Here is a 125,283-nt window from a genome sequence, read left to right on the forward strand (position 1 = left end):
TAATTTCTTACAGATTCTAGCTAACAGTTCTTGTAAAGCTCTCAGTGTTATCAGTATCTTCTATGACTTCACAGGTCTATAATCATTCTCTTCCTGCTTATATAATCTCTGATCAGATATATACAAATATATCTAGATTTTCTATCAATGATTCTCACACTGCAGCACATTTTCACAACCTTATTATCAATAAGAGATAAGTTCTCAGATACTTATAAAATCTGAATAATTAAGATAATATGAATATTATGAATTTGTGATAGAAGTTAATCTGAGTAGATGAGCTCTCTCTCTATATCTCAATTATTTCTAAGCTGAATACTTCAGTACAACTGAGAGAGTAGACACAGCTTTGTAAGAAATATCTAATCATATATACAGATAGTCAGCTCTTAAGACTCTGTTATAACTGTATATACTCTGATATTCAGCTTCTCTGAAGTCTGTGCATTTCTAGCAGTTTTTATATCAAATGTAACAATTTTCTGTATCATAGATATAATACTCTCTACTTCTTTGAAGAGAGAAATTGATAGTTGTGAGAGAATTGAGTATTATAAGTATTAAGAATATAAGTATAAGTTTTCTTTATTTTTTCTTTATTAATCTCTAAATTATGTTCATGATTCTATTTCTATTTTCTTATTTTTTAACTTTAATAAGAATATGATTTCTTCTTCTCTTTGTATACACTGTGAACTGTTCATCTCAGTAGAAACTCATCATCTTATAGACTAGAATTTATAAATAACAGTGTTAATATCTTTATTATAATCAGATTCTTAGTAAAGATTACATTATTCTGACTTATCAGAATTCACAGTATAAAAGTTATATCTCAGCTTTCACAGATATCTTATCTGCTCAGATGATTTCTAAGTGAACTTATTCATCTTATCAGAATACTCTTATCACTGAATCTTGAATTAGAGCTTATGATCTCACTTCTCTGAGTTAATAATCTCTTTAATCTGATATTCTCTTTCACTCTCTAGTGCTTTATAAATAGAGTGATAAGTCACAGAGTTCTCTTCTAAGAATTTCTTATATTCACAGAGTAAAGAGATATAAAAAATATTATATATCTGTAACTCAGATAACAGTTCTAATCTATAGAACTATAAACTAACTTTCTTTATAATCTTATAAGACTCTATCTGTAAAAGATTCAGCTTCTTACTAGATCTTTATATAATAATGTTTTCTAGACTTAGTCAGACTCTATTATCTTTCTTAAAACTCTTTATAATATACTTGAAGTCATAGTATCTCTTCTGATACTCTTGAGTCTTTCTCAAGAATTCACAGACTTTCTTCTGAATATTCTGAATTCTCTCAGCTCATTCACAGATATTATCACACTTTATAGTATACTCTCACAGGTTCATCAAGATTATCTGTGAATAAGTCTCAGTAAGTATCTTAAAAAGAGTTTTATCTATACTGATATGTTTTGAGTTATTATATATGAACTCTGTAAGTGATAATCAATACACTCAGTTATTCTGATTATAATTGATAAAGCACTGTAGATACTGTTTTAATATACTTATTAGATATTCTATCTGATCATCTGTCTATTAATGAAAAGCTATACTTAGATCTTATAAGATCTTCAGTATAGTTATCAGATCAGATTAGAACTTCTCTATAAAGATTAATTCTCTATCTGAGATAATATTCACAGATAATTCATGTAACTGAATCACATTGCAGATGAAGATATAAGTCAAATTCTTTGACTTCAAGTTCTTATAAGTGAGTATAAAGTGTGCTATCTTGATAAATTAATTCATTATTATTAGCACATTGTTAAAGCAGCTATTATATATATTCTTGCTTTCAGAGAGACTTATAAGAATATTCATTCTCAGCTATTCTCAAGATTTCTATGAGATGAATAAAGAAGTAAGTTCTTTATATAATCTGAATCATACTCTCTGTGAATTCTGATAAATAGTATAAGAATTTACTATCTTCTTCATAAGTTCTTGTATCTTCAGTCAGAAGTATTTTCTTATAAGTAACTCATGAGTTCTAGTATCTGTAAAATAACTCACTAGAGAAAAGTCATAATATCTTTTAATAAGTTCTATGTATAGAAACTTATTCATAGATATATAAATTCAGCTCTCTCTTTATAAGAGATTATTTAAGTCTCTTTAATTCTTTATTTCTGCAGAATTAATCTCTGCTGTGAGCAGTTTCTGAATATACTGAGTATATTCATTCTTCAGTTGCAGTTCAAACAATCTGAATAGAAGATTTTATAAAGACTTATACTCTGTTTCTTCTTATATCAGGTCTTTCACAGTGCTTCTCAAAGCCTGCAAACTCTTCAGATTATAGATACTCTCTTCAAGAATTCTTATAAAGATTCTCAGAGTGTTAACTCTCAGTATTATAGAGAGTAGTTGTACAGACTTCTTCTCTCTCTCTTCTCTCTTCTCTTATAAGAAATTAAGAGACTCTTCAGTTAATCTCTTTACAACACTCAATCTGAGCATTCTGTGAAGCTTTTCTATCTTCTCTAACTTCTCTATATCTATTATTCTGATCTTCTTAACATAGTCTGATCTGTGAGAGAGTCTGTCTACTGAGTTCTTAGTTCTCTTAATATATTCTATCTTGAATCAGAACTCACTCAGTCTCTGAGCTCAGTAAATCTATTATTATAAGAGTTTCTTGATTGAAGTAAACTATTATAAGCTATTATAATCAGTTCTAATAGTAATCACTGTTATAAAGTTCTCAAAGTAGTGATATTAGTATTAGAAGAATTTCACTATTATAAGAAGCTTCTGATCATGAATATTATAGTTGATCTCTGCAGATTGTATCTTTTATAAGAAAAAGATCACTGAAACTCAGTTCTTATTTAACTGTAGTTATAAGACTATTTCTGAAATTGTAAAGAAGAAGACATCTGTCTTCAATCTAATTAAGAGTAAGAAATTAAAGTGAAATAGTATCACTGTATCTGTAAATATCTGTTTCAATCTTATAAAGACTCTGTAAGCTTCTGAGATAAGAAAGTTCTTACAGCTCTTTCTTCTTAACAATCTTTTCATTCTCTATTTATAGAATAACTTCTTCTTATTTTCATTCTTCAGTATATCTATAAGAGTGTGGTTCGGAAGAACGTACGACCGTCGGATAATAACGCGGCCGCTTCCGAACTTGCTTACAAGTGTAAAGGGGATCATAGCGGCCACTAATTAATTTAGCATACGATATTATGATATATAAGAAGCCAGTGTACACCTGTAATCATACACTAGCAAGCAACCTTTGAATCACATCTGATAGTATGTCTAAAAACCGGTGAGAAGCGCAGGCTTCTTCAGAGTGTGATAATTCTATCTATGAAGTGATTCATAGTTATCATGCCAGTGTGGTTCTAGAATGCCTCAAAAGATAGCATACAAAGAGCAGTGAGTGAAAGAGTATCTGATTAATACTGCTTCACTTGTAGAGGGAAAACTCCATGCTCAGATGAATATCACATATGTGAACAGATGAGATGTGAGAAAGGAAATGAGAGCAGTGAATGAGATTTAAAGAAGTTCACTCTCTACTCAAAAGAAGAATAAAAGAGAAGAGTGATCATCACCAGAGTTGTACAATGACAACAGAAATCATATAACAATATAGCAATATAACAATATAGTAATATAATGATACAGTGATATAATAATAGACATCATACAATCAATAAGAAATTACTGAAATGAATACCTTCTCTAGTTAATACAAATAACACTCTTCTCTGCTATCTGAACTGAAAGATATGCAGAACCTCTCAGAGGGTTTACTCAAAGCAGTAAGAAAAACAGCTGAAACTGCCGAACTGAAATTGAAGCTTCATATGTGTATAAGAATTCTAAATGAGATTGAGACCTTGTGTACACAGTGGCAGGCTGAGACAGAAGTCAAACAACAATTGACATTCACTGTGAATCAAGCATTCACTATGAAGAGCTTCACTGATGCAATTATCATCATCAATAAGAATAGAGAAAACCAGATCTTAGACCTGCAGTGAGAGATTGAATATTTATACAAACAAATGACTACACTGAACCTGAAGATCTCATCACAATTGTTCATAATCTCTTCAAAAGTGTACACATCATTGAAGACTGCTGTGCAGAATGAGAATCTGAGCATGAAATATATCAAGCTGAGAGATCTGTCAGAGTTATCAAGCTTCAATGAAGACTGAAAAAATAATGCTGCAATCAGCTGACTAAGTCAGATGCAATTATATTATCAGATTGAATATGAACTCACAGACAGATAGTTAACAGAATTTCAACAAGTCTTAAGATCTGCTGCATTTCTACATGAAAAAGTGAAGTCATTATAAATGACTGATAAAAAGATAAATCTCACAGACTCAGAGTGATATTCATTCTCATGAACATGAAATGAGTTTTTCAAATGAATCTTGCACAACTTTGAGAAAGTAAATACATGAGATAAGTGTTATAAACACTTCACTGAGTGTAGATAAGTAAGTAATCTTATATTATACTTCACACACTTCAGCTTATGCTATCTTGTATTGAATGAAGAGCTTTCAACATCTTTCTGTTTATAGATCTTTATTCATGATCTTACATCTAAGTTGAGAGTGAAATGAAAATGCTTAATCTCACAGTCAGGCACAGTGAAGAAAGTATATAATATTCTCATTATACAGAAATAAGTGAGTTAATTATAACAGAAAATACTGCAATTGAGTATATCTTAGCAGAGAATGAATAATCAGACTTCTATAATACAAGTCACACACTCAGATATAATGAATCTAGATCTGAATATCATTACTAAAGCACTGAATTCTCTGAAAAAGAAATTCTCTGAGTGAAAACCTTAGTATCATGAGTATCAAGCTTACTTTAACTGTGAATATCAAAATCATGATGCAAAAGATTACACTCAGCATGTACAGTCAAGAGAAGTAAGAGAGTCAAAAAACTAGCAGAATCAGTGAGCTTGAAGACACTTGCTGATTTTCTATAAAAAGTCTTCAAAGTGAAAGAGATGTCTGTATTAGATGACTCTCTGAATTCTGTAAACACAAAGAAGAAGCAGGCTTCTGAATGAGGTGCAGACAAGAATGATGAAGCAGACACTCATCTCAATGCCTTGAGGCCTGAAATGTTAATGTATAAGAGACACTTAAATAAGAATTGAGAGATGACTATAAAAGTGTTAGTGAATACAGAAGCTTCTACATAATATATTAATAATTATATGATCTGAAGACTGAAAGAGATTCACTGAGTGAAGAATCTCTGATACATAAGATTATCTGATAATCAATATTTAATATTATCTGTAAGAGTAAGAGTTCCCTTGCACTTCAGAGAATGATCTTGCTATATTTGAGTGTGAGAGCTGCAGAATGTGAAATACAATCTTATTCTCAGACTTAATTGATTTCAAAGATTCAATTCACAGATTCAATAATGTACATGTCATATACAGTTGACTGATAGAAAGAAAACAGTTCATATAATTCTATCAACTGATATGAGAAGGAAATTTCATATCTCTGATATAGAAGGGTTAAATCTGCTTATACATCAATAAGTAAAGAGAATAATTTGTAAGACCTCATCTGAAAGTATTCTGTATATTATATGAGATCTGAAAGTGGAGAAAATCAAGATAAAAGATATGCAGAAGAACAAGCATATAAAGAAGCTTCTGAAGAAGCATGAGAAGGTCTTTTAAACAGATCTTTCACTGAAATTGTCATCAGAATAAGAATTTGTACATGAGATTGACATAAGAAATACAAAATCAGTTAACTAGAATGTGTACTCTCTGTCACAAACACATCTTGAAGAACAGAAGTATCAGATCACAGATCTTCTAGAATGTGATCTCATATAATTCTCATCAAGTACATGAGGCTTTCCAGTCCTATTCATGAAAAAGATGAGTGAGGAGTGATAAATATGTATCAATTTTCAAGCACTCAATAAGCTTATGATCAAGAATGAATATTCATTGTTATGAATTCAACAACAGTTGAATACAGTTGAAAATGCCTGATATCTATCAAAGATTGATCTTCTCTGAGAATACTGACAGATTCATATAGACAAACTGTCAGTTCTGTGAACTGTATTTAATATATAATGAGAGAAGTTTGAATTTCTGATTATATTATTCAGTCTGACAAATGTATCTGTTATCTTTCAAATAATGATGAATACAATTCTTCATAAACAGAATGAAATCTCATATCTCATATATCTTGATAACATTCTAGTCTTTTCAAACTCATACAATGAACATCTGAAGTATCTCAATAAAGTGCTTATAACTCTGACAGAGTATAAGCTCTATATCAAATTAACAAAGTATGTATTTGAAATGAAAGAGTTAGAGTTTGTAGAATATGTAGTGAGTGATAGCTGTATACATCTCATTCTGAAGAAATTAAATGTCATAGTGAATTAATCATGGCTGAGAAATGTATATTATATATAACAGTTTCTTGAATTGATCTCATATTACTGCAGATTCATCAAGAATTTCACATAAATATCTGCATCACTCTCAGATCTCTTAAGAGAAATGAATACAAATCTATGAAAGAAGAAGTTTTGTTCAATCATCTGAAATACTGTGTGTGAAGAGGCTTTTCTCACACTGAGAGAATATGTAATAATATTCTCAGTGCTTATTCAATCAGATTGTGATAAATCTTTCTACATTGAGACAGATGCATCTGAATGAGTGATCAGAGACACTCTTCTACAGATAGATAAGAACAGTAAGCTGCATCTGATAATGTATAATGGTAGAAAACTATCAGACACTGAGCTCAATTACTCAGTGCATGAAAAGAAATTGCTAGTGATCAAGCATATACTGACATTGTGAGATAGATATATCAACAACAGGCATACAATAACAGTGATCACAGATCATGAAAGTCTTGTCTATCTACAACTGATAATAAAACCTTCTAAATACTTAGCATGTTGAATCTCAGAGTTTTAAGCATACAATCTTTATATTAAATACTGAAAGAGATCAGACACTGTAATATCTGATATAATCAGTCACAGACCTGATTTCATGGATAAGAGTTCTGTGAACTAGATATAAGAGACATTCATGTTAAATACACTGAGAGAATGCAAGAAATCAGAATAAGTGAACATCATGATCTCTTACTTGAAGAATGACAAGATGTCAAATGACAAGTGTCTTATAAGAGTAGTAGAAGAAATGCTTCTGAACTTCAAGCTGAGGAAATTGAAAAATGACATTGTGCTTTATCATGATCTAGAATACATAGAAGCTTCCTATCTAGAACCTTCATTTAGACACAACTTAGTAGCTCATATGCACAAGGAATTCAGTCACTTAGAAAGCTCTGAACTCATGAGTGTACTTAAATCAAGAGTATACTGGCTAAACATAGCTGAGAACAGTCAGACATACACTCATGAGTGCCTGAATTATCAGATTGTGAAAGAATTTAAGAAAGAATTAGAATGTGAGAAAGTGCAATATCAGATGAAGTGTATAATACAACTGTTTAAATAATGAAGAGTGAACCTCATAGACATATTATCACAGATGTCAAATAAAAATTGATGAATAATCACTGCTATTGATTACACTACTGACTGGTCAGTTGTGAAAGCAGTTTCAGAGGTAACAGAGAAGATAATGATGAAGTTTCTATATAATAAGATCTATGTCAACTATGAAATGCTGTACAAGATTCTAACTGATAACAGTGTGAATCTTATAGAAGAAGTGATGAGACATTTCATGAGCCAGTTACAGATAAGATATTGTAGAACAATGTCATATCATCTGTGAATAAATGAGAAGATGAAACACTTGAATGAAATCTTGAGCAACATGCTGATGAAATATCTAGTGAGCAAGTCTATGAGACTATAAGATGAATATCTCAGGCAGGTGCTACTGATCACACGGATTCAACAGCATGCAGTCTCCAAGTGTTCATCATTCTACCTGTTGTATGAATTGCATCCGCGCATCTCAGAGAATGCTTTGAAAAAGGTTGAAGAGAGAACAGTCACAGATGCAACAGTTGTGAACACAGTAGAAACAGTAGTTACAGATGCAGCAGTAGCAGTTGTGAATGCAACAGTCACAGACATGAAACCAAGATTGAAAGAGATCAGTCATGCATATGTAAAAGCTAACAAGTTACTTCTGAATCAAGCAATTCAATCAAAAAGAATATAAGACTCACTAGTTAAGAAATTGAGTCTCAAGGTGAGAATGTGAGTTCGTATATATAATGAGAATTCTGAGAAGTTTCAATCTAAGTGATTTAAGTTATATAAAATACTCAAATCACATTCTCTGAGAACATATGCATTATTATTATTATTATTATTCTTCAATTATAGATGTATGCAGTCAGAGACTATGACATCTACCTGAGAACTTTTAGTTCCCAGGGATTTTCCTATATCTGTAAAGTTAACTATTATACATTCATCAATTTCAGATATGCAAAATCAGAAAATTCCAGCTCAGAATACAAAAACCATTTACAAATTGCAATGTTTTAACATCTTCTGATACTTTGAAACCATTTGACAATATCATGACAAAGGAAAAGAGAACACAGTCTTAAAGATAGACACATTAAATAGATAGATAGAAAGGAATTGAAAGAAAAAGATAAAGTAAAGAAAGACTGTAACAAAACAAATTATTAAAAGATAGTATATAGCTATTTTAACAGACTATATCTAGTTGATTTCCTTCTCTTCATATTCAGATAATTCTGAATTTAGCCATTTTCTTGTAGCTGCTTGAGTTTCTGATAGAAAGTCTATTAAGTATTTAATTCCTGTCTCAGTTGAGAATAAGAATCTCATATTTAATTGATTTAGATCATACTTCTCTTTCAATCTGGCTCTGAGACTATTGTATAATGCACAGTGTATTACAATATACTCAGAATTCTCATTTGTATTGCAGAATGAGTATTCTATTGAGTCAAATCTATCATCAAATCTTTGTATATAAGATTTGAAATAGCCATGTCCTAGTTTCAGCTGTATTATAGATGAGAATATTTTCTTTTTACATTTAATTAAACAAGATTTTCACTTGGGTTTTGTTTCAAATCTTGAATAATGTATACTCTTCTTTTGTTTCTGTCAGCTTTCATTTCACTTGTCTAAACAAGATTCTTTTATTTTTCTCTTTATAAAAGATCAGGACATAATTTTTTGAATAGATCTGCTTAATTCTGCACTCTTTTTTGCAGCTGAATCAGCCAATTCATTGTCATGAATATTCATATGAGCAGGAACTCAGTGTAGATGAATTATCAGCTTTGATGTTCTTCTCTTTTGAATTTTCAAAACAGAGTTTAAGATCAGTTCAAGATTCATTTAATCATTATAAATCTGACTATTTCTAAGTCTTTTTAAAGCAGCTTGACTATCAGAGAATATTCATGCCTCTTTCAAACAATTTCCTCTTTTATGAGATTTTATTTCAATGAGTTTGAAAGCTTTCACTATTGCAAATAGTTCAGCATCAAAGACTTCAGATTCACAGTCTAGATTTCAGAAATCTGAGATAAAATTGATATTATCTTCAGTATAAGCAATGCCTGTATCTAATCTATTCAAATTCTCATTTTTTGAGCCATCTGAATAAATCAGAATAGAGTCTTTTATATTGATTATAGAGATTCTCTTCAAATGCTGTTCATATTCTTTCTCTTTTAATAGTTCACTTATTTATAAGTCTATAAGAGATTCAAGCTTTTCTCTTCAGAGAGATAACTTCTCATGATCAACTTTTTCAATATTTAGAGAGAAGAGAATTGATTTTTAATCAGAGAGCATAGTCTGTACAGTTAAGAAGATATTTTCTTTGAAGAATTATTTTTATTTCAATTAAGAAATCTATTTCAATCCAGTTCATTTCCAGAGTTAATTGATGAAAATGAAGAAGAGACTCTTTCTCTGATTATATAATTTGAGCTCATCTTTACAACTCTCAGAGCATAGTTCATACAGGCCTTTTCAAATCTAATAGCAGAAGAAGGAATTGAAGCTTCAATTTTCATTACTTTAATAGAAGATGATTTGAATGCTCTCAGAATTCTTCTCAAGACTCTGTTTTACAGACTTTGAAAGAGTTCAGTGAAATTCTCTTGATTATTTCATTAAACTTGAACTTCATAATCAGCTACTGATGTAATACAGGCTATATATAACTGTCTCATAGTCTGAAAGAATAGACCTCTCTCTGTATTTAATAGTCTGATTATGTTGTTCAATAATCTTTCTGCCTTGACAGTTCTTTGTTGAATATGATATTTAAAATTCAACTTAGAGTTTAATCATACTTCTAATCATTTGACATTTACACTGAGTTTAATCTCTCTATTTAAAAGAGTTAGAGATAGTTCTTTCTTATTGAATCTAGAAAAGAAATGAATTAACTCAGTTTTATTCATATTAAATTGAATTTGATTGATATCTGTTCTAACAAAGATTTTCTTTACAGCTTCTTCAATCACTTTCAAATTCTCTTTGATAGTTTTTGAGCTGTAGACTAGATCAATATTATTCACATAACTCAGAGATCATACTATTCTTATATTTCTATTTTTGAATAGATATGCAGTGTATATTGCAAATAAAATGAGTGAGATTGAAGATTCTTATGATACTTCTATTTTTATCTCAGTCTTGTCTTATTTCATTTCATCAAAGAAGAGTTGTATAATTCTTTTAGATATAAAACAGTTAACTTATTTTATTAAAGAAAGTGACAGTTTTAATATCTTCAATATCTGAATTAATTTTGACTTTGAAACATGATCAAATGCTTCTTTTATATTAATAAAAACTGCAGTTGAGACCAGACTCTTATGCTTTGCTATTTGAATATCATGAATAACTGAGAGAACAGTGTTAATTACAGAACACTGTTTTCTATCTCTCATTTGTTCACTGAATAAAAGAGAATCACTTATAGAGTGTATAAAAGATAGTTGAGTAGCTATTATCTTTTCTAAAATCTTTTCTAGATAGTTCAATAGAGATATTACTCTATATAACTTAGAAATTGAAGTTTTTCTATTAGGTTTTGTAAGAATCACTCCAGTGACTTCTCTTCAGCATTCAGAATGATATTCATTTTTCAAGAGATTGAAAAAGAGCTCAAAATATTCATTCTTTAAGTAGAGATATGTATTTTGAATAATCAAGTGATTAATTGAATCAGGCCCTGCAGCAGTCTTAACTGAACTTGAGAAGATAGCTGACTCTAGTTCATCTTGAGTAAGATCAGGCTATTCTCAGTCATTTTCATCAATATAGTTGAGATATAATATATTCTCTTCCTCTGAATCTGAATCTGATGAGTTTTGAAAGAGAGTTCTTATAAAAGCTTGACATTTTTTCTCAAAAGAGTTTGCTGTATATAATTCATTCTGAAACTCATATTCTAAGGTTGAAAGTTTTGCTACACTTCTTGTTTTAGTATAGTTAAAAGCTTTAAAAACTTCTTTTTCTTATACTTCTTCAAGAAATTTATTCCAGCAGTCTGTTTTAGCTTTTTTAATATCTGAAAAATATTCATTTCTGACAGCTTTAAACTCTTTATCAGAAATTATATCATTCTTTCAATCTCTTCTAGCAGTAGTCAATTGTTTTCTTTTAGATATGATATTCTCATTTCATCAAGATTTTAAATACTCAGAAGACTTTCTCTTTGAAATATTATCTTTAACACTTGCTAGAATAATAGATGTAATGAGCTTCACTCTATTCTCAAGCATTTCATTTGAGATATCTTGACCAGAATTTCAATACAGCTCACTCTGTCTTTCAGATTTTAACAGTTTTATACTTTCTTCAACTGTCTTTCAGTCAGCTTTTTCAAAGTTAAACTGATTAGAGAGAAGAGGATTTTCACTCATTTATTCCTCACTCAGTTCAATATCAAATTGAATAATCTCTTGACCTGATTCTGATGTCTTATTTGAATTAATAAACCAGTTTATAAGTCTTTTTTCTATTAGATTTTGTGATATGAAGATTAAATCTATAATAGATTTCTGTTTCATATCTTTTCTAAAGAATGTTTATTAATCAGACTTGTTAACTAAATTCATTGAATACTCAAAGATTCATTCAATCAGATTATCAGCTCTTACTACTCTTTTACATTCTGAATTTCATCAGAGATGATGTGCATTGAAATCTCCTGCAATTATAGAGTTTCTTGATGAAGTTATGTTCAGAAATTCTCTATTAATTGTTCAGGTGTTATTATTTTTCTTCAATGACTTTTCATTATAGATATTTATGAGCTGTATAGTATTAAACTCATTCTCTTTATCTATAATATCACTCACCAGAATATCAGGGTCAGACATGATATTAAATCTTAGATTAAATTGATATCTTAATCTCTTTCTTTCATAGATCACTACTCTTGACTTTATCTCAGACTTTTGAGATAAAAAGCAGTAGTAGCTTGAATAAGAAATGACATATTTTTACTCAGCATCAAAATTCAGCTTCTGAAGTAGTACAAAATCAACTTTTTATTTAAATGCAATTTAAAGACAAGAATAAATGCAATTTGAGTTTCTATTCACATTATTTTAAATAAATGTGATTTTTGAAGAGTTTTTAAACTTTTTTTATTGTTTTTATTGTATATTCATACTAAAAGAGAGTAGAGTAGAATCTAATCACTATCATTAGATAGTAGATTATAACTGTTCTGAAAAGTAGAAATCTCAACTGCTTGTATTATATCTAGTTTATCATCAGAGTCATTTCTCAATTCTCTAATCTTAACAGAAGTTTGAGAATTCAAATTCTGTTTACATTTAGCTGAAGAATTGAAGTTTGAAGATCTAGATAGTTAAGAGTTTCTTCTTTTTAAGCTTGCAGTTATAAGTTTACTGACTTGACTATTTTCTTCAGTTTTAGATTTACTTTGAGCTTTATCTTTTCTTCAGTTCTTTTGAGTTCTTGAAGCAAATATACATTCTTTTGAGCTAGATGTATGTTTTTCTTTGCAATTAGAGCATTTAAGCAGAGTGTATTAATATATTTCACCTCTTTTTAAGCATATTTCATATTTATGCTCACTAGTTTTGTGATCTCTGACACAGAATGCATATTTTGAGTCTCTGAAACAGAAGATTGTAAAGTATTCATATCTTTGACAGTTTGAACACTGTGTTTGAGCTTTGAGATTCATTCTTGAGTCTTTGTATTCATGAACTCTCATTTTCAAACCTGCTACTCTTACTTCAGAGATCTTTGACTATTCAAGTATCTTTATATATACTAGAACAGAGGCATTTCTTCTACTTTATCTGAACTCAATTGAATTTAGTCATACAGGCTCTTTTCTCAGTTAAATGAAGTTGTATTCTTCTAATTCATTTTTGAGAAGTAGCATTTCTTCTTCACAGTCAAAAATTTCAACTGAAATATTATAAAGAATGAATTTATCTCACTTTTCATCTCTCTCAGATAGAATTATTGTGTTTAACAAAGATTCTACTGCTGATTTTCAGAGATTCTCATTCTGAATAAGGAATTCTGCACTGAATTCAGGCATTATGATCAGAATGATGAAGTTTTCAAAGAAGAATGACTCAATTAAAGCTATAACTGATTTTTGAACTTCAATATCAGTCATTAACTGAGAAAAGAACTGCTGATTGATTTCATTTCTAATTCTGAAAATAAGGTTTGAGTTTAGCTTATTTCTCTGCAATATGTCCTGATTTGAGACTTTGAGAATAAGTCTTCTATTTCTGAAGATTTGAAGATTTTTCTCTTTTTGTATTTTTTTCTTCACTCTTCTATCACTAGAAGTATGAGCAGTATTCTTCTCAGTTTTCTCAGAATTTTGAGCAGGTTTTGAGATAGCAGAATTAGAGACAGCAGGTTTAGAGACAGCAGATTCAGCTGCTTGAGCATATGTTTTCTTCTGATTTAAAGAAGAAGAAGAAGAAGAAATAGAAAAAAAAAGAAGAGTAAACTGAAGAGTCAGTGATTGTATTAGAAATTTTCAAAGTTTTTTGAACTGTGTTTGAAATTTCAAGTTTGAACTTGATCACTTCCTGTAGTTGTCTAGTCTGAGTATGAAGAATTAACAGAACTTCTTCATTCATCTCACTCAGACACTGCTTTTCAAGAATTTTACTTACTTTTTTAAGTTTCTGTATTTCAAGAACTTGTTGTTTATCTATTTCTTCTCTCTTTCTTCTCTTCAGAATTTCAATCTCAGAAATAGCATTTGAGAAAGCATTCTTTTCCATGTCAACTGAGTGTACTTTTGAACTCATTGTTCTTACTCAATGAAAAGTTGATCAGACTAATTCAATTGAGATATTTATTAAACTCTTTTTGAATTGAAAAGTTGGTCAGACTGTTTCAATTAAGAGGTTTCTAAGTCTGTTTTCAATTAAAAAGTTGATCAGACTATTTTAAAAGAAGAATAACAGACTTTTGTGTATAAAACATCTGATTTTTTTCACACTAGTTCAGTAACTAGGTTAGATTTTTGAAGAGAATCTAATAAACTAAAATTGATTTTTAAGATAAATCAATAAACTCTTTACAATCTCTTTCTTGAGATACAGTGAGGAAAAGTATGATATCAATTGATAGTAAATCAGATAATATAACAGTTTTTGAGAGAAAAACTGACAAAAAATAAATCAATTTTTTGCAGAGAAATTGATTAAAACTATTTAATTTTATTCTAAATTATTCAATTCTTCTCACACAACAAGTGTGCAACTCAAACCAGTTAATAAAGAGTGTAAAAAAGAATTAAGTATTAATGAAAGCTCTTCAGTCACTGAAAAAGTAATTCTTACTTAAAAGAATATGAAATTATAACAGAAAATAACTCTGTTTTTAATTCTTTGTAAGAATATTGTATAAAACTCAGAGAAAAACACCTTACTTTTTCAAGAGAAGTAAAAAACTATTTCTAAAATCTTTTTTTTGCATTAACTGCTGCAGAAGAATGAGATAGAAACTGCTAAGATATGCACTACTGTATATCTTCTATCAAGACTTTCCCTCTTCAGAGTCTTAATATTATAGAGAATATAAGTCTGTTTCTATATAATAATGTAAATATTGCCAGTGAGATGTAGAGAAACTGGTTATTTATATCTCAAAATAGAAGACTTTGTCAATGATTATATCAATATAGAGTTAATTCTCAAATTCAATAGAAATCTAGTGTTGCTGTTCTCAATCTCTTGCAGAATCTATTGAATATTGAGGTATTAAAACTAGATTTAATATATCTTACTGTGCAGGGATCAAAGGCTCAGTCAGACCTTGAAGTATACTGATTTTATAGTTGTTGTGTCTGCTGATAATGTATCAAGCACAGTTGCTGAGGTATCTTTTTGTACTTTTCCGTCAGGGATGGGCCAGATTGAGAGGGGTGGTACAAGGGTGAGACTTGGTGTTGATGTCTAGATACACTGAAGACAGACCGCGGAGGTTGCACTTCAGAAGTGGCTGTTGGTTATGTGCTTGATATTATCGCCGAGGTATCTTTTTGTATTTTTCTGCTGGGGATGGGCCAGATTAGGAAGGGTGGTACGAGGGTGAGACTTGGTGTTAATGTTTTGGAACATCAAAGATGGACAGGGTTTTCGCGGAGGTTGCTCCTCAGATATCTCCACAACTACAGATCGGGGATCTTCCAAAATCGAGAAGATTGGTGCATATGGCTAGGTCTCTTCACCTTACAATTTGTATGGCAATTTGGCCCGGGGTTGTGGTGTGGTAGGGGAGAATGGGGGATAATCCCACGCAGGAGTTCCGAACGACGTCTGGTTCACATTTGGCTGGATAACTCCACCACCACACGGGGTATGCGGTCGGCGATGGGGTCAAAATGCTCGTATGATCGAGGGCTTTTCGATGGATCTATCGGCGGGTTCTTATTCGAAAAATCGAGCGAGTTCGTGGTGGAGCGGTGTTATGTGAGAACATATGCATTGAAAGAATCAGAGAGATGAATCTTATACAACTTAATCAATGATTCATAACTTATGAAATTAAAGATGCAAGATCTGAGTGAATTATAATTATTCACAGCACTATCATCAGTGTTGAAAAAGAAGAGACTTACAATTAAAAAGTCTTGTAAGATAAGAGAAATTATAGACACTTATGAATCAGATGATCTCACTTATTCTAATCTTTTCATAATTATAAGAAAAGAATGAGAAGCAATGAAGAAATCAGGTGAATATCACACTTCAATAAGTAATGAGACTGTAGTCAGTTGTATGATAATGCACTGCAGACAGCAGATGTAACATAGTAAAGAGTAGTCTCAAAGCAGCAGACTTGCATATGAGTCAGGTTGCAGAAGAAAAAGAAATTCAGAGTTGAATTTAACTGTTTACATCAGTTTAATCACAGAGATTACAGAGAATGAACTATCTGAAACATCTGCAGATATGTGAGATCAAGTCATCTTAACTTCTGAGAATACTCAGAGATTGAGTAAGATTAGTTTTAATAAGCTGTTCACTGTAGTGATCTGAGTGAGTGAAGAGAGATAGTATAATACATGAGACAGAATTACAAAAGATGAAAGCTGCTGAACCTAGTCACTGAACACTGTATTATATAGAGATTGTGTAAGAGTAGTGACTAGCAGATAAAGAAAAAATGTAAGAAAAGAGATAATGAATTAATCATCAACTGTAAGAATCAGCTGTAAAAGACAAATGTTATTATACACACTTTATTCATTTTCATATATTATATATTTAAATCTATTTTCAACATCACATCATCTGAAAAATATCAAAAACAAAGAAAATCTCAAAACTTAAGATCTGTAAGAAATTTGAGAGCTGTAAGCTGCTCTTATAACAATGCTGTGCATGTCTCTGATTTCTCTATCACTCTGTGTATAACATTAATGTTATTTATCACAAGATTGACTGAAATACTAATATAGAAATGCACATGCATATGCATAGAGAAATTGAAGAAGAGTGCAGAACTCACAGAATCAGAAGTCAGAGCAGAGAGAGCAGAGACAGAAGAAACAGAAGAAGAAGAAGACACAGAACTGAATAAATGACAGTGAGAGTCACTCAGAGCTGAACACTTATGATTCAGTGTGTGTACAATCTTTCTCATAGAAGAGGAAGAGAAAGTGATAGAAGAAGCTTAAGAGTGAAAGAAGATAGTCTTAGCAGCATTATCATCTTTAATTAGAATGATCTCTGACACTGAAGCAACTAAGAATCATTGTTAGTATATGAAAATTATAAAATCAGAGATGAGAACAGTTACTGAATGAACACTCACTGATCTTAGAGTTATATATGTAATTACAACACACACAAGACTTCTCAGAAAGAGAGAGAGAGACATGAGAAAATGCAGAAAGTAGAACACAGTGTGTGAACAGCTTATTCTCACAATGACATCTCAGACAAGATGTACAAGTCTTACACTCACAGGTGTAAAAGAGTACAATATTCATATTCTCATTTCTGAAAACACAGATATCTTTTATCTGCATTATGAAGTCAGATAACAGATGCTAGAGAATAGACTGATACAGATCTATTATTCTGAAGAAATTCATCAGAGTGAATATCTCTGTAATATTGAACTTTACAGTTGTAAAAAGCTTCTTAATATCTGTGAATGTCATGACTTTGTACACAGTAAAACTTATAACAATTTCTTCTAAGAACAGAAAAATCAGTGTCAGAAAGAAAAGATGAAAAAGAAAAAGACTTATAATCTCAATACTGTTAAGAAGAGAGGTGATTCTTCAGTATAAATGAACAATTATCTCATTATAAATATTTAAAATGAACATAATAATCAGCATCTGTAATCAAGCTTCAGATAGTTATATTATATACAGTCTTCATATAATAAATTATTCTGAGAGTCAGTAAGAAGAACAGAAGTATACACACTGAGAAATGTGATTTATTAAGTTCATATAATATCTCCTTGAAACAGAGAGAGCTGATAATGAAAGCAGAGACAGTAAAACCAGAAGTAGCAGAAGTGAGAATCACAGGAACAGAGATAGTAAGAGCAGGAGAATCAGACACAGAAGTAAGTGTAGAAGATTGAGAAGCAGTAGAGAAAGAAACAGAGAGAAGAGCAGCAGAGAAAGAAGTAGTTGAAGAGATAAAAAGAGACATGAGAGACCTAATTATATATAATACAGACAATTTCTTCATTATCATATTCTTCAAGTTCTTAATCAATGATTTAATATTGAGTTCACTATTATCAGTAAATGCAGAGCTGTCAATGTATGAAAATTCTATATAAATAAAAACAAACATATCAGTATCTGCATTCATATAAAATCATGCTAGAAAACACAATCAGAAACTCACTGAGAAGAAAAAAACAGTCAAGAATGTATGAGAAGATGAAGAAGATGTGTCATTCATGATAATACATTCTGATGATTATTAGAAGATAAACAAGTCTTGATTATATTTCATCATGCATTACACTTACTGCTAATAAACTGTCTGATATGAGCACTACAATGACACTTGTTGTGAGAACAGAGAGCTATTATCAGAAACACATATAATGTGATAGATGAACAGATAGAAAGAGTTGAACAGAAGAAGAAGTAGAAATCTTGAATGATGATAATATTTGATGATGACAATAATAAAGAAGATGATTAGAGGATGAGAAAAGTTAGTGAATGAGAAGTGTAATATAGTGAAAGTTTCTTTATGAGGGTGTATGCAGAACACTAGCTGAATCAGGAATAGATTACAAGATTGTGAACACTAGTGATGTGCTAATCCGCATGAAGCTAGGGCAGACATCATGATCACATGAGCGTGACCAAATCTGGTGAGAGAGGATGTGGTTTGAAAGAATGTATGACTGTCAGATAATAACACAGCCGCTTCTGAACTTGCTTACAAGTGTAAAGAGGGCCATAGCGGCCACTAATTAATTTAGCATACAATATTACAATATATAAGAAGCCGGCGTACGCCTGTAATCGTACGCTGGCAAGCAACCTTTGAATCACAAGAGTCAAGAAGATTCTCATGAATGCAAAGATAAACTGTCTATAGAAATTCACAAAGCTCAGAAATATCTGAATCTTATAAATACTAGTTAGCTTCAGTTATAATAGAATAGTCTTAATTTATAAAGATTTCATCTGAATATCATCTGTGATAATTACATATTCTAGGAAATTAATCTGATGAGCACTGAAGTTACACTTTATAAGCTTAATATACAGTTCTGTCTCATCTAAGATCTTCAATATACTTTATATATACTCAGTGTATTCTTTCTTCTTTATAAAGTATATCATCACATTATTCAGATATATTATCACAAAGATATTTAGATATACATGAAGTGTTTTATTAATGAAAGACTGAAATACTGTAGAAGTATTAGTCAAATCAAAAGATATTACTAGATATTCAAATAATTTCAGTACAGTTCTAAAGACAGTCTTTTATTCATTCTCAGACTGTATTTACAGCTGTGTATATATATTAATCATATTCAGTTATATGAATATAACAGCTTCTGTGAGACAGTTGATCATATTCTTAATCAGATATAGAGAGTAGTGACTATTATCTTAAAGTTCAGATCACAGTAGTCTACACACAATCTGAAATCTTTATTCTTCTTCTTTATAAATATCACCAAAGACTCTTATCAAGTCTTTACTAACTACTAAGATCTTATTATCATACAATGCACTGAACCGCCCCACCACGAACTCGCTCGATTTTTCGAATAAGAACCCGCCGATAGATCCATCGAAAAGCCCTCGATCATACGAGCATTTGGACCCCATCGCCGACCGCATACCCCGTGTGGTGGTGGAGATATCCAGCCAAATGTGAACTAGACGTTGTTCGAAACTCCCGTGTGGGATTATCCCCCGTTCACCCCTACCACACCACAACCCTGGGCCAAAGTGCCATACAAATTGTAAGGTGAAGAGACATAGCCATATGCGCCAATCTTCTTGATTTTGGAAGATCCCCAATCTGTAATTGTGGAGATATCTGAGAAGCGACCTCCGCGAAAACCCTGTCCACCTTTGATGTTTCAAAACATCAACGCCAAGTCCCACCCTCGTACCGCCCTTCTCAATCTGGCCCATCCCCGGCAGAAAAATACAAAAAGATACCTCAGTGATAATATTAAGCACATAATCAATGGACACTTCTGAAGTGCAACCTCCACAGTCTGTCATCAGTGTATCTAGACTTCAACACCAAGTCTCACCCTTGTACTACCTCTCTCAATCTGGCCCATCTCTGGCAGAACAATATAAAAAGATACCTTGGCAACAGCATTCAATACATAATCAGCAGACAATGAGTCAACAGCATATCAATAACTATAAAATCAGTATATCTCAAGATCTGACTGAGCCTTTGATCCCTGCACAGTGAGATATATTAAATCTAGTTTTAATATCTCAATATTCAATAGATTCTGCAAGGGATTGAGAACAGCAACACTAGATTTCTATTGAATTTAAGAATTAACTCTATATTGATATAATCATTGACAAAGTCTTCTATTTTGAAATATAAATAACCAGTTTCTCTACATTCTGCTGACAATATTTATATTATTATATAGAAACAGACTTATATTCTCTATAATATCAAGACTCTGAAGAGAGAAAGTCTTGATAGAGAGTATATAGTAGTGTATATCTTAGCAGTTTCTATCTCATTCTTCTGCAGCAGTTAATGTAAAAAAAAAAAAGATCTTAGAAATAGTTTTTTACTTCTCTTGAAAAAGTAAGATGTTATTCTCTGAATTTTATATAATATTCTTATAAAGAATAAAAAACAGAGCTGTTTTCTGTCATAATTTCATATTCTTTTAAGTAAGAATTACTTTTTCAGTGACTGAAGAGCTTTCATTAATACTTAATTCTTTTTTACACTCTTTATTAACTGATTTGAGTTGCACACTTGTTGTGTGAGAAGAATTGAATGATTTAGAATAAAATTGAATAGTTTTAATCAATTTCTCTGCAAAAAATTGATTTATTTTTTATCAGTTTTTCTCTTAAAAACTGTCATATTATCTGATTCATTATCAATTGATATTATACTCTTTCTCACTGTATCTCAAGAAAGAGATTGTAAAGATTTTATTGATTTATCTTAAAAATCAATTTTAGTTTATTAGATTCTCTTCAGAAATTTAATCTAGTTACTGAACTAGTGTGAAGAAAATCAGGTGTTTTATACACAAAAGTCTTTTATTCTTCTTTTGAAACAGTCTGACCAACTTTTCAATTGAAAACAGACTTAGAAATATCTCAATTGAAACAGTCTGATCAACTTTTCATTGAGTGAGAATAATGAGTTCAAAAATACACTCAGTTGATGTGGAAAAAGATGCTTTCTCAAATACTATTTCTGAGATTGAAATTCTGAAGAGAAGAAAGAAAGAAGAAATAGAGAAATAACAAGTTCTTGAAATACAGAAACTTGAAAAAGTAAGTAAGATTCTTGAAAAGCAGTGTCTGAGTGAGATGAATGAAGAAGTTCTGTTAATTCTTTATACTCAGACTAGATAACTACAGAAGATGATCAAGTTCAAACTTGAAATCTCAAACACAGTTCAAAAAACATTGAAAATTCCTAGTATAATCACTGACTCTTTATCTTACTCTTCTTCTTTCTTTTTTCCTACTTCTTCTTCTTCTTTGAATTAGAAGAAAACATATACTCAAGCAGCTGAATCTGCTGTCTCTAAATCTGCTGTCTCAAAACCTGCTTAAAATCCTGAGAAAACTGAGAAGAATACTGCTCATATCTCTATTCATAGAAAAGTGAAAAAGAAAATGTAAAAAGAGAAAAACTTCTAAATCTTCAGAAATAGAAGACTTATTCTCAAAGTCTTAAATCAGAACATTCTGCAAAGAAACAATCTAAACTCAAATCTCATTTTCAGAATCAGAAATAAAATTAATCAGCAGTTCTTTTCTCAGTTAATAACTGATATTGAAGTTTAAAAACCAGTTATAGCTTTAATTAAGCTATCATTCTTTGAAAACTTCATCATTCTGACTACAATGCCTGAATTCAGTGCTGAATTCCTTATTTAGAATGCAAATCTCTGAAAGTCAGCAGTAGAATCTTTGTTAAACACAACAATTCTATCTGAAAGAGATGAAAAGTGAGACAAATTCATTCTTCATAATATTTCAGTTGAAATTTTTGACTGTGAAGAAGAAATGCTACTTCTTAAAAATGAATTGAAAGAATACAACTCTATTCAACTGAGAAAGAAGCCTGTATGACTAAATTCAATTAAGTTCAGATAAAGCAGGAGAAATGCCTCTATTCTAGTATATATAAAAATACTTAAACAGTCAAAAATCTCTGAAGTAAGAGTAGCAGGTTTAAAAATGAGAGTTCATGAACACAAAGACTCAAGAATGAATCTCAAAGCTCAAACACAGTGTTTAAACTGTCAAAGATATGAACACTTTGCAATCTCATGTTTTAGAGACTCAAAATGTGCATTCTGTGTCAGAGATTACAAAACTAGTAAGTATAAATGTGAAATATGCTTAAAAAGAGATGAAATATATCAACACACTCTGCTTAAGTGCTCTAATTGTAAAGAAAAACATGCATCTAGCTTAAAAGAATGTATGTTTACTTCTAGAACTCAAAAAAACTGAAGAAAAGATAAAGCTTAAAGTCAATCTAGAACTGAAGAGAAGAGTCAAGTCAGTAGACTTACAACTGCAAGCTTAAAAAGAAGAAACTCTCAACTATCTAAATCTTCACACTTCAATTCTTCAGCTAAATGTAAACAGAATTTGAATTCTCAAACTTCTGTTAAGATTAGAGAATTGAGAAATAACTCTGATGATAAACTAGATATAATACAAGCAGTTGAGATCTCTACTTTTCAAAATAGTTGTAATCTACTATCTGATGATAGTAACTAGATTCTACTCTATCTCTACTCTCTTTTAGTATGAATATACAACAAAAACAATAAAAAAAGTTTAAAAACTCTTCAAAAATCACATTTATTCAAAATAATGTAGATAGAAACTTAAATTATATTTATTCTTATCTTTAAATTGTATTTAAATAAAAAGTTGATTTTATACTACTTCAGAAACTGAATTTTGATACTGAGTAAAATTATATTATTTCTCATTCAAGCTACTACTGCTTTCTATCTCAAAAGTCTGAGATAAAGTCAAGAGTAGTGATCTATGAAAGAAAGAGATCAAGATATCAATTTAATCTAAGATTTGATATCATGTCTGACTCTGATATTCTGATGAGTGATATTATAAATAAAGAAAATGAGTTTAATACTATACAGCTTATAAATATCTATAATAAAAAGTCATTGAAGAAAAATAACAATATCTGAATAATTAATAGAGAACTTCTGAATATAACTTCATTAAGAAACTCTATAATTATAGAAGATTTCAATGCATATTATCTCTGATGAAATTCAGAATGCAAGAGAGCAGTGAGAGCTGATAATCTGATTGAATAAATCTTTGAGCATTTAATAGATTTGATTAATAAGTCTGATCAACAAACATTCTTTAGAAAAGATATGAAACAGAAATCTATTATAGATCTAATCTTCATATCACAAAATCTAATGAAAAGAAGACTTGTAAACTAGTTTATTAATTTGAATAAGACATTAGAATCAGATCATGAGATTATTCAATTTGATATTGAACTGAGTGAAAAATAAATAAGTGAAAATCCTCTTCTCTCTAATCAGTTTAACTTTGAAAAAGCTGATTGAAAAGCAGTTAAAGAAAGCATAAAATTATTAAAATCTGAAAGACAGAATGAGCTATATTGAAATTCTGGTCAAGATATCTCAAATGAAATGCTTGAGAATAGAGTGAAGCTTATTATATCTATTATTCTAATAAGTGTTAGAGATAATATTTCAAAGAGAAAATCTTCTAAGTATTCAAAACCTTGATGAAATGAGAATATCTCATCTAAAAGAAAAGAATTAGCTACTGTTAGAAGAGATTGAAAGAATGATGTAATATCTGATAAAGAGTTCAAAGCTGTCAGAAATGAATATTTTTCAGATATTAAAAGAGCTAAAACAGACTGCTGGAATAAATTTCTTGAAGAAGTATAAGAGAAGGAAGTTTTTAAAGCTTTTAACTATACTAAAACAAGAAGTATAGCAAAACTTCCAGTCTTAGAATATGAGTTTCAGAATGAATCATATACAGCAAACTCTTTTAAGAAAAAATGTCAAGCTTTCATGAGAATTCTCTTTCAGAACTCACCAGATTCAGATTCAGATTCAGAGAAAGAGAATATATCACTTCTCAACTACATTGATGAAAATGACTGGAAATGACCTGATCTTACACAAGATGAATTAGAGTCAGCTATCTTCTCAAGTTCTGTTAAAACTGCTGCAGGGCCTGATTCAATTAATCACTTAATTATTCAAAATACATATTTCTACTTAAAGAATGAATATTTTGAGCTCTTTTTCAATCTCTTGAAAAATGAATATCATTCTGAATGCTGGAGAGAAGTCACTGAAGTGATTCTTGTAAAACCTAATAGAAAAACTTCAATTTCTAAGTCATATAGAGTAATATCTCTATTAAACTGTCTCAGAAAGATTTTAGAAAAGATAATAGCTACTTAACTATCTTTTATAAGCTCTATTAATAACTCTCTTTTATTCAGTGAATAAATAAAAGATAGAAAACAATGTTCTGCAATTGACACTGTTCTCTCAGTTGTTCATGATATTCAAATAGCAAAGCATGAAGATCTGGTCTCAACTGCAGTTTTTATTGACATAAAAGAAGCATTTAATCATGTTTCAAAGTCAAAGTTAATTCAGACTTTGAAGATGTTAAAACTGTCACTTTCTCTAATAAAATGAGTTAACTGTTTTATATCTAAAAGAATCATACAACTTTTCTTTGATGAAATAAAATAAGACAAGACTGAGATAAAAATAGAAGTATTATAAGAATCTTCAATCTCATCTATTTTATTTGCTATATACACTGCATATCTATTCAAAAATAGAAATATGAGAATAGTGTGATCTCTGAGTTATATGAATGATATTGATCTAGTCTACAGCTCAAAAACTATTAAAGAGAATTTGAAAGTGATTAAAGAAGCTGCAAAGAAAATCTTTATTAGAGCAGATATCAATTAAATTCAATCTGATATGAATAAAACTGAGTTAATTCATTTCTTTTCTAGATTCAATGAGAAAGAACTATCTCTAACTCTTTTAAATAGAGAGATTAAACTCAGTGTAAATGTTAAATGATTAGAAGTATGATTAAACTCCAAGTTGAATTTTAAATATCATATTCAATAAAGAACTGTCAAGGCAGAAAGGCTATTGAACAACATAATCAGACTATCAAATACAGAGAGAGGTCTATTCTTCCAGGCTATGAGACAGTTATATGTAGCCTGTATTACATCAGTAGCTGATTATGAAGTTCAAGTTTGATGAAATAATTAAGAGAATTTCACTGAACTCTTTCAAATTCTGCAAAACAGAGCCTTGAGAAGAATTCTAGAAGTATTTAAATCATCTTCTATTAAAGCAATGAAAATTGAAGCTTCAATTTCTTCTTCTGCTATTAGATTTGAAAAGGCCTGTATATACTATACACTGAGAGTTATAAAGATGAGCTTAAATTATATAATCAGAGAAAGAGTCTCTTCTTCATTTTCATCAATTAACTCTGGAAATGAACTGAATTGAAATAGATTTCTTGATTGAAATGAAAATAATTCTTCAAAGAAAATGTCTTCTCAACTTTACAGACTATACTCTCTGATTAAAAATCAATTTTCTTCTTTAAATGTTGAAAAAGTGAATCATGAGAAGTTATCTCTCTGAAGAGAAAAGCTTGAATCTCTTATAAACTTACAAATAAGTGAACTATTAAAAGAGAAAGAATATGAACAGCATTTAAAGAGAATTTCTATAATCAATATAAAAGACTCTATTCTGATTTATTCAGATGACTCAAAAAATGAGAATCTGAATAGATTAGACACAGACATTGCTTATACTGAAGATAATATCAATTTTATCTCAGATTTCTAAAATCTAGGCTGTGAATCTGAAGTCTTTGATACTGAACTATTTGCAATAGTGAAAGCTTTTAAACTCATAGAAATAAAATCTTATAAAAGAGAAAATAGTTTAAAAGAGACATGAATATTCTCTGATAGTCAAGCTGCTTTAAAAAGACTTAGAAATAGTCAGATTTATAATGATCAAATGAATCTTGAACTGATCTTAAACTCTGTTTTAAAAATTCAAAAGAGAAGAATATCAAAGCTGATAATTCATCTACACTGGGTTTCTGCTCATATGAATATTCATGACAATGAATTGACTGATTCAGCTGTAAAAAAGGGTGCAGAATTAAACAGATCTATTCAAAAAATTGTGTTCTAGTCTTTTATAAAGAGAAAAATAAAAGAATCTTGTTTAGACAAGTGAAATGAAAGCTGGCAGAAATAAATGAAGAGTATACATTATTCAAGATTTGAAACAAAACCCAAGTGGAAATCTTGTTTAATTAAATATAAAAAGAAAATATTCTCATCTATAATACAGCTGAAACTAGAACATGACTATTTTAAATCTTATATACAAAGATTTGATAATAGATTTAACTCAATAGAATGCTCATTCTGCAATATAAATAAGAATCCTGAGTATATTGTAATGCACTGTGCATTATACAATAGTCTCAGAGCCAGATTGAAAGAGAAGTATGATCTAAATCAATTAAATATAAGATTCTTATTCTCAACTGAGACAGGAATTAAATACTTAATAGACTTTCTATCAGAAACTCAAGCAGCTATAAGAAAATGGCTAAATTCAGAATTATCTGAATATGAAGAGGAGAAAATCAATCATATATAGTCTGTTAAAACAGCTATATACTATCTTTTAATAATTTGTTTTGTTACAGTCTTTCTTTACTTTATCTTTTTCTTTCAATTTCTTTCTGTCTATCTATTTAATGTGTCTATCTTTAAGACTGTGTTCTCTTTTCCTTTGTCATGATATTGTCAAATGATTTCAAAGTATTAGAAGATGTTAAAACACTGCAGTTTGTAAACAGTTTTTATATTCTGAGCTGAAATTTTCTGATTTTGCATATCTGAAATTGATGAATGTATAATAGTTAACTTTACAGATATAGGAAAAACCCTGAGAACTAAAAGTTCTCAGGTAGATGTCATAGTCTCTGACTGTATACATCAATAATTGAAGAATAATAATAATAATAATAATTTATAAATATCACAGAGGCTTCTACAGAGATCTGTGAAGATCAGATAAAGTTATTCTTCAGATTCTTTTTTATATAGATCTGCAAGATCTCTGTCATATAATAAGAGAGCTTATAGATTGATTCTCAGAAGAGTTTCTACTCTTCTATTAAATCTATTATCAGATTCTTCTTATAGTGAGAAGAAAGCTTAACTGTCTTTACTAAGCTAAATATCTCTATAAGATCTTGATATTTCTCTAGTATCTGAAGCTCAGTTTTCATAATCATGAAGTTCTCAGATATTTATAAAGTCATTATATAGATAAGCTTATCTTCTCTAATTAACTCTATAGTATTAACTGATTCTATCTTTATAAGTAAGTCTGTTAACACTGATTGAAAGTATAAACCTTACTTACAGACAGCTATGTGTGAATTGTGTCTTTAAAGTTATATAAGTCTTAAGTACATGTTATCTGTGATATCTGTAATAATTATAGTTTCTATAAATCTTCTTCAGATTCTGAAGAGATCTTGTAATTCAAAGATAACTCTTATAAGTCTTTCAGCTCTCAGATCTGAGTTCTCATACCCTGCTTATTATAAGAGCAGATTCTTAGTTTTCATTATTCAACTTATTCACTCTGTGAGCTTTAGAGACACTACAGTGACCTAAGATTCTAAGTTTATCAATACTTCTTATACTTACAAAGCAGTAGTACTGCAGTGTAATCTCTTCTTATAAGTAAGTATTTTCATTGAGAGAGTAACAGATTCAGATATCAGCTTTAAAACTCTTAAGAAGACTGTTACTGACTCTGTCTATAACTTCTCAAATTTCTATTTTAATTTATCTGAACAGTTTATACAGAGATGTTCTAATTTAAAATAGATAAAGTAGAGTCTCTTTTTCTTAGTCTCTCTATTATACACTCTGTTTATAGAAGTTTATAAAGCTCTCTCTTTCTACTCAGTAGTCAGATACAAATCTCTCTATATCTTATCATCTTTTTCTAATAAATCTGTTCTCTATTATTCTGACTCTTATAGAGCTGATTGATAATTCACTCTTTACAAGTCTATAACTCTCACAGTGATCTGTAAGTGATGAATAAGAGTCATCAGTTTCTTCAGAGTTAAGAGCTTAGAGTCTTACTCAATAAGCTTGTTCTATATATCTTTATTCAGCTTCTTTATAAATATCATTATTCAGATCTTATTTCAGAGCTCTGTTTTCACAGATCTTAATTTATATTATAATTTCATGAAGTGCTGTGAGTAGTCTTTATCAGATTTCTTATCTCTTTTTGTAATATTAATAATCACAGCTCAGATGTTCTCTGTTCAGCTTGTAAAGTCTCTTAATTTATTCTCTAAATAGATCTTGAGAACAGATCAGTGAGATCTCTTGTAATCATTCTTTAAATAATTTAGTCAGTTCTTAACTTCAGTGTAGTAGAGATCTGTTATTATATAGATAACAGCTTCTTTATCTTTCATATTACATAGTTAAACTTATGAGTCAATTTCAAATACAAACTTATAAAAGCTTTTATAGATTGTGATTTGATAAGTAATCTTAAGTAATTACAGCTTAAGAAAGTTTCTTTTCAGTTCACAGATATCTCTGAAGATTATGTCTAGAGACTCAGTTCAAGAATGTTTACAGATAGTAAGCATTTCTTATAGAAAAATAGCTTAATTCTGTAAGAGATACTCAAGAATATTCTTCACTGAGATAAGTTTATTCATGAATTTGAAGAGTTTCTCTATTACAGATATAGAGAATAATGTTCTGTGAGTAATTAATAAGTTCTCTGAAACTTCTTTTATAAGAATTATTCATGATTTGAGTAACTGCTTCTAAGTGTCTGCAGTAGAGTTTATAGAAATTGAAGTATATAAGTTTCTAATTCTTTCAGTTATAATAAGTGATTGCTGACTGACTGAGCTTGAAATGTAAGAATAAGTACTTACAGATGATTATTCAGATGTTGTCACGCTCCCGGCCGCGCCAAGGCCCCATTGCGGTTCCACACGGCTCATTGCTTCCATGCGGATGATTCCATCCATCCCGCAGGCCGTCCGAACCGGTTTCCAACCACTCTATGACATCATTCGGATATATCATAGAAAGATCCGATTGATGAATATGAGAACCTCACTTCTATATGAGGTCAGCAGATCACTCTTCCTTGGTAATGAGGCGCTGCTGAGGTATCACTTCAGCTATTCTCACTTGTGAAATGAGAGAAGAATATCCGCCCATTGTCTATATAGAATAGCTAGATGCTGACTTCTCATCAAAGAAGTCAGTGATTTATTTTTCTTCTACTGAAATATATACAAGAGTTACTGTGTGTCTTATACAATCTTCTTAGTATACTAAGTATCACATCTGTGATATTCTCACAATAACTCTGTAGCCTACAAGCTCACTATTCAAGCAAGATAGTCAAGCTCACTTATACAGCTTCTCAAACAACTACTTCTATATAATATCACTAACTAGTCATCACTTCAGTTCTGTTATATTACAATTTGAATCACTCAATCTAATTATACATTTGAATCAGTCAAGCTCTAATAGATTAATATGATTTCATACATCTGCACTGAAACTGACCTGATCTCATTCTCTGGAGAAAATACTACATCATTTTCTAGAGTGTGTACATCTCTATCTCAGCAGGAATCTGAGATTCCTGAATCTGCTGCACATTTTGACATGAGCTCTTCAACTGCTCTGCCATCATCACAGCCTCTACACACCTACATCTATTATGAAGATAGAGAGATTAAGATCAGAGATTCTCTGAAATATAAGAGAAATATCTTATCTGAATTTCACAGCTTTATCTGTACTCTTGAACAGAAATTCTGCCTTAATCTGAGTCAGTATAATATGCATAAGATATAAGTAATATACACTGTCAACCTTCTTGAAGGCATCTCTGCAACTACTTGAGCTATTAAGAAGAGAAAACTTGAGTATATCAATACTGCTATGACTTGAAAAGAATTTAAGAACTTTCTACTGAATCAAATTAAAGATCACTGTAACTGCAGCTTTACAGTGATACAGCAGTTCAACTTATTATATCAATAAGATAATGAGAATTCTTCTAATTTTAATACAAGATTTAAAGAATATTGAGAGGAATTAACTGATGATTTGAATCAATTAAAAACACAGCTTTATCTTATGAAGCTGACTCACAAGGTGTGAATAATAATATTATAATATCAGAGTCTATCAATCAATCACACTGAGCTTGTTAACCTGGCTTTTCAGATCTATTTGAATAATCAATTCTCTGAGAAAAAGATTAATAAGATCTCTTCTAAGTAATTAACAATGAGATTTAAACAGTACTGTAACAGCTTCAGTGTAGAGAAAGTAAAGAAGAATTTCAAGTATTCTGATTCTTCACTCACAGTGAAGAAATGTTAAAAAAGATTTGATAAAGATCTCTGTTTTAACTGCAGAGCTGATAATCACTATACTAGTAATTATAAGAAGCTGAAGAAGAAAAGAAACTGAGAAGATATCTTCTCAAAGTTAACTTCTCTTCTGACAAATGTATCTGTAGAAGATAAAGAAGAGTAAGAAATAAAGAATTGATAATTCTTACATCTCTAAGTTCATGTTATAATCACAATGTATACTCTGAATAAGAAGATATCAGTGAGATATCTACTCAACTTCAGAGTGAATATTAACTTCATATTCTATTTCTTTTCTTTGATGAAGAGTTGAAAGAAGATAGATCTGTCAGATTATATGAAATTTACTGATGAAATGAAATACTACTATTTTAGCATAATTCAAGCACAGTGTGTGATCACAGACTCAGAAGAAATCTTCAAGAAGAGCAGTCTGCTTCTTCATACAGTTAATATTATAGATAAGAACATTATTCTAGATCTTCTATAATTGAGAGAAAACAATTCTCTCATTGACTGAGTTACTCAGATATAACAGTATTATCTCACTAATAAAGAGATAGTGATAGAGAAATCTGAAGAGTTTCATTAAAAGAATCTTAAGAAAAAGATTAAGTCAATATACTGTGTAGTAGGTGACTGAGACTTGAGAATAGATGAAGAAGTCATCACTCTCACTACAAGATTAGCAGCAGTATTCATCATTGAAGATGAATATATATAATATCTCTTTACAGATTTTAAGAATGTCTTTTCAGAAAGAGAAGTAGTGAAGTTTTCTGACATTAAGATATAATATAAGATTCATCTTGAAGACAGTGTAATAATGCTATACAGATCTCTTTACAACTTGTCTGTAAAGAAATTGAATGTTCTGTATAAATATCTTGAAGAAGCATAATCAAAGAACTGAATACATTTATCAAAGAGTCTGATAGAGACATCTATACTCTTTATACTTAAGAAGAATAATAGGCTATATCTATGCATAGACTACAGAGGTCTTAATAAGATGATAGTTAAGAATTGCTATTCATTATCATTAATTAACAAGATAATTGATCAATTATCTGAAGCAAAGATATTCTCAAAGATTGATATACAGAATATCTATCATAGAATCAGAGTTAATAAAGACAACATTTGAAAAACAGCTTTTCATATCAAGTATAATAATTTTGAATATCTTGTTTTATCTTTTGATCTTTGTAACACTTCAGCCATCTTTCAAATCTATATAAATGAGACACTGCAGGGCCTTGTTGATGTCTTCTGCATAGTATACTTGAATAACATTGTAATCTTCTCAAAAACAGAGGAAGACATATGATACTCATGTTCAAGAAGTGTTAAGTTACTTAAGACAGTATTAACTCTATACAAACACTGAAAAATGCTCATTCTACATGCAGAAGATTGATTTCTTAGATTATATTATTAAGATGAATGACATTTCAATGAACAGAAGCTGAGTCTCTGTCATTGAGAACTGACCAGCACCGCGGATGTATTATGAGATACAGATATTTCTAGAATTTATGAATTTCTACAGATAATTCATCTATACATATTTACAGATTACTGTTCTTCTTATAGATCTGTTAAAGAGAAGTGTGAAAGACAGAAAAATAGAACTGTTTACTCTCACTCAAGATATTATACAGACATTTGTAGAATTAAAACAAGCTTTCACAGATGTCATAATACTGAATCACTTTAACTCTGACTTACTCAGTCAGTGTGAAACTGATACATCTGAGAATGAGATCTATGAAATCTTTTCACAGTTGATATTAAAGATCTTTCAACATTGAAAGAATCAGAGAATAATTATCTCTGAAGAAATAGATAATGAATTATCTGTGAGAGAAGACTTTTTTACAGAGTCTATAAGATACTATAAATAAAGATCAGTGATCTTCTTCTTCAAGAAGTTATCACTCATGTAGAGAAGATATAATACTCATAATTAGAAGATGTTAGTAATTATTGAATTCTTTAAGATCTAGTGATATTATCTTCAGAGTAGTAAGTACTCAGTGTAAGTTCTCACTCATTATGCAAATCTGCATTACTTCTTGATAACAAAGAGCTTGATAGAATGTTAAGCCAGGTGAGTGAAGCTGCTTTCAGAGTATAATTTCTATATCTGATACTGTTCAGATCAGCTTAATCTCACTGATACACTGTCTAGACAGCCTGATTATAATATTGTTAATACAGAGAAGAATTCTATAAAAGAATCTCTGTTATTACTGCAGAAGAAGCTGACTGCAGAGAGTTAAAATTCTCTGAAGCTCAGAAACAGCATTAGTAAGACAGCTGTATAACTTAGTATAGAAGATGAAAAAAAACCCAGATCTCTGCAGAGAACTGATACTGAAGATTATAAGCTTCTTATATTATATCTTACAATTATTGAATTAATAAAGAATGAAACAGTCTACAATCTTTCAATCTGACTACTTTTGAAATTCATTAATAAATTACAGAAGAGGGATATCTCTACTGCAGCTTAAATTCAGAAGTTGAAGAAGAAAGAATCTGATTTGAACTTGAAAGAGACAGACTCTGAGTGAGATGATATTGCTAAGAAATCAAGTTACTGATAACTAGAAGAATGTGAACTTCTACTGCTGAATAATTCAGTCTTCATCTCTCATAGCAGAGCAGTGTGTCAGAAGTTATTGAGAATTTATCATAATAATTTCCATATAGAGCACTTCAGGTTAGAGAAGACTGAGAAGCTTCTAAAATATAAATATATTTAAGACAAGCTTCAGACAGATGTCAAAGAGTATATTAAGACTTATAATATCTGTTAAAAGATAAAGATTCTGCAGTATAAGTAATACAGTGAGTTGATATCACTGCCTGTTTCAAAGAACTTATAACAGAATCTATCAATGAATTTCATAGTTGATCTGCTGAAGTCAACAAGAGTCAAAGAATATGATTCAATTTTAATCATTATTAACTGCTTTACAAAGATAATCAGATATATCTCTATTTATAAAAAGATTAAAGCCTCTGAATTGACTGATCTGTTTTTAGATATTATTATTTATAATTACAGTGCTTTGAAATTATTAATAACAGATTGAGAATTCCTCTTTATCAGTAAATACTGATCAGCTTTTTACTATTATCTTATAATAAGACATCTTCTCAGTACTGTATTTCATCTGCAGACAGATGATCAGACTGAATATCAGAATCAGATACTAGAACAGTATTTTTAAGTATTCTATTTATATTATCAGAATGATTGACTTAAACATCTTCTAACTACTGAATTCATATATAATAATGCAAAGAATATAACTTTAAAGATATCTTCTTTCTATATTTATTATAAATATAATTCTTCATTACTCAGTGATGTTATGAATAATATTTTAAAGAGAGAGATAGACAGTCAGAATATTAAATAGATACAGAGAACAGAGTATTTCTCAGTATTAAAAGTAAAAGTGAGATTGAAACTTTTGAACAAAATTTATGAGAAGACAGTGAAAAGCATCTGTCATGCTCAGAAGTAGTAGATAAAATACTATAATTAAAAATATCTTTTAATAAAGTTCTTAATAGAGAATTAAGTACTACTTTCAGTAAAGAATATTAAGATAATAAGATTATATAAAAAGCTCAGTAAGTAGTGACTAAAATCTTTCTCAGTAACAAGAGTGATGAATAAGCAGATATATAAGTTGAAATTACTCACAGAATTGAAATCAATGCATTCTGTTTTTCACATTTTCTATTTAAAACTCTATAAACAATGTCTCAGAGCAGAGCTGTCTCAGCTGAATAATATCAAGATTAAGAGTGATACTGAATATCTTGTAAAGAAAATATTGAATAAGTGAATATATTATAACAAGCTTCAATATCTTATTAAATAAGAAGATTATTATTATTATTATTATTATTATTATTATTATTCTTCAATTATAGATGTATGCAGTCAGAGACTATGACATCTACCTGAGAACTTTTAGTTCTCAGGGTTTTTCCTATGTCTGTAAAGTTAACTATTATACATTCATTAATTTCAGATATGTAAAATCAGAAAATTCCAGCTCAGAATACAAAAACTGTTTACAAATTGCAGTGTTTTAACATCTTTTGATACTTTGAAATCATTTGATAATATCATGACAAAGGAAAAGAGAAAAAGAACACAGTCTCAAAGATAGACACATTAAATAGATAGATAGAAAGAAATTGAAAGAAAAAGATAAAGAAAAAGATAAAGTAAAGAGAGACTATAACAAAATAAATTATTAAAAGAGAGTGTATAGCTATTTTAACAGATTATATCTGATTGATTTCCTTCTCTTCATATTCAGATAATTCTGAATTTAATCATTTTCTTATAGCTGCTTGAGTTTCTGATAGAAAGTCTATTAAGTATTTAATTTCTGTCTCAGTTAAGAATAAGAATCTCATATTTAATTAATTTAGATCATACTTCTCTTTCAATCTGGCTCTGAGACTATTGTATAATACACAGTGTATTACAATATACTCAGAATTCTTATTTATATTACAGAATAAGCATTCTATTGAGTCAAATCTATCATTAAATCTTTGTATATAAGATTTGAAATAGCCATGTTCTAGTTTCAGCTGTATTATAGATGAGAATATTTTCTTTTTATATTTAATTGAACAAGATTTTCACTTGAGTTTTATTTCAAATCTTGAATAATGTATATTCTTCTTTTATTTCTGCTAGCTTTCATTTCACTTATTTAAATAAGATTCTTTTATTTTTCTCTTTATAAAAGATCAGAACATAATTTTTTTAATAGATCTGCTTAATTCTGCACTCTTTTTTACAGCTGAATCAGTCAATTCATTGTCATGAATATTCATATGAGTAGAAACTTAGTGCAGATGAATTATCAGCTTTGATATTCTTCTCTTTTGAATTTTTAAAATAGAGTTTAAGATCAGTTCAAGATTCATTTGATTATTATAAATCTGACTATTTGTAAGTCTTTTTAAAGCAGCTTGACTATCAGAGAATATTCATATCTCTTTCAAACAATTTTCTCTTTTATAAGATTTTATTTCAATGAGTTTGAAAGCTTTCACTATTATAAATAGTTCAGCATCAAAGACTTCACATTCAGAGCCTAGATTTCAGAAATCTGAGATAAAATTGATATTATCTTCAGTATAAGCAATTCCTGTGCCTAATCTATTCAAGTTCTCATTTTTTAAGTCATCTGAATAAATCAGAATAGAGTCTTTTATATTAATTGTAGAAATTCTCTTTGAATGCTGTTCATATTCTTTCTCTTTTAATAGTTCACTTATTTGTAAGTCTATAAGAGATTTAAGACTACAGGTGCTAGCCACCCGCAGGATGCATCTTAAGCTAATTACATTTAACCCTCTATAATTAACTGACCACCGTGTCTGTCCTCTCAGGCCAGCCACTAATTTCCAGGGGCATTAGTTAGTGGCTGCCACCGCCCACTTGATGGCATACACATCAAGCTTCTGGTTGCTGATCTCGGCCTCATTAGATGCTCATAGGCCTATCAATCAGCTGTTGTGGCCTCACCCTGTGTTAGGGACTAATCATAGGCTTGATGACTGCAGTCCTCCCTGCCAGTATTAGGGCTTGGCAGGGAGCTTGCAGGCTCTAGCCTATCAGAGTGCCCTGCCTAGGGTCTAGATGCGCGTCTAGGCCTGCTAGTCAGATGATTTTCAAAATCATTCCCTGTATTTGAGAGGGAGCTAGGCTCCAATGATGGCCCTAGTTAGGGACTCACTTAAGTAGTGTATAATCACTACATTAGGCTTGACTCTATATCATTAGAACCTTGACAGGTGCACAGTAGAATAGTGAGACATTGACACCTCATGCCAGCTCTGATGGGTGTTCACAGGATCTCACTTAACTAGTGGCATAGCTTGCAGTAGAGAGTTCTACCCCGCACCAAGCCTTACTAATTAGGCTCAGCCCCTATTACATGGGGGCTTTCATGGGTAAGAAGTGGCAGATGCCAGTGGTGGGATTCGAACCCACGCACCTCTAATGTGTGCGGCCTTGGTTACCAGTCTTACCAACTGGGCCACGCTGGCTAAGAAGATTATTCATTATCAGAGAATTTATGAAAATCACTTAAGTATTTGAAAAATGCTAAGAAAGAGATTATAAGCTATAAAATAACTAGTAGAGACTGCTCTATTACATATCAGAGACATTGAGTAAGAAATACTACTTAAGACTTCTTATTTTTCTTAAAGAGTTTTTTAGAGATAATTTCACAGTAATAAGTTAGTGTCTTATCAACTCTGTAGCACTTTTCTTCTATTTTCTCTTAAAGAATTTTTAGAAGTTTAATAAGACTATATAAGTATAAAATTCCTGAAGTGATTAAAAAAAAGAAATATTTAAAATTAATAAAGATTAATATTATTAATCTGCAGACTGCTGCTATTCTAATAAAACTACAGTCTGCTGAAAAAGTAAAAAGAAGAACCAGAGTCTACTCATTAATAATCATATTCTCATTAAACTCATTCTTCACTGTTGAAGTCTTCAGTATCAGTATCTTTATCTACTGAGAAGTTAGTACTGCAGTGCTGTAGAGAAGTATGCTATAAAAGAGTATAAGAGATACTTAAAGTATTAACTTATTAATTTATAAAGTATCTCAGTTATCTGTTTTAATTGAAGTGAGATTCTCTTTAATCAGTAATTAATCTCTGTAGTATTTTCAACAGCAGCACTGACTAATCTCTTTTTAAGATTAGTCATTCTGAGATGTTTTTTCATCTCAGAGACTCACACTTTCATCTTCTTTTACAGATAAGTAAGAAGAATCTTCTCAGTCTTGACAGAATTCATCAATACTTAAAGCTCTGAGATTCTCACTCTGTACTGCTTGAGTATCTGAGCTTCTTATCAGAGTCAACATGACATCTTCTGATAGAGTAGATAATACTTACAGAGAGATAGAAGTCATTGTTATGAATGTAACAGAAATAATAAGAGTGAGAGAAGAGATAGATATATAAGATTTCTCTCTTCTTCAGCTGCTTAACACAGTGTAAACAAGTAGTAGTATCAGTCAGAGACTGCATCAGAGCCTTCTCACAGAGAGAAGACAAAGAAACTGCAGAACTCTGCAGACTTAACTTAGCAGTATTCTGAGCAGAGCTCAGATGTGCTGTGAAAGAGAAACTACAGATTAAGCTTCTCAGAGTCACTGTTCTCAGAATCAAGCTCTTTCCAGGTTCCTCTTCAAATGATCATACAGGGTTATATGCCACTGTGCTGGCTGGAAGAGAGGGCAGTGTTGCAACAGCAGTGAAGAGAGTAGAAAAAGAATCAGACACAGACAAACTAACTGACAGAAGGAACAACATCTCACTGTAAGATACAGTGACTATCACCACAGCTACAAGAGATGCAGAAGAAGGAGAAGATGTGACAATGAGAGTGATGCTTTTATAACTCATTGACACTGTCATCTTCACCTTCAACCTGGCTTTCTTGACAGTCATGAAGGCTGCAGCTGTATTATAAAGATATTTATTCACTAGAAAATATTAGAATAAGCTCTTTATTATTCTTCAAGAATAATACTCTCATATACTCACTGTTATAATTGAGAGAGAGAAGAAAGAAAAATATTTCACAGAGAGAGAGAATCTTTTTAAAAAAATTCTACTACTACTGTTAGCTTTGTCTCTAAAATATATTACTTTTACAGAGAATTTTATATATAGAATGAAATATAATAAGAGATCTGCAAGTCACTTATTAACTACATTTTTCTCATCTCAAATTAATATATAAGAAACTCACTTATTACATGTTTGATTTGAATGAAAATGAGTAAAGAAAGATCTACACAGTCAGTAGAAAAACTCATCTATTTCTTTATATCACATGCAGTATATACACTGTCAATCAGTTAGTAACTATTGCTATATAACAAAGATAATTTCTAATTCAGTAATTTTAAGAGTATAGAGACTATACTCTTAAAGAAGAGAGTATTATCATACTCTCAGCTGTGTCAAGGCCTTATTACAGTTTTATATAACTTATTACTTTCATATAAATGATTTCATTCATTCTACAGATTATCTAAACTGGTTTTCAATCACTCTATGACATTATTTAAATATATCATAGAAAGATTTAATTAATGAATATAAGAACTTCACTTCTATATAAGATCAGCAGATCACTCTTTCTTGATAATAAGATGCTGCTAAGGTATTACTTCAGCTATTCTTACTTATAAAATAAGAGAAGAGTATTCACTCATTATCTATATAGAATAGCTAGATACTGACTTCTCATTAAAAAAGTCAGTGATTCATTTTTCTTCTACTGAAATATATATAAGAGTTACTATGTGTCTTATACAATCTTCTTAGTATACTAAGTATCACATCTGTGATATTCTCACAATAACTCTGTAGCCTATGAGCTCACTATTCAAGCAAGATAGTTAAGCTCACTTATACAGCTTTTCAAACAACTACTTCTATATGATGCCGCTAACTAGCCACCGCTTCGGTTCCGTCACATTACAGGTGTTTACAGCTTGATATAATATATACTATTAACTACTAAAAGTATTCACAGTAGAAAGATAAAATGTAGAGATTAAATATATAATAGTATTCAAGTTGAGTTATAAATAGTATTCACAGACTTCAGTCTATATAGTTATGTATAGTCAAGGGCTGCTAACTCTATTGATTACATGAGAGATAGAAATAGAGGTAAAGAATCCGTGAGAAGCGGGATTTCTTACAGATCAAGATACTGTTTTAACAGATATAAGTCTGTTCTTTCTTACACACAGTTATTACATAAAGGTCTTAGATCTTCTAGAGATTACATAGTTCACACTGAACTCTTACAGTCTGATTCAGATCACTAATAATATAGTAATAAAACTTTAAGACATCTGTAAGTGAGTAAAAGTCTTTATAATAAGTATTAAACAGAATTAAGAAGATTAAATTAATATTCACTGAGATCTTATTAAATAATATAAGATAGAAGATCTAATATGATTGAATCTTAAGAATATATAAATCACATGTTTATCTCATATACTAGATTACTATTATATCAGATATAAAGTGATAGAAGTTCTAGATAGTTATAATTACTATCTTAATATATTATTAGAGATTTATAATATCTTTTATACAAGCTTACTCTGTTATATTATCACTGATCTGTTCTCTTCTCAACTGACTTCTGACTGACAACTGTCAGAGATTATAGAAGAAGATAATAAGTTTGAGTAAGAGATTGAAGATATTCTTGATAAGAGACTATATAACTGCAGCTGATAATATCTTATAAGATAAATTAACTATAATTAACTAATCTGAACTCTGAGTTCTGTATTATCTGAAACAGCAGTTCTTGACTGATAGAAACTGCTTCTGAAAGAGAGAAACTAATGTGACAGACTGCATCTGATTAATTATATAGACTATTCTATTACACTTCACAGATTTCAATCACTTCATTCTCAAATATATATGCTCTAATTCTCAGTCATTCTCAATCATTAATTCTCAGCTGTTATGAACATGTACACTCTGATTCTCAGTCATTCTTGATCATCAATTCTCAGCTGCTATAAACACATATACATTCTTCTGCTCTGAAACCTCATTATATACATCATCACATACATGTATAAATATTCACTTCAATTGCTGATTTTCACACTTTCTCTTTCTTTTCCTCTCTAACATTTTTCTCTTTGTTATATAAGATTTATCAATATAATACTGATCTATTCAGCGTAGGCCTCTTACAGATATTAGCAAGGTGTAAGCAGAATAAATAATCTATCTTGATATAATCTTTACAGATTTATTTACACTCTTTTTACTATAGATTCATCTACACTCTTTTTACTATAGATTCATCTACACTCATTTTATTACAGCTTCATTTACACTTTCATTTACATATTACATTCACTGAAGAGAGTGTGTCAAAAAGAGATTATACACTACTGAATGCTATTAACATTGTATTACTACAATATTTCTCATCATTATCAGCTTACTATAACACTCATCTAATACTTGCTTATACTAGCTCTCTTGGCTCACACATATATTTTACTATAAATAGCTTTATCTTTTGTATGAAATAGATATATTAGATAGTGCATGGATAATATAACAAGCAGATCTTGATACACATAAGATTCATATGTCTTCAACATATTCATCCGTGACACTCATTCCGACAGGTCACTTCTCCGGCTGCTAACAATATTTTGCGACCCAGCAAAATGGCTTCTAAAGTCATAAATAAGATATCATATTTTCTCTTCGGCAGTCCTCGAGTGCAGATTACCAAAGGAATCGGTTACACGGCATCGCTTTTCCAGAAGTTAAAAAAGACACATACGGATTATAATTTATAGACGGTGAAAAGGCAGCGATCGAAATGGTCCAAAGTACAGTACAAATGATGTGATGTATGTATGTACAGGACAGGCTGTATTTGTGTATTATTAATTTCTTATTTAGCTGGGTTAGAAGCAAGGCACGGGGCATGAACCATGGAAACAACTCCGGCAGCTGCGTCTTGGCAAGGCTGAAGAAGTTTCATGGCTTGATGACGGCGCTGCTCCGATCCAATAGGAGGGGGGGATATGGCAAGAGCTCCGAACACGTAATTCTTGGCGCACGTACAATCCTGTTGTCAAAGAACAAGGTGGGTTTTAATAACCCATGTGATTGATTAGCATCTTGGAGGATAACGTTGTTGTGTTGTAATCTAACTACGCGAGTTACACTAAATGAATAGGTTGGGGTGGCACGTGACTAGGGTAGGTGTAGTAATCACCAACACCCCCCCTTGCTACACCGTGGCCTATAAGCTGCCACCCGGGGCCTCCCTCATCCTCAAATCTTTCAAAAATGTAATAATAATTAATTACATCAATCAGACCCTGATTTCCTTATTAGGAAAGGCATCTGTACAGTAATAACTGTAAAAATCAAGGAATACATGCAAAATTCACTGATTCACTGTATTATTATTATCATTCAATCATTTCTTTCTAATCTCTTTCAAATCAATTCTTTTGATAAAATCTTCAAATGCAGGCTTCATCAGTGACTTGATGAGTTCATCAGCTATGTTTACTGTAGAATTAACATGTTTCATTATAATTTCCTCTTTTTCAATTAAATTGCAGAGAATATGATATCTAATCTCAATATAATATAATCTTTGTGTTAAGAATTCTCTCTTTGCTAGATCAATTGCTTTCTTATTATTAACTTATAGATGTGAGTATATTTTCACTTTTTCATCATTCATTAACTTAGTATTATATAACATATTATTCAATCAGATTATCTCACAAGCTGTCTTACTAGCTGCAATATATTCAGCTTCTGTGATTGATTTGATAATAGATGTCTGTCTCTGCAACTGCTATGAGATTGGTAACTTATTAATCAATATAACATAGTCAGTAGTTGATTTGTATTGAGAATCTGTCTCTGCTCAGTTCAAATCACAGTATATTACAGAACTCAGACTCATATCATCAATCTTCTTTCTGTATAATATGCCATGGTTTTTCATCTTCTTAATATAATGTAGAACATGCTTCAACACTGCTTAACATGCTTTATATGAATATGAGTTAAAATGTAAGAGATAGTTGACTGTGAATGCTAGGTCTGACTGACTGCTTGAGACTAAATACTGCAATGATCTCAATTCTTGATAATATCTTATAGCTGTAAAGTTATCATTCAATTCATTATTCTTATCAGGTGAAAACTTCAGTTATATATCTGTCATTATTAAGATCTCTGCAGGATTCATCTTATTCATACTGAAATCTTCAAGAATCTTCTTAATATAACAGCTCTGTGTAACTGCTAGATTGTCATTTCTCTGATATTTGATCTTCATTTCAAGATATAACTTGATCTCTTTGACATTCTTTGTCTCAAATCTCTTTATAATCTCTTTCAATACTCAGTCTAATTACTGTTCTTGAGATCCTGTCACCTGACAATTATTAACATGCAATGTCAGATAGATCTTGTAAACAGAGTGATATAGAAATTCACTATTATAAGATGATATCTTGAATTCTAATGTGATGAGATGTTTCATTGCTATGAAATATCATACTCTCACAGCTTGCTTCATTTTATATAGACTCTGATGAAGTAGTTTCATCAAGCTCTCTCTGCTATGCTTTACATCTGTGAGCAGTTGTATATAGATCATCTCATTCTGTGATAGTATGTCATTCAAAAATGTGAATACATAGTCAATCAATTTAACCTTTCATTCTTTAATAGTTAATATAGTGAATAGACTGTATGATGTAGGCCCTGATATCACTGTAGTATACAATCTTGTATAATAAATATTCTGCTATTGTAAGAACTCTCTAATTATTCAGTGAGCTCTAAAGTGAATGATTTCTCTCTTATTATTAAATTTCTAATCATATACTCATTTATCTGTAAGAATATTCATTTCCAGAGTCTTCTTAACAATAATATATATCTTCTTCTATTCAAATATCTTAATCTTCTTTTTCATTGTCTTATATTAATAGTCTCAGTCTGAGCTTCTCTTGACTTCTGTCAGTGTAGTTAGTCAGTCTGTTAGAATACTTAGAACAGAATCATTCTTATTAACAGAGTCTTCAGACTCTTCATTCATAATAAGCTATATCTTATTATCTAGAAGATAGATTGAATCAATTGTGTAAGAGACCTACACTGAATAGATCAGTATAATATTGATAGGTCTTATATAACAAAGATAAAAACATTAGAGAAGAAAAGAAAGAGAAAGTGCAAGAATCAGTGATTGAAATGAATATTTATACGTGTATGTGATGGTGTACAAGGTGGAGCTTTGAGGCGGGAGAATATACACGCGTTTATAGTGGCTGAGAATTAGCAATTGAGAATGACTGAGAATCAGAGCATATGCATTCAAGAATGAAGTGATTGAAATCTGTGAAGTGTAACAGAATAGTCTATATGATTGATCAGACACAGCTCATTACATTAGTTTCTTCTTTCAGAAGCAGTTCTCATCAGTCAAGAACTGCTGTTTCAGATAACATGAAACTCAGAGTTCAGGTTAATTAATTATAGTTGACTCATTTCACAAGATATTATCAGTCACAGTCATGAAGTCTCTCATTGAGAATATTCTCAATCTCTTACTCAAGCTCATTATCTTCTTCTATGATGTCTGATAACTGTCAGTCAGAAGTCAGTTGAGAAGAAAACAGATCAGTGACAGTACAGCAGAGCAAGCTTGTATGAAATACATTATGAATCTCTGATGATATGTCAAGATAATAGTTGTGACTATCTAGAACTTCTAACACTTTGTACTTGATATGATAGTAATCTAGTGTATAAGATGAATGTGTGATTTATATGTTCTTAAGATTCAATCATATCAGATCTTCTATCTTATATTATTCAGTGAGATCTCAGTGAACATTGATTTAATTCTCTTAATCTTGTTTCACAGTTGTCATGAAGACCTCTGCTCAATCACAGATATCTCAGAGTTTCATTACTATATTATCAGTGATCTGAATCAGACTGTGAAGGTTCAGTGTGAACTGTGTAATCTCTAGAAGATTTAACACTTCTATATAATATTCATGTGTAAGAAAGAACAGACTTATATCTGTTGAAACAGTATCTTGATCATTGATAGCAATCTCTGCATGTAGAAGAAGATTATATCAATTATCTTATAAGTAGTTACAGAACTTACAGAGATAATTCTTCACAGTCTGAATTGTTCATTCTGACATATCATCAGTCTCAGAATGATAGGCAGTTAATAGACAGTGTGTAATCTTGAGAACTTGACAGATTCTTGTTCAGAAAGTACTCACAAATTGACAGTCTCAATTCAATACTATAGATCTCAGTAATTCATGCATCTAATAGAACAGACTCTGTAGAAAAGCTTCAGTGACTTATTCAGCATTCATCTTATCACAAGATTTTAATATTATATTTTTACTCAGTCAATTCACAATAATTAGAATGTTTCTACAACTCTTACTCTCAGATAAATCAATAGTGAAGTTAATTACTACATCTCATCAGATTCTATCAGAGACATTGAGTGATTTCAATAGATCTTTTCTACAGTTCTTTTATAAGATAATAGAAGAACAGTAATTGCAGTTTCAGATGAAGCATCTGATGCTATTTGATATCTCAGATCAGTAGAACTCTCAGAAGATCATTCTATATAGTTATTCACAGCCTGAATAATCAGTTATATATAAATCATACATCTCTTATATTATCTGAGTGTATAAGAGTTTGAAGTGAGAGACTCAGCATTATTCATGAAATTGTAGAATGTTATTATCATTAATTAAACATTCTGAGATATCAGTTCTTATACATAGTTCTGAGAGAAATCAGAGTGCTTCTTGATATACTGCTTTGATGAGAGTCTGAAGAAGTTCATCTATCTGAGCTGCTGTATACCACAGTTCATTCAGTGTAGAAAAAGTGAAGATATCAATGACAGTTCTAACTGAAGAAGCATGTATAGTGTCATGAACTGTTTCATCTTGATCAACTAATATCTTCAGATTCAAGAGCCAGTGCTCTCAGTTCATTCAGTGAGTATCTGTTACATTAGATAATATATCTTACTCTCATTATAAGAGAGCATCTGCTATCAAGTTCTAGCTATCAGAATGATAGTGTATTGTAAAATGAAAGCAGTTTAAGAACTCAGATCATCACATCTGTTATTCAGTGAGTTTATAGATAGTTATAAAGTATTTGAGATTTTTATAATCTATGACTATCTTAAATTCAGAGATACTTCAGAGTTCAGAGTCTCATTCTTCTAAATAGTATATAATTATAAGAAGTTTCTTATCATAGATCTCATAATTGCATTCAATAGAACTCAGTTTCTTAGATATGAAGATATATGATTATAGAATATCTTCATCATCATATTACAATATCACTTCTTCTATCATATAGTCAGAGAAATCAGCTTCAACAACTGTCTTATAATCAGAATTAAATATTATCAGTAAAGAAGTATTAATGAACATCTTCTTCATCTGTGTAAATGCAGCTTCAGTATTCACTGATCATTGAAATACTGAGTCTTTCTTAGTAAGATCTGTAAGTGATCTCATGATATCTGAGAAGTTTTGTATAAATCACTGATAGAAGTTAGTAAATCTGATGAAGCTTTATATATCTTTCACAGTACACAGAGCTTCTCATTCAAGAATGACAGAGACTTTCTCAGAATTCATTCAAATTCTCTTATCAGCTTCTATAATAAAACTCAGATACTTGATACTCTTGACTTCAAAATCACACTTATCAATATCTATCAGTAGTTCTGCTTCTCATAGTTATTGTAATATCTTTCATACATATTCTTAGTATTCTTTTCTGAATTCATTGATGAAGATGAGAATGTCATCTAGATAAGCAGATACAAACTCATTAAGAAAATTTCAAAGTGCTCAGTTAATATACTTCTGAAATATACTGAGAATGTTAGTCAGTTCAAAGAGTGTGACTATTCATTCAAAGAGATCATAATATGTTCAGAATACTGTAAGTCATTCATCTTCTTCAGTAATACAAATCTTATGAAATACAGTGATAATATCTAGTTTTGTAAATTATTGAGCTCATCTGATTCATACTAGGATTTCATTGATAAGAGATAAGAGATATTAATCTTTCTTTATCAATCTGTTCAGATCTTGATAGTTCACACAGAATTGAAGTTCTTCATCTGGTTTTTTTACAAGGAGAATAGAGACTGTGATGAAAGAGTTGCTAATGTGTATGAATTCTTTATTTAACAGATTATTGAGTGTCTTTTGAAGAAGAAGGAGTTTATCTTGAAACATGTTATAAAGAGAGCCTCATGACAGTTCAGAATTCTTATTATTCTTTTTCTCTAACTTGATACTGTGATTCACTTCAGAATCTCATAAGAAGAGTATATTTATAATATTGTCTTATCAGAAGACATCTAAATATTCATGATATTATTAAGAGAGTTTTGTATGAGAATCTGTTATTGTAATATGAGACAATTTTTCTAGAGTCTTTTTAATATCAGTCAGACTGATGAAATAGATTGATATATAATTCTGCTATTAATGATTCTTTCAGCAACTTCTTTTTCTGAGATTTTATAGACATTGACAGAGATCTGTGTCAGATTAATAGTCTTATGAATATCATCTTCATGAATTCTATCATTGTTAGAGAATATCAAGCTTCTGTTTTAAGCATTTAATAAGATGTCTTATTCAGATAGTCAGACAAGTTCTAATATAAGATTGTAATCAAGATTATCAACTTTATATATATAAACATCTTCATATTGATGTTCTCTCACATCTATAATCAGCTTCATTATGTAATGAGTATAAATGTCTTTTGAATCATTAAATTCTGTGAGAAGTCAAGATTTTAATAAAGAAATACACTGAAGATTATAATATCTTACAACTGAAGATTTTATCATTGCATAGTGATATAGATCACTGTCTATCATGGCTTTTATATTATACATGTTATCAATCACAGTAGATATAAGAATTGCATTCATTGTTATCTTCTCTTCAAATTATTATCATCTGATCTCTTCAAGCTCCTGTTTACAAATTTAAATAGAAGCTAATCTTTTTCCTGTTTCATCAGAGCATTCTCATAGTTATCTTCTGAATCTTTCTCTAATATAACATGATTGATGCGGACAGACACTGATTCATTCTTTAAATAAGAAGATACTGATCTTTCTCTTGAGTATGAAGACACATAGATTAATCAGCAGTTGAAAGCAATGTGTTCTGATCAGTTACAGTTGATATATACTTCACATTGATATCAATCAGCAACTTCTTCAGAAGTGATCTCAGAGACTTAAAAGCCTGTTCAGATAGCAGAGACTCTTGCTTATGTGTAGATATTCAAGTCTATTCAATTCATGACATCTGCATCATTGTTATTCCTCAGTGTGAGTGTATAAGTCACTGAGATGTAACATCTTCTATCACTGTTCTGTATATTCTTAAGCTTAGTAAGACAGTCATTCATTGTTCAGAGCTGTGTGCAGAAGTCTTTATAAGTCTGATCTTTGTCTGCACTTACAAGAACTTATAAGAGTTCAAAAGTTAATATCTTCTTGAGCATGCTAATCTTCATTTAATTCTTTCAAGATTAATTACCTACTTCTAGAATCTTGATATTGAAGTCAGGAATAAATGTTGTAAGAGAAATATTTCTCTATTAAGTACTCTGTAGTCAATCTAATGCTTTCTGTTGCATGGCAGTGTCTCAGAACAGAATATCAAGATATTTCATAATATTATCAGATATTCACAACACTGATTCATATACTTTTATTCATGAATAAAACTTCTGTTTCATGTGATCTTTCAATTGTTCATTGATATATCAATCTTGATTGATTAATAAACTGATGATATCTTTATTTATACTCAGTTTTGCAAGCATTTCCATTCTTCATGATGAGTAGAGAGTGAAATCAGAAGTATTGAAATATGTAGAAGCATCTAAGTATTCTTTCAGTGCTTTTATATTTGATTCTGTAGGTGTTGAAATTGCATGAGTTAGTTATTATTATTATTATTCTTCAATTATAGATGTATGCAGTCAGAGACTATGACATCTACCTGAGAACTTTTAGTTCTCAGGGTTTTTCCTATATCTGTAAAGTTAACTATTATACATTCATCAATTTCAGATATGCAAAATCAGAAAATTCCAGCTCAGAATACAAAAACTGTTTACAAATTGCAGTGTTTTAACATCTTCTGATACTTTGAAACCATTTGACAATATCATGACAAAGGAAAAGAGAACACAGTCTTAAAGATAGACACATCAAATAGATAGACAGAAAGAAATTGAAAGGAAAAGATAAAGTAAAGAAAGACTGTAATAAAACAAATTATTAAAAGATAGTATATAGCTGTTTTAACAGACTATATCTGATTGATTTCCTCCTCTTCATATTCAGATAATTCTGAATTTAGCCATTTTCTTATAGCTGCTTGAGTTTCTGATAGAAAGTCTATTAAATATTTAATTCCTGTCTCAGTTGAGAATAAGAATCTCATATTTAATTGATTTAGATCATACTTCTCTTTCAATCTGACTCTGAGACTATTGTATAATGCACAGTGCATTACAATATGCTCAGAATTCTCATTTGCATTGCAGAATGAGCATTCTATTGAGTCAAATCTATCATCAAATCTTTGTATATAAGATTTGAAATAGCCATGTTCTAGTTTCAGCTGTATTATAGATGAGAATATTTTCTTTTTACATTTAATTGAACAAGATTTCCACTTGAGTTTTGTTTCAAATCTTGAATAATGTATACTCTTCTTTTGTTTCTGCCAGCTTTCATTCCACTTGTCTAAACAAGATTCTTTTATTTTTCTCTTTATAAAAGACCAGGACACAACTTTTTGAATAGATCTGCTTAATTCTGCACCCTTTTTTGCAGCTGAATCAGCCAATTCATTGTCATGAATATTCATATGAGCAGGAACCCAGTGCAGATGAATTATCAGCTTTGATGTTCTTCTCTTTTGAATTTTCAAAACAGAGTTTAAGATCAGTTCAAGATTCATTTGATCATTATGAATCTGACTATTTCTAAGTCTTTTTAAAGCAGCTTGACTATCAGAGAATATTCATGCCTCTTTCAAACTATTTCCTCTTTTATGAGATTGCATGAGTTAGTCATTGAATCTCTTTGTATTAATATTGTTGAGTTGCATGCATATCAGCTATTTATTGTTATTATAGTTTCAACATTGCTCAGAGTCACTGTGACACTGCATCTATACTTGTGTTCAGAGGTTCTCTCATATTATCATTAGATATAATTATATTGTTTATCAGATATGTGATATCTGTGAAATTTGAAGAAGTGTAATTATATGAATATCTTATATATCTGAGTGTCAGAACTCTCAGATCTTTTACTGATATTCTCTTTGTAAAATCTTATTATAAGGTCAGAGTGACTGACAAGCAGCTTTTATCTGAGAACTTAGTGTCTGTTTAACTGTTTCTCTATTTCTTATATATTATTACACATTCAGATATCTCTTGATAAATAATTGTTTCTGATGAGAAGATAATGTATGAATAATTATTTTCTAATAAGAAGATAATGAATATTTTTATAGTGTAAGAGACCTATGCTGAATAGATCAGTATAATATTGATAGATCTTATATAATAAAGATAAAAACATTAGAGAAGAAAAGAAAGAGAAAGTGTGAGAATCAGCAATTGAGATGGATATTTATACATGTATGTGGTAGTGTACGCGGTGGAGCTTCGGGGCGGGAGAATATACACGCGTTTGTAGCAGCTGAGAATCAGTGATTGAGAATGACTGAGAATCGGAGTGTACATGTTCAAGAATGAAGTGATTGGAATCTGTGAAGTGTAACAGAATAGTCTATATAATTGATCAGGCGCAGCCCGCCATAAATTGCATTCTCTAAGTTCTCATTTACAATCATCTTTAAAACATCTGACTTTTTCTTTATAAGATGTTATAGTAAGCAGTGCTGTCATCTCTCTCTGACATTCAGAATGTTCAATTTATTAGACAATTCATTGAATTCTCTCACTGTATTTACAGGTGTATTTGCACTCATATCAAGAGCTTCATCAAATATGACATCTTATGCAATCTCAAGATAACATGCAACAGAATCTCACACACAATATTAGTGTAATTCTTAATATTCAATTAGCTGTCATTTCTTACTATCAGTTCTATCTGTGAGCTTATTCAATACTTTCAAATTCTTCTTATAGACCTTGCACTCTTATCTTCATATTCAATGAATAGAAGATTACATCTCAGTTCACACTTTAAAAGATATAAGTGATATTTCTTTCTTATATTTAAATATCTTTATTGATATTGAGAATGTGTTGATCATTATAATTGTAACTTGTATTACTTCATTTCAAAGTTCTCTTTCTAATTCACTATTAAATAGTAGGCTTCATATCTTTTCTATAACTATTTGATTCACATATTTCACTGAGTCATTTAATTGTAATATATCAGATGTAGTTATTTCATATGCTATTTCTTTACTCTGACACTAGATCTTAAGTTCTTGACTTTTGAACTCTTCTTCATTATTTCAGTGTAGAGTTTTAACTTAATATTGTGTAGTTATCTCAATATCTGTGATGAAATTCATTAATCTTACAGTAGATTCTCTCTTTCTTATCATAAGAATTACTCACTTATAATGAATTGTATTATTTATTATACTCAATCAGTAGCTTGTATTCTCTCTAGTGACAGTGTCATTTCTGTTCAAAAGTGTTTTTTCACTTTCTGTCAGATCAATGAAGAATCTCATTACTGATTTAACAGCTTATGTCATAGATATGAAGATTGAACATATTATTTTTATCTGAACACAGACTTTACAGAATGATAAAGCTTGTTAATTAATAATTCTCATCTCTAGATATAAATCTGTTATCATTTTTATAATATCTGTGAGATTTAGATATTCTAGCTTTTAATGTTATTGTATTATTGTAAGTTCTATAATCTTTGTATTATTTCTTTCATATAGTGTTAATATTATATCATCTTTCATCTATAATGTGTTCACAGGTTTAAAATCATTATTAAGTATAGTAAACTGAATCCAGTCTCTGTATATAACTGATCTTTTCATCTTATAGATATCATTCTTAATTAATCTTGTTATAAATAAGAACATGCAGTCAGAAGACATAATCAACATAGTATAATTATTCTTATATATCAACTACTTATAGATATAACTCTGATATACAAGCTTACTCATACTTATGAGATTCACTTCTAACTTTGAAATATAGTGAATATTATTTAACAGTATATTCACTTCTTTCACTGAAATCTTCATATCTTCTATAGCTGCAGCAGAGATCACTGTTTTATCTATCATTTTCAATATTACTTTCATCTTCTGAGATTTTACTATAACAAGATCTCTGTGAGATGTGATATAAGTGTCTGATTCAGAGTCTAGAATTCAGATATCTTTTTCTATCTAGTCACTCACATAGGCCTTTTCTTTGATATAAAATACTTACTTTATAATATTGTAAATAGAAGCAGTATCTGTATTCTCTACATTCTTGTCTTTATTCTTATTTCTATTAATATTGAAATTTAAATTTAAAGAATATTTCTCAGAGTATTTCTTTTAACAGTCAGTCTGAATATAATTAATCTTTTGACAATAATAGTAGATTCTTATATTATTATCTCTATATTCAGATTTGAATTCAGTATTCTTATTCTTATTATTATCTTTCTCTTTATTCTTGTCTTTCTTATTCTTATCTTGTATATTATTAATAGAATTTCTAGATATATCAGTATTTACTTTATTCATAGCAGAGAGCTGTAAAAGAATATTATAGTATAGACTTATAAAATCATTCTCTAAGAATTAAGTATTATCTTTATTAATTTGATTTATTTAATTTCTTATGAATAAGACTTAATCTCTGTTGACTTCTATAAGTAGTCTGTTGAAAAACATAATATTCAGAATCTTATATTTTAGACAGATATAATTAGTTCTTATAACAATTAGATATTCAATAAAAGCTCTGTTAGATTCTTTACTTTTAAAGATTATTTTAATAAACTTTTTAAATAAATAAGTTCTGTATATAGCAGATCTCTCAGAAAAGTTATTCTCTATAATAGTTTATAGAGTATAAACTGATAATTTAAACTTCTTAAGTATAGTGAAATGAGTCTTGATCTGCAGAGTAATTACAGATTATATATAATTATATAATTAAAGATTGCATTCTTTTCAGAAATATTGTATATTTATAGTAATATTCTTATCAAGATTATTATCTTTAAGAATATTATTGATTTCAGACTGCTCTATAATTAAAAGAATTTTCTCTCTCTATATTAAGTAGTTAATGAATTTAGTGAGAACTATTAATTTTTTAATAAGTCTTACTTAGCTTCTGAATTCTTTAAGAACTTTTATTATAATAGATATTTTCTCTTTTCATTAAAGATATTCTATTAGATCTGCTTTTATCTTATTATCTACAGAGTTATCTCTACTAATCTTCATTCACTCAATCTCATACTGAAGTCTTATAATTTCTAGTCTTATATAAGTCTTCTTACTCACTGAGTTATTATTATTTCAGTTACTTAAACTCTCTGTATTATCTGACATCTCACTGATATCTTCAATCAGATCTTTATATATATTAAACTTATCAGACTATTTCTCTGTAATGATTTTATTTAGCTTAAATACTTCTGAGACAGTTACTTTTCAGTTCATTGCAGATGTTAATAAGCTCACACTTAATTCTTCTTATACTTCAGATATTTGTGAATTTCTTCTTCTATATATTAATATGTAATTCTTCATTAAGTCAGGCTTTTTACCTGATCTCAGGTTCACCATGAGTTCAATTAATTAATAAAAAACATCTAGGCACATGTAACAATACATGGAGACATAGTTGACATGTTATTATGGTTATTTGTTGCTTATGAAGGGCTTCATAACCTCTTGAAGGATAATGTTATTGTGTTGTAATCTAACTACGCGAGTTACACTAAATGAATAGGTTGGGGTGGCACGTGACTAGGGTAGGTGTAGTAATCACCAACATAGCACAGTAAATGTTGGGGGTCCCGGGGGTTGATCGGCCCTTCTACCAGCAGCGCTGGTGGTGACTGAGCTCTTTTGCCCCAGTAGCCTACAGTAAATTGGAGAGCTGGGAATAACCGGGGCCGTGGATGATTAGTAAGCTACCGCTCAACCTCACCCACCTGCAACAATTTTGCTGAGCTTCCTTTGAATATTTCTCTTGAGAATGGTGGGAAATCCTTGTCAAGCATTTAATCGCCAGTACAAATCCTTTGTCCGTTTCCTATTTCACGGATTTAATGAATATTATCGTTTCACCTGATGCAATATTGTCGTCGACATCCATGAAGATTCTTCCTACTCCATCCTAGGGTGCAGAACCACAAATCGGTTCCGAGTTTGGCAAACTTGCCGATAAAGCAAATGAGCATTGAGCACATCTTACAAGATAGAAAGGGCGGATCGGCTGGGACTCCCACACGAGCTGACAGAATTCCAATGTTTTAAGCAGCACGCACATATTGTTTGGGCCCATGTTTGCCTTGCTAGGTGAAGCTGTGGCAATGTACACCGTAAGGAGTCCTAAGCTTCATCCCCAAAGAATTCGCGCCTAGAGAGAGGTATGGAATTATCCCTCCTGATTGTGGAAGAAGCACGTACTATACACATGTTTTGCTTTATTCTATTAAGGGTCGTATACACGAAACCGGTCGATAACCCTCAGGAAAAGAAGCTCGGAAACCTATCGAAATACGCCATCTAATATTTTGAGCCGTTCCTGTGCCCGGTCTACGCTTTCCTCTCTTCCTTCCTACCTTTTTAAATTTCGAAAGAAGTTCAGTTCAGTACAGGCGAGGGATGAGACAGGAATGATAATGAAAGCGCCACGGACCGACTTCTTTAACAGACTCGTCATCCCGATTAGTGCTCCGACGCTCTGTGGTTGCTAAACTCCCGATCTGCGCAGCTCGGGGTGAGAGTTAGGTTTTTATTAACGAGATTTAAAAAGTTGCGGATTTACAAATTACGTACAGCCCCTACGACTCTGAAGGGATGTGAAATGGTCGGTGGTAACAGCTAGCTAGACCAAAGACATCAACTCGAGTCGCACACCAGCTTGATAGTTCTGAAGAAGCCAAAGCGGAGTCTGAGATCTGAGAAGGATGCCCGGCAGACTAACTTTGTCCAGACCATCCCCTATGCCGATCCTCGGCACATTTCCGTGTCAAATCTGCACTACTCTGTGTTCTGTGGCATAAGCCACCCGGATTGGGAATGTGGTACATACTACATACGTGTACCCAGTCGAAAAATAAGACCGGGATCTGCACTCTACACTTTCTGTTCAGAGGCCAGTATGCCAATGTTCGTGTGCAGAGTAGAGTGTGAAAGAATTCGTCAGCCGCCGGTCAATGAGCTACCTACAGAGGTATTCATTTCATTGGTGTTTTGTTGGCCAGCTGGCCAACAAACTACTCTTTCTATTGGTTGTGAAATCTCTATTCAGACGCATACTGTCACTACCGAGGTGCGGGGATCCCCAGGCAGTAACGACGGCCGGCGTGAGGCCACCCTAGCCAGCCGTGACCACTGTGATGAACCTGGAGGTTGGCGACCTGAGCCCATGAGCCGAACTTCCGGGACTCAACCCGTTGCAGCATCTTTGGTTCGCAATCTTGTCCCTGATGCTGCGGCTGCCCGCTTCTGGGGGATTGCAGCACTGAGCTTGCAATTTTCTGTATAGTCACGCAACTCGTTAAAATTAATCAGGGTGAGGTTGGTAATTGGCTTTCCATGAATGGAGTACGGATAACGGAGTACAAATGGAAAGCAACAGAAACTCTTTTGTGCACGCAGAAGTTCAAGTTGTGCCTGTTTGGCTGAGGTTGGTGGCTGTGGTGCCTGTGGTGCCTGTAGTTTCGGATTTAGAATGGAAAACTGGCCGTGCTGCACCTTCTCATAGATCTGCTGCCCCGTCTGCTCTGGCGGCAAAGATCTTGATCTACTATTATCAGTGCTAACTGACAGAGGTTGCAGAATAATATCATCTGATGAGCTCGGTTTAAGATGTATTAATGGGCAATTCTTTGAAGAGATCCGTACTTCAACTGATAATGGAAGCTTTTCTATTCTAACTCTATTATCTTAGGATATACAACAGGCAAAACGGGTGGTTTTGAAGAATTCATGAAAGAATGAGGATTAACTATTTGAGAGATAGTTATAGACTGTAGATTTGATGCAGACGGAGAAGCTTAAAGTGTCACAGAGCACTGATTTAGACATTTTCATTTTAATCTTCTAATCACTACAGACTTACTTTTTTTTCATTTCTTTTAGCCACTTATTTTTTCACATGTTTCATATTAATATTGTAGATATAAGATTTTTTCTTTTCTACATACTAACTAATAGAAAATCAATTACCGAGCCGTGCATGTCAATATAAAACTCCCGCGCCACATAGTACGGTACATACGATCGGCTTCAACATCCGGTCCAACTATGTGCTCGAACGTATTCTGGATCCCGATTTCCGGGCCCGAAGTAGTTACACGACTTTTCTGCATCCGGGTTCTGTTACCTCCCTGCAGCATAGCAAACAGATCGGACGTGATATTGCAATAAGCCACCCGATCCCAACCCTGCACCTGGGGGTTGTAAAAAGCAGTGCTCGCCTTGCCAGCTGGTGCCGACTAGTTGCCCGCTGCCATAGCCGGCATTTACACAGGGATCGGAGATTGGGGGCGGATAGTTCTTTCTAGGATAGCATTGGGAAAAGAAAGAAAAGAAAAAAACCGAATATATATATAAATATAAATATAAATAAAGAAAGGAATATGGAGAACAATAATATATGGTCCGATAAACATATGATACAATAGCCGCGAGTGATACGTCATCAACTCGAAAGAAAGCTGGTTGAAGAAGAGAAAAGGATAAAGCATAGCAACAAATAGTAATAACCCTCACAGGCTTGAAATGCAAGGCAATCGAGTGATGCAAGAAAACACAGTAAAAGAAATAAAACCCCCAAACGTAGGTTAAAACATCTGATGCCCCAGGAAACGCCATTATCAACCCCTTTCCCATAGATAATACGGAGTTACATTGCATCTATCATGTAGATCTTGGGCCCTTCCGTCCCCCGACTCCTCAAAACGGAAAAAGGAAAACAAAACATAGAGATACAAATTACAGTATTTCATCCAAGCTGGACATAAAATAGAAGATTGCTCTACAGCAAAAATAAAAAAATAAAAAATAAACAAATCAAGGGTACCGAGACGCAACCATGTCTCTGCCTCCTTGAAAATTCTATCCCTCAGCACCACAGCCATTACTTTCTGGGGGATTCTTTGTATGTCTATTATAACCCGAAGCGCCGTAGAGAAATGCAGACACAGAAGTGAGGATTTGGAATGGCGGCGAAGAAGTGTTAAGAAATATAGACATGCCATCCGGTTCGTCGTGAGATATTATAGAAGCAGTTTGGGAGGGAAATGCGGCCGATCTGGCAACGAATAGGCGGACATGGCAGTGGAGAGCAATTATGCTGTAGCACCAAGGAGCCGCACAATCATTTCATACCTAAGGTTTGGATGAGAATGTCAGCAAAGGAACAGGATAGATAGACCCCTCAAAATACCAAAAGAGTAAATCGTGAATGTTGGCTGTTCAATACTTACATTCCAAACATGATCGCAGCACTTGGGACAACTCGGAGGAGGTGTGGTGTCAGACCCCCGTATAGGCCTGCCATTCCTTCCTCCTTGAATATCAGTCGGAAGCACTGGACTAAACCGGTATACTTCATCTTAGCCTTGTCCCCTGATACCGACACCGTAGGAGCCAACCGTAGCCTTGTGCGGACAACTTCATGCGGGTACGTGGCGGCAGCAGCGAAGAGCTTGGCGAAGCCCGCGGCAAATATTTTTCCTCCCCAGGCCCCAGCATCATCAACCCAACTCGGTACATGTGTTGGATCAGCAAGCCTACGGGCCTCCCTTGTAGCGAGTATCCTTTTCATCTGTTCATACATCACCCAATGAATCGTGCTCTCCGTGACTCCGAGATACGATGCGGACAGTCCACGATAGAGCCCTCGAATTCCTTCGTGGCGCACAGTCTGTCTAATGCAGTCCCAGCTATTTTTATACTGACGCCCTCTGCCAGGTACGCTGGAAGCGTTCGATTTGTCCAGTTGCAACCGCGTTTTTACTAGCCAGACGGGGTTTGTCGCTGTTCCCGTCGCAATACCAGCCATCGCCGCAGCTGTCAAGTGAACGCCCATAGGTGAAGTGGCCGGGTCATATTCGAAATACTCATTCAATAAACGTTTTCCATTTCCGTAGACATAGAAGTTGATAGCCCTTGCTGGGACTACGCCTATTAGGTTGGGTCCCAGACCTTTGAACAAGCCCCGCCACCCCTCATGGACGTGTATTGTTCTAAGCATTTGAAGAGTTTCTGTGAAATGGAGTAGAGCACTTCGAGGGACGGTAAGAATAGAGGTTGACTGAGGCAAGGGATGAGCCTCGCGCAGGGCGCGGAGTTGGGCTTGATAAAAGTCTGATTGCAGGCGGGTTTTTAGGACATCAAGTGGACAGGTGAGAGTAGCTGCGGTCATCCCGCCAATACTATTAAGTCTTGGTTAGCAACGTTCATTCTATTTTTGACATCTAAAAATTCAAAGGAAGATGAGGTACGGAGTTGAAATACATACCCTCCGGCGAGGAAGTGAGCCCATGATTTCGCGTCAGGCTTTTCTGTTTTTTGAGGACCAGCTTCCACCACATCGTCAGTTTCTCGCTGTTATGGCAGTATAGACTGTCGCGAACCTTGTTTCTCATTTTCAAGGCGAGTGCGCCCAGTAGGGTCCTGGGTATGTGAAGAGAAGGACATTGTGTTCGGGAGCCGGAGCTTTGGTATGTAAAAATTAACACTCCCAAATTATTCACATTGATGGGTAACAATGAGACGACGATACAAGAAAGGAAAGAAGAAAAAAAGAATTAATAATATGAAAGCAAGGGTGTTATCATGATATCAAACTTGGAGGTGTGTTCTTCTGGGAATATCAGTGAAACCGCTTCCAGAGATCGCAGAATCTTTGTCCTGAGATCTTTTTTTTTTTTTTTTTTTTTTTTTTTTTTAGCGTTCTTGGGAGACGCGAAAGCTTCGAGGTCCAAAGAGGTTTAGCGCGTGGACTTACCATCGACCGGGCGCGTTGAGTATGATCATGTGATCTACAAGTTTGGTGTCGAATTGGCCTGAGGGAGTAGAGAAAGATATCAGGGGGGAGACTAACATATGAGAGCATTCACTACACTAAGATAATCATGGTGCTGAACAGTATGAGTGAATGGATTGAAGCGTCAGGATGTAATAGTTCCCATTGACTAGCAAGTGAACCGCTTGAGGCCCCGGGCCGAATTCAGCTACACAGCGCATCTTCATTGAACTTCAAAATTCCCTCTTCACTAGCGGCGTCCAAAAGAGAAGTATACTAACTTCGAACGCTGTCAACTTGTAGCTCATCAAACTAGTCATTCACATGTATACGAGAGCCTTGAAAAGTTTACAACAGTACGTATCTTAAGGAGATGGCACCGACCTGGAGGTGTTGGCCGACAAGATTTCATAATGCATGAGGCTATGAAGCCAGAGGAAATCCACTGGGGTTGGTTTCCGGGTCGGATAGGTGTCGGTTAAGTCGCCAGCAGAAAGAGTAGGCCAAGACCGCAAAGTCCTGTAGCAACCGAACCGATGTTGGCCACGAAAAACATTGTGACAATAAAGTGATATGGCCCTCCCCACTGATGAAGCAAAATCTCAACGGATATGAATCACACCATTGATTGGCAAAAAAATTGATTTCCTCATTTGTCGTGGATGTATGGTTGTATTGATACCATGTGTAGAGGCTGCGCTCCTCCACGCCACCAAGTGCAATACACTAATTCACCGTGACATAAAAGGAAAAATAGTCGTAAAAGGGAAAAAAAAAGAACCCAAACCCCGTACAACACAGATAATTGAATTTTTGTCTTTCTTTAGATAGTCGTCTCGTATGCAACAGGTGTGATCGTCTCGGGCATATTTCCCTCCGTGCTCACTGTTCTCGCCTCCCGGGGTCCGACAGGTTGTCTCTTCAGGTGGACGTGGATACCCTCCTCCTTGGCCTTCTGTCTCTTAAGGGCATTCTCCTTGACTCGGCGGAGGAACTCTTCTCTGGATCGGGAGTGGGAAACGTGCTCAATGCGGACGTTGACGCGCTTCTCCATGTATCTGTTTCCAACGCGCTTGTAGATGATGACACCAACGGCGGACTTGGTCACGTTGTAGACAACACCAGTCTTGCCATGGTAGACCTTATGTGGCATACTATAAATATCACAAATGTCTCAGCGCATCGATCTATTTTATCGTAGAGGGGGGAATTCTTTATAGCGGTGATCGATTCCACAGTTATCGCGGTCCGACGTTGAGGAAATACTTGGTACTCACCCCTTGTGAACTGCTCCATTGACTTTGATATCCACGATGTCGCCAACCCTATATACCCGGAGTTAGATCCAAATTTCCTAAAACAGCATCAATCAGAGTATATTCTTTCGTACCGGTAAACTCTCAGATAGGTGGAGAGAGGGATAACGCCATGTTTCTTGTATTCGCGGGAGAAGGCATACTATAAAACATCACATCCCTATGTTAGTAACTCATTAACGGAGAGAATAAACAGTAGAGAAAAACCTACGCGAGTGCCCTTCCTCAGACCGTGAGAGTGACCCATCTTGACGGATGTGAGGTAGTCAGATGGCGATGGCGATTGTCGACGTCGAAAGTGCTTCTTCCTACGGACAGACTGCAAAGAGCTTGTCGTCGTCGGGCTGCGATGGTTGGGTTTTTCGCTTAGCCGGACGGTGTGCGGGCTCAACCCTAATTCTGGCCCAAACAAGTAATCGCCCACCGACGTCTTAGCGAGCCCCATAGAGCCGCATCAAAACTTCCAACATCGACTTTATTTTTCTGATTCCTTACTTCCGCACCCCGACAACGACACACCCTCGACAAACCGGATTGCGCTGCCGTCTCCTCAGCCATGGCCCCGTGAGTATTTGGATGCTCGTCTTGTGCTGGATAAAATGAGCGATTCTCTAATATTTGAGTTGTTTCTAGTCGCTCCTACTCCAAGACCTACAAGGTCCCTCGTCGCCGTATGTAACCACTTGCAATCCTTGACATATGGAGATTCGTCGATATACTGACAATTGCGCTTTCTTTCAATTCTAGCATACGAGTCGGCGCGTCTGTTAGTATCCTCAGGCCACTGAGCAGCAGCTTGTCTCTGCTTATGTCGTTGTGTCAGATCTCCTAACATGATTCCCTCGCTAGTGACTCCGAATTGGAAATTATCGGCAAATATGGCCTCCGTAACAAGCGTGAAGTCTGGCGTGTCCAGCTTACCTTGTCCAAGATTCGACGTGCTGCTCGGTATGGAAGCACCCACTCAGGCAATTAGAAAAGTTATGGATGATTATCTTGCATTGAGAGCGTCCGCTAATAGGCATTCTTTTAATAGTGAGCTCCTCACTCTTGACGAGAAAGACCCCAAGCGCCTGTTCGAGGGCAACGCCTTGATTCGCCGTCTTGTCCGCGTTGGTGTGCTCGACGAGTCCCGCATGAAGCTCGATTACGTCTTGGCGCTCAAGGTCGAGGATTTCTTGGAGCGCCGTCTGCAGACCCAGGTCTACCAGCTCGGTTTGGCCAAGTCCATTCACCACGCCCGTGTCCTCATCAGACAGCGACACATCCGGTATGTGTATTCCATTCGATTCTGTCTGGTGTATTGTCTTGCACTTTCTAACTAGTGTTAAACGTTTTGCAGTGTTGGAAAGCAAATCGTCAATGTTCCTTCTTTCGTCGTCCGTCTCGACTCCCAGAAACACATTGATTTTGCTCTTACCTCGCCATTTGGTGAAGGACGCCCTGGCCGTGTCCAGAGAAAGAAGAACAAGGCTGGTGAGAAAGGAGATGTGGATGAGGAGGAAGAGGACGAGGAGTAGATGTGTGCGTGGAGTTAATCATGAAAGGGAGGCGTTATTTGCTATCCGGCATACCCTAATGTATGATCAAATAAATATCGGAAAACTATTTCATGAGAATGAAGAAAAGCTAGCCATTCTACCTTATAATGTGAATATGACACCAATGAGTCCTAATTATGCCAACTCATAAAGCATAAGCGCCTGAAAAGTAACCCTGCTAAAGTTAAAACAACCTGGAACACCATTCAGAGTCGTGAATGTAGCCACCCAGGAGAGAACCTTTCCGCTTCAATTATCCTTTAACTCCCACTAAATCTTTCAACCCCTTCTCCGCGCCCCTATACCACCTCCCCATTTCCTCCAGCCCATCACTCTCCCCTTCCTGCTTCTTCCTGTGAGCCTCTGTAGCCTGCGCCACGCTCTTGACCTTCTTTCTCTCCAGTCTCACCAATTCCCTCTCAATCGCGTCAGCTTCTCTAGTACTCCGTGGCAATGACGAGTTGACCGAGGCAAGCTGCCGGTCTATGGCAACCAATTCTGCTTCACGTTCCGCAATCAGTTCAAGGGTGGCTGGTAACGAGAGAGTCTGGGACGAAGGAAGGGTAGAGTCAGGCTGGTACCCATTTGACGCTTGCGAAGCTGCAGCGCGTAGTGTAGATATCGTGGATTCGAGGCTTTCAATTGAGGCCGGAAGGTCGGATAATTGTGTTGTCTGAAGCTGGACTTTCTTGTATCCTAGACAGGAGAGAATGTTTTGTTGTCAATATCTCAATAAACGCGCTTATGAAAATAGATCGGACAACGGAGAGTATTATTTACGCGTCGCCAGCGCCCTCCCCATCTTCTCCATTCCCTCGATCATCAGTCTAACATCCTCCTTCCGCCGTTGCAGTTCTTCCTTCACCTTTGCTAACTCGGTTTCGAGCTCGATATTTTCTTGGTGCCCAACAACCAATGGCGGGTCCCCGACGATTGCGCGCAGGAATTTCTCCTTCGTGACTTGCTCGATGTATGAAAAACGAAGTTTCGCGAAAAGTTCCTAAACCCCACGATACATAACATATCCAGTCAGGTCATGGAAGTTTCTTTTCTCTACAATGGCACATTCTGGGATTATGTGTGGGCGTGCCTACGTACCTTGTAATGAGTTAAATCTTCTTCCAGCGACGCAGGAGTTGGATTATCAAACGCATCTGTAGACACGTCAGAGCGCCTGTTGGACGGCGACTGGGCTGATCCGGTTGGGTTTGTTGTTGTAGAAATTGGTTCGCTGATTTTGAGAATTGAGAGGCGCGTGTCGGGGCCTATTTGCTTGAGAGCGGCTAGCGCTTTCGAGGGGGATGTAGTGGACATGCTATCTTCCATCGTTTCCAGAAGCAAGTAGCCGATATACAGAGATAAGTGGTTTATATTCCATTCAAAGACCAACGAAATCATCCAATGGGATTTGAGCTATGGTCGAAAACATGATGTTCCCGCGTCAGCGTCATTCTAGTAATTATGTAGATAGATGTAACCACTCGAGGAGAGATAATCAGTAATGTTTGTCATGTTTGCATCAACTTCGCAATATCAGCCGTCATAAACCAACCAGCGACATCAACCCGCCGAGCCCAAGGCTGCAACTTGACCCCTCCTTACATACGTCAAGGTGCAGAGGTGATATATATCTCCTCCCACTTGAATCATCTATTTTATACATGGCCTGTCAGTTTGTATAATGTCTACGAAGAACGGGGCGGACTCTACGAATGCTCCCGACCTCGACGACGACGAATATGTCGCCCAGCTCCTTGCGAAGGATGCACGCGATAGTTCCCTACGATATTCTACCCTGGGAATGAATGCTTTCATCCCACTCCAGAGGTATGTGTGGCTGTCTTCTTTTAAAACTACCTTTGTTTCTATCTGTGTCGTTTTCTGACTATTGCGCGGGAATGACCTTAATTGTAGACCCTCCGCACGTGCCCCAAAGCCTAATACCCGATTTCTGAGGAATATACTGCGCGAAACGGACAGCCATAATGCGAGTCTGAAAAGAAAGGAGGAGGAAGAGGCTCGTGAGAGAATGAGGGCGTTGCGACATGGGCATGAGCCTTCGTCTGGTTCGACGGCAGCTCGCGATCTATATGATGTCAGAGCGGCGAAGCGACGCAGGGTTGAGGCTTCCACAGACAAAAAATACGAAAGTGGGGGACACTCTAGACGACAAAAAGGAAGGGAAGAGGAGAGTAGACATACTTCGCATGATCGAGAGAGGGAGGGACGGAGGGAACAGAGAATGAGGAGAACGGAGAATGATGAGAGCAGCGACGATGAAGAGAGGGCGAGAAGACATAAATCGTCGAGATCGAGACGCCATAAGAAGGAAGACGATCGGTCTCACCGCAGTCATAGCCGGCGGCATGCGGAACATAGCCATTCCTCAGACAAGCACAGGTCGAGCGATGACGATCGAGAACGCCGTTCTCACCGGCGTCAAAAACGCCACCGCAGTCATTCTAGCTCCCCGTCACGAACTAGACGTCGCCCACCAGAGCGCTCCAGTTCCCGAAAGGGAAGTCTAAAGGGTAAAAATGAATCGCATGGCGAACAGCACCACCCCCGCAAACACCGCACATCTACTACATCCCGAGAGACACGGGCCGCTGCAGAGGCGGGGAAATCCCCACCCCTTCCCCAAACTTCACCACGTCACAGCAACCCCGAACCCCGGTCGCGAGATGTTGATACCATAGACCCGTCAGTGCCAGGTTCGGCTTCAGCTTCAGCTTCAGATTCAGATTCAGACCCGCTAGAAAGTCTCATCGGCCCACTCCCCCCCTCGGCAGAAAACGACGATACCCCCCCACTCCGCTCCCGAGGCAGGGGCGCCTACAAGAAGAACAAAAGCAATAATATCGACGCCCACTTCGCATCCGGTTACGATCCGGCCCTCGATGTCCGCCCAGATGACGAGGACGAGGGCGAGGGTAACACGGCCAACACCTCAAAAAGCCCCAGCAGGCCACGACGCCGGCCGGTGGCCGGCCTGGCGACTGCAGAGGACGATGACTGGGACATGGCTCTTGAGGCGTTGCGGGATCGTGCGTTGTGGAGGCGGAAGGGTGCAGATCGGCTTCGCGCGGCTGGGTTTGATGAAGGGGTTATTGAGAAATGGGCTGGGAATGGGGCGTTTGCGGGGTTGGATGGTGGTGCTGGTGGCGGGGGCCACAGAGATATGGGGGGCCGTGATAGGGATGTGGAGGATGTGAAGTGGGTGAAGCGGGGGGAGAAAAGGGAGTGGGATCGTGGGAAGGTTTTGACGGATGATGGGCATGTTGACGTTAGGCCTGAGTGGTAGCCTTAATTATTTTATTTTATTTTTTTATTTTTTTGCGGTTTTCCTTCTTCATTTGGATGTTTCTTTTTTGCAATCCTACGCCTACAACACTGCGTTGTTTTGGATCATATCGGCATGCGCCGCATGCTACTGGTCTTGGGTTTACCTCTCTACTTACCCCATATATCACCCACACATCCCGAGGCAAGCTGAGTCTCCCTTTTGCTTTTTTTTTTTCCCCATGTCTCCAATGTTTCCCTTATGTTACTGTGTCTGTTATGCACATCATATGCAAAAAGGGGGTTGGTTGTCAGCTGTCGAGATAAAACCGGGTGTGGGGGGGGTAGTTAGCGTCAGAGGGAGGTGTGAGGGATGGCGCTGTGCTGCCTGGGTGGACTATGTATGTATGTATGTATGTAGTGTCCGTATATGGAGGCGGAGAGCTCTCTCGGGTGAAAAGATGTTGTGTTGTGTTAGCCGGCTGGGTAAGGCATGCTTTTATTATTTATTAAATGTTAATATATTAGACTATGTATATAGGCATGTGTATGTGATGTGTGGGTGTATATATATGTGTGGTGTGGGAGGGTGGTGGTGTATGCAGGTAATTTGCAAAAACTGATATAGGTATAGGTATAGGTATGGGTACAATTTCTGTGTTAAAAACTTCTTGGATGTGTCGTTTCGTTTGGATTCGGATATCTTGTCTGGCAAAAAGCAGAAGGAAAAAAGAAACAAAAGAGAAAAGTAGGAAGGAAGCAATTGGGGATAAAAAGGGAGATAGATAGAAATTGAATAGTGGGAAAAGAGATAACACAAAATAAATAAAACGGAAAAATAAATATATATATATTATTTTGCTTTCTCTTTAGTTTGGTTGTCATAGCGCGGCGCGGGTAGTTTAAAACCCCGTTTTTAAGTAAACGAGGTGTTAAAAAAACTTGTTTGGTAGAAAACTAAATGAGCATGGGATTATATTTTGGAAAGATATAAAAAAAATAAGAGGAAGGAAATGCTGTGGGGATCTGCGGGGCGGGCCGGTGGTGTGTGTGTGAGTGTGTGTGGTGCGGGGGGGTATAAAAAAAGATATTAAGTATAGCTAGCCTTGGGAAAGAAGCGAGACAAAAAAAAATCGAGAGAAACGGGTGAAGAAGCCAGGCAAAAAAACAAAAATTATGGAGAAAGAGAAAACGCTGAGATGTAGGGGAGAGGGAGGACAGCAAGAGAAAAAACGACGCAAATGCGAAGAAGACACCAACATGCATGCAACCTTAGGGGACTGGCAAATCCGTCCAATTCTTGAAACACGTTCCGTCCACTGGGCGACGGAAGTCTACTTCTTCTTTTTTTCTTTTTTTCTTTTTTTCTTTTTCTTCCCACCCCTCCTTTCAACATCACATCCTATTCCTGATCAACGTTACCCGTGGGCCCTGAGATTCTATCAACAACCATTCTCCCGTCCTCTAGGAATCTGATTTTTGAGCGTTGCGTTTCCAAGGTCTCTTAGGTCTCTTAGTGAAGTGGTGATTTCGTTGCTCAGTCAGTCGTTGCAGAGCGCGAGAGAGGGAGACGATGGATGGGAAATCGTTGTTGTGCGTCAGTCGTTTCGTAGGCTGCGTTTCCAAATATATCCAAAATATCCAACAACTCCAATCTTCAATTGTATGGTCGGTGTCCCAGGTATTATAGGTATGATCCCAAGAGAGTTAGTTATCTGGCGACAACATCCACATGAGTAGCACCATGGGTTCGAAAGCAGGGGGCGCTCAATCAACGGGGGGGGGGGGGGGGGGGGGGGTGCGTATGGGCGTCGAGTTTTCTCCAACGATTTCCGGGTAGTTCGAGAAGGGAAAAAAAATTTATCGAGGGAGACATTAGATATTATTCATGTCCAAAAATTCTTGAATAGTCCGCCCATTCATCGTATTATATTTTATGTAGGTCATGACTCATTTGAGGGAAAGATTGACAATTTTAATTTGTTGTCCGTCTGTTCACTTCTGCAAAATTCCCTTAGCCAATAAACCTCCTGTAAATCCGTTTTCGCTTTGCCAATTGACAGCCGCGATACATAATAGCTTATGTCAGTTAGATAAACAATTCATATATGTCAAACTTTCTCACGCTCTCGTCCTCCGCCGGTGCCAGAAGCGGGCGGTATCGGAGTCCAACGGAATTTGTGCTTGCTCCATGGCCGTGAAAAGGCGTAATAACGATCCTGGGGGCTGAACAGAGGCAAATTCAGGCGGTCTTGCACCCACTGTGGTATCTCCCTGGTTGTTGTTAATAGCCTCCAAATCTGGGACGGTAACTCCGAGGGTTTCGTTCAGCGTATCGAGTTGTACTTCTTTTGCGAATTCAACCAGGCTCGCGAGTAATCTGACCCAGTGGATTAATATCTCAGGATCTACCACCAAGTTGCTTGGAAGGCGGAATTGGACGGTTTTTCGTTTCGAATGTGTTGGCTGTGGAGGAGCGGGATGTCCGTTGGGCTGGTTCGTGGTTGGGGTTGGTTCGTCCGTGGGGTCTAGAAGGGAGGAGAAGTCGTATTTATAGTAGGAGTGGGTATTGGGCCGGCAAAATTCGGTAAGACTTGGGTTCATGGCACGGACGACTGATCGCAAATCGGGGCATGTGTTTAGGAGATGAGAAGCTAACATATCAGGAGGGCATGAATGGGGGAGATTCGGCGGCCGAAAGTGTGGGCTTTGAAGCGGCGTTAACCATCGTCTCTAATATAAGTATAAGTCCGCGTTAATTATATGTATAAAGGTAATAACGAATGGCCATCGATGAGGAAACGGGAACATGGGAGGAACTTACGGGATTGTTTTGATGAGCAGGGAAGGTATGAAGGCGGAGCATTCTGTCTATCTCTGGTTCATATACCAGCAAGATCATGGCAAGGTTGCGGACAATGTGAAAGGGGAAACCTGCGCCGGGATTTGTGCCGTTTCCTATGCGTACGTTGAGACTTGTGCTGGGGTTGTACTCAGTGTACATGATTCCGTAGCGCACGATGGGGTTATAGTGCTCTGATCGTTGTGAGAATACTCGCTGGAAATCAGCCTCCCACCCAGGTCCGTGGATAAAATAGGGCGGGGAGATGATTTTAATCGATTGAGTTACGTCTGTATATACGAGTTAGCAAGCACTACCACATAACCTGACCCAAGACTAGTTGCTCCTCCTCCTCCTCCTCCTCCTCTAATACCACCACCACCCCACCCACCGCGGACGCAGCAAGGCAGACAGACAGAGAGGGGATGAAAGGAACATTGGTGCTCACATTCATCGAACCATTCCGGGTTATTGGGGTATATGGTAGGATCCGTTGTTAGAGTCCAGCATTGATTGTCGACGCCCTGATCTGGGTCATCGTCTATATTGGGGATGACTCTGACGGGGGACCATTGTCCTCTTGGGCCTTGAGGCTGAACTCGATCGAGACGAGCTGCCAAAACGTGTGCGAGAGTGTCGCCGGGGTATGTGCTAAAAGCGGTGGCCTTCATCGCCGTAAACAGATTGGCCTCCACCCGGACGGATAGAGCCATATTGTCCGGAGCTCTTCGTGGCATGATTCTGGACGGTTTAAGGTAAGGGGGATTAAGGTGAAAATTCGGAGAACAGTGTCAAGGTTCGACAAATAGTCATTATAAAGAGTGGTGATGCGTGTTGGAAGGGTATATTTTTTTTGGTTGAGAGAGAGAGAGAGGGCTGGTCTGTGTTCCCAAGTGAAAATGATGACAACCAACCCATAGAAAGAAAAGCAAAGTTGTTGAGGATTTATCGAAGCATTGACGTGTTTATTGTAAGGCAAACGAATGTTTATTATTATTATTATTATTATTTTCTTTTTTTCTCCGGGGGCGGGCGCGAGAACGGAATATGCATGCAACTGGTTTTTTTTTTTTTTTTTTTTTTTTTTTTTTTTTTTTTTTTAGGTCGGGAGGAGAAAAGAGTCCGAATTGTGCATCGCGAGGCAGCGAGGGTTTCTTTCGTAAGGCAACCAACTAACTGTAATTATTTTTTTAACTGTTTATCTCGGGCAGCGGGCTGATTCGAAACCCAAGGAGCCTAGATTGTGTCTGTTTTCTGACTGTTATTCAATTTATCCAACGTTTTCTACGGAAGTAAAAAAGTGCGAACACACACACCAACAAGTCTGGATGTTCCCCCGCAATGCCGTTTGCAGAGAGAGATACAACAAGACTGGTTGAAATGGTTGTTTCCCCCCCTTTTTTTGCCTTGAGAACGGAAAGAAAGAGGGAATGGATAAGAAGGAGAAGACGAAGAGAGGGGAATGAGTGAAATAATGGAGGAAGAAGGCCTAGGAATATAAATCGAAGGGAGGGAAAAAATAAGTAAAGAAAAAAAGAAAGAAAGAAAGAAAAAGAAAAAAGAAAAAGAAAAAAAGAAAAAAGAAAAAGAAATGCCAGCAAAAAGAAAGATGATCGCAAAGTCAGCACAAGATTCGACGATGAAGCCGCAGCGCACGCACTGACTGTGGAATACAAGGCACAAGGCGCGGGATCTCGCAGGGTCTAGCCCTTTCATCACGTTTGGTAGCTAAAATGCAGCCTGATGCAGAAAACCCAAGCACCAGGTTCGTCGTCTTTCTTGGGTTTTGGGTTTTGGGTTTTGGGTTTTGGGTTTTGGGTTTTGGGTTTTGGGTTTGGTCTTTTGGATTGATGGAGGTCAGGCTAGACAATTACTGTAACTGAGGGATGTTGTCGTCGTATGTAGCATGGAATAAATAATAAATAATGGAGAAACACCAAAAGGCCAAAAAGACCAAAAAGACCAAAAAGCGCCCCCCAAAACCAGACTCTCACGGTGTCAAAAAGCTGTCAACACGGCCGGCGGAAGCGTGGATATTTATTGGGTGGAAATTTTGTTTTGTCGATCGCGAGACTCTTTGGATGAATGGAATTTACATTTATTTTATATTATTTTTTTGTTTTCTCTCTCTCTCTCTCTTTTATTTATTTATTTTAACTTTTCCTCTCTATTTTTCACTTCTTTTTTCCCCTTCTTTTCCTGTCTGCCCTCCGTGAGATAGAGATAGGAGACAGAGACAGGAGACAGAGAAGAAGAAGACTCCAAACTGCAACACAGCGCAGGGCTAATTGTGTGAGGAGACACAGCACTAGTATTAATAATAAATAACTGACTTCTGGGCGAGGAAGGTTTTCTTGACTTCAAATCTGTCAGGTGATAAAAATAATAAAACAAGAAGAAGGAGAAAGAAGAGGGGAGAAATCGACAGCAACGAGACAACACAGGGAAAATAATAATACTGCTGCTTACTCTATGCTTATTATTATTATTATTATTATTATTATTATTACCTAGAGGAGAGGAGAAGAGAGGATTGTCGAGCCGCACCGCGCCGCGCCGCACGAAACGCACGAAACGCCCGGAAAAGCGGGGAGTGAGAGGAACGGTCTAGAATCCAGACCTGCGTTGATGGCTTCAAGGGAGAGTCAAGGGTTTTGATTTTCGGCTGTGAGTCTGCGATGATTCGACTGGCCAGCGCAGAGCAACAAGCAAAGCCGCCTCCTGCATATCATTCTGATTGCATGGCTCTTGGACTCTTGGTCTCTTGGACTCTTGGAGCAGCCCAGTCCGAGGCTAATAATAAGTCTGTCCAAGCCTAGTCCAGTAATCAGTCCCATGATGATAATAATAGTAAGGCACCGAACTACTGACTGACTGCCACCAGCTGTTGTCTCTGCTTTCTCTGTGTGTCAGGGACGGATTGACTGACTGCTTGGACTAGCCAACCGACTATTTATTATTGGGGGGATTTCGGGTGTTGCTGCATAATTATTAAATAATATTTGGGGGGTCCTTCAAACCCCTTCAAACCCTGCCCTGTCCTTGGCCGCGGTGGATTCCTGCAGCTGCGAAACAGACCAAGACGAGGTCGTGGCCTGTGGTGGTGTGGTTGTTTTTCTCTTTCTCTTTCTTTTCCTTTCTTTTTCTTTTCTTTTTTTTGCTCTCGTTTTGTGTTGGATGAAACCCGGGCCAATCTTTGCTTTTGTCCTGCCCAGACTGCGTTTTGGCCTCGTCTGATACTCTTCATATATGTATGTACTGTACTCCGTACATGGTTTAAGATGATAGAGACACACCGAATAAGAATAAGAATAATAATAATAATAATTTGTAGAAAGTCACGCCACAAAAACCGAAGCTAGCATTTTCCTAGACAGCTGACCTTTCGAGACACTTCACTTGCACAAGGCCCACCCCTCGCCCCTTCCACCCAACCCATATTAATAATTGCGGGCTCTGTCTCTGTCTCTGGTAACTAGTCTGGCAGATGGCATAAGTTACTATACTATAACTTTACTACGACAGACACGGTTGACATCGATTTGGCGCTGACCTGACCTGACCTGACTCGGGAAGTCGATTATCACCAACAACACCACAACCACCACCGGCACAGCTAAACACAACGCCTGAGGAGTTTATATATATATATATATAATGTCATACAAGTCATACAAGAATTATTGACGGTCTCTGATTCCGGAACGATACTTCGAACTGTCAAGGAGCCAGCCAGCCTCATGATTTTGGGACTGGAATCCCGCCACGTGCTGGCCTCTGCTGAAACTCTATCCAAGCCCCTCCAGTTCTGCACGCTCCCGTGCGCACTGTCGAAATATACCCCGTATTTGTACATATATATATATAAAATATATATATATATATATGTATATGTATATATGTATAATAAAATAGAGAACCAATCTCCAGCCCGTTCGTCCCCTTCCGGCTATTTAACATTACTTTATTTATCATGACAGACCAGTTTGCGTTTTCCTACCCTTCGCTACTGGAGGGCTATGAGAACTGAACCTCCCCCGCCTGTTTGATTCTGATTGATTATTATTCTTTTTTCTTTCCCCTCTGATTTCAGGCTAGGGAGCAATAATAATGAAGATGGCAAATCGTTCAGGGAACCCCGCAGCATGGGATCCTAAGCAAGGCCATATCACGAATTCCCATTCCCCGCAACCCGCTAGAGATGGGACGTCGTGGTTGGCTTTTGATATTCATATCTATCACTATCAGGTTGGTCTGCTGCTGCTGCAATAACTATGAACACAGGACAACAGGTATGTATGGAAGCGGGTTACACTCGCTACACATGAAGGGGGCAAAAACGATGGCTTTGTCTTTTTTTTTTTTTTTTTTGCTTGGTGTAGAGATCGTGGAGGGGAGGGATGGGGGATGGGATTTGTGACACTACATCACATACATGTGTAAACGACCATGGGGGTCTGCTCTATGATTACACACCCGCGTTTAACCCCTCTGGTGATGCTGGAGCTCTCAGCAGGGGAGGGGAGGGGAGAGGGGGAAGGGGTTCAGTGATAGATATTTTGACTGCGTGTAGTTTGTGGCTACATGGCACAGCAGCAGAGCATGGCATGGCATTGAGTGCATGCACATCTCATCAAAAATTTTATAGAGTGTACAGATCTTCAGCTGCTCTATCAGTGCTGCAATATTGATCCCTTACACACTTTCTTCTATACACATGACAGGGTATATATATGTGCATACAGCACGTACATATTCAATCCCATCCTAATGTGATATAATAGTCGTCCTCCCCTCCCATACCCCCCCCCCCCCCCCCGAGAATAAGATGACGGATGAGTATATAACTCAAGAGATGATATTGTCAAATATGAGGGTGATAAGGAGGAGAAAGATTTTATATTTTTTTTTTTACAGTAGGGGGAAGGGAGTATAGCACCGGGGAGGGGAGCTTTTTTTTTTGCTCGTACAGTGCATAGTAGCCTATTCCGATCAATATCACAACAGCATGGTCCTCGCGTATTTTCTATCTATGTAGCTGGGCTTTTTTTTTTTTTTTTTTTTTTTTTTTTTTTTTCCGACAATGCATATTACATTTGTGGTAGTTCATGGGGGGTATGCACACAGGGTAGATTAGGTATGCGTGTGGGGGCTATGGGACGAGATAGTTATGTCGGGCGCTTTGCGCAGGGGGGGGGGGGGATTTTCCTTCTTTCTATATAAGTTTGGCAATTATTGCAGTATCTAGGTTGCATGTGAGGTGTACTCCGTATTGAATGAAGCCTTTGAGATAGATAGGTAGTTAGCCCGGTCTGCGTTTACAGATCTCAATCGCTACCATCCATATCGTTATCTAGATCTGATCTAGTATTAACAGCCGCCCCCGCCCATGGCCATACGGCGGACGGAGTTCAATCAGCTGGGTTAAAGTTTAGTCATAGGTAAAATATGCATTGTAAGTTATATATATCTAACTTTACTGTCATGGGCACAATGCAGTGTTTTCAGATATTTAGATACATTCATGAGCACGCCGCGGCCATCAACTATTTAAGCCATCAACTATTTAAACGAAATACTCTTTCTTCCAACCCTCCTCCCCTGATCTCGCTGGGATGATAGCTGGACACCTTGATGTAACCTTTTTCAGTTTAGCCCTGTATTTAAGATCGGTGCTTGTCTCTTCCAAGATTTGAGTGTTCAGGGGCCGACCAGTCTGTCTCCTCAGTACGGAGTACTGCAGGAGTCTAAAATGGAGGAGGTTTTCTGACCAGGGGGATCAGAGTTAAACCTTGAAAGTATTGTACATGTACGTGTGTGATGGTGATGGTGAGTGATCTTAGGTTGGCCTCAAGGATTTCTGTTGTCATGAAATGGGAAGAAATGACAATATCTAGATATCTACTACGGAGTACTAGGGACGTTGTTCTATGCTCTTTATATATAGATATATATTTCATCAGGAGAAATTTTCTGCGCGATGCTGGGAAGTAATAATGTGATGTAATGTACAGTACAAGATAATATCAATCTCGGCAGTTTCAAGATGGCTTAAATACTGATGATTTACACACCGCGGACCGAGAGAAGAAAGAGCCTTGATAATTCGATCCTTACTTTAGACGTTTCCCTCAACCCAGCAAGTAGTGACTGACCACGGGGGGTTGGGGGTTGTGTGTGTGTGCGCATGGCACAGGACCTTCCTCCCTCCCCTAGCAAACTACGATGCGGACATATTTAGATGGATTCCAGATGATCTTCTTTCCCATCATTCGCTTCCTCGCTTCCTCGCTTCCTCGCTTCCTCGCTTCCCTCCTCGTTTCTCTTTACTCTGAGTAGTTACCCCGGGCAAGCCACTATTTCCTATTTCCCATGCCCGTCGTCGTCGTCGCCTGTCGCTCTTTTAAACACCCCATCATTTTCAGCACAATACGAGGTGGAGATAAGACACTTCACACAGACAAACAAACTGCGGAGCTTTGGTGGGCTCGCCATCAGGCTAGTTGTAGTTACACACGCCCCGGCGCCGCTTTTCGAGTGGAAGAGGGTACGGGAGTGAGAGAGAGAGAGAGAGAGAGAGTGGGAGCCAAAGAGCACACATACATATATATATATATACCCTTTCAACAGATATCGAGGGGGAAACCGATATTTGAAAAAAAACAAAAGATTCGACGGCGGAGAGAGAACCTCGGATGACAAAACCTTCTCGCAACTGCTAGTTAACTTAATTTAAAGTTAAATATCCGACGAAGGTTGCCGAGATGTGGCGGAGATCGCACCGGACCCTGTCCACGGTCGTGGCATCGCTCCTGATCCAATGTCTCAGATACGCTCTACTGGTCGATGCAACTCCCGCCTCAACTTGCCCAGCCCAACACGACAGTCTCCCGGACTTTGTGCTTGAATATGGTAGGTTGATGAAGTGGAAGAGCTTTTCTTCTTCTTCTAACTTTATTTCCCACTTTATTTCTATTTTTATTTCTATTTTATTTCTGGTTCAGTGCTATACTGCCAGTCATTGTATGCCCCTATGAACGGAAGAATGAGCGAAAAATGGTAGCATCAATATATTCTCGTCACTCTTTCTAACAAAATATTTCCCATAAACTACCACCACCATGTAGCCCCCCTGATCTACCTGCACAGCGAAGACCCATACATGCCCTCCGCGTTCGCGACGCTGCTTGAAAACTCAATCCCCACAATCAACTATACGCCTGTCGCAGATGTCCCGTCGCCCCTGACGCTCGGCAATCTTGATTCGCTGAATATTCTGGGCGGTGAGGATATCTTCCTCACCTCGAAAGAGGGCATCAGAGCGCTTCCGGAGTGGTTCAGGGGCACCAGACCCGATAGGACTGGAAAGACTGTGGACGCTGTCTCGTCCGTCATTGTTGTGAGGGACCATGGTGATGGGAAGACGGTTGATGTGTTTTATTTTTATTACTTTGCGTAGGTTCTCTTTTCTTTCTTTTGGTTTCTGTTAATTTTTCGGGGAAAGAGTTGATAAGCCGCAATATGATAATTGACGATGATTGACCCTAGGTATAACCAAGGAAACACGGTCATCGGGATCCAATTCGGCAACCATGTCGGGGACTGGTGAGTTTACCTTTCCTTTCCCGATGGATGTATGAATGAACTAGCGGGAATGACGTACCTGATCCAGGGAACACAACATGATCCGCTTCGAAAATGGGGCGCCACAGGCTATCTGGTACAGCCAGCATTCAGCCGGTCAGGCATTCACCTACGAAGCTACGGAGAAGCAGGGTCTCCGTCCAGTGGGGTATAGCTCCAATGGATCGCATGCTGTCTATTCAACTCCTGGGTAAGTTTCGCCGTTCTTACCTTCCGCTTCTCCAGACAAGAGAATGCGGAATAATAAACCTGACTGAAAACCCCAACCCAAGAACCCACGACCACACCATCCCAGGCTTCAACCTGCCGGGCGGCCTCCTCGAAGACGAAACAGACAGAGGCGTCCTGTGGGATCCCCTCCTGAGCGCGTACGCATACAGCTACGACAACGCCACCGAGATATTCACGCCGTACGATGCCAGCACGCCCACGAGCTACCTGTATTTCGACGGCAGGTGGGGTGACCAGCAGCTGCCCGATGATGCGGAGGGGCAGATCGTCCTGTTTGGACAGCGGAAGTATGTCTCTGCACCTAATGGGGTGAAGTTCAAGCGGCTGGTGAGGGAGGAGGTTTGTCCTGGGGATGGGGAGTGTGTTATTTATGATGAGGTTAGGGTGAAGAGGAGGGGTGTGTAAGAGTGGAGGGGCGTTTATATACATACCTACTTAATGAGGGCATTCTAATTCTATCTGTTACGAGGTTCAATGGTGAATGCGGAGGCGAGTGGTTTCCTTTTTCTGTGTGAGGATATGACATGAACCTGCGTTGATTGATTGCCTTGATTGTTTTGCGCTGGCTTTCCTTTGTGTGTTTCCCCTTGAATGACTTAAAATTTATGATACCCCTGCCATGGACGAATGAGGAACTTGAAGGCGCTGCGGGGGATTGAGGTAAGGAAGGAATTATGTATTTTTTCTCTCAGGAAACAATAGTTATAGCCTCGGGCTCTCTCTTTTCCCAAAGCGGCCGAGAACCTTTCTTTCTTAGCTTCAGCGAATGTACTCCGTAGAGTTAGTTATATCCCTCCATCGCCTCAATGGCCAACGGGCAGACGAGCGGGGGTGGGTTGTTGTTGAGTTGCAATGTTCCTCCCACTTAGATGTATTCAGTCATGGGTCGATCTCTATGTATGTATGTAGGAACCACATTTTCCCACCAGCCACATCTCCCTTGACGCCCTGCTTCCTGCTTTCCTGCAGCTTTTAGAGAGGCAGGCCATAGCAAGAGCTGACTCGGGATGAGCTTGTTCTGGGAGTGGTTGGTTGAACGTGTTTGGTTTGTGCGGGTATTTCTCCCTTGCTTTTCTGAGGAGAGAGACTCTCTCCTCTTATATTTTTAGAGATCAGCACATGAAAAAATAAAAAAATTAAAAATTAACAAAAAAGAGAAGAAACGCTGTTTCAAAGCGAATAATATCAGCGTGTGTACCGTATCAAATGAAGCTTGTTTGACCGAGCCTCCGTGCTGAAATTATCAGAATGCAATGTCTGGAAGGTTGCAAGCGCTATTCCCAGCTAGCCGCGCGCGACTAGCCATTATTATTATTCCTTTGGAGGGGGGTCACTCAGATGCTTTTCGAGATTGTTGATGGGAACCTGCATTTGTATCTGCAGGTATGGTATTGTCTCCTCTCTTAAAAAAATAAAAACAATAGAAATAAAAAGGGCAGTAGGGGGTTTGGTTATTGAAAATCTACCGACTGAAATTCAAGCAGGACACTCCACGAAATCCGGAGAGCTTCCAAATGCTTGCTACTAGCTTGGAAAGCCAAAGACAAAACTAATAAACCAAACCAAAAACAAAATTCGCCCTCGAACTGGAACCGTGCGGATCCTCGGGGGGGAGACAAACCACATCCATATATTTATATCAGCGTGTGTGCAACGACAACACAACCCAATAATGCCAACCCAAGGCACAGCGCAGGAGGGTGTGACAGCTCCAGGTATGAGTCCGAGCTCACTTGACTCGGATGGCCTCGATTCCATGTTGGATTGATTGTTTCTGCGTCAGGCGAAAGAGCAATAAATAATATTAAACCATCCAATGCGACATTGAATGAGAGCTAAACCAATAATAAATAACTGACTCTCTGGTGATAACTAACTGTAGGCTACTGGGGCAAAAGAGCTCGATCACCACCAGCGCACTGCTGGTAGAAGGGCCGACCAACCGCAGGACCCCCAACACTAACCAGGTAGTTAATAATGTAATAATGTATGGAGCGAGTACCTCCGTACCTTGATACAGAAATCCCCACGGGCTTGGCAACTGTTTCGACTAAGGCGTGATACGTCCTGTACTGTATGGACTGTGTATCAGTCCTGTGTACTGTACTGTACATTACTCTGTACTGTACATACATGTGCTGTACAGAGTATGCAGGGAAATGAAGGGGAAGGAAAATTATCGGACCGTATTATCGTATTGCTAGTGTTCTTACCCCTGAATCGGGGCTACAAGAGACAGAGACAGAAAAAAGGGGGCAGCATTGATGGTTAACTACGGACGGGGGTAGAGTTGAGGGATAGAGTGAGGGTGAGGTGAAGGTGAAGGTGATGGTGATGAAGAACTGCTACTGATTCTTCTTCTTCTTCTTCTTCTTCTCCTCCTTCAGTTGGTGGCTATCTAACTACTAACCATGCGTACAGAATAATGTGCTATTCCCTGTGATATTATTCCTGTGGCGCGGAAGGGGCTTTGTTTGAGGCTTGTGAAACAGCGGAGAAAAGAGCTACGCAGCGGTAGGGTAGTTAGGTAGATATACAAAAAGTGGAAAAATAAAATAAATAAATAAAAATAATGTCCAAAGAGGCCTAACGCGGTAATTTCGTTCATCTTTTCGCCTGCTTGCTCGCTGTATCGTATCTTCATCTCCTTCATCATCTTCCCTCCCTCCTCCCAGTCCGTCCATCCTTTTCTCTTCTTTTTCTCTTTCTCTCGTTCGTGTGCGCTGTTAGTGACGCATCCCCTTTTCTCTGCCAACCCTTGCTCTGCCGGGTTAGTTATTATTATATCACCAACCCCCCTGCGACGTTCGTCGAGTGAGACTTGGTTGGCGCTCTTCGCAGTGAGTGCAGTGGTTAGTGCCTCTGTTGGTCTCCTGTGGCTTAAGGGGGTTCTCCTCATCTGCTTCACGCAGCAAGCCAGGCTCGATCGACTTCGACTGGGACGTCCCTCTCTCTCCTCTCTCTCTCTGTTCTCCCTCCTCCCTCTAAAGTTACCTCCGTTCCTTTCACTATTCTTCGCTTCGATCTCTCTCTCTCTCTTTTGTATCTATCCCTTGTGCTCCCGCCGTCTGCGTGTTATTATTGGGGGCGATCGGCACACCAACTCTCGAACGATCGAAATTTACATACCCGGAGCTCTTCCTCTTTTTCAAGGCTGGTCTACTTTCATTGACAATCGCTTGCTGGGCTTGTTGATGTCGTCGTCTCCTACCCACCCTTTAGTTCTTATATCTCAATCCCATCGTTCATCTCCTTCTCCTCTGCCGGGTGATTGATTGATCTCGTTGGCTGTACGTTTTTGCCTTTGCTTTGTCTTTGTCCTGACCCCGACGGGTTTCTGTGTTGTTGTCATTGGACTGACCCCTTGCCCTCCCCCCCCCTCCCAGTTGCGCCAGTTGGACCGACCTTAGAAACTCGCACACCCTGTACGATCTCACGTATCGCATCCATCGCTTCGCATCGAATATCCTGTCGCCCTCCGTGGTGCTGTTGGCTATCCTATTCTGCTTCCGTCCATAGGGTTTCCCATAATTCCACGTTATTCTAACTCTACATTTCTCCCCACTCAAAACTACTGTTCGGTACCAAAAGGAGCAAGTGAAGTCATCGCAAAGGTGACTGAGAAGCTGGGGTTACAAGGCTTTCAAACCAGCCCGACGGGGAAAAAAAACAAGTTCCTTAAAAATCGCCCGTGAGTACTTTTTTTTTAATCCCCTTAATCATCTAACTTGTAATGCCTCGTGCAATGCATCCCACAATCAACGCGATTGGAGACATGTTTTCTCACCTCAGCTGCACGCACATACATGTACCATTGGGCCTGGGAACCAACCAACCAGAACCAATCCCCCGTTATTCTAAAAACATTTACTTTGACAACTCACTCGTCAGGGTTCCTTCTTCTCTTTGTCATTTTCTGTTATTTCTGTCAAAGTTGGAACGAAAAATTTGTCTGCCAATTGTTTTTTACTAGCCGCAAACTCACGTCCCACTGTTTTCTAGATACGGTTTACATTGGCAAGGCACTAAATCCAACATGTCTAGTCCAGCGAGCCCACCAACCCCTGGACACAGCCCGCACCCGGACGCCCTTCCAACTGTCACTGAGAACGGTACCGCCAATGCCAATTCTCAAACCGCAAGACGAACATCTCTAGGTTTCCTTCGTCGTTCAAAGTCCACTGAACCTCTCAGTGCGGATCGCAAAGCTTCAGGAGGGAGAATGAGCAAAAGGATGCAGAAGGAAATGGCTAAAGAAGAGATGCTACGACGTCAGCGCGAAGCTGCTGCTGTCCCGAAACATGCCCCACGTCTTCCAGACCTGCCCGCCCCTCCCCAGCTCAACACTTTTGGCGGCGAAAACGCTCGACAGGAGCACCTGACCGTTACGTCAAATCGCGGTGGCAGTTACATTGATCCAAACGCACCGGCGTCTCCGTACGCCAGTGCAGCTGGAGTGAGGAATAGCGAAATTGTTGACCCATACGCGAGAACAGAGAGCATGACACACCGTGGCCGATACAGCTATGCGAGCAGCGCCGTCAGTACCATCAATAGCCCACGGAGAGTGCGAAGACGCAAGGACCCAACCCCGTACAAGTAAGTTCTCATTTATTCCCCCCCCCCGGCTTTTCTTTGGCTTTTTCTTTCCGTGTCGTAAACCCTACTAGTGAATCGAGGCACTAAACCACCCCCGTTAAATAGCATTCTTGTCATTGGTGCTCGTAAATCCGGAAAGACGTCCTTCCTCAATTTCCTGCGTACCTCCCTCCAGCTTCCACCGAAAAAACGCCCCACGCGAGCTCCAGATGAATTCGACGAGCCCCAGCAAGTGTCAGCAGCTAATAACAATTTCACCTCGCACTACCTGGAAACTGAAATTGACGGAGAGCGCGTAGGCCTTACACTGTGGGATTCGCAGGGATTGGAGTCTAATGTTGTTGATCTGCAGCTGCGTGGGATCACGACCTTTTTAGAGAGTAAATTCGAAGAAACCTTTAACGAAGAGATGAAAGTAATTCGCGCGCCTGGCGTGCGCGACACTCACATTCACTGCGCGTTCCTCATCCTCGACCCTTCGCGGCTGGATGCCAATATTGCCGCTGCCCACGAGTCAATGGAAGATCCGGAGAAATCGTCGAGTGTGCGTCTTATTGGAGGGCTGGATGAAAACCTGGACATCCAAGTGATCCGTACCATGCAAGGAATGACCACCGTCGTGCCAATCATTAGCAAAGCCGATACCATCACCACCGGCCACATGGCTTTCCTCAAAAAGACAGTATGGGAAAGCCTCAAGAAGGCTGGCTTGGACCCGCTGGAGGTCTTGACGCTTGAGGACCAGGATGATACTTCTTCGTCCGACGGTTTGGACAAATTCGATGAGCAGGATGAAGACGAGTTGATCCAACGTGAAGACGCCGAAGCTGAAGCTGATGCCCAAGCCCAAGCTCACGGCGAAGCGGGAGCCGGAATGGATGGCGGGGCCGTAAAACCAACGACTGGCCGCCGCACCCCTGATTCAGACACAGTCCCCATGTCCCTCCCAATCACACAATCGCCCTCCTCCCGCCAGAACAACGGTGGAACACGAAAATCCTCCACGTCCATTTCTAGCATCAACGCGAACATCAACGCAAACCCGGAATACCCCTTCCTGCCGCTGTCGATCCTCTCACCCGACCCGCACTCTCTCGAGGATAACAACGGACCCATCGGTCGCAAGTTCCCCTGGGGTTTCGCCGACCCTTATAATCCCGAACACTGCGATTTTGTAAAGCTGAAGGACACCGTGTTTGGGGAGTGGCGCGGCGAGTTGCGCGAGGCCAGTCGGGAGGTGTGGTACGAGCGATGGAGAACTAGTCGCCTTAACAATAATGGTAATGGACCTGGTAGATCCTCGAATAAGAATGGTGTCCGTGGTGGTTCGGGGAGGAGTGGGCGTGCAACTCGATGATTTTCTTCCCTTTCTTCTTCTTCTTCGTTCATTCTTTCCTTTCCTTTTATTTTTGATTTGATTCGAATTGATCTGGACATTTTGAGAGAGTGTTGTTGTGCCAATTTTTGTTTTTGATGCGACAGGCTGCTGACCCGTCAACAATATGTTTCTTTCTTTCTATCTTGCAGGTCTTGAAAATATCTCCACCATTGCTGCGTTATCGCGCGAATTTCAATCGAGAGGCTGAAGAAAGAATAGGAGAGCTTGCGTCGACTGGCAAGTTTTGGTCGAAAGAAATTTTTTGAAAAGAGATAAAAAAAAAATATAAATAAAATAAAGGAGAGAGAGGAGGAAGAGGCAGTGGGCATGTCGCTCAGTTATCTGAGGGGTGACCCTGCCTTCCTTTCTCACACAGTTTGTTTTGTGTAAGATGATGGACGGATATTTTCTTTATTTGCTATTCTATTCTCCTTTCCGTTTCTACTTCTACTTCTGCTTTCTACTTCCACGCTTTAACCAACACATATATCCCCCAAATCTTTCCTTTCGCTTGTCCTGTTTTCTTTTATTCATATTGGGTTTTTTTTTTTTTTTTTTCCCTTTACTTCATTTCACCTCTTGTCTTATTTCCCCCCGTCCCCCGCAATGCGTTTCTCGTTGAGGCGGCCTTTGTTTTTACTTACTTTCTCCTTCTTGCTTTTCGCGTATCCAACGCTGCTCTGGGCTGTATGTTTCAAACATGAATTTTTACTTCCAACTTCCTACTTCCATACTACTTCTTCCTTGATTCCATCCCCCCTTATTTCTTTCACCCCCTACTTTTCTTGTTCTCAGCGCTCTTCGAACGGGTCTCACATAGCTTGCCTGGGCTACTGTCTGCCTCTATCCCTATTTTACATTTCCTTTTCTTTTTTCTTCTTTTATTTCCCTTTCGTCCTGGAATGCCAGCAAGTCTTTTTTGTCTTTTCAAAACGATGAAGAACTCTTCAAATCTGATTGATACGTCCATCCATTCCATCTACCATAGTCTTCTTCTACTACATACAGCCTTTGGCTCAAACAAACTCCAATTACCTAGGTACTACTACCCCCACCCTTAGCTCAGTTTAGCTTTACCTAGCTTAACCCGTTGACAATCTTTTATGTCTGATTTTTTTTTTTTATCTTCACCCATTGGGACTTAAAAAAGAAAACTCAAATTTTCTCATTTTTCATATCTGTTTCTTTGCGTAGCGAGTAGTTTTTCGCTCTTCTACTTCCTACCACATGTGAGAACAAACAACTGTGTGCATGGATATGTAGATGTACGTTGTTGTTCTATCTATCAAGAGTTATCGGGTTTTCCATCGTCCCCCGATTTGCGGACCACACGGTATTACATACACCCCATCTAGCCTTTCAGCGACACAGATAACACAACAGAAAAACGAAATAGGCATCTATGCGCAATGGATGGAATCCACAAGACGCGTCGACTATGGGCAAAATTCCCCTCTTTTTCACTAGTTATCTATCCCCCCAAAAATAAAACACAAAGGATTCGCTCTAAAACTAAATCGTAAAACCAGCGGTGTATATTCATTGATCCCTCCCTCTCCCCTCCTTCTTCCGTTAGAAAGTTACATAAGTTAAGTATATAAGTTAAGTATCCTATCACCAGCCCGTGTGCAGGCAGGCAGTCCTTGGTCCCTGTTCCCGGCTCATACCAAACCCTCGTGTCTCCGAGTAGGTACCCGGGGGGGGGGAGGGGGGGGTGTCATCATGGTTTATAGGGTACGCAGTAACCGCTCTGTATGTTGAGGAGGGGGAGGGGTTTGTTAGTCTTGCATGTGGACAGTTTTCGAGATTGAGAGCCTCCATCAAAAAGTAAAAGAGGGGGGGGGGAATCCAATGCTCACAAATCGGTTACATCTACATCCCTCCTCCCAGCATTTTCCGCCCCTTTGAACGCATGTCCCCGTGCACTGTAGTAGGTTTATCTGATTAGCCGTGGCGTGGAGGGGTTTGACTGAGCGCAAATACACTAAATGAAGGGGGGGAGGGATGAATGGAAAGGTAGGTTGAGTGAAATTGATTGGAAAAATAAAAATAAAAAAAAATAACAACCTTCCTGCTGGGACTTAAGACATCCCGCGCCTCATTGGGGGACGCTGGCATGGCGGCCACTGCTGTCATGAGGCCTATGAATGTCACGCAGAGGGCCCAGGTGAGCTTCATGATGTAGATTGGCTGGGGGGGTTCAAATGATAGAAAGAGAATGAGATAGGGTGAGATGAGAGGTTATGGGGATTCTGAGAGGAGGGGGATTGTGGATTCGGAGTTCGGGAATAGAGGAGAAAAGTTGGCCCCTAGTGGGTGGGTGTTGAGTTTTCTTGAGATCGTGGATGGAAGAGAGGAGGTGGGAGACTGATAATAAGCTAACTTTTGTGTGTTTTGCTAGCCGCTGGTTAGTTGGAATTAGTTAGGGGTGGTGGTATCCATGAAAAGGTTTGTTATCTGTCATGCAAGGAACTGTTGAGATGGAGAATGGAAGTCGAAGATCTTCCTTTTGTTAAGATGCCTTGGGATTGAATGCAGATGCAGGCGCACTCTTTATGGTATGCCGGATGTCTGTACAAAAATGCCAAATAAACCAAATATCGCTGTGCAGGACAGAGGCAACACTTTGTGTGCCATTGAGCCTGGCTGTGTTTGCAAAATCATTGATTCACACAAAGATTGATGAGCAGACAAAATTATGCGTAGATGCATAGCATAGTTAAGCTGGCTGGGATGGAACGTTGCATTGCAGGCGTGATCTTTCAGATCCAGAGTACACATTAGAAATGCACTTTTGAAGCGAGTGAACATTTTGGTCTGGTTTCCTTCTTCCTCCATCCTTTGTTGAATGTATGTATGTCACTTTATATCATTGCGACCAGCAGGCGGTTTTGAACATAGCTCAGTGTGCGACGTGCCCTGGCATTTAGCCTCGATCCTGCGCGAAATGTAAAACTGCAACCCGCGTGGCTTTCGGGGGTAACCTCGGATGAGGTTCTATGCTCTTTGTCACCATCTCAACCTGAGGGAAACATAATTGGGCCATGTTAAAAATGTTTGGATTTCTGGGACGCATATATCTTCCGATTGACAATGCAAAGCAACGGCTGAAAGTTTACACCCTTTGTAAACAGCCTTCCATTAACTGAGATTCTTTGTACCTCATATATACCCTTCAAACGGGCCTCGTCGTAGATGTGGGACGGGGTGTGCGATTGTGATCAGGATTGAAAATGCCAGCTTGACAACAAAGAAAATTAAAAAGGACCAAGGAATATGGAAGAAATGTCGCATGAAGCCAGAGAGCGGAATCCAATTTAATACCGTTGGACAAGGCAACGTAAACCGAAAGGGAGAAACATTGGTTTGCACTGCCGGCATAACACACTTTAGCTTAACATTATCAAACATTACCAAACATCTCGAACTTCCCCTCCCATACCAAACTGTAGTGGTAAATCCAGACACCAAGCGCGGGGAAATTGCATGCCCCATTTCCTCATAAGCTCTCTTAACTCCTCCTCCCGCCCAGGGACCACATTGACAAATATCCGATCGCCATGGCACGGAGGTTCTGAATGTACCGCTCCCTCATCATCCCCGACGCGGAAAAATGTACACTCGCCCGGTCCCGCTTGTACATATCCATGGTCTCGAAATTCTTCAGCTAAACGCTGGCGAACTGATTCTGCAGCCGTGGCGCATCCGACGCATCGGACAGGCGCACAGAGATGTTCTTCGGTTTCATCACGGACCGACTTTCTTATTCGGTTGTGGATGGAGCGTGCGCGGGCGGGGGAGGTCAAGAAGAGCGTGCCGGGGCCGAGGAGAGCTGTAGCGAGCTTCCATTTCGTTTCATGTACCTTAGTTATGGGGTCCACGTCGCCCTTGCTGTAAAAGAGGTCATCGGTATGCCATCGTGGCGTATCAAATTCGCTGGTTCCTCTAGACGCCTTGACCGTGAGCCAGTAGTGGGAGAGGTTGTTTTTAAGGAGGAATTCGTTGACGAAGCTGAGGAACTGAGTGAGAGCTGGAAGGATGGAGCCGTTGACGGTTTGTTCGGACCAGGTGAAGAATGAGGGAGGGAAAGTTTGGTGTGGTTGGGTAAGCAGAGGTCCGCAGTAGGTCCATGACGACGAGAGTTTGAGACTGATACCAGCAACGGGCGATGTTTGTGATGGGGAGATATAGGGCATCACTGTGAAGGCGGTATGAGCCTCGACGTCCATGTCTACTTCGTTAGTGCGTGAATTTGTCATTATTCCGAGCGGGTATGTTGTTTTTGTTTTGTTCAGTAAAGCAGTTGAATTATTCGTCTGGGGTAAGATGGTAAGGTAAGTCTATTCCTGCCAACGGCCGCTACAATAGGATTGTCGTTGGGAGGGTTGAGAAACGAGTTGGTAAATCGAGGCGGCCGTTAGCACCGTCGCTAACGGGAGACAAGAGAGAGTAGCTAACCAGGGGTTTTCCTCCCAGGTTTAGCCCGGCTCATGTGCGGAGATCACATCCATTCCGTAAGCTTGCCGCAATACGAATGTTGTTTCGAGCGGAGAAGGAATGGGAATTTTAATGAATTCTGACCGATTTCCTATGGCATGCTGGCTGGAAGTGGTTTCACCTAGACCGGTATTTGTTAGCGAGCGGTCAGTCAAGATCAGGAAGGCCTCAGACACGGGAGGAACAGGTTCATTGAAGGCGGATATGTCGGTGAGCACCCACTGGATTTTTGTAGCTCAAAAAAACATCCTGAGATATGGGAAATTGGCCAGGCAAATTGGTTCAGATTAAATGAAGCTAAACCTGGTAAGTAACCTTATTCTGGTTTCTATATTTGGACACTGGCGGGAGGTTCCAAGATTTCCGAGGTTGGCCCCAGCAAGCAGATGGAATATAACCTTCGCGAGAAGTATGGGAACCAATGACAAGCATATATTTGAATAAATGACATACTAAAATCAGGGAACAAAGGCCTCAGGATGACCAGCTGGCAGCTTCACTACCAAGAGAAATTCCGGAACTAATTCATATATGAAACCCAAAAATTAAAATAAAATAATAACCCAAAAAGATTGATGACATTACAAAAATATCAGAAACAATATCCACCAGGGACTCGAAAAGTTCAACCGTAAACGTGAGCAAACATCATAACCATAACTATAAACAATAAGCCATGCATATTTTCATCAACCATATGGGAAGGCTAAGCAGTTCCATTCGCAATGTGAACTCTCGAGCTCTTGACCAACCCAATGCAAAAGTCCGTCCAATCTTTCCGAACCCCGTTTATAACTTCCCGGTCGATGGCGTCCTCGACGGATTCTTTGTAGCGTCTTTTATACTCGGATTTGACACGTTCAAGGTGGTTAGGTTCCCAGTGCATGCGGACCAGTCGAGAAATCAGCAGCTCGGCTCGTTCACGACCTGTACCTGATTCTGCAATTGCTTGGTGGAGCAGGAGAGCATCCCGCATCGGTCGATTAAGTGCTCCGTTGAGAACATGTACGAGTGTTTCGCCCTGCAAAGGAGGTGTGGTCAGTGACGTTTTGTGGCACGGGAAAGATGAACACAAAACGGCTAGACACTTACGACTAAATTTTGTGATTTGGTTATCATTTCTTTAGCGAAGTTCTTGCGGTATGTATCTTCATAGAGATGTAAAACTTCACGGAGATGCGTATCGCCCCTGACGAGGATAATCTGTATCATCGCCGTTTCCCCTCCTTCTCGCGAAATTAGAGCACGGTGGAGATCACGCATGTCATCGCGGACAAGGGATTTGTCCAAGGGGGCCGAATTGGGCTGCCGTCGCTCTTCAAGTGCCAGCAGGATCGCAGCACGAAACTTGTCTGCTTTGAGTTCGGCTTTCATGCACTTCTCAAGATCATCTCCGTACCGCTTATCGCGGAAACACTTCTTAATCTCGCGGATTTCAGCATTCGTCCGTCCGATAAGCGACTCGATGAGGAGTTCACGACGCAGTGAGTTTGATCGGTACCAGAAATTGGCCCAGTGTGCCTCAGATTCCCACCTTCCTAGTGCTGTCGTGTAGCAAACTTTACCGAAATTTCCTGGGACTTGTACCTTGATATGTTTAGCTACATTAACCCCCTTACCGCCTATCTTAACGAGATTTTTATATTCAGCACGGAGCGCTAGCAGATCGTCCGAAGAAAGATAAGGAAGAATATCTATTAGAGGTTTAGGGTCCGCGTGGGAATGGTGTAGGGCCAATTTTAATTCCTTCGCGTCGGGCTTTGGATCGTAGAAGGATACTTTCTTTTTCGGTGCGATTACTTTTATGTCTGCATCGAGCTTTGACGGCTTGTTCTTTGTCTTACTGCTGTTATCGTCCTTCTTGGATTTACTTTTCCTAGATCTACCTAACTCCGAGCCTGAGATTGCACCGCCATCTAGTGGCTCCAGATCTGATAAGCCTTCATCCATATAGGATGGAACGGATGTTGGCCATGGCATGGGCGAGATGCTTTGATATGTTCCTTTATAAGCCTCGAGCAGTGGGCTGGCAGGAGGACGACCGGCGTCCGGAAAGCTACCGGGTACTGCCATATGACCATTGGAGGATATTGACAAGCTGTGTGGACGCTCGGTCGTTTTCTTCGGTTTAATTTCAACGTAAGTTGGATCAGGAGCCTGAGAGTGGGGTTTGATACTCTGTGTATATGGTTTGGTGGGCTTTGACGTGTATGTGATATTAGGGTCGGGCTGCGCGTATTGGAATGGGGCTAATTGGGCATAATATGGCTGCGTAGCTGGAGTTGTACCCATCGAGTATACGCGCTGATGGCCCGACTTGCTTTGTATAGTTGTTGTAGGAGGCGACTCGGTCCCAGTAGATGATGGCATTGACATATTGGCATATTGATGTGGGTTATAACTAGCTTGAGAAATTAGAGGATACTGGCTCGATGGGACTGGAGCGTGAGGTACAATGGGCGGATCGGGCATTGCATACGTGGTAGCAGGAGTCGGCGTAGAATGCTGTGTAGATGTGACGGGGTTGTTGAACTCAGGCGGAGGCACGAAACCAGGGCGTTCGCATTCTGGAACTTCCGCCCAGTCAATCGGGTATTTATTTTGGTTTCCGTATTGGCTCGTTCCAGTGTCGCTTGGTCTGTTCTGGCGATGTGAGGGAGGTTGTGCATAGCGGTAACCGTCTAGTTTCGCATAGCTTGGATGCTCTCTTGAATCGTAGTCGTGGCGAGAAGGATACTTGGGAGATTCTTCTCCTCGAAGTTTGGCTAGTGCACGGCTATATTTGGACGAACCTCCCGCCGAATCTGAGTCGTGCTGCTTGGTGGAAGAGGAGGTGTATTTCTCCCGCAAACGTTCGTAACTTGGGGCAGACGGCGGATAAGGCACCTCTCCATAGGCCAAGGCATCGTCCTCCGATTCGGTATAGGACTCATCGGAGTACTGTTCATACCTTGAGGCCAGTTTTGAACTTAGGTGTCTAGAGTATCGCCGGTCACGATCTGAGTCGTAACGGTATTTGTCAGATCGAGGGGGTTCCGCTGCGCTGGTGTGTTTTCGTACCGCCGCTTCCTCATCCGATACGTAGTAGCCAGGAGGCTGTGGCTGTGGCTGTGGCTGCGATTGATGTTGTTGTTTAGGCTTGTCAGAGCGTCGGTATTTGTCGTCGTCAGCATGATAGTCGTGGTACTTTCTGCTCGACCGTGAGCTAGCATAAAGGGTCTCCTCCTCCGAGTCCGGATGGAAGTACTTCTTGGATCTTCCGGTCATTTCTCTCGGAGGAGACGATGCCCGAGTCTCGCGTGTACGTGAGCGCTCGCGAATCCTTCCACTGGGGGACTTTGATCGGGTGCGAGATCGCGAGTCGTGAACACGGAGTGAAGCCATTTCGGCAAGGCTGCAGGTATAGTTCTAAGCGCTGACTTGTAGACACGGGAGAGCTTTGAACAAGAGTCGTATATAGCAGTAGAAGCTCAACTCTGCAACAAAACGTCCACCCCACAAGGATGAAAAATGAACTGCAAACAGCATCACACAAGAGATGGGCTGTGAAGGATGAATCGACGGCGCGATCCTTCGGGGGTCAAGTTGTGTGTCTTTTTCCTAATTCAGCAGATTGGCCCGAATCCTGGAATCTGGAAACTTTAAAGTTGAGCCGTGCCGCATGACTAAGTAAGATATTAACCGTAAACTGACTAGTGTTGTGGGGGCCAAAATTAAGCTTCAATTTTGTTTGGTTCAGCCGCAAGCTGTCCCGGAAAGACCATGACTGTTAATACGAGTTGAAACGAATGCAACATCTGGGGCTCTGGGGGATGGCATTTGGATTCAAAAAATTTCATCACGCGAATCCGATGTTGGTTGACGTTCCAGATTTTGAAGCATCAGGGATGAGGCTTCATTGATTATCCGTGGGCGTTGAACCTTTAGGGAGTCGGTAAAACTGGACTTTAATGGATCATTCATTTGCCTTTTCATTCGTCGTTGAGTCTCAATGCTTGGCCCCGTTTATATGCTCTATTAGTCTCCTATATTCACGATGTACTGTACATGTACATGTACATACAACGTATAGGTTATATGCGTAAAGATTTGCCTCGTCCGAGAGAGTTTCCATTTCTTTTTGTGACAGTTTAGATTGGGCGTTGGCGCTGCTGATGAGGACTGAGTTACCTACTTTCGATTTGAGGCAGTCCACCTTCATGCTCCAGTGACACTCGAAGACTTCTTTGTGGCATTCCGGACACTTTATCACCGGGCGGTTGGGTGGCCCTCCACTGCTTCCCGATCTCCTTCCTGCGCTCATCCCACCTATGCTTTCTCCCTATTTGGTGGGTTGAATCTTTGTACTCGCTTATCGTCTCGTCTCTGTATCTCCCCAGGTCCGTCCTCCATTACTTTCGCCCAATTGCCTACTCAGGACGTCTCTTGGTAAATTCATCATCGTTCATTTACCTGCCTTCTTCAGCCCTGATTTTCTCGAGCGGCTAGGCGTGCCAAGTATGTCTCCTTTGGTAGCATCCGCTGGAAGATCTTCGCGGACGGAGATATCCTGACATGGAAAACAAAGTAGAACCTACCCTTTGTAAGCATTAGTGATTTTTTCACATATTCCGTGAAATGTTAATACTCACGGAGGCCAGAAAACACCTGAGACGCAGAGCTTGTAGAAATGAAAGGTCGTGTGGAACAGACCAGCAAAGGCTGTTTGTTGGTGGGCCCCTGTCCTCTAGTAATTCCCTCTGGGAATATGGAGGGCGACAAGTATGGTTTTCGAAAATCTACATACCTGAAAAACGCCATCCTCTGTAGCTTGCAAGTATCATGCCTTAGCGGGCACTTTGGCGTCTGCTCTGAAACTTTGCAGACAGGCCGCTCCAAGGTCCTGATTTGATGCTAAAGAAAGCTCCCATCGGTTGTAACGAAGCTCTCATATGGCCTGGCACGAATGTTATCTTGAGTAAGCCAGATATGTGAGATGAGCTGGAATGCATAGAGCGGGTGTTGAGTGTTCCTAGTTGCAAGGAGGATGCTTGAAGATATGATATGCCTTTAGGTTACCATGAGCGTTTCAAAAACATATAGGAGGAGAGGTTCACAGGTAGGATAAAGTGAATGGACACATGAATTTTCCAAAGTTTGAGGAACCTATGTACGGGTAGAAAAGCAAGGGAGCAAAGCAACTGAGAATCCATTCACAGCCTTGACCATCTTTTCAATGCCATATGAAGCAAACAGAAACGAAGTGTGGGGTATCATCAATTTGAAAACCAAAACACCTATTGTCCAGCCCAGTAAAGTGTCAGAAAAGCCAACTTCAACGCCTTCAGAATCCCTTGCTTCCTGCAATATTAAAAATAAATATATATCGGAGTTAAAGCTGAATGTCCCACTTGAAATGAAGTAGAAATGGAAAATTTCATCATTATGGGGTCAACCTGAATTCCGCTTAAGGAAAGGAGTCATATCAATCCCTTTCAAGCATATCTTCAAAAATCGTAATCCCCATTTCTCGTAATTTGCGTTTATCTTCAGTTTTGAGAGGAACCTTTTCGAAGTTTTCAGGAAGTGGTTGGCCGGCCCTGTTTGAAATAATGTTTTAGATTAGCATTTGTGGATTTAATTTGGACAGAGTTATGAAAAAACAAATAAAGCATACTTGTAGTAATCGACAGCCATCTGTCTTGCTTTATCTTTCAGATTCACCTGATCTCGAATGATCAACTTCGGATGTTCCAAACTGTCGTCAACTTGTTTGATTTTCGCCCACTTGGGTCCATATCTGACAATCATATTTTTAAGCTGATTGCATTCATCTACGGACCATGGGATCCTACCACCACCTGGTTTCCGCACCCGTCGATTTATTTCAGGAGCAGTGCTGGCTGGGGGTATATTTCCCACAACGTTTGTGAATTCTACTGATTCTGACTCAACTCGACCACCCTGTCGGCTTTCGAGATTCTGCGACTGTCTTGGGGGCGTGGCTGATGGGCAGGGAGTTGCTGTTTCAACTCGTCGTCGCTTCCGACCTTGTAGTCCCGCAATGGATGCACGTTTCTTCTCAACTCGGATATTGCGAGTGTCTGCTTCGAAGCCTTCTTCTTCGGAGAATTGGGTGCGTTCTTCCGCATGCCCTTCGTCCTCCTCAACTTCAGAAGCGTGTCGTTTCTTGGAACGACCAATTAAACGGCTTCTATCAGATGATGCTAATTGGCTAGAACCGATTGGAGACAATCTACGAGCGTCAGCTTGGCGATCAATAAAGGCCGCTGGGGGGGTTTTAAAAGTTGGTCTTTGCCGTTGAGAAGAAGTAGCAAGCCGTTGACGTTCAGCTATCTTGACGATTTCCGACGGAGATGGACGGGGCGATCCGCCAAGTAGTGCTGGACGTGTGCGCTCGCCTGGGGTAGAGCTTTGGCGAAATCCATGAGCACTGGCTTTGTGAGACCCGCTAAGTCTGCTTGGAGATTGTTCACCATCATTGACATGTGGGGTCGAATCGCGGGCTGCTGCGACAGCCTCTGTTTGTGGACTTCCCGAAGGTTGATCAACCCGTACATTACTAGCTGCAGAGCCCACCCTGGCCTGAAGATTCACCAAGTGCGACACGAAGGCTTTAGACTTGAAAAATCTATTGGAATATAATCCCAGTAAGTATTTTGTGCAAGGATCGATGATAACTGAAGGGGAACTCTGTATGACAATAGGGTATGTGATAGATAGTGGCTTCGTTGCATATAAACCAATCAGGACCTACCCTTTTCCAATAGAGAGCATAGACTTCCTGGTGCTTGTGGATTCCGTTATCTGTGGTTTCTGAACATCCGCTTGTTCGACGCCTACTGTGTCGGTGACAGAAGGGGCAGAAGTTGTCGATTTGGGAATGGAAGCGATACTTTGTTGGTCAAGGCTTGATCGGCGATCTACTTCAATTTGTAGGATCTCAACAGCCTCATTAAGAGATGCTTGCTTCTCTAATTGCTCATCAATTTCGTTTGCTCTCATGCGAATCCACTTGCATGCCTGGACAACGAATTCCGACCAAGGAAACGTGGATTCCAGTTCGTCAAAGTGAACGAAAGTGGTGGTCTCATCCACGTTAAATGTCTTTCGAATTGACGCTCGCCGCTCGAGAACTTTTTCGTAGAATCGCTCGGGGATTCCGCCACCCTCGTCACGTAGGCCGCTGATTTTCCAGCCGAGTAATCTTTCAGACTCATCACCGCTTTTCGCAAACGCGGTAAAGACAGTTTCCAGTATACTGTCCGGGGCGAATTCAACATTTATTTCTTGTTCCCCCGATCGGAGCTCCGCAATGGCACGTTGTGTGCGTAGTTCTAGGCCCAATTGGAAAGTTTCGTCGAGCAGAGCGCTTTGCCCTGGCGTTGTAATTCGATCGTCTTCTGGTGACAAGAACGAACTTATGAATAACGCCGGGAATGATTCATCGAGGTCTGAGAGATGATATTCTGAGAAAGGAGACATGTTCCCACGCAACGGGATGAGATCTAATGCAAACTGCACAAGATTGGCTTTTTGGATGAACTCGTCTGGATACCACGGAATGTGTTTCAAGGATGGGAGCATGTTTACTGCAGCTTCGACGGTAATAAAGTGCTGACCGCCAAAGTACTTCTTTTGGGTCTCAAACGTGTCCCGTATACGCTTGACTCTTGCTCTGAAGGTGGCGTTTTTAAGATTTTTAAGTAGAGTCGTGAGGGAAAAGGCCTGCGGAACTAGGATTCGTAGAGCATTCTTTGTAGAAGTATCTAGGTCGGGTAATGCCTCGATCATTATACTGGGATCTAATTCTCGCGATTCATGTTCGGAATCTGTAGCGAGCAGGGTTGTCCCCGTGATATTGAAATGGTCGACAGGTGATTCAGGAACAGATCGTTCGCTGCGTCTCGAGTTTTGCCTCGTAAGGTCTGTGTTAAACCTGCCGGCAGCATTCTTACGAGGGCTTTCATAGACAGGGGACAATTCTGTCCGTGGTAAAAAAGTGTAAGCTACGATGTTATCCTATTCATAATGAATGCAATTGATACTTTTGGGTCCAACGTGTGCTAGGTACGACAATGACGACAATAATCCAGACCAATTCCATTCACCAGTCAATGTCTAGTTAAAGAACACAGCCTGGATGAACTGCCATGAAGTATAACGAGGATATAGAGGAGACAAAACCAACCATAGTTGCGAGTCTTAGACCTAACATTTCCAGCTCGATTGTTCTTTACTGGAGTATGAGATAGATCAACATCGGAATCATCTGAGTTCACTGAAGTGGCAACAGATTTGGAGGGGGAAGCAGGCGCATGATCTATTCCACCCAATTCCCTGCTGCGGCTCCGGGTTTGTCGAGTGGAACGGGGCAAGTTAGGTGGTTGTTTAGAAGCGCTTTTCCACTGGGCGCGAACTGATGTTGCTCGCGTAGCGGCCGGCATTTTCAACGACCCACCACCGGCGTAATTTCAATGGCTGGGCTATCAAATCAATGAGTAATGACGCCAAAGAGCGAGAGATGACATTGTTGTGATGATGGCGAATCTTTCAAAGTCGCGCTTCGCATGGGATAAAGGATAAAGAGAAGATGAGCTAACTAACAACCCTAACCCTGGCCAAGACCTACGTCACATGACTTGACTTGCAGACCTCGGGAGTCAGGCTAATCCTCTTTTAGATCTGCAGCACCGCACCAGCCCTGTGCTTACTCATCCACAGCTTTCGAGTTTGCGGCAGCGACTTCAGGGGCAAATACAGTTGAATGTGGTGCCAACAAAAACTGATTGTGGTGCTAACTTAGGCTGGAAAAACAGCTTGGTGTGGGTTCCAAACTCAATTTCACCTTGGACGACCCATGGCAGGAGCCCATTAAAAGTACATGCACTAGACAGATTCAGCAAATCATTCCAAGATTGGTACATCTCACTCAACTCTCTTTTACCTTAGTGTAAGGAGTGTAAATTAGACAGTTCATAATTAGAATTAGAATTAGATTAAACAGGAAAGATATAGAGCCTTTGAAAAATATGAAAAATCAATATTATGAGGGGGATTGGCAGAGGGTTAGACTGGATTAGTAATATCTGTGTCTTATGTGTGAGATGTGTAGTGTGTATGTGTTTTAGAGGGAATGCTAAAATTGAACATGTGTTCGGAAAAGTGGTCGAAAACTTGGCTCCAATGTTCAACTGTAACCCGCGATGCTAAAATGTCTCTGGATGTGTTAACTAGCAAGTAGGGTTCTTTGTTTTGAAAGTGTTATTTACAGAGAGAGCATATATGACAGTCCTTTCTGTTTGTTTTATTATCGTTGATGAGCCTGTTTTTGCCTTTCTTGTCACTCTCTTCTCCCCTTAAACATAAACAAACACCTGCGCGATCCTTATCATTGCTGCCAGCTGGCTTCCTTCGTGCATTCCAGACATATTTCTCGAACCCGATCCTACATATTTTCCTGATTGCCCACTCTTGATTCAACCGTTTGCCTCGTCGGAGTCGATTGAGCATCTCCCTAAGTAGTGTCTACGGTTCTGTTTCAACCTCAGATATACAATTTTCCGCCATGAGGATCAGACGATTTCCCTCACCATTCCTCCTCCTTGCCATCCCGGCCATCACCTCTACCTTGGCCAATCCACTAATAGATTCCAGTGGTCTTGCTAATTCGAGGTCGTTAATAAGCAATCGGGCTGCCATTCCCGATTCCGCACCACTAGCCAATTACCAAGATAACTTATCGCCCAAAGCTCGAGATGTACCATATGATGGGAAGGACGGGAAACCACACGCAGGACCTTGGGTTGAGACAAATGCTGGCCGGGATCGTAAGAAGGCGAAAGAATCGCCGAATGGGGAGCAACCAGTGAACCCCGATTCGACTGATCCACCGTCACAACATTATGGACCAGATGGGAGACCAATTCCCGCGTCAAATGATGGGGTTATGGATGATCCGAACCGGGAGCCGCCCAAGGAGGGGACGACAGGGACAGAGGGCGGTGTCTCGGAGAAAAACAAGGAATCCAATTCTGGGACTGTGAAGAATCCAGATCCACCAAAGGAAGTCCCCCCTTTACCGCACAGTGAGCAACAGAAGATTAGCCCTGGCGACGAGGCTGAACCAAAGACAGAAGGCGATGGCTCGGAAAAAGATACAGTGCTGGAGGTAAGCAGTGGAAACCCTATGTGATTGATGCACATGCGTACTCGAAGCTAATTCTGTGTTCTCTGCGTTGTATAGAAGCCAGAAGACCTACCCGAGTTACCCCATTCCATTCCCCGACCTGCATCGCCTGGCCGTCCAAGTGATCCTCTCGACCTTGATCAACAGGGTTCTCCAACAGACCCATCTCACTATAAATACTCCCAAGTACCCGAAAACATGATACAGCCACTACATTCATTCCTGCTTTCCCTCACCATGATACTCTTCTCCGAAGTCGGCGATAAAACATTCCTTGTTGCTGCCCTGATGGCCATGCGCCATCCGCGCATGGTTGTCTTTTCCTCAGCTTTCACCGCTCTCATCGCAATGACCGTGCTATCCGCTCTCCTGGGCCATGCTGTCCCTACCCTAATCTCGAAATCGTTCACAAACATTCTAGCTGCGGTGCTTTTCCTTATCTTTGGCGTGAAGATGGCTTTCGAAGCAAAAAAAATGGCTCCCGACGAAGGTGTGGGTGAGGAGATGAAAGAGGTCGAGATGGAACTGGAAGAGAAAGAACATCAACACCGGCGACTAAACCGACGGGGATCTATTAGCCCCTATGCACTCGAAGCTGGGCGTGGCCCTCGGAAGAGCCGCTCCTCGAACCACCGCCTCCCGCCTCCTGAAAGTATTTCCTCATCATCGTCAAGAGGCAGCTCCCCCTCCCGTGGTAACTCTTTATCAAGCATGGGAGTTGGCTTGAACAATTTATTCTCATTTCTTTTGAGCCCTGCGTGGGTTCAAACATTCGTCATGACTTTTCTTGGAGAGTGGGGTGATCGAAGCCAGATTGCTACTATTGCTATGGCTGCCGGTAAGGATTACTGGTGGGTTACGTGTGGCGCTGTCACCGGTCATGGAATCTGTACAGCAGCAGCAGTGATCGGGGGACGGGCAATTGCTGGCAGAGTTAGCATGCGGGCTGGTAAGTATCATGTCATACCTTTGGAGAATATAATCATACCACTCGTAAAACTAATGGTCTGCGTTTTGTTGAATAGTAACATTTGGCGGCGCCGCGGCATTTTTCATTTTCGGTATCATATACATCTTCGAAGCGATCTATTAATTTTATATCGATCCTGGCGCACGTTCCATGCTATCGGGTCCACGGCAGATGCATTTATCCTCTTCACTGGTTTCATTAACAACGCATCTTCACTCCTCAAAACTCGAAATGATCATATTGCATAAAATGAATGCGCCTGTGATATCTTAGCGCCGGGACTACTCCTATTACCGACTTTCCTCCCCTTTGCGCCACATTTTAATACTCCAGGTTGTTTGTCCTGACCTGCTTAATTTTTACTCTTCATGTATTATTTTCATTGTGCCCCTCTTGTGCTACGCGACCTCGACTTAGGTTTTTTTTTTTTTTTTTTTTTTTTTTTTTTGGCTGTCCACAATGTGGATTCCTTTCTTGCTGGTCTAACTTATAGATTTCTTGCTTTGATATTCCTGTCTGCAAAGAAATAAACAAGCCACGATCTGACATCTACTAGAGATGGGGCTCTCACTATTTTTATTTCATTTTATGTTTTTTTTGGTCGACACACATGCTGGCGTGGTTTATTTTCTTGCTTTCTTTGCAAGCCGTACCTTACGCTGAGTATGTCTCTGTTCCTGATATCTTTTTTTTTTATAATCTATGTTTCTCTTTTCTTTGTTGTCTGCAAATATCTTTTGCTTTTGAATGGAGATGCTTTGGCATTTCTTTCTCTTTCTTTTTTCTATTGTGAAATAAATACTGTTCCTTGTAATATATACATCCACACCGCATTGAAAAGTTCTGCATCTATGACAAAAGATAGTCCTATCGAGTCATCTAGCGTGTCATGCTTCCAATGCATAAATCAGTTTTACCCCTTAGGCACGGTTGCTGTGTTGTCCTCCCACTTATCCCATGATATTCGTCAAGTCATCATCGCCGGCTGATGTATCCCTTTGTGTCCCCGAAGCAACAAAAGGGATGGACCTTTACTGTTGAACACCTTTGTGTCTTGTGGCTCTTAGTTTCCAAAGCAACACAGTGAGTATAGAAACTGTTTACTTTCTCCTCTGCATCTCCTCTGCACAATTAATCTTGATCAGTCTCACTAGGATCCAATGCAATATTCATCCTTGAGACTGTGATCAACACCTCATACCCATCATACCCAAGAACAACACAAGGCATGGAACTTCCAGTTCCTTTCTCACATTCCTGTTCAGCACTCATCAACACATTCTCACTGATTTTGCTGTGTTGTGTTGCTTATGCTTGGTTTTCAATTCCCCACGCATCTCAAAGTTCTTATCCAACCGGTGCATATCGTGCATCCCTTCTATCCTCAATCAATCATCAGAAGTTACGTGCAAAACAAGAGTTAAGAAGGAACAGCTCGTCAAGCCGCAATCGATTCCAAGCAAGGAAAAAGAAAGCCCCCCCGCCAGCTCCTTGAGGACAGCAGAAAAAGAGAGCGGCGGAAGGAAAACAAGCAGCCATGCCAAAACCTCCTTTATTCGGCCGCCGCCGGCGTTCAACCCCCACCCCATCTAGAATCGACGAGAGTAGCGTTTTAGACACCGAAATCACTGAAGTAACCCGCGACCGCAAGCGTGAGACAGCGGTGACTTTCAATGTTTTCTACGGGAAACCGGATCTGTCCCGCCAGCTGCTTAAGCACGTCGCGTTCACTGACAACGCTTCCGTGCACACGGAGTTCTTCGAACAGTGTGGCAGACAAGTGCTGGTGCAGAACGGTAAAGACAAGGGCAAGGGCCAAGGGAAGAAGGGGAAGGAGAAGGGAAAAGAGAAAATGAAGAATGCATTTTATGCTTGCCAGACGGTGGAAAGCGGGTTGCCGCAGTTTCAGGAGCTGGCCTATTTGGCTGCAGGGTTCAGTGAGGAGGTTTTGAAGTTGTGTGTGGGTGGTTGTGCTGCATGTGGCAGCCATGATGAAGATGGCGATGGTGATGGTGATGGAGGCAAAGGGAAGGGAAAGGCAAGCGCGGCGAGTGCAATGGTCTATCGTCCACTTTGTTGCTCTGTGGATGGTTATGAGATGTTAGAAGATGGGCTGTGGATGCGCAAGCTTATGATGGCTATTGCGCATTTGGTGGAGGAATTTGATACATGCGAGAAGGCCAAGAAGGCTATTGGGATTGTGGAGAAGGTTGAGGGAATGGATGACGAGGCGGAAACGCATCCTTTTGTGAATATTTTGGCGGTGCCAGTCTGCGAGCCGGATGGGGAGTGTCAGAACATCGCGGAGAAGGCTATCGACTCATTTATGCAGGGGATTCTGAAGGGGTTGGAGAGTGATAATAAGCGGTCTAGTGCTAGGTTTTCATCCAGAGACTCTTTTTCCAAAGGCGCATTTGATGAAAGTGTTTGGGAGGATGACATGGGTCTGAGCGACGGCGATACCGAGAAAGACGACGACGATGTTGACAGTGAGGGCGATACAGAGAACGATCAGGCCCCTCCAAAGAAGCGCGATAGGCCTTCTCTTTCGCGCCATATGAGCCTCGAGACCATGCAGCCAGTCCGCCTTGTTGTCTTCTCCGGCATCCCTATCGTCGATCCCAAAGAACCACCCCGTCACGGCCGACTGAATATGTTACTTTTCACCTCCAACTGGCCAACAGAGATGCTTACTGGCTACGGAGACCGGGAAGAGCCCGAGTATGTGTGCTACCAACACATCGCAGCATTTCACGAACAAGCCATGCTGGACGCAACCGATTTCCGCTGTGCCATCTGTCCTGGCACGGGGACGAAAGCCACAGCCCTCTTCCATTCCCCTATCTCTTTTAAACGAGACAACAGCAACTCCAGCTCCAGCTTACAACCCATCCGTGACATCATCATGAAGCTGGCCAAGTATGTAGGCGGTAGCTGGAAATACCCAGACACCACCGCTGCGCTGGGTTTGGATGGATTCCCTAACATCACCGACTTCGTCGTGCCCATCTGCGAGAGAGACTCTGTTTGCGAGAAGACTGCGCTGGTCACAGCTCAGGTGTTTCTTCATATGTATTTGCCCGAGGGAGTTATCCCCTTATACCCAGACCTATATCCCACGACGGACTTCGCCCGTATTTGGAAGAAGGAGAGATTCGGGAAGAATCCGAGACTCATCTCGAAAATGATCGGGACTGGGCTGATGAGTGACAGTCATGACGGTGGTCAAGAGGAGCACAGGTACAACGGTGCCGATACCGATACCAAAACACCTCAACGCCCGTCCCTGAAGGGTAGACACAGTAACAACAGGTCTTCGACCGGCTCCGAGCCAAGAACCAGAAGCTGGATCAAGGGCATGACCATCGAAGATTTCCGCCAGGCTGTCGAGAACGGTGCGACTTGGGACCAGCTCAAGGAGCTCTGCTTCGAAAACCTCAGGATCGTGCTCGACTTCCAGCCGCCTGTGACGCCAATGGCGCTGGCGACGGCTCCTACTTCGCCTGTCGCTGCTACACCGACTTCTGAAACATTCCAGGGGGGAGTGTTGGAAGGTGGAGGGTTGACTTCTAGTTTTGGATCTAGTTTTGGTTACCCTAGCTCTGCCACGACTTCGTGGTCATCGGCGGGCCTAGCTGCTCGAGGCGATGAGGGATATTTTACGGTGAAGAAAGTGTGATGTTTGTGTCCTTGATTTCTTTGTGCCCTCTTTTTGTTTAAGGGTTGGTTATTGTACGTTATTGATTAATAGTACATGTACATGTTAGCGTCACAGATTTCCCCTTCCCCAAATATACGTGGAATATGTGTGGTTAAAATACACATACACAGGAGGGGAAAAAAATTAAAAAATAAAAAGGAAAAGAAAGGCAAAGAAAAGAAACAAAAGAATAGAGAACCAAGACCTCCGTACTTTGTACCCATAAACCATGCAAATCTGCCTCACTTGGACCCCCATCTCCTAATTCCCTACTATTTTAGATTCACCCCTGAATAACATCCGGGATATCCATCACATACTCCCTGAGATCAAGATCCATTTCAAGCTCAGCAACATCCTCACCCCGATTCCCCACTCGCCCATTCTCATTCTCATTCCCACCCTCATTCTCAATCGCCTCTACCCCGCCCTCCGCCGCCCGCCTACTAAAAAGGCGAAAGCGAGACTCCTCACCCCGCTCTACCTCATACGGATGAACATCAACATGATCAAAGCGTACCATTTTCTTCTTCTCCCTCTTCCTCTTCTTCTGCTTCTGCTCATTATTGTGCTTGGATCGGTGGGAACTTGACGATCTGCTTCGCCTACTAGTACCAGTACTGGTACCAGTAGCAGCGCCAGCGCCAGCACCAGCGCCTTTGCCTTTACCTTTACCTTCACCTTCCCTTTCTCTTTCCCCATCATCACCCCCATCTTCATAACCATACGGCTCCTTATGATAATTTGTTTTCAGCGAGATTACGAAATTAATCGCCGACATCGGCGATGGGGCGGACTCGCGACGGCGCCGCGCGGAGGGCGACATCTCGCCGAGCTCGTTTTGTGTGGCGGTATCGTAGCGTGTTATGAAGGTGTTTCTTTCTGTGTTGAGTCGGGTATCTGCTTGGGAGGTATATGGCATGGATATCCGTCCCTGTGCATTGTCGTCTACTACTGCTGTTGTTGGAAGTTTAAGAATTGGCTTTCTTTGCGACGGGTGGCGGGTGAGGTGGGACTTTTTTGGGCGGGTTGAGGAGCGGGAGCGGGAGGACAAAGATGGACGAGGTAACGGAGTGCTGGGGTGGATTATGGTTGGGATCGGAAGGTCTGTGTTTCTTGTCGGGGTTCTGGCTCTGCTTGTGGAATCGGAGGATTTCCGCTTTACTGAAGCTGGGCGTCTCCGTATATTGTTATTTTTGCTGGTGCTACTTTTGTTTCTGTTGCTGGCGTTCTTTGTTCGACTGGTGGTGGCCCCGGAAGTGGGCGAGGATAAAGGGGTGGGTGGCGCGATTGCTCCAGGACGGCTAGGGAGTGCAGAGGACAACTCGCTGGATGGCCATGATGAATTCTGGGTACTTAGGCCGGGGGGGTTTTGTGAGTCGCTTTGTTGACTGCTTTGCTGCGGGCTGTTGCACTCCTCAGCTGGAGACGAAGAATCCCCAGTTGTTCGTGGGCGTGATTTTCGGTGCAGGATATTTGGAAAATGGAAGCCAACCATTTTATACGCGTTCGGCGGTATTCACGAAGGTATATTATTCTTCAGAAATTGATAATCAACAAGCTTGATGGGGTAATGTATAGATATATAAGGATAAGTTGTGGTATATGTGTACGCCTATACCAAACGTGGATTGATTAGCAAATACCTTAGGTAGCAGGCTTTGTCGCATCAAGTATGCTCACAGTTGACGTGATGAGGATGATTTTCTGAGCTAACTGGGTTTTTTTTTGAAGGACGGGGAATCGTTATATACCTAGATATAGCTGCAGTGAAGGACCTCATAATTGCGAGCACGAGCATATAATAGAGTTGTAATATAGGCATATGGGATGTCAGCAGTGGAAGGAGGAGGATAAAAAGTTGTACATAAAAAGGTATACTTGTACCAGACAGCAAGCAGTACATGACCAGCAAGTGATCATGCATACTGAAGCCATGGTCATGTTCCCCTGAGAGTCATCTTGGTGTCTGAGGTCGAGGTTGCTTGCGGTTGACTGCGATGAGAGGGCATTGTATATTCTCTTAGTAGTTTAGAAAACTTGTACTTTTCGTATATTGATTAGGGGCATCGCTAAGCCCAGTCGTTGTTTACCTCTTGGATATTATTGGGGACAATACGTTGGTGATTCCACATTTTCGAAGTATATGGCTTGGGTATATCTTTATCAGGTGAGTGAAGCTGAGGAGGAAGAAAATGTACTGTGCGGAATAGGCCAGTACAGGTGGCCCTTGAGAAGTAGAATAACACAACGGCTGAGGAATGTTGCTAATTCATAGACAGACCGTCTCAGCACGTAGAATGCTATTGTGGAGGTGCAGCATTTAACAATGAACCAGCACGGTCTTTGTGTGCGTCTTTTGTGACGTTGATATATCCAGGGATATCGACGAGAATCCTGCACCTGGGGCATAAAGCGAACAGCCCAACACGGCGAAGACGGAGAATCAAGTTTCGCAAAGGACCCCGAGGAAGCCATTCAAGAAAAGGTAATTTTCGAAAAGGATGCATGACTTGTGCAGACGACGACGAAGCCCAATATATGGGTTTTGATTGATCATCCCGACGAAAGCGAACGAAAACCAAGCAATTCGACCGCGGCAAGCTTGAGGAAATGCACGATGACCGCATCAGCGCTGATGTCTCCATCAGATGACAGGCGACTGGCTAGGTAGTTACTAGCAGTCTTTGCACGGTGATAGTCGCCGCTTACCCAGATCACGCTGTGGCAATCTCTCTCTCTCTCCCCACAGCAAGCCGCAGATGAGAAATGTCAGTAGCAACAATGTATGGCGGTGAGAAAGCCCCGCCTCCCACGCTGTGCATGGCGACGCATATCTCCCCGTCCACATCCGTCACGGCTGCAGCGGCGCGACGAAAGCCGTGTTCTGCCAAGGCATAAGTGCAACCTCCCCCGGCCATTAGACGCCTCATCTGCAGGGCCCAAGAACAGCCATGACGCCATTCTTCCGAGTTTACATTTTCACGCGGACAAGCATGAGACGAACACTAGGAGCTTGGGTGCAGCACTGGATCGGTGGTGCTGATTGACAGGAAGTACTGTGAAGTTTGGTGTGAGGAATATACACATGGGAGCAATGGGCGCAATGGCAAGATGTGAATTGAAGCGTATGCTCTGTAGTTGTTCCCCGGCACATTGATTGACTACAGCGTATTTTATAAGTTAATAATAACTTCAGCGTACGATGAGGGAAGCAGGCGAGGACTGTTAGCGATGGCTGGGTTGGGGTACCGGGTGGATACCTGAAATAGAGTGAACCATTGTAGCACGGGGGAGGTACACGCCAAGTCCCTAGCGCATGCATGTCGTGCAAATGCCTGTCGACAAGCTCCTCCTTTGCAGCTGCAGACAAACAAACCAAACCAACCTCGACTCTCTCCTCTCTGCCTTTTTGCGCACGCTGGGGTTTATATCTTGCCCGCTCGCTCCCCGCTCTTCCTCTGCCCTTCTTCTTCTTCTTCTTCTTCTTTTTCTTCCTGTCTACTACATCTTTGTGATATTCCCTGTGTCTTCCTCGTTCTGCTGTTGGTGGGAGTGTGGTAAGGCTTTGCTTGCTACCCATCAAAGCTTTCCCCAGTCCAGTCTGGTTTACTGGTCTTTCTCTCTTCTCCCTCCAATAGAATAAGCATCTCTTTTTCTATTATAGATTCTTGTGAATAATATCCTCCTTTCCCTTCTCATCTGGGACTCGTTGAAGGGTGAATTCCGTATTTCCCTCCAGCCTGTCCTGGCTACCGTACTCTATTTATAGACACAAGTTGCGCGCCTGAGATACCACTCTCAACGATTCGCACCCGAACCACCCCTCATGTCTGCACACCAAACAACTCCTCCTGGTCCTTCCTTAGCACCGTCGAGTGAGAATGGCAGTGTTTATGAAAACCCGGGGAATAGCAATAGCAATGGCTCCGGCTCCGGCTCCGGCTCCAGCTCCCCGCCGGCGCAGGACAGAGTGAGATGGAAGAAAATATTGCGAATACACACCGGCGGTGAAGATAAATCAGTTGCATCAAATGACTTCCGCCAGAAGCGGGAGAAGTGGTCTTTGGGTATCTTAGGCGATAAGGAGACTGATGAAGTACCTGGTATGTCTTGAGATCCTCGTTGTATGGGATCTCTGAAAACCTTCATCTCACATATACTAAAAACCATTTTAATGCAGGAACCATACTTCTACTATCCTCCAACCGAAATGAACCGCTTGGGCTTCGACAACAGCCTGCGCGAACATCAGCGTCGTCTTTTCCGTCTCCCTATCCGCCTTCTCGATCGTCGTCGCGTACTCCTGCTCCCCAGAAGAAGCGAACTTCTGACGGTGCCATCGTCCTGGATCCTCAGCCAGACGATTCACTGAATGACCCGCTTAATTGGCCTGCCTGGCGCCGGGACCTTTCGCTGCTATCCTTGGGCTTTTACTCCATGATCGGAGGGGGAATGACGCCGATTCTAGCAGCTGGATACAACGATGTATCGGAAAGTTTTGGCATCACAACGCACCAGGTGGCGCTTACCACTGGCCTATATATGCTGGGACTTGGCCTTGGCTCAGTGGTGATGTCCCCTACAGCAATTCTTTACGGCAAGCGCCCAATCTATCTTCTGGGCTCTGCCCTGTTCATCGTTTCGGCGGTTTGGTGTGCTGTTTCGCCCAATTTTGTGAGCTTGCTTCTTGCACGTATCTTCCAGGGTCTTGCCGTCAGTCCGGTTGAATGCCTTCCTTCTGCTACAATCGCAGAGATTTTCTTTTTGCATGAGCGTGCATATCGTGTTGGAATTTACACTCTCCTATTACTGGGCGGCAAAAATTTGGTCCCGTTAGTTAGCGCTGCGATCACACAGGGTTTAGGTTGGCGTTGGGTATTCTGGTAGGCCTCAACTCCTCCCTCTACCTAGTTAAAGAATGCTTTAACTGACTCTTAACAGGATTGTGGCCATTACGGTTGGATTTGGGCTTGTTTTAGTGTTTTTCTTTGTCCCAGAGAGCTTCTGGGACCGGACTCCACGTCCTCGCCAAAAACGGCCTAGCTATCGCCGGAGCCTTTCTGATCTCGCGCCGGGGCGTCGAGGCCGACTTTCTAACCCTGTCACCCCTACTGTAGAAAAGGACCAGGATGCAATGCTGTCTCCTGAAGCATTATCAAAGCGACCAGATGCCCGCGTCGGCTTTGCCGAAGTCGCCCATGACGATAACGGAGGAGATGATCATAACGAGAAATGCGGTCCGAATGCCGGCGAGCACACCCCGGAAGAAGGCGGAAATGAAGGAGAGCGTCCTCATTCACAAGTTGTCCCACCAGCTGCGCTTGACGACCAAACTAGCACACCGAATAGTCCGAAGCTACAGAGTCAAACAACTGATGTTGAAGCTGCTCGTGCCGTACCTCCTCGGGACGTATCTGCCGCCCCATCCGCTTCGTCCCTTCCTCCAATCCATCCTTACACTAGCAATCTCCAGTCCAAGCCTCCTGTGGGATACGTCCACTCTCTTCGGCTCTTTCACGGCCGGTTCTCCCAAGATAAGTGGCTACGGGTCATGATCCGCCCATTTATCCTATTCGCCTACCCTGCCGTCCTGTGGTCGGCTATGGTCTACGCTCTATCCGTCGGATGGTTGATCGTCCTATCAGAAGCTGTGGCAGAAATCTATCGAGATAAGGACAGCTATAACTTTTCCGCTCTCGGTACTGGTCTTGTATATATATCCCCATTCGTAGGCGGAATTCTCGGAACGGTGGTGGCAGGCAAGGTTTCGGACATTGTAGTGCGGTTCATGACACGTCGAAATGGCGGAATTTACGAACCTGAATTTCGCCTTGTTATGGCTGTGCCAGTTACTTTGACGACGGCCATGGGACTGATGGGCTTTGGTTGGAGTGCTCAGGAAAAAGAACGATGGATCGTTCCCACTGTCTTCTTCGGTATTCTCTCCTTCGGATGTTCCGTGGGAAGTACCACATCCATTACCTTTTGCGTCGATAGCTACCGTCAGTATGCAGGCGAGGCTCTGGTTACGCTCAACTTCAGCAAAAGTAAGTTCTCTTAATTTCTTGCTCGTGGACTTCCCCTGTTACAATCACGATGACCAACATGGCCCAATGGCTAACCATTAATTCTTCCATAATAGATGTATTGCATGGCTTCATCTTTTCCTTGTTTTTCGTCCAATGGCTTAAAGCAGACGGGGCACGGGATGTCTTTGTCGCCTTGGGTGGAATTCATATTGCCTGCATGCTCACCACGATTCCAATGTATATCTACGGAAAGAGGGCTCGGATGTGGACTGTCCGCAGGCGACTGATGGAGAAATTTTAGGGGGACTCTTTATTTGAAGTTACAGACGTATATAGGTCAGGATTGCGACCTGATCAATGATTTTGTTTTTCTTTTTCCGGCGGAAGTCGTGGGGAGAAGTGTTACGCAAGTATTGTCATTAGCCGCATGCGTGCCACGGATTTTGTTTCTCTTTTCTGTTCATGGTTAACAGTATTTATGATTTTTTGGCATGTTTTAAAATTCCTATCTACAAACGTAGATAGGTAGACAGCGCTGTCTCTTTTGGTTGTTTGGTTTCCCCATTTTCCTTATTTTGCACTTAATGATGCTTTCTTTGCATATCTGCATCATATTCCAGCTCATTGATGCAATTAGATTATGATATAGGTGGATGGAGCTTTTCTTTCTATGTGTTCCTTACTCTGTCATCTTTTTATCTTGTTGATACATGATGCATGCATAGCTTTTTATTGACGAATGGTGGCTATTTATTTGCTTGCTTGCTTGTTTATTTGGTTGATTGGTTGGTTGGTTGTACTGTATATCATTATATCGCAGACTACAGACTACAGACTATACTTGCAAAGGAAGGAAGGGATGGATGAGAAGAAGGACGAAAAGAGACAAAAAAAGGTGGAGGGAGAATTTTACTGTACCATACCCATCTTGCTTATCATCTATTCATCCTTCCTGTTTCTTCTGGCTTTTAAATGAAACATTTTTAACACAAAACATACTTTCTATTCATTTTTCCAAACCTCCTTCCAAATTTTTCACATTTTTAATTTGCCAATATGTGAGCTAGATCCAACATAGCAAAAAGTTCAGTGACTGAATTTTTATCTATCTATCTATCTATATGTATATTTACTGATGTGTTTATTTTGCTTGATGAGCAATCATGAGGGGTAAATAAGTATGTAAAATGATAAATTGCCGAAAACTCGAAAAAGAAAGAAAAAAAAAGAAAAATGTGATAAAAACCTAAGGATAATCTTATTTAAAAAAGCTTTCTAGTTACCGATAACTAACAATACTGCTTTAACTTAACTTGATAGCTATGTAGCACCAGGGGGGGAATCTCTGCTAATTCATGCTGGAAGAACAGAAGGGACAAAAAAGAAAGGTCGTGATGTCATAAAAACGTCCTGCGAATAGAAACGAAGAGCAGACAGAGGATGAAAACTAGGGTGAGGAGGTGTAAACAGGCCAATCACATCCCGAATAATTTAGGATATTAAAATCAAAACCCCCGCCAAATCATTAATACCTCGCAATCAACCAATTCCACCTCTCCTCCGCGCCCATCGCGCTCAGCATTTCATGCTCCCCGCGTCGAACGCCTATGTACCGCCTGACAAAGTCGAGGCCTAGGAGGGCTTGCAGGTCGGGGTTCGCTTCGAGGGCTCTAAGGCTCTCTTCTAGCGATGAGGGCATGCGGGTTGTGATTGATAGAGCGGCGCGTTCGGAGGGTGAGAGGGTTGCGGTGTCCACTGTAATGTGTTCGAGAATGAATGGGTCAGTTTGATTCTTCTGAAATGAATGTGTGATGATGATGAAAGGGACGGGGAAAACGGAGCGAAGGATGACCTTCAATCGCCGGAAAAAAAAAAAAAAAAAAAAAAAAAAAAAAAAAAAAGGGAGGGGGGTGGTGGGGGGAGGGGAGGATATGGGCCAAGGCTGCATATTCTATAATTGGAAGGGACTGGGAAAATTTCATACCGTCGCACCCCTTGATTGTCAACGGCATCCTGCCCTTCATGCCTAGATATCCCGCACCAATGATCGCAGCAACTGCCAGGTAAGGATTCGCCAAGCCGTCCATGGACTTAAACTCCCAGTGGCCGGCAGATACTTCGCGGATGGGTGTTTCGCGATTCTGATATCCCCAAGCTACCCATACCCCACCCGCCCAGATCCCTTCAACAACCCGTTCGTAACTGGCATCTTGCGGTAAAGTAAAAGGTAACACTGAGGGTAAATTATGGAGTATTCCTGCTAGAAAATTGTCTCTTAGGATTGGTGGAGTAATAGAGATATGGGCGTGAGCTGCGGTGCCTGCAGCATTGGCAAAGGGGCGAGGGTGGAGCGTGGCTCGCACACCATATTGCGCAGCAATGTCGGTGATCGTTTGTCTAGCCTTGATGAGAGTATCACAGGCGGTAAGCGGGGTGGATGGAGGTAAAACAAACTCAAATTGACCGGGGGAGGATTCAGGATGGAATTGCTGAACGCGGATATCTATATCTGCCAGTTTATCGACAATCTTTTCAATCATTTGCAGCGCCTGAACATTTTCTGCGGTGAGGTTGGACCACGAATGATTGGTGAACCAACGGGAGTAGGTGGTGGAACTTCCGTCCTTTGATTGTGAAATCTTCATGAAGACCACTTCTATCTCGAAACCCACAAGTGTTTTAATGCCGTATTCACTTTGGCACCTGTTGACAATGCTTTGAAGAGTGGTTCGAGGGCAACCCTCAAGGTCACCGCCTGCCTCATTTTTCCAGAAAGTCATAACCGTCGCACTGCTTGAAGAGAGTCCGACGTTCCGGCATAGAGTAGAAACGTCAGGGGTTAGAATGAAGGAACCAGCGGTCAATGGCTCAGGGGCTACGAGTTTGTCAGTCTGCAGCATGTTCATCACAGCAAGACCGATTCCTACTCTCTGCTTTGAACGGACAATTTTACTGAATTCTCGGACTGGAAACATTCGAACACGCACGGTGGCCGTATAATCAACCCATTGCATCCATATAAAGTCCACAGACTTCTTACTAAGGAATTTTTTAAGTATGTCCTCTGGTGTGTGTGCTGACGCTGTTTGAAATAACGCTGGACCTATGCCGCAAGCTTGAAGAGAATTGGAATCGAAATGAAGGCTATCTGGGGCTTGGTCGAGCCTGTAGAGTCGATTTGAATTGAAAAATAAGATATCGCGGACAGAATCCATGGCTTTGTCATATGTGTAATCCCCATGGTGAACATATTCTGTAAAAACCTAGCGGAATAGTTATTTAACGAACATTATGCAGGGCTGTAGACCAAATTGATCCCGGGATGGGCCATTGCTTACTGTATCTAAGGCTTGCCGGAATTGCCTATTCGCAAGCCAGAATGTTTCGGGATGATAATGGCCATCCGTGCTCCAAAGGAGTTTGGTACTGGGAACCAGCTCAAGGCTCTGTCGGAGGACCGAGAGCTGAGCATCCCGGCTGGTCATGGGGAAGACCTCACCAATATCTAGATATGTGTTCGCATATATGCTCGCCAAGTAGCCTGCTTCTCGAGTGTATGGGTATGATGAATGTAGTAGCACAAAATCCACATCAGGATACTCTTCAATCAGATTCTGTAGGTGGGCAGGGTTTGACCGTAACAAGTTTATATCAGAATCTCCTAAGCCGGTGTGGAACTGGATTGGTTTTCTCAAGCTCCTTGGCCGCTTGGAGATTTGATCAAGAGCTGAAATAACAAGGTAATCATTCAATGGCTTATTCTGGATTCTGGTTTCCCCAGATTCGACGAAGGAGCGAAAGTAAGTTTCAAAGGTGGTAAATAGCTTTTCCGGGGAACTTTTCTCAATCGCGAGTCCGGTTCTATAGCAGACAACAGACTTAAAACCAACAACAGCAGGATCATCCAACGCGTTATTTATAACTGTTAAAAAGCTAGCCCGGAAGGCATCCCAGAAATGTGTCAATCTCTCTGGCTCTGCCAAGGGCGGGGATGGTCGGGAAATGTTCCGGGCCTCAAGTAGTTCCCCGATTATAAGGGCAGCGGTGGCTTCAATGCGAACGATCCTTTTCGAAGCTGCATTGGTGAATTGGTCATGCCATGAGTATGCCTCCATATCTCCTGGGGGCAAGCCATCATCTATCAATAGCATATGGGTCCCCGCGAGGCACTTTCTGACCAGATCGTCATAGTCATTCTCAATCTCTTTTTCTCTTGCGGACTTTATGGCGCTTAATTCGGGGGCGCATCCAAATAGCTCTGCTAGCTGGTTGACGGCTCTGATTAGCGCGAGCGAATTGGCTGCGTGGGTTTCAAGGGATTCGCCTTGAGCTTCCGAGGTAATGGCTTCAAAAGGGTACTTGGAGTAATTGGAGGCACTGTCTGCTTTAAGGATATTGTGAGCATGGTTGTCGATAATAGGATGGTCGTAGATGAGACGGCGGAGCGCTGTTTCGCCGGCCATTTGTTATGTAGGTAGTAGTAGTAGGAAACGAGCGTGCGATTGATTATTCGATCCAGGAGTCAACAGAGAAAGAAAGTAAAGTAGAGAACACTATCTGCGCTGGCTTGCACTGATGAAGATTCCAGGAAGTATCAGAAACGTAGGAGCATGAAGAAGATGTTCGCATTTATAAACCATCCCTCGCCCGCAACGGCCGAAACACACGCGTCGTTGAGATTACTTCATGCGTCCTGCTACACGAGACACGACTGACAACTGCCGGTTGCTTCCAAGTAGCGAGGGAGCAGCGACCTAGCAAGGATTGCCGGGCCCTAATATCCATAGCACGGAGAGTAGCAGCGAGCAGCCCTTGGTCTGGGGTAATTATCTGGGGTTGAAATATATATATATATATATGTATATGTATTGAGAGAGTGTGTTGGAGGATTGAAATAGCACGCTTTCCTCAGTGCTGGCATCTCTGCGGAATTTACAGATTCCCTTTCTCAAGAGTCTAGGCTGTAATTACTGGAATCGATTATATGAATTACTTGCTTTCTAAAGATCTCATTGATTACATAGTATAACTACTTTTATTGTACTCTATCTGTATCCGCTAGCCGAAGGATGCCGCTGGGTAGTTAGTTAACTAGTTAACTAGTTAGGGCCTGTTCAGTGCGTCCGTGTGTACTCGTTCTTTTTGTACAGATCTCCACTTTTTTTAAAAAGTACAGCCCCAATATCATGACTGTTCAGTGGACAGAGTATCTGTACTAATAATACAGCTGCTTTTTACAAAGTACAGATGAAAATGATCAGATATTCAGTAGATTGAGCAGCTGTACTTGTATCTCTTATCAAGATCTTATGAATAAGCAGTATTTAACTTCAACAGTGTATGATAGTATAGAATAGCACTTTTAGAGATAATATAGTGTAGAATAGTGTAGAATAGTGTTCATAGTGAAGATAGTTAACTAATATTGATTAGAAGAAAGCTCATAAAAATGCATTCTTTTTGAACTGACTCTGGACTCTGTTCAAAAAGAATATGTTTTTATGAGCTTTCTTTCTCCATCCCAGAGCAGTGGACAAGATGGAATAGTGTGATGACACAACATCAGCTTGCTACTAATAATTGATAAATACACTATTTTTAATGAGATCCACTATTGTGTTCAAAAAGTACGGACGCACCGAACAGGCCCTTATATACATTTGACGGGACAGGAATTTCTCCCTGCTCCACCCATCTATCCCGGATGCCGCTCATGCATCTTAATAAACGGTTGAACAGAGCATAACTAACGTCGCCTAAACATGACCTTATTGTATCAAGTCACTCCTCGTTCTGTCTATTGGCTGCTGCTTTGTTGATATCCTTCACGAAATCGACTAAAAGGAGACGTTATTGTCGCAGAAGCCTATCCTCTTCTTCATCTTTGCCTTGATTCGAAATATAAATACACTCTACGGAGTAACTAACTTAAAGCAAGGAGAAATCAAATTCATCATGCCTCAAAAATTGGAATACAAACAACTGGGTGACGATACTCTACAGATATAACTGCTTTTCGAAAACGTCTATTATTACCCATTGGCCCGACAAATTAAGGTTCTCTCCGTTCGAAGCCTCCCGTGGACCGTCGCCACCGGGACCAACCTTATTTATTATTAGAAGCCCCGGCTGAGAACCGGAGTGTAAAATATTAAAAACACCAGATATGAAAATGACCGCTATCATACATCATAGAAGGCCCTTCACCGTCCATGGAAGATCGGCCTAGTTCGACCCATATTTCTCTTCTCCGCCCCATAACAATGTGGCAGTTCGCGCAATCTAGTGGTTATCTGTCCACTCAATGGCTGTGTTTGAAATGTGCACGAGGAGCGCATTTCTTTGATTTCAAGGGAGGTCTTTCAGGGGGACAAACACTTAGAGAAGCTTGTAACGCTATGGACAGTCTATTACCTGACTGGTAGGCCCTGGATGAAATGTAGAGGGCTGAATGGAATGTAATGGATCGGCAGACACTTCGGATACCAAAGCTCTATTACATTTTTTCTCATTCGGACAACTTAGAAAACCCATCCCTCGTAAAGGTGAATATTATACATCTCCCACTAATACTGCCCTTCCAGTGTAAAAGTGCCAGTCTTGGTGATCAAGTACTCCGCAACAGCGACGTCTTTGCCGCTTTCCTTGCCATATCCGGATTCTTTAATACCGCCGAATGGAGATTCTGCAGCGGATGAGTTACCTATTTTTCACCCAAATATTAGTAAGAGCAGGAAGATTTAACAGAAAAAAAAAATAGATTAGCCAAGAAGCAAAAAGAAACACGCAAATCATACCAGTATTCAACCCAATCATACCCGCCTCCAAATTCTCGAGCATCCGCCACATACGATCGACATCCTTTGTAAACGCATAACTCGCCAACCCCATGCTCGTGTCATTCGCCCACTTCACCGCCTCCTCCTCCGTCTCAAATTTATACAGCGCCGCAATTGGCGCAAATGTCTCCTCCCGCGATATCAACATATCCGCCTTCATATCCGTGATGATGGTAGGCTCAAAGAAATAACCGCCACCGCAGTCCTTTTTCCGCCTACCGCCCAAAATAACCTTCCCGCCCAGCTTCACGGCGTCCTCAACCTGGCCCTCAGCTTTGTCGAGACTGCGTGGCGTGGTAACGGGGCCCATGGTGGTGTCAGGATTGGCGCCATGACCCACAACGAGGGCGCTGGTGCGCTCCTTGAGCAACTGCGCGAATTTCTCGTACACGCCGCTCTGGACGTAGATGCGGTTGGCGGTAATGCAGGCCTGGCCGGCATGGCGCCATTTGAGAGACATGAGCTGGCCCAGGGCTTGCTCGAGGTTTGCGTCGTCGAAGACGATGAAGGGGCAGTTCCCGCCTAGTTCCAACGTGACCTTTTTCAGGCCCGGGGCGCAGTGGGCGGCAATTAGTTTGCCGACGCGCGTAGAGCCGGTGAATGTCACTTTCTTGACAAGTGGGTGCTTGCAGAGCGCTTCGCTGAGAGCTGGAGTGTTATCCAAGTCGGTCGTCAGGACATTGAGGACACCGGGGGGGAAGCCGGCCTTTGTGGCGAGATGGGCAATTACGAGGGTGGTGATTGGCGTTTCGGGGCTAGGTTTGATGATCATCGTGCAGCCGGCGGCGAAGGCTGCGGCGGCCTTTCGCAAGGCCATGGCAATGGGGAAGTTCCATGGGATCAATGCCGCAGCGACGCCAATGGGCTGTTTAATTGTAAATACACGCCTGTTGGCCGCTGAGGGTACGGCGATGCCGCCCTGGATTCTCTCTGCCTCGCCGGCAAACCACCATGTGAAGCCTAGAGCATAGTCGATTTCACCGTACGCTTCCGCGATCGGCTTTCCGGTCTCGTGAGTAAGGATTTTGGCGAGATCTGAGCGCGCCTCGCGGATCAGGCCGTCCCATTTTATCAAGAGCTGCGCTCTGATGCGGGGGTTTACTTTTTTGAATTGTTCGAAGGCGGCGTGGGAGGATTCGACGGCTTTGGGAACATCGGCAGCGGAGTTGTTAGGACAGCTGCCCCATGGGAGGGAGGTGCCTGGGTCTGTGATGTGGACGTATGGTTAGCTAACATTTTTACGTCTTCTTCGCTGTCTCGAGGTGGAGAAGTAGTCTTAGTCTTACCAGAGACTTCGAATCGGCTACCATCTACTGCTGTAACCCATTCGTTGTTGATGAAGGAGTCGAAATGTAGCAGAGTTGGATCATCCAACTACACACATCCATGGCCACCAGCAACTCATCATCAGCAAATGCTTCTTACCAGCTCTAACAGGAGCTAGAAAAACAAAACGCCCGGTTTATAGAATCCACATACCTGGAAGGGAAGTTGATATTGCTTAGCCATGGCGGAAGCGTAGATTGATACTATGTTAACCGGAGCTGTCTGCTTCAAACGAGTTTATTTTGCCGTAAGGAGAAAGAGAGAGACTATGTGAGTGGGATAGAGAAAGATAAAGAAACGCAGAACCAAACAATTAAAGAACCAAATTATATTAAATTTCAATATTTGTAGGTCCAGCCCAGCCCCGTGTCACCTACACACAAATTTAGAATATCTTCCCATTCGCGATGTTGTGATAGGTGATAATCCCCGCCGGGATTGAGCTCGGCACTGCGGCTCCGGCACTGCGCGGGGTGGGTTGCCGAGATCGGCTCTCGCCCGCGTTCTCTCGGCTCAGAGGGAGAAAAAAGAAAAAAGAAAAGAAAAAGAAAAGAAAAGAAAAGAAAAAGAAAAGAAAAGAAAAGAAAGAAAGAAAAAGGAAAATATAAAAATATGGGCGAGCAGAATGCCGAGCTTTAGGGGGACAAAGAGAACACTGCAAGTGTGTGGGTATATGCATTTGCAACAGAGAATTCCCAACATGAGAGAAAGAAACACAGCAAGGAATCAATAAGCACTACTCCCTCTAATCACACGTCCCATAATTCATTTCCGCCCTCTTTTCACCATCACTATCTGCCGTAGGAGCCGTGATGAGCCGCCTCTCTGGCCCAGATAGGTGAATGGCCGGTCTCCGACGCCTCCACCCCCACGACGCCAACCTCGTACTCACAAAAGCGTAGGCGAAATCCGCCCCTTCCACAATCACAATGGAGATGAGGAACAGAAGTACCAGTGCACAAACGATAAATGTCACCACCCAGGCGGGCCTCTCAGATACCCAGATGATGAGCTCATCGATGGTATCCATCGTTTTGAGTACAGTGAAGAGGTTGGTATCATGGTTATTTGCTGTCGCTGTCATTGTTGCTTGTGGCGATGTTGCGAGGTAAAGGGTAGGGAGTGATGATGATGATGCGATGCTTGAGGTTGCGAGTGCTGGAATATTCGAGATGATAGGAGGTTTGATATCGGACACTGCGCTGATCGGGAAGTGTGTAAGGGATTCCTTTGTGAATCCTGCGGATGTCAATGTTACCTGGGAGCTGGAGGTAGGACTCGCGCTGTCCCCGAATCGATGCGCCTGATATGTAAGAGAGGTGGTTGGCAATGGTTTGTCGTGGATCGTTGAGTACAGTTCAGGTGATAATGAAGACGATTGGTCTGGATACCCGATGTCGATCAGCTCTTGTATGGACTGTATCAGGCCATCAGCAGCTGGCCACTTTTCGTTAAGCCAGAGGATGATTTTTCGCAGTTCCTTGTCGGATATGTGGTTTAGGTTTAGATCTCTGAGTAGTTTGAGCTGGCGTGTACTAAGTGCCTGCTGCGAAGAAGTGATGCTGAGTTGTCGGCTACCTGTCAAAACAACAGACTGGGTTTGATATGATGAAGTGTGTGAAGAGGAATTGTCGAGGTCAGTGTCTGCCCTGGGGATACCGATACTTGATCGCCGGGGCCGTATATTGGGCGAGGCGGGGGCGGCAAGGGCGGCGTGCACAAGTAATAGAGACTGAAGGAGGGAGATTGGTTTCATCTCATACATATATATAAATATATATGTACAGTACGTTTTTCTCGTCCTCCAAGTCTCACGTCGTTTGATCTATCACCAACGGGATTGGTGTGGAGATTGCTCCAACAAAGTCAAATCCACCCAAACAGATCTGCAGCTCCGGTGATGGAGACCTGCGTTCTCCTTTTCGTCCTTGTTTTGCACCGTCTCCGTCTTTATTATGGTTTTTCTGTGGCTTTTCCCCCTTCCCTCTCTCAGCTCAAGAGACTTCTTCAAGTGATGTCAACTAGCTTGGAAACCTAGGCAACATTGAGATGCAGAAACGGGAACAACAAGTACCACTCGAGTCAGATCACGCAGGGGACGGAATGAGAAATACAATTTACCACCAACGGCTGCGACAGCCCAGTAGGCACAAATGGGAAACCTGTTATTCAAACATCTTCAAACAAACAAAAAATGTGATGAATAGATCAGCACTCGATGCGAGCTGGTAACATTATTGTGCAGGGCAACAATATCTCTCGGCAGGGAAATAGGAGCGGAAGCAGACCCAATCGCTGGGGGCGAGGGACATATACCTAAGGTATATATATATATATACAACTCTAAATTCCCACCTTGGTCGTATAACTATATGTGTTCTGCGTATCGTACTATATATGTAACATGTAAAAGCGTAGGCCTGTAACGGAGTATTGTTCGGACACATATTACCACCCATTGGATATCCCGTGTCCTATACCGTACTTCGCACAGTTCCCAATATCAGCTTTTTTTTTGAATGAACCATTCGGGAACAGGAACAGGAACAGGAAACATCCGTCCATGGATTCCTGGGCCTTTGGTCGCGTTTTAGTGGGCCATGTGCGTTGACAAACCATTTCTGCTGGTTAACTTGATTAGCTGGAAGCTAAAATAAGAGGCGGAACTGGAGAGCTTTCTTCGATTGAACTGAACATGGGAAAATACTTCTTCTCATTGGCTGCGGTGTTTGAAAATTACGACCCACCGTCGATTCCTTGAGACAGAGACCTTCTGTCATGTCTTTGTCTTTTTATACTCTCCTACAGAGCAAAGTTTTCGTCTCTTCGCCAGATTTCCGCTGGTTATATCCGGACAGTCTATGCGAGCGCAAAAAGAGACTCAGGCCCACGATCCAGGTGGGAATTACCCACTCCTCTGCTACGAACTACAACATGATACAATATCAGGAGAAATAGTATCTAGCGAAACCAGCAGCAATGTTCATCCTTGCAAGAAATCTCGCTCTGTTCCATCCGTCTCGCGGAAATTCCCCCAGTTTTCCGCCTAAAAGCCCGTCTTTCCACGGCTATATTTAGCCTTTGTGGGGGAACATAACATAATCAACCACCTAATGCTTGTTTCCACCTAACGCTCGCTATTTCGCTACTTCTATGATGGAATCAATCCAACAATATCTCAACAATGCAATTAGATTTTAAGATAAAATATTATATGATGAAAATATATACATAGAATTATATATAAAAATATATAGCTAATCTTATAGATGCTTATTTAGCTTCATAACTCACCTAGAACATGAAATCTTGAATGAAGACAGATTCAATAAATAGACAGTTATCAAATCAACAGTGATTATAATATTGTCAGAATTCTCTGACAGTGAATTCATGAGTACTCTAATAGGGCTCTGAAAATATGATTTAGTCACTCTTTATAAAATTAAGAATCTACTTTTCTGATTAGAAAAATGATTTTTAAACACTTTAATTTTATTCTTATCTAACTATGATTGTAATTATACTACAGCTTATTCTTTCTTCTCTTTTTACTCTTAAGTCTTTCTTACATCTCTAAGCTTCTTTTTAATCTGTTATTAAGCAGCTCTGGTAGTCTTATTTATCTCTCTTTACTTCTTTACTATCTGATGAGCAGTATCTCATTATATTCACTACTTTATAATATCTATCTTCTTTTATTTCTTAAGAATAGTATGTTATAACTTAATATTCTTTTTACAAGTCTGTTTATTCTTTTTAACAGCTTTATTCACTACTGTTTACTTATAGATATACTGTATCTTTACTAATAAAAAGAACTATATTAATAATAAATTTGAAGAATTTAATAACTTTATAACTTAGTTATACTTATAATATCTTCTTTCTTAATTAAAAGCTTACTGCAGCTGTCTGTTCTCTATTAAAAGAATCTCTTTATTAAGAGTAAGATTTTCACTTATATAAATCAGTTAATTGAGATTACTAGATATTTAATACTACTACTACTTAACTTACTTAATTACTTTTTATATATTAATAATAGAAGTAGATGTTTTTAATCTATATTATATATCTGAGAGAGTGTAAGATCTTGCAAGCTTTTTAAGAATCTATTTTAAATTAAATGAATATAGATCAGCAGCAGTAAATATTATAAGAGATCTACACTGAATAGATTAATATAATATTGATAGATCTTATATAACAAAGAGAAAAATGTTAGAGAAGAAAAAGAAAGAGAAAGTGTGAGAATCAGTGATCAAAGTGAATATTTATACATGTATGTGATGGTGTACACAGTGAGGCTTCAGAGTGGAAGAATCTATACATGTTTATAACAGCTGAGAATCAGCAATCAAGAGTGACTAAGAATTGAAGTGTACACAGCTGAGAATTGATAATTGAGAGTGACTGAGAATCAGAGCATACATGTTCAAGAATGAAGTGATTGAAATCTGTGAAGTGTAATGAAATAGTCTATATGATTGATTGAGTGCAGTCTGTCATATTAGTTTCTCTCTTTCAGAAGCAGTTCTTATCAGTCAAGAACTACTGTTTCAGATAATGCAGAACTTGAAGTTCAGATCAGTTAATTATAGCTGACTCATTTCATGAGATATTATCAGCTGTGACTGTAAGATCTCTTATCAAGAATATTCTCAATCTCTTACTCAAGCTCATTATCTTCTTCTATAATGCCTGATAACTGTCAGTTGAAAGTCAGTTGAGAAGAGAACAGATTGATGATAGTGCAGTGAAGCAAGCTTATATGAAAGACATTATAAATCTCTGATAATATATTAAGATAATAGTTATGACTATCTAGAACTTCTATCACTTTATACATAATATAATAATAATTCAGTATATAAAATGAATATGTGATCTGTATATTCTTAAGATTCAATTATACAAGATCTTCTATCTTCTACTGCTCTGTGAGATCTTATTGAATATTAATTTAATCTTCTTAATCTTGTTTAGTACTTGTCATGAAGGCTTCTACTCAGTTATAGATATCTTAGAGTTTTATCACTATATTATCAGTGATCTGAATTGAACTGTAGAGATTCAGTATGAACTGTGTAATCTCTAGAAGATTTAATATCTTCATATAATAACTGTGTGTAAAAAAGAACAGACTTATATCTGTTAAAATAACATCTTAATCATTGATAGCAATCTCTGTATATAGAAGAAGATTATATTAATCATCTTATAAGTAATTACAGAACTTATAAAGATAATTCTTCATAGTCTGAATTGTCTGTTCTGACATATCATCAGTCTCAGAGTGATAGACAGTTAACAGACAGTGTATAATCTTAAGAACTTGACAGATTCTTGTTCAGAAAGTACTCATAAATTAACAGTTCTAATCTGATATTATAGATCTCAGTAATTCATATATCTGATAGAACAGACTCTGTAGAAAGGCTTCAGTGACTTATTTAATATTTATCTTATTACAAGATTTCAATATTACATCTTTACTCAATTGATTTATAATGATCAGAATGTTTCTACAATTCTTACTCTCAGATAGATTAATAGTGAAGTCAATTACTACATCTCATCAGATTCTATTAGAGATATTAAGTGATTTTAATAGATCTTTTCTATAGTTCTTTTATAAGATAATGAAAGAACAGTGATTGTAATTTCAGATAAAGTGTCTGATACTGTTTAATATCTCAGATTAGTAGAACTCTCAGAAGATTATTCTATGCAGTTATTCATGATCTGAATAATCAGTTATATATGAATCATGCATCTCTTACATTATTCAGATGTGTAAGAATTCAGAGTGAGAGACTCAGTATTGTTCACAGAATTATAGAGTATTATTATCATTGATTGAATATTCTGAGATATCAGTTCTTATATGTAGTTCTGAGAGAAATCAGAGTGCTTCTTAATATACTGCTTTAATAAGAATCTGAAGAAGTTCATCAGCCTGAGCTGCTGTATATCACAGTTTATTCAGTGTAGAGAAAGTGAAGATATTAATATCAGTGTCAGTTCAGAGAGTGAGTATTTTAATCAGAGAAGTGTGTATAGTGTCATGAATTGTTCTATCTTAATTAATCAATATCTTCAGATCTAAGAGCTGATACTCTCAGTTCATTCAGCACATGTCTGTCACATTGAACAGTATATCTTGTTCTTGTTATGAGAGAGTGTCTGTCATTGAGTTCTGACTGTCAAGGCAGTAGTGTATCATAAAATGAAAGCAGCTTAGAAATTCAGATCATCATATCTATCATTCAGTGAGTTTATAAGTCATTATAAAGTGCTTGAGATTCTTATAATCTATGATTATCTCAAATTTGAAGATACTTCAGAGTTCAGAGTCTTATTCTTCTAGACAGTGTATAATTATGAGAAGTTTCTTATTATAGATCTCATAGTTGTATTTAATGAGACTCAGTTTCTTAGACATGAAGATGCATGATTGTAAGACATCTTCATCATCATATTATAATATAGCTTCTTCTATGACATAGTCAGAGAAATCAGCTTCAATAACTATCTCATGATCAGAATTGAATATTATTAGCAGAGAGATATTAATGAACATCTTCTTTATTTATATAAATGCAGCTTCAGTGTCTGCTGATCATTGAAATACTGAGTCTTTCTTAGTAAGTTCTGTAAGTGATCTCATAATATCTGAGAAGTTTTATATAAATCACTGATAGAAGTTAGTGAATTCAATAAAGCTTTGTACATCTTTCATAGTATGTGAAGCCTCTCACTTGAGAATAGCAGAGATCTTCTCAGAATTCATTTGAATTCTCTTACCAGCTTCTATGATAAAACCTAGGTATTTTATACTCTTGACTTTAAAATCACACTTGTCAATATCTATTAATAGTTCTATCTCTTGTAATTATTGTAATATCTTCTGCATGTGTTCTTGATGTTCTTTTCTGAATCTGTCAGTGAAGATGAGAATGTTATCTAGATATACAGATACAAACTTATCAAGGAAATCTCAGAGTGCTCAGTTGATATACTTCTGAAATATACTAAGAGTGTTAGTCAGTTCAAAGAGTGTGACTACTCATTCAAAGAGATTATAACATGTTCAGAATGCTGTAAACTATTCATCTTCTTCAGTAATATAAATCTTATGAAATACAGTGATGATATCTAACTTTGTAAATCATTGAGCTTATCTGATATATGCTAGAATTTCATTGATAAGAGATAAGAGATAACAATCTTTCTTTATCAATCTGTTCAGATCTCAATAGTTCACATAGAATCAGAGTTCTTTATCTGACTTCTTTGTAAAGAGAATAGAAGCTGCAGTGAAAGAGTTATTAATATATATAAATTCTTTATTCAACAGATCATTGAGTGTCTTTCAAAGAAGAAAAAGTTCATCTTAAGACATATTATAAAGAAGGTCTCACAGTGACTTAAGATTCTTATCATTCTTCTTTTCTAACTTGATACTGTGATTCACTTCTGAGTCTTATAAAGAAGGTATATTCATAATATTATCTTATCAGAAGACATCTAGATATTCATGATATTATTGAGAGAGTTTTGTGTGAGAATCTGTTATTGTAGTACAGAATAACTTTTCTAGAGCTTTCTTGATATCAGTCAGACTGACAGAATAGATTGATATATAATTCTGTCATTAATAACTTTATCAGTGACTCTGTCAGTGATTTTGATGATGACTTCTTTTTCAGAGCATTTTATAAGTGTTGACAGAGATCTGTGTAAGATTCATAGTCTTGTAAATATCATCTTCATGAATTCTATCATTATTAGAGAATATTAAGCTTCTGTTTTAAGCATTCAATAAAATGCCTTGTTCAGATAGTCAGGCAAGTTCTAGTATAAGATTATAGTCAAGATTCTCAAATTTGTATGTATAGACATCTTCACATTAATGTTCTTTAACATCTATGTTTAGTTTCATTATATAATAAGTGTGAATGTCTTTTAAATCATCAAATTCAGTGAGAAGTTGAGATCTTGATAAGAGAATATACTGAAGATTATAATATCTTACAATTGAGATTTAATTATTATGTAATAACATAGACTGCTGTCTATCATGACTTTCATATTATACATATTATCTATCACAGTAGATACAAGAATCACATTCATTGTTATTTTCTCTTCAAATTATCATTGTCTGACCTCTTCAAGCTTCTGCTTGTGAATTTGAACAGAAGCTAATCTTTTCTCTGTTTTATCAGAGCATTCTCATAGTTATCTTCTGAATTCTTCTCTAATATAACATGATTGACACAGACAGATACTGATTCATTCTTTGAATAAGAAGGTATGTAGACTGATTGACAGTTGAAAGTAATATGCTCTGATCAGTTACAGTTAATACACACTTCTTATTGACATTGATTGATGACTTCTTCAGGAGTGATTTCAGAGACTCAGAAGCCTATTCAGACAGTGAAGACTCTTGTGTATACATAGACATTTGAGTCTACTCAGTTCATAGCATCTGCATTATTATTATTATTTCTCAGCACAGATGTGTAAGTGTAACATCTTCTATCACTGTTCTGTATACTCTTGAGCTTGATAAGATGATTGTTCAATATCTGAAGCTGTGTGCAGAAATCTTCATAAGTCTGGTCTTCATCTATACTTATAAGAGTCTGTAAGAGTTCAAAAGTTAATGTCTTCTTAAGCATATTAATCTTTATTTAATTCTTTCAAGATTGATCATCTACTTCTAGAATCTTGATATTGAAGTCAGAGATGAATATTATAAGAGAAGTGTTTCTCTGTTAAGTACTCTATAATCAATCTAACACTTTCTATTGCATGGTAGTGTCTCAGAACAGAATATCAAGATGTTTCATAATATTATCAGATATTCATAATACTGATTCATATGCTTTCATTTATGAATGAAACTTCTGTTTCATGTGATTCTTTAATTACTCATTGATATATCAATCTTGATTGATTAATGAACTGATGACATCTTCATCTATACTCAGTTTTACAAGCATTTTCATTCTCCACGATGAGTAGAGAGTGAGATTGAAAGTATTGAAATATGTAAAAGTATCTAAGTATTCTTTCAGCACTTTTATATTTAATTCTATAGATGTTGAAATTGCATGAGTTTCTTGTTATGATAATTATTAAATCTCTTTATATTGATATTGTTAAGTTGCATGCATATCAGCTATTTATTGTTATTGTAATTTCAACATTGCTTAAAGCCACTGTGATATTATATCTATGCTTGTGTTCAAGAATTCTCTTATATTATCATTAGATATGATTATATCATTTATTAAATATGTAATATCTGTGAAATCTGAAGAAGTATAATTATATAAATATCTCATACATCTGAGATGTCAGAACTCTCAGATCTTTCACTGATATTCTCTTTATAAGATCTTGTTCTCTTTGTAAGATCTTGTTACAGAGTCAGAGTGACTGATGAGTAAGCTTCTATCTAAGAACTCAGTATCTGCTTAACTGTTTGACTGTTTCTCTATTTCTTATATGTTGTTGCGCATTTGAATATCTCAGTGAGTAATTATTTCTAATAAGAAGATGATGAATGTTTTTCTAGTATAAGAAGCCTATACTGAATAGATTAATATGATATTGATAGATCTTATATAACAAAGAGAAAAACATTAGAGAAGAAAAAGAAAGAGAAAGTGTGAGAATCAGTGATTGAAGTGAATATTTATATGCATATGTGATGGTGTACACAGTGAGGCTTCAGAGTGAAAGAATCTATACATGTTCATAGCAGCTGAGAATTGGTGATTGAGAGTGGCCGAGAATCAGAGCGTACACAGCCGAGGATCAGCGATTGAGAGTGGCCGAGAATCAGAGTGTACGCGTTCAAGAATGAAGCGGTTGAAATCTGTGAAGTGTAACAGAATAGTCTATATGATTGATCAGGCGCAGCCTGCCACAAATATAGATATAATATTTAAAGATATAAGTATCTTTATTTTAATACAAATGAAAATAGCTTGTTAAAAAAGAGCGCTTTAATAATGTATATAAATTTTATTTCA

The 125,283-nt window shown here is 38.8% G+C and overlaps 22 protein-coding genes and 1 pseudogene across 30 annotated transcripts; 9 read left to right on the forward strand and 14 right to left on the reverse strand.

The window, feature by feature from the left end:
* Positions 1 to 15,494: 15,494 nt before the first annotated feature.
* On the forward strand, positions 15,495 to 16,072 carry BDBG_16198 (uncharacterized protein; the record flags this gene model as incomplete). The annotated part of the gene is made up of 1 exon (XM_031724197.1): positions 15,495 to 16,072. Exon 1 carries the CDS (start codon positions 15,626 to 15,628, stop codon positions 16,070 to 16,072), a length of 447 nt encoding a protein of 148 aa, XP_031576029.1. The 5' UTR covers positions 15,495 to 15,625.
* A 20,789-nt stretch (positions 16,073 to 36,861) lies between these two features.
* BDBG_16199 lies at positions 36,862 to 36,942 on the reverse strand (annotated as a pseudogene). Its single transcript has one exon. The product of its transcript is annotated as a tRNA-OTHER (tRNA).
* Positions 36,943 to 55,253: 18,311 nt separating this feature from the next.
* BDBG_00789 (uncharacterized protein) lies at positions 55,254 to 56,179 on the reverse strand (the record flags this gene model as incomplete). The annotated part of the gene is made up of 2 exons (XM_031720041.1): positions 55,254 to 55,717; positions 56,089 to 56,179. 2 exons carry the CDS (start codon positions 56,177 to 56,179, stop codon positions 55,254 to 55,256), a joined length of 555 nt encoding a protein of 184 aa, XP_031576030.1.
* Positions 56,180 to 56,474: 295 nt separating this feature from the next.
* Positions 56,475 to 58,747, reverse strand: BDBG_00790 (mitochondrial carrier protein). Its single transcript, XM_002629498.2, has 4 exons — positions 58,451 to 58,747; positions 58,336 to 58,396; positions 57,299 to 58,249; positions 56,475 to 57,200 (listed from the first exon to the last, which is right to left on the reverse strand). Exons 1-4 carry the CDS (start codon positions 58,512 to 58,514, stop codon positions 57,161 to 57,163), a joined length of 1,116 nt encoding a protein of 371 aa, XP_002629544.1. The 5' UTR covers positions 58,515 to 58,747; the 3' UTR covers positions 56,475 to 57,160.
* A 39-nt stretch (positions 58,748 to 58,786) lies between these two features.
* Positions 58,787 to 60,577, reverse strand: BDBG_00791 (60S ribosomal protein L21). Its single transcript, XM_002629499.2, has 4 exons — positions 60,370 to 60,577; positions 60,233 to 60,300; positions 60,120 to 60,167; positions 58,787 to 59,996 (listed from the first exon to the last, which is right to left on the reverse strand). Exons 1-4 carry the CDS (start codon positions 60,403 to 60,405, stop codon positions 59,666 to 59,668), a joined length of 483 nt encoding a protein of 160 aa, XP_002629545.1. The 5' UTR covers positions 60,406 to 60,577; the 3' UTR covers positions 58,787 to 59,665.
* BDBG_00792 (40S ribosomal protein S9) lies at positions 60,567 to 62,325 on the forward strand. The gene is made up of 6 exons (XM_002629500.2): positions 60,567 to 60,722; positions 60,792 to 60,829; positions 60,906 to 60,924; positions 61,008 to 61,106; positions 61,195 to 61,428; positions 61,501 to 62,325. Exons 1-6 carry the CDS (start codon positions 60,715 to 60,717, stop codon positions 61,676 to 61,678), a joined length of 576 nt encoding a protein of 191 aa, XP_002629546.1. The 5' UTR covers positions 60,567 to 60,714; the 3' UTR covers positions 61,679 to 62,325.
* Positions 61,530 to 63,171, reverse strand: BDBG_00793 (uncharacterized protein). Its single transcript, XM_002629501.2, has 3 exons — positions 62,798 to 63,171; positions 62,480 to 62,699; positions 61,530 to 62,395 (listed from the first exon to the last, which is right to left on the reverse strand). Exons 1-3 carry the CDS (start codon positions 63,095 to 63,097, stop codon positions 61,953 to 61,955), a joined length of 963 nt encoding a protein of 320 aa, XP_002629547.2. The 5' UTR covers positions 63,098 to 63,171; the 3' UTR covers positions 61,530 to 61,952.
* An 86-nt stretch (positions 63,172 to 63,257) lies between these two features.
* On the forward strand, positions 63,258 to 65,057 carry BDBG_00794 (uncharacterized protein). The gene is made up of 2 exons (XM_002629502.2): positions 63,258 to 63,526; positions 63,614 to 65,057. Exons 1-2 carry the CDS (start codon positions 63,381 to 63,383, stop codon positions 65,001 to 65,003), a joined length of 1,536 nt encoding a protein of 511 aa, XP_002629548.1. The 5' UTR covers positions 63,258 to 63,380; the 3' UTR covers positions 65,004 to 65,057.
* A 393-nt stretch (positions 65,058 to 65,450) lies between these two features.
* BDBG_00795 lies at positions 65,451 to 69,387 on the reverse strand. 2 transcript variants are annotated; one of them, XM_031720043.1, is made up of 4 exons: positions 69,140 to 69,387; positions 68,272 to 69,070; positions 67,806 to 68,113; positions 65,451 to 67,714 (listed from the first exon to the last, which is right to left on the reverse strand). In XM_031720043.1, exons 2-4 carry the CDS (start codon positions 68,558 to 68,560, stop codon positions 67,103 to 67,105), a joined length of 1,209 nt encoding a protein of 402 aa, XP_031576032.1. In that variant the 5' UTR covers positions 68,561 to 69,070; positions 69,140 to 69,387; the 3' UTR covers positions 65,451 to 67,102. The 2 variants fall into 2 exon arrangements, with proteins under 2 accessions (XP_031576032.1, XP_031576031.1); XM_031720042.1 differs by having other exon boundaries at positions 69,136 to 69,387.
* A 4,693-nt stretch (positions 69,388 to 74,080) lies between these two features.
* BDBG_00797 lies at positions 74,081 to 76,667 on the forward strand. Of its 2 annotated transcripts, XM_002629505.2 has the most exons (5): positions 74,081 to 74,735; positions 74,951 to 75,278; positions 75,372 to 75,428; positions 75,496 to 75,657; positions 75,740 to 76,667. In XM_002629505.2, exons 1-5 carry the CDS (start codon positions 74,588 to 74,590, stop codon positions 76,101 to 76,103), a joined length of 1,059 nt encoding a protein of 352 aa, XP_002629551.1. In that variant the 5' UTR covers positions 74,081 to 74,587; the 3' UTR covers positions 76,104 to 76,667. The 2 variants fall into 2 exon arrangements, with proteins under 2 accessions (XP_002629551.1, XP_031576033.1); XM_031720044.1 differs by having other exon boundaries at positions 74,081 to 75,278.
* Positions 76,668 to 78,126: 1,459 nt separating this feature from the next.
* On the forward strand, positions 78,127 to 83,182 carry BDBG_00798. Of its 2 annotated transcripts, XM_002629506.2 has the most exons (5): positions 78,245 to 78,988; positions 79,085 to 79,389; positions 79,743 to 80,297; positions 80,403 to 81,577; positions 81,825 to 83,182. In XM_002629506.2, the coding sequence occupies exons 3-5, from the start codon at positions 79,921 to 79,923 to the stop codon at positions 81,881 to 81,883; spliced, it is 1,611 nt and encodes a 536-aa protein (XP_002629552.2). In that variant the 5' UTR covers positions 78,245 to 78,988; positions 79,085 to 79,389; positions 79,743 to 79,920; the 3' UTR covers positions 81,884 to 83,182. The 2 variants fall into 2 exon arrangements, with proteins under 2 accessions (XP_031576034.1, XP_002629552.2); XM_031720045.1 differs by having other exon boundaries at positions 78,127 to 78,988; positions 79,701 to 80,297; positions 80,403 to 83,182.
* BDBG_00799 lies at positions 82,866 to 86,450 on the reverse strand. Of its 3 annotated transcripts, none has more exons than XM_031720047.1 (3): positions 86,395 to 86,450; positions 83,743 to 86,293; positions 82,866 to 83,600 (listed from the first exon to the last, which is right to left on the reverse strand). In XM_031720047.1, the coding sequence occupies exon 2, from the start codon at positions 85,932 to 85,934 to the stop codon at positions 85,086 to 85,088; it is 849 nt and encodes a 282-aa protein (XP_031576036.1). In that variant the 5' UTR covers positions 85,935 to 86,293; positions 86,395 to 86,450; the 3' UTR covers positions 82,866 to 83,600; positions 83,743 to 85,085. The 3 variants fall into 3 exon arrangements, with proteins under 3 accessions (XP_031576036.1, XP_031576037.1, XP_031576035.1); XM_031720048.1 differs by having other exon boundaries at positions 82,866 to 83,425; positions 83,546 to 83,600; positions 83,743 to 86,450; XM_031720046.1 differs by having other exon boundaries at positions 83,743 to 86,450.
* Positions 86,451 to 86,622: 172 nt separating this feature from the next.
* Positions 86,623 to 89,556, reverse strand: BDBG_00800 (annexin ANXC4; the record flags this gene model as incomplete). Its single annotated transcript, XM_002629508.2, has 2 exons — positions 86,623 to 87,193; positions 87,265 to 89,556. The coding sequence occupies 2 exons, from the start codon at positions 89,554 to 89,556 to the stop codon at positions 86,879 to 86,881; spliced, it is 2,607 nt and encodes an 868-aa protein (XP_002629554.1). The 3' UTR covers positions 86,623 to 86,878.
* A 325-nt stretch (positions 89,557 to 89,881) lies between these two features.
* On the reverse strand, positions 89,882 to 90,960 carry BDBG_00801 (uncharacterized protein). Its single transcript, XM_031720049.1, has 2 exons — positions 90,804 to 90,960; positions 89,882 to 90,745 (listed from the first exon to the last, which is right to left on the reverse strand). Exon 2 carries the CDS (start codon positions 90,473 to 90,475, stop codon positions 90,161 to 90,163), a length of 315 nt encoding a protein of 104 aa, XP_031576038.1. The 5' UTR covers positions 90,476 to 90,745; positions 90,804 to 90,960; the 3' UTR covers positions 89,882 to 90,160.
* Positions 90,961 to 90,984: 24 nt separating this feature from the next.
* Positions 90,985 to 94,741, reverse strand: BDBG_00802 (myb-like DNA-binding protein). Its single transcript, XM_002629510.2, has 4 exons — positions 94,364 to 94,741; positions 92,930 to 94,157; positions 91,829 to 92,803; positions 90,985 to 91,751 (listed from the first exon to the last, which is right to left on the reverse strand). The coding sequence occupies exons 1-4, from the start codon at positions 94,617 to 94,619 to the stop codon at positions 91,637 to 91,639; spliced, it is 2,574 nt and encodes an 857-aa protein (XP_002629556.1). The 5' UTR covers positions 94,620 to 94,741; the 3' UTR covers positions 90,985 to 91,636.
* Positions 94,742 to 95,360: 619 nt separating this feature from the next.
* On the forward strand, positions 95,361 to 98,428 carry BDBG_00803 (UPF0016 domain-containing protein). Its single transcript, XM_002629511.2, has 3 exons — positions 95,361 to 96,343; positions 96,419 to 97,310; positions 97,387 to 98,428. Exons 1-3 carry the CDS (start codon positions 95,741 to 95,743, stop codon positions 97,452 to 97,454), a joined length of 1,563 nt encoding a protein of 520 aa, XP_002629557.1. The 5' UTR covers positions 95,361 to 95,740; the 3' UTR covers positions 97,455 to 98,428.
* A 299-nt stretch (positions 98,429 to 98,727) lies between these two features.
* On the forward strand, positions 98,728 to 101,727 carry BDBG_00804 (uncharacterized protein). The gene has a single exon (XM_031720050.1). The coding sequence runs from the start codon at positions 98,869 to 98,871 to the stop codon at positions 101,008 to 101,010; it is 2,142 nt and encodes a 713-aa protein (XP_031576039.1). The 5' UTR covers positions 98,728 to 98,868; the 3' UTR covers positions 101,011 to 101,727.
* Positions 100,984 to 104,980, reverse strand: BDBG_00805. 3 transcript variants are annotated; one of them, XM_031720052.1, is made up of 3 exons: positions 103,744 to 104,980; positions 102,786 to 103,635; positions 100,987 to 102,646 (listed from the first exon to the last, which is right to left on the reverse strand). In XM_031720052.1, the coding sequence occupies exon 3, from the start codon at positions 102,527 to 102,529 to the stop codon at positions 101,315 to 101,317; it is 1,215 nt and encodes a 404-aa protein (XP_031576041.1). In that variant the 5' UTR covers positions 102,530 to 102,646; positions 102,786 to 103,635; positions 103,744 to 104,980; the 3' UTR covers positions 100,987 to 101,314. The 3 variants fall into 3 exon arrangements, with proteins under 3 accessions (XP_002629559.1, XP_031576041.1, XP_031576040.1); XM_031720051.1 differs by having other exon boundaries at positions 100,994 to 102,646; positions 102,715 to 104,195; positions 104,295 to 104,980; XM_002629513.2 differs by having other exon boundaries at positions 100,984 to 102,646; positions 102,786 to 104,354.
* On the forward strand, positions 103,361 to 103,705 carry BDBG_00806 (uncharacterized protein; the record flags this gene model as incomplete). Its single annotated transcript, XM_031720053.1, has 3 exons — positions 103,361 to 103,381; positions 103,412 to 103,519; positions 103,553 to 103,705. 3 exons carry the CDS (start codon positions 103,361 to 103,363, stop codon positions 103,703 to 103,705), a joined length of 282 nt encoding a protein of 93 aa, XP_031576042.1.
* BDBG_00807 (MFS transporter) lies at positions 104,218 to 108,186 on the forward strand. The gene is made up of 4 exons (XM_031720054.1): positions 104,218 to 105,137; positions 105,215 to 105,917; positions 105,976 to 107,081; positions 107,177 to 108,186. The coding sequence occupies exons 1-4, from the start codon at positions 104,861 to 104,863 to the stop codon at positions 107,362 to 107,364; spliced, it is 2,274 nt and encodes a 757-aa protein (XP_031576043.1). The 5' UTR covers positions 104,218 to 104,860; the 3' UTR covers positions 107,365 to 108,186.
* Positions 108,187 to 108,272: 86 nt separating this feature from the next.
* On the reverse strand, positions 108,273 to 112,013 carry BDBG_00808 (glutamine synthetase). The gene is made up of 3 exons (XM_002629516.2): positions 110,402 to 112,013; positions 109,048 to 110,326; positions 108,273 to 108,818 (listed from the first exon to the last, which is right to left on the reverse strand). The coding sequence occupies exons 1-3, from the start codon at positions 111,524 to 111,526 to the stop codon at positions 108,589 to 108,591; spliced, it is 2,634 nt and encodes an 877-aa protein (XP_002629562.1). The 5' UTR covers positions 111,527 to 112,013; the 3' UTR covers positions 108,273 to 108,588.
* Positions 112,014 to 113,629: 1,616 nt separating this feature from the next.
* Positions 113,630 to 115,411, reverse strand: BDBG_00809 (succinate-semialdehyde dehydrogenase; the record flags this gene model as incomplete). Its single annotated transcript, XM_002629517.2, has 4 exons — positions 113,630 to 113,766; positions 113,861 to 115,108; positions 115,189 to 115,276; positions 115,382 to 115,411. The coding sequence occupies 4 exons, from the start codon at positions 115,409 to 115,411 to the stop codon at positions 113,630 to 113,632; spliced, it is 1,503 nt and encodes a 500-aa protein (XP_002629563.1).
* Positions 115,412 to 115,973: 562 nt separating this feature from the next.
* On the reverse strand, positions 115,974 to 116,993 carry BDBG_00810 (uncharacterized protein; the record flags this gene model as incomplete). Its single annotated transcript, XM_002629518.2, has 1 exon — positions 115,974 to 116,993. One exon carries the CDS (start codon positions 116,991 to 116,993, stop codon positions 115,974 to 115,976), a length of 1,020 nt encoding a protein of 339 aa, XP_002629564.1.
* Between the last annotated feature and the right edge of the window lie 8,290 nt (positions 116,994 to 125,283).

The sequence above is a fragment of the Blastomyces gilchristii genome, assembly GCF_000003855.2.
Source record: "Blastomyces gilchristii SLH14081 genomic scaffold supercont1.1, whole genome shotgun sequence".
NCBI lineage: Eukaryota > Fungi > Ascomycota > Eurotiomycetes > Onygenales > Ajellomycetaceae > Blastomyces > Blastomyces gilchristii.

Bases quoted from the DNA above. Each gene is read 5' to 3' on its own strand.
- BDBG_00790 (XM_002629498.2), bottom strand. From the start codon at position 58,514: ATGTCCTTCTCTTCACATACCCAGGACCCTACTGGGCGCACTCGCCTT. The intron at 58,397-58,450 runs GTTCGCGACAGT...ATGTGGTGGAAG, and splicing joins CCTTGAAAATGAGAAACAAG to CTGGTCCTCAAAAAACAGAA. The intron at 58,250-58,335 runs GTATGTATTTCA...AAGACTTAATAG, and splicing joins GCTCACTTCCTCGCCGGAGG to TATTGGCGGGATGACCGCAG.
- BDBG_00791 (XM_002629499.2), bottom strand. From the start codon at position 60,405: ATGGGTCACTCTCACGGTCTGAGGAAGGGCACTCGC. The intron at 60,301-60,369 runs GTAGGTTTTTCT...GATGTTTTATAG, and splicing joins GTCTGAGGAAGGGCACTCGC to TATGCCTTCTCCCGCGAATA. The intron at 59,997-60,119 runs GTGAGTACCAAG...TGATATTTATAG, and splicing joins AATGGAGCAGTTCACAAGGG to TATGCCACATAAGGTCTACC.
- BDBG_00792 (XM_002629500.2), top strand. The intron at 61,107-61,194 runs GTATGGAAGCAC...TTCTTTTAATAG, and splicing joins AAGATTCGACGTGCTGCTCG to TGAGCTCCTCACTCTTGACG. The intron at 61,429-61,500 runs GTATGTGTATTC...AACGTTTTGCAG, and splicing joins ATCAGACAGCGACACATCCG to TGTTGGAAAGCAAATCGTCA.
- BDBG_00793 (XM_002629501.2), bottom strand. From the start codon at position 63,097: ATGATTTCGTTGGTCTTTGAATGGAATATAAACCACTTATCTCTGTAT. The intron at 62,700-62,797 runs GTACGTAGGCAC...CGTGGGGTTTAG, and splicing joins AAGATTTAACTCATTACAAG to GAACTTTTCGCGAAACTTCG. The intron at 62,396-62,479 runs GTAAATAATACT...TCTCCTGTCTAG, and splicing joins GGGGAGGGCGCTGGCGACGC to GATACAAGAAAGTCCAGCTT.
- BDBG_00794 (XM_002629502.2), top strand. From the start codon at position 63,381: ATGTCTACGAAGAACGGGGCGGACTCTACGAATGCTCCCGACCTCGAC. The intron at 63,527-63,613 runs GTATGTGTGGCT...CCTTAATTGTAG, and splicing joins GCTTTCATCCCACTCCAGAG to ACCCTCCGCACGTGCCCCAA.
- BDBG_00795 (XM_031720043.1), bottom strand. From the start codon at position 68,560: ATGCCACGAAGAGCTCCGGACAATATGGCTCTATCCGTCCGGGTGGAG. The intron at 68,114-68,271 runs GTGAGCACCAAT...TCGTATATACAG, and splicing joins CCCGGAATGGTTCGATGAAT to ACGTAACTCAATCGATTAAA. The intron at 67,715-67,805 runs GTAAGTTCCTCC...TACTTATATTAG, and splicing joins CTGCTCATCAAAACAATCCC to AGACGATGGTTAACGCCGCT.
- BDBG_00797 (XM_002629505.2), top strand. From the start codon at position 74,588: ATGTGGCGGAGATCGCACCGGACCCTGTCCACGGTCGTGGCATCGCTC. The intron at 75,429-75,495 runs GTGAGTTTACCT...TACCTGATCCAG, and splicing joins GGCAACCATGTCGGGGACTG to GGAACACAACATGATCCGCT. The intron at 75,658-75,739 runs GTAAGTTTCGCC...CCCCAACCCAAG, and splicing joins GCTGTCTATTCAACTCCTGG to AACCCACGACCACACCATCC.
- BDBG_00798 (XM_031720045.1), top strand. From the start codon at position 79,735: ATGTCTAGTCCAGCGAGCCCACCAACCCCTGGACACAGCCCGCACCCG. The intron at 80,298-80,402 runs GTAAGTTCTCAT...CCCGTTAAATAG, and splicing joins AAGGACCCAACCCCGTACAA to CATTCTTGTCATTGGTGCTC.
- BDBG_00799 (XM_031720047.1), bottom strand. From the start codon at position 85,934: ATGACAAATTCACGCACTAACGAAGTAGACATGGACGTCGAGGCTCAT.
- BDBG_00801 (XM_031720049.1), bottom strand. From the start codon at position 90,475: ATGAGCGCAGGAAGGAGATCGGGAAGCAGTGGAGGGCCACCCAACCGC.
- BDBG_00802 (XM_002629510.2), bottom strand. From the start codon at position 94,619: ATGCCGGCCGCTACGCGAGCAACATCAGTTCGCGCCCAGTGGAAAAGC. The intron at 94,158-94,363 runs GTTGGTTTTGTC...TACCACGGACAG, and splicing joins GTCTAAGACTCGCAACTATG to AATTGTCCCCTGTCTATGAA. The intron at 92,804-92,929 runs GTAGGTCCTGAT...ATATTCCAATAG, and splicing joins ATGCTCTCTATTGGAAAAGG to ATTTTTCAAGTCTAAAGCCT.
- BDBG_00803 (XM_002629511.2), top strand. From the start codon at position 95,741: ATGAGGATCAGACGATTTCCCTCACCATTCCTCCTCCTTGCCATCCCG. The intron at 96,344-96,418 runs GTAAGCAGTGGA...TGCGTTGTATAG, and splicing joins AAAAAGATACAGTGCTGGAG to AAGCCAGAAGACCTACCCGA. The intron at 97,311-97,386 runs GTAAGTATCATG...TTTGTTGAATAG, and splicing joins CAGAGTTAGCATGCGGGCTG to TAACATTTGGCGGCGCCGCG.
- BDBG_00804 (XM_031720050.1), top strand. From the start codon at position 98,869: ATGCCAAAACCTCCTTTATTCGGCCGCCGCCGGCGTTCAACCCCCACC.
- BDBG_00805 (XM_002629513.2), bottom strand. From the start codon at position 102,529: ATGGTTGGCTTCCATTTTCCAAATATCCTGCACCGAAAATCACGCCCA.
- BDBG_00807 (XM_031720054.1), top strand. From the start codon at position 104,861: ATGTCTGCACACCAAACAACTCCTCCTGGTCCTTCCTTAGCACCGTCG. The intron at 105,138-105,214 runs GTATGTCTTGAG...ATTTTAATGCAG, and splicing joins GGAGACTGATGAAGTACCTG to GAACCATACTTCTACTATCC. The intron at 107,082-107,176 runs GTAAGTTCTCTT...CTTCCATAATAG, and splicing joins TACGCTCAACTTCAGCAAAA to ATGTATTGCATGGCTTCATC.
- BDBG_00808 (XM_002629516.2), bottom strand. From the start codon at position 111,526: ATGGCCGGCGAAACAGCGCTCCGCCGTCTCATCTACGACCATCCTATT. The intron at 110,327-110,401 runs GTAAGCAATGGC...CTATTCCGCTAG, and splicing joins TCCGGCAAGCCTTAGATACA to GTTTTTACAGAATATGTTCA. The intron at 108,819-109,047 runs GTATGAAATTTT...AACACATTACAG, and splicing joins GACAATCAAGGGGTGCGACG to TGGACACCGCAACCCTCTCA.